This window comes from Episyrphus balteatus, chromosome 1, assembly GCF_945859705.1.
Source record: "Episyrphus balteatus chromosome 1, idEpiBalt1.1, whole genome shotgun sequence".
NCBI lineage: Eukaryota > Metazoa > Arthropoda > Insecta > Diptera > Syrphidae > Episyrphus > Episyrphus balteatus.
Window position 1 is genome coordinate 168,553,697 of NC_079134.1, and position 144,179 is coordinate 168,697,875.

Consider the following 144,179-nt stretch of genomic DNA (forward strand, 5'->3'; position numbering starts at 1 on the left):
TTACCTCAAAGCAGCTCCAGATTTAAACAAGTTCTTAGAAGAATCCATCGAATTCAGAAAAGAAGCAAATGTCTACCTGGAAGTAGATTACGCTGAAGTTCTTGAAATCCATGAAAACCTTGTTGAACTCTGCAAAGATCGTCTGGACTCTAGAAAATCCCAAATTATCGAAAAGTACATTTTTAAAATTCCAAAATCACAAAAAGACAAATTGAGTACAAAAAAAGAAAACTAAAGTAAAATATAGTTGATAAGTAAAAAGGCAGTTGTTTTATTCTTTTCCCCAAGCAGCTAAATATTTCATTAAGTCGGTCAATCCTTCGAATTCTGTTCGACTTGTTGGTGGATCAGTTTTAGTTAGTCTCGGTAGGCCAGAGCCCATTTTGTGACGAAATTCATCCATCTTAAAGGAGAGGTGGAAATATATTAACATTTTTTAGTTCTATTGCATTGACTTACATTTTTTGCTCCTGATAGTTTCCATACGCCATAACAGAATGCTCCTGTTCCTAGAAATGCATATAGAGTCCCATAACCAAGAGCACGTAAAGCGAGAGCTGATCCAGCATCCATTAGAATCATTGTTTCCCGGCCACCCTTGGCAATGAATGCGGCTTCATCACGCTTTGCTCGGCCTAGAGTTCGAGAGAATCCAAAGAGAGCTGCTACACCGCCGACAAGACCTAAGAAAGCTCCTCCTAGAATGTGGTTAAGGAATTTAGAAAAGGTTTGTACAATTGGTGTAACGAACCTCTGTAACGATGCTTTCTTCGTTCTTCTTCAGTTGTCGCACTGTCAATTTGGGAATTTGTGGACATAATTTTTGAAGAAAATTTATGTAAAACAGGAACGAAAATTTTCGGTGATGTTTACAAGTTTTTTTTTATTTTTGAAGGAATTCTTCTGTCAAGAACAGCTGTTTGTTTTTATGTGTTTGCTAGTTGTTCATAGGTGGCTCTCGGATATTTAAGAAGATAGAAAGTTCGTTATGTTTGATCCTATTTTAGGTGTGTTTTTTTGTTTATCTATATAGATTTTGTGCAAAAAAACGACATCGGGATTTTTGAAATCCATGCAAACATTTGGCACCACTGTACATATACTTTGGCAGCTGTCTGTCAAAAATGTTGCTTTTTTTTTTTTTTTTTTAACTCCGAAGTGGGAAGGCCATTACATCCATGTTGGATGCAAACAAAAATTTTCATATGGCCATGGCATCCATGTTGGATTCAAAAAAAATGTTTTTTCACAAAAAACCAAAAATTATCTGTATATTCTTAGCTACATTTTAAGACCATGACCATTAACATTAGTTGCGTCGTTCTTGTGTTATAAGCGTTTGAATGTAGCCATATTGAATTTTTTTCGATTTTTTAAAAATCAAATGTGAAAACGTTTTTAATTTTATTTCTAATTTTTCGAAAAAACTTTGGTAATTTTATATACATATCTGTTCAACAATCTTATAAGGATCCATTTAAGACTTTTATCTGAAAAGTGCATTGCGTATATCTCCAGATATTGACATTTCAATGCAACCACCCTTCAAGCAAGAAAACTGAGTTCAACAAAGACACTCCGCCCTCAGAACGCGAAAAAAGGGGTTGCACTCACACACTTGCAACTTTTTGTGTATGAACACAAAAGTCGAAGGAGAAGCGTGGTGAAAAATGAGAAAAGGAAAAGAAAGACAAGGCAAACAAGAGCCAAAGCGTCATTTTGTTATTTTTTGTTGAAGTGTTTGGTCGCGTCGTGTCTCGTGTCGTTGTTTGTATAATGTTAGTTTATTAATTATAAACAATTTTATTAAATTATAAACAATATGGAAAACAAAAAAGGTATGTTTTATATATCGCTCAAAGTGTTTGGGTTAAAATGTTGTTTCTTCTTGTGTTGTAGATGAAGAAAAATCTAGAAGGTGAAACATGCGATTGGGAATCTAAAAAAACACCAACAACAGCAGCAGCATCAAATGAAATAAAATAAAAAAAAAGTTATTGTTTTATATTGTATTTATTGTGAAAATTTCGTTTGCCAAAATAAAATAAAAAATAAAACAGTTTCAGTGAAAAAAAAATAAATCTTGTTCTTTTTTTGGTCGCAAATGCGAAATGTCATCCCTTTCTTATTCCTCTTTCTGGTAGGTTTTCGCTGCTCCGGCTCAGGTCCGCCTTCGGCTCCGTTTTCTCGGAATGGAGATTTTCACCACACCAATACATATGCAATCGACTTCGCGGTGATTATAATTTCCATACTAATTTGAGCCGCCTTCGGACCAGTTTCTGATCCGAAGTCGGACTCAGCTCCGCCTCAGGCGGAGCGGATTCGGACCGAGGTCGGACCTGTTTGCTTGAAGGGCATGTCAAACAAATTTTTGATTATTTTTTTCTATGAGAGTTTTTTTCAAACCTCGTTTTCTCTGCTTTTTTTTTTTTTGTTAATATTTTCAGATATTTCTGTATGAACACAACAATTAAACAACCTTGGCACTACTGTTTTTATCGAGAGAAAGTAAAATCTGGATAATTTATCTGGATTTTTCAAAAATCTATACAGATAAAGTTTTTGTTGTTTTTAACACGTAAATTGTTTTGATTTCAAAAATCTCGATGTCGTTTTTTTGCACAAAATCTATATAGATAAACAAAAAAACACACCTTTTATCTACTTAGGACCGGTTTTCAGTGAGGTTAATTCGATGGTAACCTCACAAAAACAAAATTTTAAGTCAATTTTGATCTTTGGGTTAAATTGATTAATTACGCTGTAAGACCTAGGATTAAATGAAGGAATGGCTAAATGAAGGAAAAACTATTGAATGGAACAGATGAAACTGATACATTTTTGTCAGATATCATGGACTTTTTATTTGATAGGAAAAAGTGATATGATATCCATAAAATTTGCACAGATTTTTCGCAAATAAAAAGTTAATCCTCGCACTGAAAAACTGCCACTGAGATTATTTTTTTCGTAGGGTTAACTTATTCAGATTTTAATCAGTGTTTACATTGCACTGAAAAACTAGGCCTTAGTGTGACCATTTTTTTCTGTATTTCAGAAAAAAACCTTTTACATATTTCAATTTTTATTTGTTTTCACAACTGACTTTTCTTTAATTGATTACGTTGAAAATAATGTAACACTGATGACAAAAAATGTTTTCTTTGTATTTTTGAAGATATACCTACTTGTTTTCGCGTGTTATATGCGAATTTGACACGTAGATATTAGTTCTGTTTGGTTATTTTATTTGATAGTATTACTAAATAAATTTTGTTTGTTTATCCATTATTTTTTTTAAGTGTTCACTTAAGACAAAGATAAAGAAGCATGATTTTTGATGAGTCAAATATTTTTTCACATTTCTACCATTTTTTTGCACCACCCTGTATATGTTTTCATGTTCATGTTTTCAAAAGCTAGAGAGTAATAAATAGTACCTATACTCCTAATTTTTTTTAAAGTAAATCCTTCCTCTTTAAATCTAAATGCAAGTTACGAAATGGAGTACCTTTACGTACTTACACTCAAAATATAAAGAGGCACTTTACAGTGGGAATGTATGCGGCCTCTATTATCAATGCCAAGCGTATAAAATGTACATTGTCATATTTATGAGGTAAAATGGCGTAAATGGGTCCCAAAAGTGACATATCGGCTCATACGCAAAAAGAATGACCTTAAGCTCTATCTCGCTTCTTAGTACATTTTCTAGAGACCTATCTCAAAAAAATGAGATAGGTCTCAAGAAAATGTACTGAAAAGTGAGATAAGAGCTTAAGCTCATTTTTATTGCATACGAGCCATCGATCGTCTCGTCGCTGTTAATCGAATACCTCGTTACTAATAAAAAGCCAATTTTGAGGTAATGATGCACTTATTATATTGTAGAAAAAATCACGATCTAATGATAAAGACCTCTTTTTCCTCTTCCTAAAAATCACCTTTACTGCGGGTTTAGCCTAATACGCAGATCGAGCAAAATTTTAGCTTCCAAACAAAATTATCTCAAAAATTTAGCCGAGCTAAAATTTATTTAAGAACTCCAGCCGTTTGTGAACTGAGGATAGCCCAAACAATTAATTTCTCAGCAATCTCCATAAAACCATATTACTGACTACAGAGTAAATGGTTTTGGTAAACTTCTTTAAAGACAGAATTGATTGATGGTGCGTTCAATTTTTGGAAATTTGCTATCACACCAGTGGGAATTATCTATTTATATTTAGGCAGTACGTTGGCGTGCTGTCCATTTTACACATTATGGTTATATTTGTATACAGTATCTTTACAAGTTAATGTACATAAGCTTATACTTACCTACCAAATATTTAGTATAACCAATAAAAAAAAAAACCAAAAAACCAAAAAATATATGCTCCAAGATTTGAGTTTTTGAAAATTTTTTTGAGCATTATATTTCCTTGTATGTGATATGAGAAAGAAGAATAAGACCTAGGTAAGTCCTTTAATCCTTAACAATAAACCCTATAATGATTCGATTGTTTTTTTTAGTGTTTGAATACCATCCGAGTGTATAGATGGCTTACAAAAAACGTTAAAAAGACAAGGTAGCTATTATAGAATTCGAATATACATGTCCTAGACATGTATATTCGAATTTTAATCAAACAAACAAAATTTTTACAATCTGCTTAGTTATCTTATAAGCTGTTCAAAAAAAATATGTTTCATAACTTTTGTTCCTAGACAAAATTGTAAAATATAAACATATATTTTTTAATTGTTTTAATGAATATTTCTTGGTAAAATTACAACATCTAATCTCAACAAAACAAAAATTCTCGAGTTCGAATTCTTTAATCAATTCAAAGAAGTACCAAATTATAAAAAAAAACCAAACAGTTAATAACTTTTGAGAAATTCCCAAAACAAAACTACGTTATGAATAACATCTTTCACTATCTGTCAAGAAGCGTGAGACATAATTACCATTTAATGAGTACATATCAAAGTTCAATGTTCGTGCTCGTTAAAGTTTTAATATTGTTGACAGCATCATGATGAAAGGTCATTGAAAAAGAGTTTTGCGTCAATATTTGGTAGTTTTTTTTTTTTGTTTATTTTAGAACTAGTTATATCTCATTATCATTATTATAAATTTGTCACAACGAAAGTTTTAAATAAAAGCACAAAGTTCTGGATTGGTGGGTGTGGCAAAAGAACTATTATTATTTTTGTTTTAAATTTCGGTCTACGACTAAATTTGTATTAACCTTAAATTTACATTTTGTAATAATTTTTGTTCAGTGTATGTCTACCGCAAAGTAAAACTAATTTTTGAAGAACATTATAATCTTATTGTTTCTTTTCATAAAAACATATCGAAGGTAGATTACTCTATTCTGTTCAAATAGGAATAGGACAGTTCACACACCGTTGTTGAAAAAAGTAGTTATCAAAGAAAGAGGGTTCTTTCTTTGATAATTTAAAAAAATAGCGAATTTCACAATATTATTTAATGATCTACCTAAAAGGCAAGTGCATTGTTTGAACTTTGACCTTTTTAAAACGGACGGAAAATTCCATTGCAGATTAATAAAAATTGGAAATTTTTTGAAAGTCATCGCATCCGTTTGAAAACCATCAACCAATTTATATAAAGCGATGTGATGTGAGATGAAATTCAACTTTATCTATTCTAATGCAAAGTAAGGTACCTAATAAAACCTTTTTAAATATTTACTCGAGCAAAGAATTGTTTTATCAGTGCACACTGCACACGCTTCGTTTATAGGAACGTGATAGGGCTAATATATTCTAATAAGATAAATCGAGCATCAACCTTTACACGTGTTTGGTGTACCTACCTGTTTTTGGTCCAAAATACACTCTGAGTCATTTAATTCGGGTCAAATATGAAATAAAATAATTTCGACTGTTAAAAGGTGGTGAATTTTGTGGTATTGTTTCATTGAATAAAAATAATCTTATCATTTGAAGACCATCTATTCTAGTAATTTACAAAGGAGTTTCAATGTTTATGTATGATTCAATCAAAGAGTGAATTGTTTCAGCAGTTTTATTGAGATGGGTATAAATGTTTAACTGGGTCCATATTTTAATCTTTATAACTGATGACTAACGCAGCAAATCGCATTTTCTATAAACGCTGAATAATGTTTTTTTCTTTTTTCATTGATTTCAATAAAAAATGTTATCACACATAACTTTTTTAGCACATTGAATGTGTCGATCTAGTCCAGTGGGTGACTAATGTTCCACTTTGCCTGTCTTTTTTTGCTTTTCATTCAACATTTTTAAAGAATCTTTTCAACGATCCGATTGTTTATGATTAAGTGGCTTTAAAATTGTAAGAGATCGTTGTAGGCTAAAACGAAATTTCAGAGGTTTTCTTTTTGGTTTAAAAATTGACAAAGGTAAAAATAATATTTTAAACACAAATTATAATACCTATTATTGATTTTATTAGATTTGTTTTTGTTTTGTAAAAAAAATACAAAAAGTATTCAAAATTTGGGCCATTAGTAGTTTAAAATGGACAAAACTAGCGGATAGTTAAAATTTTTAGTATTTTTTTCGATTAAAATAAAATTTTTGGATAAAAGTTTAAAACTTGATTAATTCCAGGTCAGTTAAATAAAAATAAAAACAAATTGTTTTACCAATAAGGCTTGTTAAAAAATTAGGAAAATTTGTATTCTGACTCTATCTACTGCAAGCATTTTCCCTCGAACCTTTATTTATCTTGGAGAGAAAATATGATTGGCCCACATCTATTTCATGGTCTTAAAAACTATTTCCAATTATTTATCTGTAATGAGTAGAGGGCGTTAAATTTAATATAATGTAATGTTTCATATCCTATAACCAGTGGACAGATAAGACTCGTCTAACGATACCTCATTTTTAAAATTATCATAACTAGTTTAGAAGTTATGAGGGAACAAATGAAAATACAAATGTACCCAAAAACAACAAACCTAAAAAAAAAATCATAAAACAAATTATCCTTATTTCCGTGACCTAGAGTGTACTTACTACAAGACCTGCATCTTGATTTTAAGATGTATGTATCATAGTAAAATGCATTTTTTTTAAAAGAAAATGTCTCATCGTTTTATTATTCATTTATCATTCTACATTATTACAATTGTTGTTTTAAAGTGTTAAATAGATTAAACTTGATTTAAATATAAACAAAAAATTGTTTACAACCCCTTAATTACTCATCATCTTTCTTACTGATCTTGCACCAACAATATATTTAATCAACAGAAAAAACTGCTCATAGCTGCTTAGCTTCCCTCTTTCCGGTGATACTCCAAGTGTGAGAATATTGTCACTGGGTATCTGAGTGTGTGTGTGTATTTCGTAGACGACTGTTGTAAAAATGTCAAATAAATTCTATTGAGTTAAATTATAGCACACAAGCCCTAAAAAATATACAACAATAACAATTTAAACAAAGACCTCTGATAAGAAAGAACCAACAATATAAGTATAAAAATAAAAAAGTATCTTTATCCTTCGTCATAGTCCTAATCAGAGACTAAAGTTATTTGTTGTTCTATAAAAAAATTAGCATAATAAAAAAATAAGAAATCAACTCAAAAATACCTACTAGCTAGATCCCTGAAGTTGATAAAAAAGAACGAAAAAATTAACTGATAGGGATACAACGCACAACATTTTTATACTCGCTCACACGCATCTGGTTACTTGGTAGTTTCTCACGAGGTTTCAGGTCTTAGCTGTTATAGCTGCTATCAGTTGTTTTATAGAAAAGCCTGAATTCATTTTTTTTTGTTTTGTTTTTTGTATTATCTATCTGAAATCAATCGAAATGGATCGCAGATTCGGAGTCGTCAGCTTAGTTGAGTTTTGAGTTCCAACGATTACGGACGTTTCCAGTTTAATTGGTTAAGAAAGAATTATTTAGAAGAAGATATTTTCTTCAATTAAAATATATTAATTTTTTGTGGCTGATGAATGTGAGAAAAGATTAAGACAAGTGAATAAGTGAAAAAAAAAGAACTTTGTGGTGGAATTGACCACTTTTTAAGCTGTGATATATTTGTTTTTTAGAAAAGGACGAATTTTTGTAAGGTAGGATGGAATTCTTTTTTGAGGTTAAAGAATATTTTAAGGATGTTTATAATGGTTTTAGACAATGATTAAATTAAATTGCAGATTGTTTTAAAATAATTGTTGGAGTGTTAAAAAGAAATTCTTTCTAAAATTTGGAGAAATATTTCCGAAATTCAAAACTCTTAAATGTGTTATTTGAATTTTTGAATTTATTTTTAACTTTATTTTTATTTCTGATGAATTTTGCAAAGTAATTACGTTTGTCCTGTAAAATACCTGTATCGATAAATTTGGAACAATTTGCATGCATTTACATAAATCACTCGAAGTAACGGTTTTTGGGAGTTACACTTTCTTAAAATAACTTTACTTGTAAGATTCTGAAATGGTTTATTTAATTTCTTATCAATTTAAAAAAGTTAATTTAATTTTCACCTCCATTTACCTCAGACTGAATCACAATTAAATAAATGTCAAAATATCGAGTTATTTTTAAATGAGTGTTTGTGAAGGTAGTTTATTTAATTATTATTATTATCTATGTAGAGAACAACGATAATCAGCTGTGATGTTGGGCGCCAATTGATAAATCTTAAAATTTTATGAACCATGGCAATGAATTCGATAATGAGAGTAAATTATTTTATAATCAAACGAAGTGAAGGAAATAAATTAAGGCCACTCGCCGTCGTTGACAGAGTTTTACGCAATAGAAGATATATAGTTATAAGGGTTGTAAAATGTTTTGAAGATTATACCGGTCTGGTAGGGTTGGGTTGTTTTGTATTTTTTTTTTTTTTATTTTATAACAAAAATTGAACTTGTTTTTTCTTGTTTCGATAATTCTACTTTCACAAAATGTGACGAACAGACGAAGTAGATGAATTCTTTATTTTTTTTGGAATAATATTGTGTTGAATGAATCATATGGCGATTTTTTTTTCATAATCTTTTGACATTGAAACATTTCGCTTGATTTGATAAAGGGAATAAAAGGGACTTTGGAATTAAAATTGTTTACAGTTCTTTTGATAAAATTTCTAAGTTGTTTGTCTACAAAAAGTTTTAATTCAAAAATCGTATTTATCAGTAGCGCTACAGTGTGCACTATGAGCTTTTACATCTAAACATGATTATAGTCTGCTGAATGTTTCAAAAATTTCAAAGAAATAAAAAAAAGTTTGAAGAACTTTTTCTTATATAGGTAGTTGTCTCCGAAAATAGGTAGAGTCATTTGGGGTAAGATCGCGCAGTGGGTAAGAGCGCGCACTGCTTATTTCTCGAGTTGTGTCCAAAGAAAACTAAAACTGAAAATGAGGAAATCAGCGCTTAGTAAGACGTCAATAAGTGATAACCTTCGGGAGTGTGTGCTCAGCTCCATTTTATTTTAAAACAGTGCCCATGTTCTGTAACTTTTATCACTGGCGATAAAATATTTTAATGACCTTAAAATCCATTAAACCTCATCAAAATAAAAGAAATTTTGTTCCAGATCATAATTTCTTAATTCATAAATTCTGAATTTGAAATAAATTTTGCTTTATTTATTGAAGAAAGTGGATTTTAGAGACGTTGAAAAACGTTTATCGCCAGTGATAAAGTTACAGAACAGGGGCCCAGGCTTGAAAAAATATGACTAAAAACAAAAAAAAAAAAGTTGTGCGGGAAAAGTGTGTGGCGTCGGCGTGGGAGCATTATATACCGAAAGTAGCATATATTTTTGAATTGTGCCTATTTATATTTGATTTAAGTCAAAAATTTGTTAGACTTTCTTATATTTTATAATAAATTTGATAAATAGAAAAAAAAGTACCTTTGTGGGTAAAATCGCGCAGTCCTTTTGTGGGTAAGAGCGCGCACTTCTTCCCATATTAAACTTTTCTTTTTTCAACAAGACAGAGAAATGTCAAACTTGAATCTTGAGAAACGAAGGCTTTTATTCCTTAATTTCAAAAAAGAAAGGCAGTTTTCTTTTAATTTAATTAGAAATATTATTTTGTTTGTTTTATTTTGTAAATAAAGTTTAAGTTTTTGTATTTGAACTTAATTTGTTTTTTCTTTTATATTTTCATTAATTTTAGTGAAAACTTGGAAGTTTTGAAACAAAGTTTTGTTTAACTAAGTATAACATAAAGTTTTTAGAAATTTAGTTCACGTAAACTGTCAAGATTCCTATTAAAACTATTGACTTCATTTGGTTTTTGTTTATAATCATATGAAATATTTAAACTAAAAAACTTTTTTTTTGTGTTTTCTTGTTCCCAAAATATAGGTTTATCAAACGTAAAAAACTTTATTCTGATATCTCTTATAGAATCTTCACAATTTTGCCTTAAAGTGAAAAGTGCGCGCACTTACCCCAACTGACTCTAATCTTGCTGTGGATTTTGCAGATGATGGGCGAGTTCATAAATGCAAGACTGCAGCAGTGGTGCAAAAAAGAATTGGTAAAATTGTTATATTTACGAGTGAATTTTGACTGATTTAATACTCGTTCTTAGAAAAAAGACAAATATTTCTAATAAGTTGAATACATTTTTCAACAGACAGTCCTTGGCTGAATAAATGTAAGTTCTATTTTGCAGAAATGCTGAAGTCCTGCTTTTATGAACTTGCTCGATATCTAGGACCTTGGTTTATGGTTCCGAAAAAAAGAGAATTTCCTCGAACATCTTGAATGAACCTCATGTTGATGATCTTTATTGAAGAAGTAAAAATTAAATCTCCCGAAGTCAAGATATTTGGGGAATTATTGGAAAACATGGCTTTTGGTGTTGATCCAAAACATAAAAGTTACGTTATTTCGAAGAATATTGTTGCATGTACATTACATTAAATTTCATCACATTTCCACTACCTATCTTATGTTTTTTTTTCGAATATTTGAGTGAAATATCTTCGTATCTAAACATAGCAGAGCAGCTGCTGTGAAAATTTTCAGTGTCATTCCGATAAGCCCAGGACCTGAAAATTACTCAGCGCAGTAACATTTCCATGCAGGCTGCACTGTAATATTACTACACTAGGATTCTTCTTAACAAAATAACTTTCAGGTTCTGGAACTGGAACTATCAAAATGCAATGTTCATGTTCATTCTATTATGACGCTACAGCAAAGCGTGTGTCAAACTCGGCCTACGGCTAGTCGTCTACTTCAAGCCGTTAGAGACCTTGGTCGCTTCATGGGAGATTCGGTCTCCCTTGGCTTAGCTTTGAAGTCTGACGACGGACTATATAGACAGAAAGCTGGTAGCAGATTTCTTGTGCAAAAGGTATATTAATATTACAAGGGGGTTCATATATAGCGATTACAAACATGCAAGTCTGCCGGCTTGTATCGGGCAGCGATTCTGAGAAAAAGCGCAATAACAGTGCAGTTTTTTTTTTTAATGACTATGGTACCAAAAATATTCTTGTACACAGAATTGTACCTAAACAGTTCGTACTCCTTGGTCCATACGGTTCCTTTTTGCTGGTGAAATGTTGACATTCTCATTATTAAGTGAGATTGTCATTTTAATTCTGTTTTTGAGATTAATTCTTCCCATTTTCTTATGTTTTTGAAAATTGCAAAGGCTGTAAAAAAACCTAAACTTACTTACCTAATTGACGTAGGTTTTTTCTTTCTTTCTTTTTATAAGAAATATTATTTCCCGTGCGTACCTATTTATTTTCTTCTTCAAAGTTCAAATGTTTTGTTTACTTCTATAAACCTCGTGCTAAAGTATAAATACAACTTATCAATATTTCCAAATTTATAAATCATGCACGAGTATCTTATCACCTCATACGCTATAGGTTTTGAACATGTTCACTAATCTTTTTTCATTAATCTCATACTATCGTGTTTCTTTATCTTGAATTTTGTTTTGACGGATATTATATTCTGATTCTGATTTAAAAACTTGCATTACAGCAGAAATTCAATTTTTTTTTCTTAGAAAAACAAATAAAATTGCGAAGCGTGGTAAAAGATTAAAAGAGATTTGCAACTTATAATATTTATTTGTTGATATCAAAAGTCAAACAATAAAACTATTTACAGTGTAATCACTTTGTCCTTATCGAATGTGGACTTCAACAAGTCTCAATTTAAACCTCAATGAAAAAGCCATCCATCCGTATATTTATTTATATATCTACTTCAACCAATACACTGCAAACGATGTATAACCTACCTACTTATGATTTCTTATTCACTTGAAAGGGAATTGTTTACAATTAGCTGTTTCTTTGGTAGAATCAATTTATTTTTTCCTTCTATTTTGTGGCCTTGTTAATGACTTGTAATAAAAAAGCAAACAATACAAATATAATCAATTGAGTCTGGCCAGTAACAATATTGATGATGATGTTGAAGAGAAAAATACCCTAGAGGCTGAAGGGGTTAGGGGTATAATTTTAGGCCTTATCAAACACAATTGATTAAAGACCGATCCGCAGGCACGCTTATGAATTTCTGTGTGTGGCATTTTGGTTATCTTGTTGCGCCATTATTATAGTCTATTGGTCAGTAGTAATTATATGAGAGCTATAATGGAGGAGGAGCAGTGAACTTGAGATAGGGCCATATTTATTTTGATTTATTAATATTTATTAATGATGAACTTTACGTAGGTGTAAAGTTATCATAAAAAGTCAGAAATGGAAAACTATTCAACACAGTGTCAAGTAGAATCGTTGAACTTGTATTGATCATTGATGTCTTGGTGTTTTTGTAAGTTTTTTCCGGCAACAATGATGGTCGCTAATTATTTACTCAAACATCGCTGTCAAACTTAATTATATACCAAAAGTCTTGAACTGAAACGTGTTTGAATGTGTAAAACTTGTAACTTCATTAAAATGCCCAATTTGAAGTTACTTGTATGTAATGACCTTCTACTTTGTTTCTTTAATTGGTCTATGGAAAACGGTTTAGCCGGAGTCATATTGTTGTTTAAAGGTATCTGCAGACGAACGCGGTTGCGATAATGATTAACTTTAAAAGTTTTTCGTGGTGGATAAGAATTCGGAGATGTAGGATGGGTCTGTTTATTTCAGTCCTATTAACGATATTTTAGCCGGCATTAAAATTGATAAGAAAAAAGGTGTGACTTGATTAAAAATTTTGTTATGGGTCTTGCCCAATCTGGTATATTAGTAAAAAGGTTAATTGGGTCTTTTGCAAAAGTTTTAAGACGGTCACAAAAAGTAGTTAGCAACATTTTAGATAAGATGTTTACAAGAGACAAGCAATTCATAGCGTCTTCCTTTTTGTAAATGAGGCACACAATGCCTACTTTTTTCCGACCAAAATGCACCAATCAGTGTAAGCTTTTGACTAAATCATCTTCGCATTTTAATAAGACCTTCTATTTACTTCTTGAAGCCTATGACTTCTTGCATTTCTAATTTCTACAATCTACTATAAAGTAAATTGTTGAAGTGACTCCTTCGGCGAATCGACATTTGGAATCTTTTTGTTTTACGAGTATAAGGTTCACTGCACTGCCAAATTTGAAATGCCATCATATCTTTTTTGAGAGTTTAGGTCTGTAACAGAAAGAGGATCTTTGGAATGCCCGTTTATTCCGCATTATGATGCTGGACGATTGCCTTAATTAGTAGATGACTTTCTAACAAGTTTCGATATAGTGGTATTGATTGAAGAATTGCAAGAGATATTGTCTTCGACTTTCTAGAAAGATAACACTGGTTAACAAAATTAAACTTTTTTTTTGTTGCCGAAACAAAAATATATTTTTCTGAAGGTTTTCGGTGTGCTGAACTGTTGAATCTGAAGTCAAAAAAAATTAATCAGCTCCCGTTTTTGAAATATTACCGTTAGAAAATGCAGTACTTCGGACCTTATTCTTTTATATAAGGAAAATTGTTTGAGCATATTTAGTAACGGTTTTTTAAAGAACTATTTACCACCTTTTTAAATCTGTTTAAATCTTTCCGATATCTTTTTTACTGCCCGAGATATCCTAAGTTGTTTGGTATTTTTATAAATTCTATAACGTCATTATCTTCTTTATGATATATGAAGCCAAACCCACTTACTTCATTTTATGATATCTCGGGCAATACAAAAGATATTGAAAAGATTTAAACAGGTATCGAAAGATGGAAAACAGTTCTTATAGAAAACGTTACTAAATATGCTCAAACGATTTTCCTTATACAAAGAATAAGGTCCGAAGAACTGAAAAAAACATTTTTTTTGCATTTTCTAACGGTAATATCTCAAAAACGGGAGCTGATTAGTTGTTTATGACTTCGGATTCAAGTTCAGCACACCGAAAACCTTTGGAAAAGTATATTTTTGTTTCGGCAACAATACCCTTGTAAACCAGTGTAATCAACGGGTGATGGCTTCAGCTAGTTTTAACTACCTATTAGACAGCCCAATTTTTCAAGAGTAAACCCTCGGACTTAAATTTTACCCAAAATGTAAGCATTTCTTTCAAGGCCAATGCATACAATCATGTTATCAAAATTTGCACTCAAACAATAAATAAAACCAAAAGTGAATACCTAAATAAATAACTTGTTAGATACTGCTTGGTTGTGCAAATTTGAAAAACCGGCTAGACATTTTACTGCAACAAATTATTCATCTAATATTAACTAGATCATAATTTAACTTTAAATAACTTCTAATTTACTGTTTAAAACCATTAACCTACGTTATATTTGCTTTATACAAATAAATATTTGAAAAAATAAAAATTTCCATTGTTCTTTATCTTTTTTTTGTTAAGATGACTTTTCTTATTTTTAACAATTCTTAATATTTACTTATGTACTTCTATTTTTACAGATAAATTTATAACAAATAAGTATAAGCAACCAAAAAAAAAAAAAATGACACATGATAAGGGTGAATTGCAAAGCCTTCGTAATGGCATACATCATCCAAAAATTGTTAACGGCCTTGATAATAAACCAATGCAACCAAAGCCATTAGGCGAACAACCTAAAGCAGTTCGAAGACAAGTAAGTTAACTTTGGGGACTACCTACATCTTATATAATTTCTCTCATGAGAGTTTTTTTTATAACAATAATATAATTTATCATCTACCTTGACGACACACAAATTGTTGTGTGAAGTGAAGAAGATTCGTCATTAATCTTTGAACTTGATGATTAAACAATGAATTTGTTTTAATTTTTATTTTCAATGTTTGCAAATTTTTATTTTTGTCAAAAGACGAATTTAATGTTTTGATAACCCAGAGAGAATAATGTATGTTTTGACTATTTACAGGAATTTATGGTTTTACTGATGAACATGGGGGTCTTAGCTTGTGGAATAGGTTTGGGCTTGCCATCGGTAACTCTTAATCAGCTTACAGATCCAAATGAGTTAGTTCATCTTGACAAATCACAAGCTTCATGGTTTGGTAAGTTCTTTTAAAACTTTACTAAGTTAGTGGAAATACTTATTTTCTGTACCTTCAACAGCATCGATTGGGTCCATAACCTCTCCCCTGGGTGCACTCTTAGCTGCTCTTCTGATGGACAAAATAGGAAGAAAAAGAACTGTGATCCTAGTCAACTTATTTGCTATAGCTTCTTGGGCTTTAATGGCTTTAGCTTTACAACAAGATCCACAAGCAGTTTATATTCAACTGATAATATCAAGGTGTCTAATCGGTATTACAATGGGAATGGGAAGTGCTCCATCCGGGGTCTATGGAGCGGAAATAAGTTTGGCCAAAATACGATCAAGACTGATTTTGGGCGTGTCAATTAGTGTAGCTATGGGAATTCTATTAGTCTATATTCTAGGATATTTTATAAGAGTAAGTGTCAGAAGTGGGATAATCTCAAGTATTTCGCAACTAATAGTATTTTGTTTCTTATTTTTAGAATGATTGGCATTTGATTGCTATAATTTTACTAGCTTTTCAAGTCCTTTGCTTAATACTATTAGTACCAGTTATTGAAACTCCAAGCTGGCTTATGTCTAAAGGACGTGCGAAAGATGCAAAAGCTTCATTGTATTATTTCAGAGGAATTGATGTTGGTAAGTTATGATTCTATAAAGCCTTACAGAAGCTTTTTTGCTTCTGTAAAGCCTTATACAAGTAAAATTGTAGAATAAACAGTTTTTTAATTCTCTATTAAATTTTCAGGACAAACACATCCTGAAGTTGAAGCTGAATTTGCTATTCTCTTGAAGACAATCCAATTGAAAACTGGAGAAAAGAAGACTCCGTTCTATAAGACCTTACGTCAACCAGAAATACACAAGCCATTATTGATCATGATTGGACTATTTTGCTGTCAACAATTTTCTGGAATCTTCGTTGTAGTTGTCTATGCAGTTCAAATAGCTATCGAAGCTGGTGTAAATATTGATCCAATTCTTTGTGCAGTATTTATTGGTGTAGCTAGAACCGTTAGTACCGTAATGATGGGTGGTTTTCTTGAGAAATTCGGTCGTCGAAAAGCTGGAATAATATCAGCTATTGGAATGGCTATTTGTATGTTTACACTAGCTGCTACAAGTTGGTTCCCTTGGTTACAAATTCCATACCTGCCAGCTGTCCTCATTATAATCTATATCATCACTAGTACTTTGGGAATTTTCACACTGCCATTTTTTATGAATTCAGAAGTTTTTCCACAAAAAGTTCGTGGAACATGTGCTGGGTTAACTGGAAGTTTTGGATTTTTGATGTCATTTTTTGTCCTTAAAGCATATCCATCGATGAGAGATTTTATGGGAGCTGAGAATGTGTTTGCGTTATATGGAATTATGTCAGTTTTGTCAATATTATTCGTTTACTTTTGTTTGCCGGAGACAAAGGGCAAATCTTTGATGGAAATTGAAGAATATTTCCGATATGGAAAAAAAGGTATGCCAAAGGCAGAGCTGGAAGTTGAAATGAGTGAAGTGTTAGTTAATGGAAAGACTTATACGTAAAATGAAATGATGTAAAATAATGTATACTCGATATTGGAGATTTTATAAGACTGTGATAGATTTTAAGTATTTAGATAAAATACATACCTAAATGAATAAAAATAATTTACAAAAGTTAATTTATTTGGATTTTTTTTTTGTGGAACTAAAATACATTTTTCTTATAAATTATAATATTCTCAATACGAATCTGAAGTTAAGAAAAATATATACCGTCACGTTTCGAAAATAAATAAAATGTGTCGCACGAACTTGCTCGTTCGTAAAATATAAAAAAAAACTCTATAACTGAAAAATGAGCTCCAAAAAAAGTATCCAGTTTAATTTCTTTTAAAAAGATGCATTTTTAGATAAAACTTTTCAAAATCGTTAGAGTCGGTTTTTTTTAAATAAAATTTAAAAATAAATTTGCTATGCCATTTTGTAGAAACTTTTAAAAAAAATTCAATGTTTGATTTTTTCAAAAAAATTACAATTTTTTTTTTTAAATCCAAAAGCTATTTTTTCAAAATTTTGTTTTTGATTTCTTCTTCTTCTTCTTCCTTTTTCTCGGCGCTGTTATGATCTCGATGTCGAGGGGGATCATAACCTTCCCACGTTACTGCTTCACACTAGTGATCCGCCTGTGGGGTTCGCCGGGTTGACCTCAGAAATCGGCGGCAAGCCTCCCGGTTTTGTATTGTTCCGTTTCTGAGGCCAACTGAATGCTGGTGTTTTTGCATTTGCTTGTACCAGGAGTTTTTAGGCCTACCTTTCTTTTTATTTTGTGTTGGAACGTTATATGATATTGCTTTTTTGACGGGGTTCTCAGGATCTCTCCTTTGAACATGGCAATACCAACTGAGTTTTTGATTTATATTTAAGTAATATAAATATTTTTGCATAAAAAATCGTTAAAATTGAATTAGAAAATTAGGATTTAAATTGAAAAAAAAAACGGTTCTATGGGAGGTACCGTTAATAAGGATTTTTGAAAAAACTTTCTAAATTAAAAGATAGACCTTACTTATAAACTTATGGTTTTTTTTTTTTAATAAATATCGTAGGAGCCGTTTTTGAGAAAATTAAACTTTTCGAAATTATATATACATATGACTGGTACCGTTATTTTTGGTCCAAAAAATTAATTCCAAAAATCCCTCTGTACAGGATCCAAAAACTGCTACAATCCAAGTTTGAAGTAGATTGGCCCATCCGTTTAGGCTGTAGCTCCTTATACAGACCGACAGACATCCTGACAGACTGACGGACAGACGGACTTTCGAGACCCACTTTTTTGCATTCTCTATCATCGTTATATCATGGTAAATAGTTATCTCATCTTTTTTTTTCGAATGCATAGCTTGATATAATAGCAGGTACCTATATCGCAAGTTAAAATAATCTTGAAGTAGGTACTTATATCAAAAAAACGTGACATCAGAAAATTTTTTTAATTTCTATTTTTAAATCAAGAATATAAAAATCTCTTAAAAAAATGCATTTTGGTTCAACGGAAAAATAAACATTAAATTTTATTAAAAATTGTTTTTTTTTTATAATTTCATTTTTTTTTTTAATTTTTACTTTAAGGCATAGTTGGCAACATTATATCGCCAAAACATGAAAATAATAAAAAAAATGTCAAAATAAAATTTAAGAAGTATCGTTTTAAGAGAGTTTTTTACTAATTTGGCACACTTTGGAGTTTGCCTTTGATTTTTTAAAAATTGTTTTCATTGAATGTGCACAATGGTTCCTAAATCCATGAATACCTTTTTGATGTCAATTTATCATTTTCTAGAATTGTGAAATTTGGTGTACCAAGAAATAGCCGTGCAAATGATTTTTAACGCCAAAAAGCACCAAAGGCACCACTATGCAACAAAGTGAGAAATCAACAGGGTGGCTAGGGGTCAGGGTGACAGAGGGGCAAGTTGACTAGGAGCCAAGGTGACTTCCTTTTAAAAAAAACGAATTTGCTTTGACTAGTGGTTTGATGATTTAGTCAATTTAAGTGTCAGTCATACTTATATGTGAAAATCCTCTCTTTGTGAAAATAACGGCATTTAAAATGCAGAAAATTATTTTTAATCTATTATGCATTCATTTTCTAGAAAAAACAGGCGCTAAATCTCTTTGTTAATTTAACAATCCTTTGAGTTTATTAAAAGTGCCTTCATCAATATAATCGCAATAGAATAACTCGAAATGTTTATTCACAGTTGCCCCTGAACTTTTCGCTATCCAATTTAAAACAATAAATACAAAAATTGACTGGTGCTCCTTTTAACAAAATTTCCGGCAAATATTGTATTTTTCTTTCCACTTTGTTACCAACTGGCTGACTCAATTTACAGACAGATTGCTTATAGATTAGGTCAATCGCAAAGATTTAGGTTGCAATTGCAATCGGTAGTATACTAGAACTGATTTGAAATAACAAACACAAAATCAATAAATAAAATCAACTAGAACAACAGAAAATTCATTGATCTTTGCATGCGGCGAATACTGATAGCTTGTTTATTGTTTAGCCATATAAAATACTGATTGCGGAGTGTGATAGTGATGCATTTTGTTATCAGGGGTGGATTATGAAATAGTATTTTCTCTGCGTACTTTACTAACTAGGTTTCAATTTAGAATATAAAATGATCAAAAATCAGCTCGATTACTAGGCTCCACATAAAATTCTAAGAAAAATCCTTCTTTTCAGACTAGGGAGGCCTTAATATCTTCTGAGATGACTTATTTATCAAATGCGGCCCTGTCTATCACCGACATCTTCATACATATCTCAAACCCTCGGTGTTCTTGATTGATTCTAGATGATTTAGTTTGTAAGTTGTTTTCTTATTTATTTTTGTATATTTTTTTTATTTATTAAGAGCAGGCAAATTAATTGCTTCATAAAGAAGTGTGGTGCACGATCGTTGAACAATGGCACGGGTCGACAGATAAAATCATTGTTATGACGCAAACCAATTGGCGCAAATAAAATTGTCGTTGTCGATTAATATTAATTGTTTTGTTGGACTGGACACACAAAATAATATTATTATGTTATGATGAGTGTCAGTTATGTTCTGGAAATGACAATATTATTTGTTGTTATTATTTTATTTATAAAAATTGTTTAGAGAAAACAAGTATATTTTGAGAATATTGAGTGTTGGAGAAATTGATTGATAGAAATAATTAAAGCATGTTATGGCCAGATGGACTTGCCTTAAACTGGTGGAAACATTTAGTTGCATGACAGAAATTTTTTAATAAACAAAGTGAGAAGAAAATATTTAAATTTAAAGTTTGAGTTATGATTGATTTTGCGACAAAGTAATTGATGGTGTTGGTCCAAGGTTGAAATGAAATCAATTGAGTCTTCTTGTTTGGAAAATTACTGCAGTCTTCTATAGGTGTTTGTATGACTATAAAATTATTAATTTTCTTAGAAATCATATGAAAAATTAATTTTTCGAAATGTCTTGCTTTGTCTAAGAAGTTTAAAGGTCAAAGTAAGGAAATTTTCTTTGAAGGAGTATCAATCTATTTCAACTAGAGATGCCGCGAACATTCGGCCACTATTCGGTATTCGGTATATTCGGCCTGTTTTTCTGGTATTCGGTATTCGAATACCGAATATCAAATGGAGAAGAAAAAAAAACAAATTATTATACCAAAATGTGTGTTTTATTAAAAAAATTAATTTTAGTACTTATAATCTACTACTTTGCAGTAGTAGGTAGTGTGTTCACACATTTATCTTAAAAGTAGTTCAGTTATTCATTGTTACAATACGATGTTGTTGGGAATTTTTTAAGCCACATCTATAATTCGTATTCGGTATTCGGCCAAATCAATGTTCGCAACATCTCTAATTTCAATAACCCAATGTCCACTTTGTCTAATCGCCATTATCAGTCAAACAGTTCTCAGCTACAAATCTTCAGTATTTTTGTTGAAGCTTTAATGACTTCCTGTTGTTGATCCTGCAAAGAATTCAATGTTTGTTACGATACAGTTAAAAGGCAAATCGAGTTCAAAGTATGTATTTTCAAAGTCAAATTTATAAAACACTAATACAACACCAGAATTCTCGAATTAACAATTTTATTTTATTATTTATCTCTTTCCTGTTCAAGCAAAAGGAAGACAACATTTTTATCTCAAGTCTTTTCAGTTTTATTTTTAATTAGAAAAGTGTTAAGATAAGCCAATTGTTATAGATTTAAAACATCGATTAAGAATAGCGATAGACATAGCGACTCAAGTTATGCATTCGTAAAAAAAAAAGTTGAGATAACATTTTTCCATGACATTACGATGATAAAGAATGCCAAAAAAGTGGATCCCGGAAGTCCGTCTGTCTGTCTGTCTGTAAACGAAGCTACAGCCTGAAGGAATGGACTGATTGATGTCAAACTTGGTATGTAGCGGTACTTGTCATATACCCATTTTAGTAGATTTGAAATTGCTCAAAAACAGCTTGACGATTTTGTTTAAAAAATTCAATTGGAAGTTTTAATACAAGGGGTATCTTCTAATGAAAAAATTTATTTTTTAAAATCATTATTAACGGTACTTGCCATAGAACATATGCAGAAATAAAATTTCGAAATAAATAACACTGGTTAACAAGGGTTCTGTTGCCGGAACCAAAATATACTTTTCTGAAGGTTTTTGGTGTGCTGAACTCGAATCCGAAGTCAAAAAATTCTAGCAGCTCGCGTTTTTGAAATATTACCGTTAGAAAATGCAAAAAAACGTTTTTTTGACTACTTCGGACGTTTTTTTTCATGTAAGAAAATTTTTTAAAATTAAAATTGTAACGGTTTCTAAAAGACCTGTTTTTCTTCTTTCAAAATCTGTTTAAATCTTTCCGATATCTTTCGTATAGGTATAGATATCTTAAGATGAACTAAGTGTGTTTTGCTCAAAAATCATAGAGGATGTAATAACTTTATAATACATTGGTAAGCCAAGCAGCACATGTGTTGTCGAAAAAAATTTAGCTGTTGCTGACTACATATTTAATACCCTTTTCAAAAATGTAATTAAAAGACTTTCATCAGCTCTAGTTTCTTAGTTTCAGCAAAGTAGATATAAAACAGAAAAAAAACATGTATTTACTCAGAAAAACTTTATTTAAAAAAATAAATTAACCCTCCTCTGGTGTGCTGACTTTGGAAAATGACATATAAGAGACCAACAATAGTCGGACATCATATTCGTATCCCAGAAACCCTGGTATAAAGTTATTACATCCCCTATGATTTTTGAGCAAAACACACTTAGTTCATCTTAAGATATCTATACCTATACGAAAGATATCGGAAAGATTTAAACAGATTTTGAAAGAAGAAAAACAGGTCTTTTAGAAACCGTTACAATTTAAATTTAAAAAAATTTTCTTACATGAAAAAAAAACGTCCGAAGTAGTTAAAAAACGTTTTTTTGCATTTTCTAACGGTAATATTTCAAAAACGCGAGCTGCTAGAATTTTTTTGACTTCGGATTCGAGTTCAGCACACCGAAAACCTTCAGAAAAGTATATTTTGGTTCCGGCAACAAAAAAAAGTTTAATTTTGTAAACCAGTGTAATTTTTGGATTTAAAAAAAAAAATTGAAAATTTTTTTTTGAAAAATCAAATTTTCGAAAACGGGACATTGAATTTTTTTAAATTTTGTTTTTAAATGTTGATTACTGAGTTGTACAAAATGGCATACCAATTTTATTTTAAAACTTTTTTTCCAAAAAATTATTTATAAAAAATTAGTTTTTAAAAAAAACGGCTCTAACAATTTTAAAAATTGTTTTTTCTAAAAATGCATCTTAATATATCAATCAAAACTGCATACTTGTTTTGGAGGGCAATTTGATTTCAGATTTTGTTTTATTTTTTTTTTTAACGAATTTTATATGTATTTTTTTTTTATTTTTTTGTACCTTACATTTCCCAAATTTATATATAAAAAGTCTTAAAAATTTAAGCAACTTGAACTCTAAGAGCAAGTTCGTGCGACTCAGTCGTGCATTTTATTTGCTACCTTTTCGTAGTAGATAGCTAAATAAATTCTAACGAAAATAAATTCTAACTTGTTGCTGTAGATGAAGTTTTAATAATTCTTACTACATTGCTAGTAAAAACCTTAAACTACAACATTCTTTTCAACCAGAATCTAAGCTTTTGCTAAGTTTGGCCAGATTTATAAATTTAGTATTTTACAATATTTTAAAGTTAACGGTTGTTAATAACTTATCGGTTAAAATATTGGCTAGGAATAAGCTATAAACTATTTTTCACTTCGATGAGTTTGTGACGTGAATTTTTGTGATAGATAAGAATTGTTGTGTTGTCAACTAACATACTAATAGTTGGAAATTGGAATAAAGCAACTGATTGTAAGTTATCGATAAGTGTAATAAATAATCGATTCACAAACGACCATGTGTTTATATCGCAAAATGTGTATTAATGTGGTTTAATCTTTCGACTCCAGAAAAGTTTACTTGTTTTTTTTTTTTTAACTTATCTTAGTCTTAAAAACAAAACGAGATAGGTATAAGTTTAGTTAGATTACTGTTGTAGCACTGTTAGAAGGATCTGATTATAAAACCACATTAAAATGAGACGTAAGATTCATTAAATGTGTGAGTAAAGATGTTTGATACTTCGATTTGTTTTGAAGATACCTACATAAGTTATTTCTTGCAACTTGCTACATATCAGCACCAGAAACTCGAAACCTATAACAGATCCTTGCCATTTATCGCTTATTGCTTGCTTGTTTTCAACCTAAAAAAACTCTTCTCTTGCTGAGATTTGCATTTGTACCACACATAATAAAAAGTTGTCCGACACGTGACATTAATAACTCATTTTTTTTGTATATAAAGACAATTTTTGTATGTTAATTCGCTTTTTGTAAAAGAAGCTACGAATGTTTGAAACCAAAGGATTTAAATAACTATTTGAAGAAAATCAATTCTTTTTTTTTTTTTAACTTGAGGGAAAAGACCTTGTCTAGTTTCAAAATTTAATGAGCTGGTAAATTTTTGTTTGCACAGTTTAATTAATTGACAAATGCTACCTTTGTTTTTTTTTCAAGTCTGGATAGTGTAAAGTTTTTGAAATTATGGGCAGAATTTTAAAAAGAAACAATAAATTCACTTTGCAAATTTCCTACTTGTTACAATGGAATGCTCCATATGAGTGTCCTACTGAATAATATACAATTACAGTCAACTCGCGTACCTCATGAGATTAAAAAAAAAAAAAACTCCCATGTCGTTCTTTCTATAACGACTCTATAAAGGTTTTTAGAAGCAATTTTCTTATTGAAAATATTTAAAGCTACACCGAAAAAAAAACCAATATCAATTTAACATTTTTTAAATATCAAATTAACACTTCACTTTATTTTTGAATTATATATATTAATACTATGATTGATACTCTTATTAAATTGAATTAAAAAAAAAAAAAAAAAACATTTTTTAAATATCAGCCAAAAATGCTCTATAAAATGTGTTTTATGATATTTAAAATGTTAAAACAACATTTTTATTATCAGGATGATATTTAAATGTGTACTAATTTAAAGGCGCTTTGTGTTTTTTCGAAGTAAAATGTATGATTTACTGAGAAAATTTGATCGGCACTAAGATTTTACTTCACATAGTTTGGGAGAAAATAACAAAACAATTATATCACCTATAATAAAAAAATAATATCACCATTATTTTGTAAAGAATATTCCCTTTCAGTAATGTTTTGAAAAAAGAACGAAAATTCTTAAAATAATAAAAATAATAAAAATGAAAAGGAAAGAAATAGGTTTCATTATAATAAACTAAAACGTAAAATCTAGTCAACATTGATATTTTAGTTGTCAAAGTGAAATTTTCACTATCCACTTAAACTTAAAAAAATGTCAAAATGATATTTTAATTGTCAAAGTGAAATTTTCACTATCCCACCTGAAATTAAAAAATGTCAAAATGATATGATAAAATATCAAAATTGATATTTTAATTGTTGGGCGACTTTTGTCACTGAAAAATGTTATTATCAATTTTTTTTTTCGGTGTATTACTCGGCACATTTGTCAAAAAAAACCGTTATCTATCTTGAATTCTGACTATCTCGAAAACGTCTTAGTTAGATTTAAACGAATGTTGTAACGTTTTAGTAACTTTTATATATCAAACCAAGAAACACTTTGAAAAAAATTATAATTTTGGAATTATTCTAATTCATTTTTTTTTAGTGTGTCGACCAAATAAATTTAATTTTTTAACTTTATTTTTATTTGTTGATTAATATTTTCTTACATATCATTTTTTTTTTTGAAAAATTTAAACTGTAAAAATTATTTTATTTACTTTTTCTAACAATTCTTTTAAGTTTTAATTTTTTTTTTATTATATTCAAAGCTTTATATAAATTTATTAAAAACTAAACTAAAAATATTTTTAGTTAAATATTAAAAAAATTTAATCTATAAATCATATATCAATAGAAAATAAATTTTAAATTTAAATAGTCAACAAAAATATCGAAATAAAAGTAAAAAGTGCCACATTTACATATACTTCGATAGTTTTTTGAATAGACATCTATGAAAATAGATATAATTCACTATTTTTATTGAGGGTTTATTTTTAATCGACAGGTTTTTTAATGAAAGAACTAAATCTTGCCTAGAATGCGCGGCCATTTAAAATCTATTTTGTGTACTTGGCAATACTTAAATAGTATAAGCGGTTTTAAAAAAGGCAATGTCAAGAGTTTGTGTCTGCTGTTTCTTCTAAAAAAAAATTACCGCTTTGAAACAAAAAAAAATTAACATTTTTTTAAGAAAAAAAATTAAACTGCCCGAAGGTAGCACTCTTTTTAAAATACCAAAGTACAAGAACGTTGATTAACGAATAACGTAATTTCAAGTAGAATACCACATAAAATTATTTAAATTTAAAATTATTGCCTCATATACTTCATGTTTCGTGATCTTGATCAGATAAAATTTAAGATTTATCGAATTAGTGCGCAAGTCTACAACAATAACGAAACAATTCTTTAAAGTATAAACAAACATTATGCCAAATTCACTCAGCTGAGCTGTTGACGGCTTTTAAGCTAACTCAATTTGACTTAAAGTTAACAGCAGCAAAAACCAAAAACCAGTCTCACTTTTAAGTTGCTTGGGGGAGGACGGATTGTGATTGCGTGCGTATATCAGTATTATAAATTATTTATAAATTTATTTATTCAGGTTTGTTTTTTTTTTTGCCACTTAAAGAATTTTTTAATTGATTTGATAGATAAAATATGTATTAAATTGTCAACTGAGGTGAAATTTAGAAGAGTAAAAATAAGAACCTACTAAACCTAGTGGCTAAAACTCTTATCAATCAGATTTTTAAGGTCAATCGATTAACACCTTGTATTGATATCGACAATACCGACTTTACTTATCATTTCATAAAAGTGTTTGATTTATGATCAGTTAATTGAAAAAGAGAAATAGCTACAAAGATTATCTATAAAAAAGTTTGATTTGAAACTGATTATCGATTTATATTATTTATTTTGTGAATTTTTCGATAGAGCTCTATTATTTTTTGAGCTGTCACCTGTTATTACAATAATTCTCAAAATAAAATAAAAATCTTCAACGAATTAAGTGAAGCTAAAATGTGTCGATTTCTCTTACAATACCGAGTAAGAAACCGGTAGTACAATAACGTGTTAAGCATTTTTGTAATGATTCTTTGTTGGTTTAACATCATAGCAATATGAATTTAAGTCTTTAGGTCAAAACGCTGTTCTATTTTCTATATAAAAAAAAAAAACAGAACACGTTTTCCATGTGATTATGAGTCCACACTATCAAAATATTTGTTTTTGGTAACCTGACCTATCTTAATATAAAATAAAAATTTTAAATATGGACGAGATATGAGTAATTTAAAAAAAAAACATTATTTAATAAAAGACAAAATATGTTTTTTAGACTCTAAACTTTCAGATAAGACCTAAATATTATTATTTTGACCAAAAATAGTTATGACAAGTATAAATTTAAATAACGTCACAAATTCTTTCTGAGAAATTACAAGTTTGTTGTCAAAAATTCTGAGCATATCAGCAAATGATAAGGCAATTTCATAGAAGTATTTTTGAAGATTAAACTAATTTTGTCTGGTTCTTACTATGTTTTAAATATCTAATGCTAGTTTTGTGAAGGGCACACGAGCAAAGTCAATGCTTACGTGACATGTATATGTTTGCGAAAATAAAGTTATAGTATGAGATTTAATGTTGTAAAGGTTATTTGTTCAAATGGAGCAACTATGAAGGTATATAACCTAATACATTCATCATACTCCACATACTGTACAATAAAAATTTAAACAAAACAACGACAAAAACTGTACAAATATAATTAACAATCAGAAAGTAAAAAAGAACGTTTCCATTTTATTGTTCTTAATAAAAAAAATGTAACCAAATTTTAAAGCTTATCTGTTGAGAGTGCAATGTCTGGCTAAAATACCTAGCCTAGACGAAATCATAGTAATAAAAAAAAAATTGTTTTTACGATATCAATAAAGAAGATGGGCAAAATTATATGGGACTTGGGCCATGAGCGTACATTAATGATACTAGTTTCAAAATGAAGCTGGAGGTTAGTGTATTCAATCTATGAATTTTTTTTTGAAATCGTAGGTCATGGTCTTGAGATACAAGGCTCCAAAGTTCGTTCTGATAACCCTTACTTGTCCCTTTTATATGCAAATATCATGAGAACTACAAGAGGTATATTGATGTTTTTGATGTCAAATGAAAGGTTTTTAAGTACTTGTTAAGGTGCTAATTTTTTAAACAATATAAAATACCTATTACACAAAACGAAGAAAAAAACTCGATTCATTTTCGAATTAAATATGCTTGCAATCGACACGTACGTACATATGTGTAGTTATAAAACTGTTTTAATTTTTTAGAATGCGATTAGAACCGGTTTAGAAGCTTGTTTATTTGACCAAATTATGTTATGTGGGGAAAACCAATTGGTTAATACACTTTTCAAAAAACTTGGGAGATCACTTATAGAAAAGGAACAAATAAGATGTTGTTATTGTAAAGAACAATTTTATTAGAACATTGGTTTATTGTATTTAATTCCATTTCAATTAATTTCAAAGACCTTATCAGTTTATTAAAATTTCAAAATCTCCAAGAAATATATTTTAAACTAAAACTGGGATGAAAGTGAATTTATCGAAAATCTTTTTTAGTATGTATTTTGTAATCTAGTTTATGTAAACAAGAGTGTACCCCAGAGTTCATCACAAGAAATTATAGTTTTTGTATCTTTCTAACATAATTTGGTCAAATAAACAAGCTTCTAAACCGCATTCTAAAAAATTCAAACAGATTATACGATATAACGTGTCGATTGCAAGCATATTTAAATTGAAAATAAATAAATATTTTGAACAAAAATTGATATTTTTAGATAACATTTCACTTTTCTTTATTTGTTCGCCGTTTCTTTGTTTGTATGTATTTTATATTGTTTAAAAGGCACTAAAACAACCTTTCATTTGACATCAAAAACATCAATATACCACTTGTAGTTCTAATGATATTTGCATATAAAAGGGCCAAGTAAGGGTTATCAGAACGAATTTGGAGCCTTGTATCTCAAGATCCTGACCTTCGATTTGAAAAAAAAACCAGCTTCATTTTGAGACAAGTCTCATTAATGTACGCTCATGGCCCAAAAACGCCCCCATCTCCTTTGGGTTCAATTGTCATACACAGATGATATCAATCAAGGGGCACGGTAGTGCCCAGCCAAGTTCTCTAGCAACTTTGGCACTACACCCTTATTTACAGGAAACAACTCAGGCCATTTCGACCCCCCTCTAACTTCCACACCAAAGATGCTAGAAATTTCAAACTCACTACATTTGTTTAGCTCGTAAAAACCAAACTCCTCACAAAATTTCAGTCTCCTACGATGAGTAGTTTCTGAGATATAGGGCTTAAAAAATCGCAAAAACCGTAACTGACTCACTGACTCACTGACTCACTGATAGATCATCAAAATTATGGAGAACTTCCCGATATCGTAGAAACTTGAAATTTTACACGGTGATAGGACTTGTGGTGTATACAAAGGAAAAAATCGAAAATTTGAGATTTTCAATTCAGGGGGCGTGGCATCCGCCCATTTCCGCTGAATTTTCATCATATATTATAGAGCACTTCTGATTATCGTAGAATCTTGAAATTTGGTAGAATAGTAGAGCTGGTAGTTAATACAAAGGAAAAATTTAAAACTTGAGAATTTCAGCCAGGGGGCGTGGCAACCGCCCATTTCCGTTGAATTTTCATAAATTATTATAGAGCACTTCTGATTGTCGTAGAATCTTGAAATTTGGTAGAATGGTAGAACTGGTAGGTTATACAAAGGAAAAAATTTAAAATTTGAGAATTTCAGCCAGGGGGCGTGGCAACCGCCCATTTCCGCTGAATTTTCATAAATTATTATAGAGCACTTCTGATTGTCGTAGAATCTTGAAATTTGGTAGAATAGTAGAGCTGGTAGTTCATACAAAGGAAAAAATTTAAAACTTGAGAATTTCAGCCAGGGGGCGTGGCAACCGCTCATTTCCGCTGAGTTTTCATAAATTATTATAGAGCACTTCTGATTGTCGTAGAATCTTGAAATTTGGTAGAATGGTAGAGCTGGTAGTTTATACAAAGGAAAAAATTTTAAATTTGAGAATTTCAGCCAGGGGGCGTGGCAACCGCCCATTTCCGCTGAATTTTCATAAATTATTATAGAGCACTTCTGATTGTCGTAGAATCTTGAAATTTGGTAGAATAGTAGAGCTGGTAGTTCATACAAAGGAAAAAATTTAAAACTTGAGAATTTCAGCCAGGGGGCGTGGCAACCGCCCATTTCCGCTGAGTTTTCATAAATTATTATAGAGCACTTCTGATTGTCGTAGAATCTTGAAATTTGGTAGAATGGTAGAGCTGGTAGTTTATACAAAGGAAAAAATTTTAAATTTGAGAATTTCAGGCAGGGGGCGTGGCAACCACCCATTTTCACTGAATTTTCATCAAATATAGAGATTTTATATTCTACAGCCATACCTTGCAAAAAGTAGTGAAATCACAACAAAAACATTACTGTTAAAAAAAGAGCCAAGTTCTCCTATGTTGAAATTATGCTGGCACAAAAAGTACTGAGATGTAAAAGTGTACCAAGTTCTAAAGTTTGGGTTCAAATTCGTATCAATAAAATTTTGATTGTTTACTTGGCAATTTTTGAAATAACTTTAAAAATCGATAATTAAGAAAAATTGTCAAGAGAACAATCAAAAATGGGTAGTGAGAAAAGGCCTACAAATTTATAAATTATTTATATCTTTTCAACACTGCATTTGATACTTTTATTAGGTACATAATGTTTAAAACTAAATGAATGCCCTTTGTCTACTTAAATATTAACTTGCTAAGTAACCTGATAAAATGTTCAATGTTGTATGGTGAATATTTTTAGGATTATAATCAAAAATGCATTCAAAAACAATATTCATCGATTTTTCTTCTTGAATACTTTCTAAATTTTTCCTCCTACTCGAACTTTGTTAAAAACATTATAAAAATGCCTTGAGTAATACAAAAAATCCAAGTTAAAAAAAAATTTTTCTTTGAAAAATCAAGTTTTTCAAAACGATTTCATCGAAAACGAACCTGAATATTGGAATATAGAAAAAATTCAAGAAAATCATTTTTAGATTTAACAAAAAAAAATTTAATTTTTTTTTAGAAGCTCCTTCTTTGGAAACCAGATCAAAGAATATTTATGAAACTTTATTTTTTATTTTTATAATTGATTAAAATAACTTCATTTTAAAATTAATATTAAGATTATAATTCTAGCTTTTGAAAAAAGTATCAATCAAAACTGTAAGTGTTGCCGTTTTTTTTAATAATTTTTTTTAATTTTAAGTATTTTTTTTAGAAAATTGCCCCTCCCTCCAAAACGGGGGGACATTGACCCTCCCTCCCATAGTAAACAATGATTGTATTTAACCCCTCTACAAAGTCTCATTATCAGTTCTTGGTGCTTAAGTAATCGTACTTTCCCCTCAAATGTTTCTGTTTTACTTAAGTAAAACTAAAAATGAGAAAAAAAGATATATTAAAATGGCCATACTTCGGTCAATTTCAATGAAAAAATTTAGTGAGTACAGCATTTTTAAGGAAATTTAATCTTCTTTTTTTCTTTGGAGCAATGTTTATGTCTATCTCAACCCAAAAAAAAATGTACAACTAAAAAAGCAAAAAAACTCAAAAAATCGATTTTTTTGATATTTTTTTTATGATTGTTTCGACTATTTTGGTATGGAAATTTTTTTTTCAATTTTTAAAAAACATTATTCCAATTGGAAATTTAATTCTCTACAAAAAATTGTATATACAATATATCAAAATTTTGCTTGGTTTACGAGGTATATTGAAAAAACCAAAGAGGGGGCTTTTGCACCCCTATCTTCAGTTTCCACCCTCTCATTTAATAGCACTCCGCGGTTTTATCTTCTTTTATAACCCATTGAACGATTCCTGCAATAAAAACCCGTGAACGTCTTAGTTCCTTATTACCCTGTCAGTTTTTATTTCATGGATCGATAGGGGTATATTTAAAAGGCTTAAACCCAATTTCTCACCACCTGATCATTCTTTTAAGCGGAGTTATTCACAAAAATGCATTTTTTTGGGATATTTTACTTCTAAGCTAATATCTTTGCTCCAGATTGTCGTAGACCAAAAAATAAACATACATTCTCTTCCTTATAATATTTTCTATCGTTATATGTAATTTCATTGTATTTGAGTGAGTAAATATAAAATGGCAGCCATTTAAAGTCAAATTCTTGTTGTTAAAAACACATTTTTTTCATTATTTCGAAAAAAGGCTTTTATCATGATTGACATTTGCAAAATAATAAGGCAAGAGTTTGCTAAACAAAAAAACGACTTTGACTTAATATTACTTATTTTTTATTTGTTTCAACAAAAAGAATGTGCACTAAATTGATAGAAAATGTTGTAACGAACAATTCATTGCTTTATTTTTTGCCGTAAGACATTCTGAAGTCGAGTTATTCCCAAAAAACGATATTTTTGGGTGTTTTCACACCGGTTTTGCATGCGTTCATTTATCAATTGCTCGGCCATCTTTGGTGATAAAGAGCTCATTTTTTCTTTAAAATGCAGGACATGAACAGGGCTACAAAATTGGTTAGAAAAATGTCAATATATATGTTTAGTTTTTGGTCTACGACAATTTGGAGCAAAGATATTAGCTTAGAAGTAAAATATCCCAAAAAATGCATTTTTGTGAATAACTCCGCTAAAAAGAATGATCAGGTGGTGAGAAATTGGATTTAAGCCTTTTAAATATACCCCTATCGATCCATGAAATAAAAACTGACAGTGCCTCTCTGCGCAAGGTGAGGCCTTTTTTTCCGACGCTTTGACTGGAGTAATAGCCTGTAAACAACTTTTGACATAAGAGTATTTTATTTGTTGTACTTTTTTAACTTTTTATATTTGATTGTTGGCAATCCTGTTGCACTCAATTTTCTACGCTTTTATTTTTCCATTACCATTATAATATTTAAAAAAACTCTAATGTAACCAATTTTTCAGTCGCATTTTTAATAAAATTGGTTTTAATTTTAATGTTTTATGATACCTGGCAAATCTTTGTCCTCTGATGCGATCAAAACTTTTGTCTAATTTCTGAAACAATAAGAGGCTTGTACACTAAGCCTTGCTAGCGGTTTTAAAAAAGATTTGTTCACGTGCAATACTTTTTTTTTAAATTACGTCGAGTAAATAACTAAATTTCTTAAATTCAAGTTTAAGTTTCTGACTTTTACCCTAAATTGTATCTTTTAATTTTTAACATAACTAACTTATTTAACATAAAAATAATATTTTAATGATTTCTTTTTTCATTCTAGAATAACAAACAATGCCAGAATACCAAGATGAACTAGAAACACTTCAAAATGGTGACACGAGACCTCGAATTGTTTCTGGTATGAACAGACCAATTCAATACAAGCCATTAGGTGAACAACCAAAAGCGGTCCGAAGACAAGTTGGTATTATAATTTGAACGTTATTCTTGTTTTCTTTTATTATTGATGAACAATTTTAAATTCTTAAGGAATGGATGATGTCTCTTCTTTGTCTTGGCATGCTTGCTTTTGGAATGGGTTTAGCTCTGCCAGCTGTAACACTAAATCAACTTACAGATCCTAAAGAAAAAATACACTTGGATAAATCCGAAGCTTCTTGGTTTGGTAAGTTGAATCAAATCCAAAACAAAATCAAAACTGTTAATAAAATCTTTTTTACTTATTTAACAGCTTCTGTTACAACAATAACCTGTCCATTAGGATCACTATTAACAGCTTATGTTATGGACAAAATAGGACGTAAACGGACATTTGTACTTTTCAACTGCATTGCAATCGTTTCATGGGCTTTGATGGCTTCAGCAGTCCAAGACAATCCCGAAACTGTCTTTATTCAGCTAATGATTTCGAGATGTCTTATTGGTGTAGCTATGGGAATGGCAAGTTCACCAGGAGGTGTTTATGGAGCAGAAATTAGTTTACCCAAAATACGAAGTAGATTGATTTTGGGATCATCACTGGCCACAGCTAGTGGGGTTTTAGCTATCTATGTTTTGGGTTATTTCATTAGGGTAAGCTTTTATAACCTTTAAAGAGAGATCTAAATAAACTGACAATATACTTTTTTTTTTAGAGTGATTGGCATCTTCTGGCAATGGTCTTACTGGGTCTTCAAATCACGTTCGTTCTTCTCTTGATTCCGGTGATCGAGACTCCAAGTTGGCTCTTATCAAAAGGAAGACACAAAGAAGCTAAAGCATCACTGTCATACTTCAGAGGTCTTAAAACTCGTAGGTAACTTAGCTAAAATTGGCCAATAAGACGACTTAGAAGCTTCTAATTTTTTTTTAGATGAAACCCACGATGAAGTCGATGCTGAATTTGAACTTCTCATGAAGTCTATAAACTCGGGAAACCAAAATGAACGGAAAAAACCATTCCGAAAGTCACTTAGTCTTCCAGAAGTCTATAAGCCACTTTTGATAATGTGTGGACTTTTCTTCTTCCAACAGTTTTCTGGAATCTACGTCGTCGTTGTGTACGCAGTACAAATTGCATCCGAAGCTGGTTCTTCGGTTGATCCAATTCTATGTGCAGTATTAATAGGCCTTGCAAGAGTTCTAACAACCTGCCTTTTAGGATTTATATTGGAAAAAATGGGTCGCAGACAAGCTGCTATGATGTCTGCTTCAGGAATGGCTATATGCATGTTTCTTCTAGGCATTTCCAAATATCTTCAAATACCTTATTTTGCTGCAACAGTTATGATCATCTACATTGTTTTTAGTGCTTTGGGTCTATGGACTTTGCCATTTTTTATTGCTGCAGAAGTATTCCCACAAAGTGTTCGGGGTCCATGTTCGGGAGTTATAGGATTTTTTGTTTATGTAATGGCATTTTTGATTCTTAAAGCACATCCATATTTAGTCGATTGGATGACACACAGTAATGTGCTGATATTTTATGCTGCTATGTCACTATTTGCAGTATTTTATGTGTACATCTTTTTACCGGAGACGAAGGGAAAAACTTTACAGGAGATTGAAGAGTATTTTCGAACAGGGAAACAAGGTGTTCGAAAAGATGTAATGGAAGTTGAAATGCAAGAAACATTTGTAAGAACAAAAGCATAGGAGGGAATTAACTTTTAGATATACCAATACATACTGTGATAAAATAAAGCAAGGTGAAACAATGACTATTGTAAAATAAATCTTAACACTTAACCACTTAACAAACAATGGTGATATATTTTGAAATTTTAAATATGGTACAAATAAAAATTTCTTACCAAATTACCATTGCAAAACCACATCGTTTGATTCTCAAAACTTTTGGATGGTACACACAAAATGGAAACCTGTAAGAAAAGCTTGCAAACTTTTACCATCATCAATCAATGATATCCACATTTGATTACAAAAGAAAAGAAAAAAAAAAAAATAAATTGTATAAGTCCTCAAAGAATATGTGAGTAATTGAATAAATTCCCCAGATAATGAAGATCAAAGGAGAATTATTATCAAATCTATATTTTTGTATATAAAAGTGTGTCACTGGGGTGTATACGCACTATTTATTTGCATCGAAAACTCAAAGAAATTAATACTTAATTAGTTAATACCATATTTTTATCACTGGCGAATTAATCGAATCCTTAAATTTTGTATGATCCCTATTTGCTCTATTTTGCATCTAAATTAAAAACTGACAGAAGAATACAAATTGAAGAAAAGGATCATAAAAAATTTGTACATCGTTGAAAAAAAAAAAAAATAATTATAGGTACTATTTTGCTTATAACAATCTTGAACATTATCTTTTTGGAACCAATTGGAGCAGGGTTCGAACCTCGGTCATGAAATTTTGGAGCAAATTTGAAAAAAAAGTGGAGCAAATGCCAAATTTCTGGAGTAGATTTGAAACAAAAAAAAATCTTTACCTTTTAGTAACTTTTTTTTAATAAAAAATAATTAAGTCTTAAATTAAAGTCAATTCAATTCATGAAAAAGAACTATTTTGTGATAAATTCACATTGGACCAATTTATATTGTTTTATTAGCCTCATAATAGCAAGTGGTGGTTCAAAAATGTGTTTGCAATTCTAAAATAAATACAATTTCGATTTAAAACATTCCAATCTAGTTAGAAAAGTTAGTTCAGGAAACAATTTTTCTGTGTGGAAAAGTGGAGTAAATCCTGAAAAATCGGAGGTTTGGAGTAGGTTATTTTTTTCCCTCAAAAGTGGAGCAAATTTGCTCCGATCTGAGCAAGGTTTTAACCCTGAATTGGAGACAGATTTTACTGTCTCTTAGAAAAAACACTCTTTCACCTAATTTATTTTATAGACATTTTTGATCCTTGGTTCTTATCCCAAAAACAAACTTTTTGCCAAGTTTCATGAGTGTAACAATTTTTTTTTGCTTATTTTTTGATTTTATGTAGGGGAGAGTTAGGCACTTTTGAACACTTGGCACTTTTGAAGATAAGAGCCTATATTCAACATCAAAATTTAATGTAAATATATCGGGTTGGGGTCAAAATTCTGCTGGGGTCAAAATTCTTTTGTCAAAATTCTGCTTTCAAAATTCTGCTTTTCAAAATTCTGTTTTTAAAAATTCTGTTTTTTAAAATTCTGCTTTTCAAAATTCTGCTTTTCAAAATTCTGTTTTTCAAAATTCTGCAAAAAATTAAAAAAGGGTTTGGAAAATTTTAAAAAGCTCGCGATTTTTCCTAAATAATTTCCTAAAATAATTCAAATTTTTTTAATTTATCAAATAAAGATGAATATTCAAAACTTTGAATAAGAAAAGGAATATTTTGTATCAAACAACATCGGTTCCAATAAGTTATAGATTTTATTTGAAAGAAAGTCAGTCTATGCATTTTAAAAAATATTTGCGACACTTAAACAAAAAAATTTATGAAAGTACCAACGTTGAATTAGATTAATGAGGTGTATTTTTCTTTAGCTATATGCTATAAAAAAAAAAACAGAATTAGCAGAATTTTTTTGTTCAAGTATAATACTGGCAGAATTTTGAAAAGCAGAATTTTAAAAAGCAGAATTTTAAAAAGCAGAATTTTGAAAAACAGAATTTTCGTAAAAAAAGCAGAATTTTGAAAAGCAGAATTTTGAAGCCAGAATTTTGACCCGATCCCAAATATTTCGTCTAACTAACCAAATTTTATTAGAAATCGATGTTCAATGTTAGTGTTCAATGTTAGTAAACTTTACAGATCAAGAAAACGAACATATTTCGTTCAAGCAGTTACGAAAGCAAAAAGTGTTCCAATGTGCCCCACTCTCCCCTACTATTTTACCTGTATAGTACAAGTCAAACAAGATATAAAATTGTAAAAATAAGGAAAATATTCTTCAAAAATAAAACAAATCAATGTAAGTGAAAAGAATATATGTATCATTGGGAATAATTTTTTAGTAATTTATCAATTATTTTTAACTCAGTTCATGTACCAACAACTTCAAGTGAACAAAACTTTTTAAAATATACATAAATCAATCCAAAGGTTTTTGGTTTTAAAGTTGTCTAGCGCAGTAATAAAGATATTGGAAAGATTTAAACATGTTTAACAATTTCCCTAAAAGAATAACGTCCGAATGAGTCAAAAATACTTTTCCTTGAATTTTCAAACTTTCGGCAACGAAAACAAAGTTCAATTTTGTAAACCAGTGTAATTCATTGTCATTTAAATCACTTAAGTAAATTAGTTTTTTTTTTTTTTTTGAGTCTATACCCAAAATAGTGATGAGTAAAGCTCAATTATTTAAAAATTTTATAACAGAGTTCTTTGTCCCCATTTTTTTGTTTTTGCGGACCAAAAATCGAAAAAGTTACTAGTTTGAATTTAGTACAGGTAAAATAGTACATAAAATCAAGAAATAAAAAGAAAAAATTGTTACACTCATGAAATTTTATAAAAAGCTTCTTTTTTGGGATAAGAACCAAGTACCTACAAAAAAAGTCTATACAAAAAAGTTGGGTGGAAGGGTGTTTTTTTTTCGAAGAGACAGTAAAATCTGTAATTGGTCCCAAAAAGCTAATAATTTTTTTTATTTTTGGTTATGATGAAAAATTAAACGTTTATACTTAAGTTCTTAGACGTTTAATACGAATCCTTTCCTTTCACCTACATTTTTTTTTATGAAAACTCTTTATTCTTGCTTTCTATCCCAAATTCAATATTTTTAACAAATTTCATTAGGGTGACCCATCATTTTTGTTTTCTCTCAAAAAAAAAACACCATGATATTTTTATAGACACTTTAGATTCTTGTTTCTTATCTTAAAAGTAACATAACTAAAATTACTCTAGGTAGTATTACACACTTTTTCAAATATACCCATATTTACTTTACACCTAAAAAAAAACACCTTTTCACATGAAAAAAATGTATAGATTTCTTTTATTCGTAATTCCTATGGGAAAGAGAACATATTTAATAAATTTCATAAGGGTACCATTGATTTTATTGGACTTATCGCGGATTTTGCCTATTTTCCCAAAAAAACATCCTTTAACCTAAAATATTTGTATAGACTTTTTGGGTTCTTTGTTTCTGTTATAAATGAAACATTTGTACCAATTTTCACTGGTGTAACAATTTTTTCCCAGTTTTCGTGGTACTAATTCAGAATTTCATCATATCTTAAAAAAAAACACCCTTTAACTCAAGAAATTTTTGTACACTTTATGGATTCTTAATTCTTATACCAAACAAAACTTTTTCACCAAGTTTTAAAAATTAATAAACTCAACCCAACAAAAAACTACCCTTTAACCAAAAATATTTTTAAAAACTTTATGAATCCTTTGTCTTTGCTTTATCTGAAACCTTCATCACGAATTTTGTCAGTGTAGAATGTTTTTCACATAGGTTTCAGCATCAAAAAATACCTTGAAAACATGTGTCATATGATGATATTCGACAAACAATATTTTTCAGTATATTTTTGACCTTCACCCCCTCCCTGTTGTCCACGAAAAAACACCCTTCCACCCAACTTTTTTTTTATAGACTTTTTTTTGTATTTGGTTCTTATCCCAAAAGGAAACTTTTTGCCAAATTTCATGAGTATAACATTTTTTTTTGTGTGCCTATTTTACCTGTACTAATTGGGGGAAAAAAGATTTGAAACAAATTTGTACCATTTAGCCCTGATTTTTCAATCGTCAGTTAGACTATCAGAGGAATAAATGTCAATATAAAAAAACTTTTTTTCCTAGGAATAAGCTCTAACTGAGGTTTATCTGACTATTGAAAAATTGGCCCTTAGTTAAGAAGAATAATGATTAAATAAAATTGATAGCAATTACATTTATTTTCTCTTCAAATATTGTATCTGTTGTTTTTTGATTCATTCTATATTTTGTATGCAGAAAGCGGTCACTATGTGGTGTATACGTACTATTTTTTTGTACAAGAAACAGGAAATTTAAGGAATTACTAATCAGTTGTGTCGTTTACAAAAATTATAAATAGTAGAGTAACTAAAGCAAATTATTAGGGAACCCGGCCGAACAGCTCTGATTTTGACGATTTTTTTTTTCAAACGTAGGTAATTAAAAATACTCTAAAGTCTATAGATTAAAAATTGCCGGTGTTGCCGTATTGTTTTTTTTTTAAATTAAAATTAATTTTTTTTTTAACAAAACCATTTTTTTTTTTTAAATTTCATAAAACAAATGATAGCAAAAGATTCTCTAGGTAATTTAAGGAAAATATATAAAAGGCAGTAAGGGACAATCTTCCATCGTTTAATCGATAAATGCAATTTTCTAACATTCTGACCTCAAACAAAAAAAAAAATATTTTGAAAACAACGGCAACACCTACAATATTTTAAAATACATTTTTAAAAAGCCAGAAGCTCATTCTTATCTCTTAAATTAAAATCCTCTAAATTTAATCAAGACTTTTTGTCCTCAAACTCAGAATTAAAAAAAAAATGTTATTAGAAAAATTAAAAATGACTTTTTTCCAAACTTTTTCTAATAAAATATGAATTTACTTAAAAAAAATTTTTGGCCATAAATATTATCAGTTGAATTTCGAAGCAAAAAAGGTAAAATATATCACACTTTTGAAAAAAAAAATGAAAAATTACTTCAATTTCAATGGTTTTTTTTTATTAAAACTGAATTTTTGCATTGAAATAATCGATTTTCTCAAAGACTGTGGTAAATAGGAACTTTAAATTTTTGCTATTTAACTTTTAACAGTAAGGGTTATTAAATGAATAAAAAATAATTTTATGTTTAGATGTTGAACTTTAAAAAAAAATAAGTTAAATTTTGTTTCAAAACTTTTATTAAAAAAAGTTCTTCGAAAATGAAATACTTTTTAATTTTTTTCATAAACCGTAATACATATTGACATTTCCTTTTATAATTTGAAATCATAATAAATGCGGCCAAAAAAATTTGAAAATAAATGCATTTTATATTACGACCAAGTTTAAAAAACGACATGTTAAAATTTTTTCAATAATTTTTTTTTTCAAAAATCTGAGTTCAATTACCATTCTTTCAAAAGCCGTTCATTCAATTAACTTTATTTTAATTTTACATATATGACTAAGCTTCTAGCTTTTAAAAAATGTATATTTGAATATTGTAGGTGTTGCCGTTGTGTTCAAATTTTTTTTTTGTGTTTGAAGTCAATTAATAAGAAAATTGCATCTATCGCTTGAACTATGGAAGATTGTCCCTCACTCCCATATATTTTTTTTCCTTGAATTTCCTAGACAATTTTTTGGCACCAATTAATTTATGAAATTTAAGAAAAATTTTTGAAAAAAATTTGTTTTTGTTCACAAAAATCTTCAATTAAATTTAAAAAATCAAAACGGCAACACCGGCAATTTTTAATCTATAGACTTTAAAGTATTTTTAATTACCGACGTTTGAAAAAAAAGATCATCAAAATCTAAGCTGTTCGGCCGGGTTCCCTAATATTGCCAATTTTTGAGCTTTAGTTACTCCAATAAAATTCCACCAAAGAGGAGATACAATTTTCTACAATTTCTCTTTCTATTCAAAAACCTAACACCAAAATAAAGAATGAGAAAAATTATTCTGCTTATGATTGCTTGAACTTAATTTTTTTAAAACCTGCAATAAAAAAAGGTGTGAATAATAATTCATTATTTGGACTAAGCTTAAAATATCTAATAAAAAAAAAATTTTTGTTTATAGGTACCTACATTGAAATATTATATGTTTGACTTTTTAGATATTTACGGTCATATTGATAAGCATGCGCTATTTAACTTTAGACAACTGTTTAAATTTGGAAAAAACACACAAGGCATATTTCCCACAATTTGAAAAAAAATAAGATAATGTCTAGGTAAATAAAAATCTAATAAATACGACTATTAAGCTTTTGAGTTAAGATATTGTGAGTGAGTGACACTGGTATAGCATCGGTCATCTATATAGTTTATTATTTTAATTCATTTCCATTGTTAAAACATTTCAAGGAGTTGACCTGTTATATTTTATAAATTTGGAGTATTTGATCTTTAACAAATAGAGGTGTGTGCTTGTGAATAACCCCGCAATTAGTTTTAAAATCCAACTTTTTCAAAAAAAAAAAAAATTGTTCCCTACTATTATTTGAATTGCGGCACTGCAAAAGGCTATGGAAATGACTATCTCAAGAAAGGAATTATTTTAGTTCCCTAGTACAAGTGTCTACTTATCACTTTTGACAGAGACGTTGGTTGGTAGGAAATATAACTAACCTATTAGTGAAAGAGTATTATAAAATTATAAACAAAAATATTGAGTCAGTTAAAAACGAGATCAAAATATTAACCAGTTTCATATTTGTTTCCATTACAATTTATATCTTCAATTCTGAGTTAAGTATGTGGAAAAAACTGGATAGCATTTAGAGTGTTTTTTTTCTTAATAAATACTTAAATTTATGTCTTAATTAATTCAAAAAAATATAATGTAGGTATACAAAACATAGAATGCACGCGAGTGGCTTGAGATTGTTTTGCAAAAATCTATTCATTCAGTATTATAAGTTAAGTCAATCGAGTTTATTTCTTTTTCATTTGAGAAATATAATTTTAAAGTAAAAGAAAATGGTAAGTGAATAAAATTTGTGTCAACCTAAATAAATTGTTAACAAGTATAAATTTTTAACCCAGTTAATGAACCAAAAACTGCAAATGAAAATCTACATAAAATAATATCGATTTTGGTTTTCTTAAGAACTTTCAGTGAGCGTTTTCAGTTTGTAGTCACGAAATTAAGACAATATTTTTTTTTTAGAATAAGTCAACGGTGTAAAGGTATTTGTTGTAAATTCCATTTATTAAAATAAGATAATAATTTTGTGTTTTAAAATTTGTGATGAATATTTTTGACTAAAATGTACCAATTAACTATTTTAGTTTTGAAAATAATAAGCAAAAGTTTGTGTATCAGAATTCTATTAGGGCTAGTTGTACAAATATTTAATCCGTGGTTCAGCAACTTTTTTCTTCTGAAATTGTGGGCATCTTAAGATAGGTAATGGCGTTCCGTTTTTGAATTTCAAAATAAATATAAATTAACAGCTGGAAAGTGGTTTCTTTAATATACTGTTAAATTTCTCTCTAAAATTTATTCATTTTAATTTTAAAAAGTCTAAAAAGGTTTTAAGTTGCATATTTCATTTTTTTTATAATACATGTATGATTTTTTTAGCAAGGAAAATATACAAAAATTTTTTTAAACTGCCATTAGAAAAAAAAAATGGACGACTGGGTCGCAGGTTATTGCTCTGGTAGTAAAAGAAGCCATTATTTGAAAAATATAAATGAAAAAAATATTAGGGCAAGGAACTTATCAGCAATGTAAAAAAAAAAAAAAAAATTAAAAAGTTTTTATAACTAACGAAACACCGTTTTTAATAATTTTGATCACAAAACGAAGTATTTCATCTGATTTATTGTATGAACATTAGAGTAGTTTTTTTTTTATAATAATTTTTATATAAAAAATTTCTAGAATTTTTCAACAAAAAAGTTAGTATGCCATTTTGAAAAAAATAAATAAAATACTTAAAAACGAATTTTCAAAATATTTTAATAACCTTTTTTCAAAGAAAATTTTCAATTATTTTTTAAAAATCCAAAAATGTGTTTTTTGAAAAATATTCGTATAAATCAGGTATGTACATACCTAATTCGCTTACTAGTAGAGTAACTAAAGCAAATTAATAGGGAACCCGGCCGAACAGCTCTGATTTTGACGATTTTTTTTTCAAGCGTAGGTAATTATAAATACTTTAAAGTCTATAGATTAAAAATTGCCGGTGTTGCCGTATTGTTTTTTAAAATTAAAATTAATTTTTTTTTTAACAAAACCATTTTTTTTGCTTAAATTTCATAAAACAAATGATAGCAAAAGATTCTCTAGGTAGTTTAAGGAAAATATATAACAGGCAGTAAGGGACAATCTTCCATCGTTTAAGCGATAAATGCAATTTTCTAACATTCTGACCTCAAACACAAAAAAAATATTTTGAAAACAACGGCAACACCTAAAATATTTTAAAATACATTTTTAAAAAGCCAGAAGCTCATTCTTATCTCTTAAATTTAAATCCACTAAATTTATTCAAAACTTTTTGAAAAAATGGTCCTCAAACTCAGAATTAAAAAAAAAAATGTTATTAGAAAAATTTAAAATGACTTTTTTCCAAACTTTTTCTAATAAAATATGAATTTATTTTAAAAAAATTTTTGGCAATAAATATTATCAGTTGAATTTCGAAGCAAAAAAGGTAAAATATATCACACTTTTGAAAAAAAAAAAAATGAAAAATTACTTCAATTTCAATGTTTTTTTTTTTTATTAAAACTGAATTTTTGCATTGAAATAATTAATTTTCTCAAAGACTTTGGTAAACAAGAACTTTAAATTTTTGCTATTTAACTTTCAACAGTAAGGGTTATTAAATGAATAAAAAATAATATAATGTTTAGATGTTGAACTTTAAAAACAAAGTAAGTAAAATTTTTTTCAGCAACACCGGCAATTTTTAATATATAGACTTTAATGTATTTTCAATTACCGACGTTTGAAAAAAAAGATTATCAAAATCTAAGCTGTTCGGCCGGGTTCCCTAATATTGCCAATTTTTGAGCTTTAGTTACTCCAGTATACGAGATATTCAGAAACCAAAAAAACGGTTCTATGGCAGATACGTTTCCTTTATATTAAAGGTACCTACCTATAGTTTTGGTCCTAAAAAAGAATTTCAATCACCCAAAACTGTTTACTACGAAGTTTGAAGAACATGGCTCAAAAAAAAAAAAATGCATATCCTAGTCCTATAAAAATGGTTTATATTTTTTTGAAAGAGTCTCGCCAAAAAATATTACCTACCTTAAGACTATATCTTAAAAAATGGCCTCATAGGACAACATATACCTAATTCAAGTGAGAAAAAACTTTAATCCTCTTGGGACGCCATCTGGACTCAAAATAAAAATCTGATAAAAAATTAGGAAATTTTTTTTTTTATTATTTTGAAATAGTTTTTCCACTTAGGAAATTCATTCTTAAATAACAAACGCCCAAATACACAAGCATATTTTTCCAAACATGCAATAAAAAATTAGGTCGTTTTAAGAAATTTTTTTTAATCAACATATAAATTTTAAATAAAGTTCTATGTACCTACACATTTTCAAAAAATAATTTGAAATTGATTTTAAGTTCAAAAATGTTTTAAGGATACTTTTTCAAAATCTGCGTGCTTTGGCAAGTCAAATTTTCCTTTTGATATAGGTACAAAAATATTTTTGAACCATAAATTTGGGTTTTTAGATATTTTATCGCTAAATTAATAAATGTTTAATAAACATGGTTTTGTAGGAGATAATGTTTTTACTACTAAATTTTAAAGTTCTTGTATTTTTTTTTTCTGAATCGATTTTTGTTTTCAGTTTTCATTTCGTTTTGACGCCAAAGGAAACTACAAGATGGTTAATTATAATATAGAATACGAGAATGTAAAAAAGAAGCAGGGAATAAAATCAAGTATTGACGTGAATTCCAACGATGAGCAATTATCTATTCCTCTTGGAGACCAAAATAAAGCAATATATAGACAGGTTAGTATAAATCCATCAAATCATACAAAAATTTTAAATAAATAAATCAAATTCTAAGGAATTCATGGTCTTCTTAATGAATTTTGGACTATTAACTGGTGGCATAAGTTTGGCATTACCATCTGTAACATTGGATCAGCTTACAAATCCTACTGCAGATGTCTATTTAGACAAAACACAAGCTTCATGGTTTGGTAAGGTATCAACGACTTAGAAATTTAAGAAATTTTATTTAAAGTTCTTAATTTTAGCTTCTTGCAGCTCATTAGCATGTCCCTTTGGGGGCATTATTTGTGCCTTAATGGTGGACAGATATGGAAGAAAAATGACAATAATTGTGACAAACATTTTAGGCATTCTTGGTTGGATTTTGATGGCTTTTCCTTTGAAAAGTGGTAATTCTGATTTCGTGTTTATGCAACTAATAGCCTCGAGATTAATGAGCGGTGTTGTCAAGGGAATGGGTGGTGCAGCTGCAGTTGTTTATGGGGCAGAAATTTGCTTGCCAAAAATAAGAGCTAGACTTATAATGGCCGTATCGATGGCTATGGCTTGTGGAGTACTTTTCATATACCTTTTAGGGTACTTTATAAGGGTAAGACTCTTTTTGGAATCATTTGAAATTAATACAAATTTGTTTTTTTTTTTAAAGGACGACTGGAGACTTTTGGGTATGGTCCTATTGGGATATCAGATAATCTCTTTGATATCCATGATTCCAGTGATAGAATCTCCAAGATGGCTTATGTCAAAAGGACGTCTTGAAGAGTCTAAAGCTTCATTGTCATTCTTTAGAGGTCTTGATTCGGGTAAATTAAATTTTTTTCAATAGTGCCTAATTTTATGAAGGTATTTTTGCAGGTGAAACTCATAATGAAGTTGAAGCTGAATACATTCTCCTTGCTAAAAAGGTTCCAAAGAAAAAAGGTGATGCCAAAGTATCAAGTTGGAAGTCTATAACTCTTCCTGAAGTCTATAAGCCATTGATGCTGGCCATTATCTTCTACATCCTTCAACAATTCGCAGGCACTTTTGTCGTAATTGTGTATGCAGTTCAAATACTTGAAAAATCCGGCTTACACATTGATCCGTATTTATGTGCTGTTTATATTGGCATAGCTAGATTTTTTGTTGCCACATTTCTTATGACCTGGCAACTGGAGACATGGACTCGTCGCCAAGTTGGAATTTCCTCAGCAATCAGTATGGCATGCTGTATGTTTGTTCTTGCTGCATCGGATTGGATAAGTTGGTTGCAAATGTCGTATCTGACAGTTGCAGTGATGATAGCTTTTGTTATTTCATGCGGTGGACTATGGGCCTTACCATTTGTTATATGCTCGGAAATATTTCCACAAAATATTCGAGGTGCATGTTGTGGAGTTACTGATGGATTTGCTTATTTTATGTCATTTGTAACGATAAAATTGTTTCCAACGATGATTGATGAGATGGGAAGCGGAAATGTGTTTGCGTTTTATGGTGTAACAGCACTTTTGACAGCATTGTTTATGTTTTTGTGTATACCAGAGACGAAAGATAAAACTTTACATGAAATTGAAGAATATTTTCAAAAAAGTCGAAGAAAAGAATCCAAGGATTTGATGGTGGAAGAAGAATTGAGAGATGTTTATTAAAGTTAAAAATAAAAACAACGAGGCTTAAAATTATAAAAAAAAAGTATTGCAAACATAATACTTGTTTGTTAGTTTTAAATAAATTTTGAAAAAAAACTTAATTTTATTTATTTTAATGCTTCATCAAATTTTTAAAAATGCGATAGACGAATTCAAAGATACCAAAATGAAGATGAACCAGGTATGTATCGGCCATTTCCGGATATGTCCCAGGCAACCAAGGACATAAAAAGTCGCTAAGGAAAAATTGAGTTCAAGGGTTTTTTTTAGCGGACACGAGGGAGGGGGTGAAGGTAAAAAATATAGTGAAAAAAAATTGTTTTTATAATATCATCATATGACACATGTTTTTAAATTATTTTTTGATGCTGAATCTAATGTAATAAAAATAAAGTCAATACGATTGCTTTAAGAAAAGTTATTGCCAATTGAAAACGTGATTGTTTTTTTTACTTCAACCAGGTAAAATATAACCGAAATCCATCTGAAAAACATGATACACTAATGAAATTCGGGATGTTTTAGATAAAGCAGGAACAAGGGATTCATAAAGGGAAAGGGTGTTTTTTGAGTAACGTGTGAGAAAGTTATCGTAACAGCCGACATATTATGATTTTTTTAATTTTTTGGTGAAAGAGTTAAGAATCTAAAAAGTAAATCATATTAAGTAAAAGGGACTTTTTTTTAAGAAATGATGAAATTCGGAATTAGTACTACAAAAACTGGGACAAAAATGCTACACCAACGAAAATCGGAACCTAAATATGTTTCATTTATAACAGAAACTGAGAATCTAAGCAGTCTATACAAATATTTTAGGTGAAAGGGTGTTTTTTTTGGAAATAAGGAAAGTCCGATAAAATGAAAGGTATAAAAGTTGTTTTTCCTATTTGAATCACGAATAAATAAGTTTATACATTTTTTTCATGTGAAAGGGTATTTTTTTAGGTGTAGAGAAAATATGGACAGGTATATTTTAATGAGTGAGTACCTAATACCTACTAGAGTAATAATAGTGGTACATAAATGAAATTCAGCCATTATATTACTTTTGAGATTAGAAGCAAGAATCTAAATTCTAAAGTGTATATTAGAATATCATGGTTAAAAGGGTGTTTTTTTTTGAGTGAAAACAAAAATGATGGGCCACCTTAATGAAATTTTGTGAAAACGTTGAATTTGGGATAGGAAGCAAGAATAAAGAGTTTTTATAAAAAAAATTACCCAGGTGAAAGGTTGTTTTTTTCTAAGAGACAGTATTCTGTAATTGGTCCCAAAAAGCCAATGATTCATTTTATTTTTGGTTTCGTTGACAAGGTTGAAGCTTCTCCGATTCGTAATTTTCCATTTTTACATCAAGCTTCTACTAAAAAAAAATCATTTTTTTTTTAAATCGACTTTTTAGCAAATGTCTTGTAGGAAATTGAACGCCCTACAAAAAAGGCCTCTTACATTTTTTTCGTTTATCTAATCGTTTAATAGATATTTGAGGTCAAAAAATCGAGAAAATCCTTCAAAATTCGTTTTTTGTTCATAACTTTGTAAAAAATTGAAAAATTATTATAATCAAACGCGCAAGACATATACTTGTAGTAAATAGATTGTTCCCGAAAAAGGTGTTATTAACTTTTTTCATTAATCTAACCATTCTAAAGATATTCGAGGTCAAGTTTTAAAAAAATTATAAAAACATTTTTTTACTTTTAAAAATTTTTGTAATCACTGAAAATTCATTATTTTCAGGTTATTATAATTTTTCAATTTGTTACAAAGTTATGAACAAAAAACGAATTTTGAAGGATTTTCTCGATTTTTGGACCTCAAATATCTATTAAACGGTTAGATAAACGAAAAAAATGTACATGGCCTTTTTTGTAGAGCGTTCAATTTCCTACAAGAATATGTAAAGAAATTTGCTAAAAAGTCGATTAAAAAAAAAAAATGATTTTTTTGTTTAGTAGAAGCTTGATGTAAAAATGGAAAATTGCGAAGCGGAGGACCTTCCCATTAATATTAAGAGCTCATATTTGGTGTGTATATTAGATTTTTCGGAGTACCAAATAAAAAAAAAAAAAGAATTTTGACTTTTTTGACCCGCCCTAATGTACATATATCTATGCATATACGGTTAATCTATTTTTAGTGCAAGTAAAAAGTTAAATATTATAGAAAAACGATGGTAGTCCGATAATTTTGGCTTTAAAATTGTTTAGTTTGTCAACAGAATCAAAAATAAATAATATAATAGTTAAGAATGAAAAATAAATGTAAGTTTAGATAAATGTAAAAACACCCTGTTAAATTGGTAAGTATATGAATAAAACAAAAAACTCTTCTAGAAATTCCAAAAAAAATAAAAAACAGGTGCCAACTTTGTTCATGTTTATGAATTGGTTGCGAAAATGTATCAACTCTGTATGCGTATGCGAGACTTATTAATTGTTGACAAAATCTTTTAAAAAGTTTTGGGGAAAAAACAACTTATTGTTTCTATTTATTTTCTATTTATATAACACTTTTTTATTTTTATTTTTTCCTTTTTTAGATGAATAAACAAATACAAATATTAAGTCAAGACTAATGAAACAATCAAGCAGTTTCTTGTTTTTTAAAAGGTACATAGGCATATTATTTTTTGTTTTTTTTTTTTTTTTCATAAGTCTCAAAAACAATACTAACTTACGTATGAGGTTAAAAAAAAATAATGAGGACATTTAAAAAAAAAATAGTAAAAGCTTATTTTAAATCAATCAGTATATACTAACATTGAAAACTTGTTCAAACAAAGGTTTAATATATTTTCGGTAAATTATTTCCAACCATGATCCTATATTAAGGCTGTTTTGCAAAAAATCTATTCATTTAGTGTTATTACTTAAGTTAATCTAGATAACTTTTATTTTAGTTCTAAAATTAAATTTTTTAGAAATTGTATTGGAAAATTTTTTTTTTGAAAGTATGTACCTATGCTTGAAATTAAATTTTTTTGAATTAAAGAAAACATTTAAAAGTGAATAAATGTGTTAAAAGCTACCAAGTTTATTTGTAAACATTTTACATTAAATCAAATAAAAATAAACTTTATTTACATGAAACGATGTAAATCTATACTGTTATTGTGATAATCTGATCAAAATTATTCCGTGATCATTTGTAAATATTTGCCTGGGTTACGGTCTTATGAGTTCAAATTCAAATTAAGTTTATGTTAATATTGGTGTTTTTTTTATATTTGAAATCGGAGAAGAGTTTATTTGTTGTTTATTGAATTTGTCAAAAAAAAAAATTAAATTGTTTGGAACTATGTGATAAATTTATGGTTGATAGAAATGTTTCAATAAGTTTCCATATTGTGATGCGAATCTTCAGTTATTGTTTACAATGTCAAAGTCAATGCCAGTCTTATTGATCAATACAAAAAATTGCAATTGCATAATAGATTAAACTTTTATAATAAATGTTTTTAAAATTAAGATCTTATTATCTACATGGCAACTTTTAGAACAAAAATGCGTCATTCTCAACTACTCCATAGAATTTTTTATTAGTTTTAAAACAAATTGTAAACATTTTTGTTAACATAGCAACATAAAATGGTTAATTTGATACAAAGTTGAGTTTTTAAAGAAAGTTGTAATTTAACATTTTTAATTGGTTTTGAATTGCGACGATAAAAATTAAGATCTATATAACCCAGCGATAGTGAACCGCCTTGCTATAAAATATTATGGGAACATCATAATCATCATCAATATTCTTATCTTTAACTCTAAACAGATCTTCTCTTTGAAACTGCATCACATAAGTTTAGGCTGAATGTATGTAAGGCCAAATAGTCAACATTGTAAGAAATCCTAGTACATTTTTTACTTGCGATATAGGTACTATATATCAAGTTATGTATTCGTACAAAAAAAAAAAAGTTGAGATAACATTTTTCCCAGACATTATGATGATAGAAAAATCCAATTTTCGAAAACGGGACATTGGATTTTTTGGAAATTTTGATTTTAGATGTTGATCAGTGATTTCTACAAAATGGAATACCAATTTTTTTTTTTAACTTTTTTTCTAAAAAATTATTTATAAAAAATTAGTTTTTTTAAAAAACGGCTCTAACGATTTTGATTTTTTTTTTTTTAATTCACCTTATATCAAATAAAACTGCATACTTGTTTTAGAGGGCAATTTAATTTAAGATTTTGTTTTATTCTTTTAAAAAACGAATTTTGTGTTTTTTTTTTTATTTGTTTGTTGTTTTATATAGGTATCTACATTTCCCAAATTTCTGTATAAAAAGTCTTAAAAATGTAAGCAACTTGAACTCTAAGAGCAAGTTCGTGCGACCCAGTCGTGTATTTTATTTCTTTTAATGGATAATATTTTTATTTGCGATAAATATTTTTTTTGTAATGCAAGTATTTTTCAGTTGCAATACATTTTTTTTAATGAAATTATTTTATTTATTTTTAGTGGAATTATTTAATTAACATTTTTTTTAGTTACAATAAATATTTTTTTAAAGCAAATTTTTTTTAGTTGCAAAAAATATATTTTTTACTTGCGATTTTCTTCCAACTTGGTAGTTAACAGTTTTATGTGATTCACTAGAGGACAAATTGAATTTTTTTTTTAGGACAAAAACTAACGGTACCTGTCATATAACGGAAATAGAAAAGATAATTTTGTGTTGTGTAACACATAAAAGCTTCCTCTGGAAATAAAAATAACGTTATTAACCAGGTACCGTTAACTGTTTTTTATTTATGAATTTGTCGTTAACGACAAAGCAGATCTTGACCAAAATTTTAATTCAAAACAATAATTGTATACAAATTTTTAAATAAAAAAAAACACGGTTTTGGATTTTTAAAAAATATTTCAAACATTTTTTTTGAAAAATCAATTTTTTGAAAACGAATGGATTAATTTTATAGAAATTTCGTTTTTATGTGTCGAATAGAATTTTCTTTAAAATGGCATACCAACATTTGTTCTGAGAAGTGTAAGGATATTTTAATATACAAAAATTATTTTTTTAAAAAACGACTCTAACGATTTTCGATTTTTTTTAATTTTTCTAAAAATTCCTTTTTATGTAGAAGATCACTTTAAACGGTGTTTGATTGATTTTAAAAACAGATTTTATTCTCTTTACACTATATATAATACAGTAAAATAAGGAGAAAAAAGGGGTAAATCTCGGAATGAATGTTAGTAGAAATTTTTTTTGCTCAATATCTTCCTTTTGCCATTCTATAACATATCTCAAAAGTCTAGAAAAATCTCATGTCCGCTTGTCGCGATTTCAAGGTCAAATCGCGAAATGGAGTTTTTCAAAATTAGCAAAAATAGGCTATGGTATTATATACACATATGATACATGATTTCAATGTATTTTTTAATGCTGATTCCAAAAAATCTAAAATCAAGAAAATCTGACGTCTCTGGAAAAAGTTATACCTGTTTTTCATCTGTCAACTCATATTATTATAACAGTTGCAATCTTACTGCCGAAAAACCCTTAAAAGTTATGGTAGATGAACCAAATTTAGCATGAAGATTTTAGAATCCATCATTATTAAAAATCAAAACAATCCATTACAAAAAATATATATACCTACGAAATAATGGTATTTTTTGATGGAGGGGCAAATTTTAGGATATGCACTAAAGAAGACTCGTGTTCAACTTGAGAATAAGTGCTAATAGGCTAATTTTTTCATTTTAATCTTTGTTTGGATATTCTTTAACTACCCTCAAAAATCTAAAAAAATCTCATGTCCGCAAGTCCTAATTTTCTTGGTTTGAAGATAAGGTGCAGATTTGAAAAAAATGAAATACTACTCTTCAGATATTTGTGTCAGATCAACATGAATAAGGTACATTACTTTTTAGGGATGGTCATATTGATTTGTTTGTGGGTTTTGTTGGAATTAGCGTTAAAAAATACCTTGAAATGATATGGGTTATGTTGGTATACATATAAGAATCTAAAGTTTTTTTATTATTTTTTTTAAATCTGCACCTAACCTAGTTTAACCTGGAAAATTAGAACTTGCGGACATGAGATTTTTTTAGATTTTTGACATAAGTTATAGAATATCCAAACAAAGATAGAAACAAAAAAATTAGGCTATTAGCACTTATTCCAAGATTGTATCAGGATGTTTTTTAGTGCACATCCCAAAATTTCCCCTTTTCTCAAAAAATACCATTTTGTCATAGATATAAATGTTTTTTTGCATTGCATTGTTTTGATTCTTAGTGATAATGGATATAAAAACCCTCATGCAAAATATGATTCCGCTACCATTACTTTTAAGGGTTTTTCGGTAGTAAGTTAGCAACTGTTATAATAATATGGGTTGAAAGATGAAAAACAGGTATAACTTTTTTCAGAGACGTCAGATTACCTTGATTTTAGATTTTTTGGAATCAGCATTAAAAAATACCTTGAAATCATGTATCATATGTGTATATAATACCATAGCCTATTTTTGCTAATTTTGAAAATCTCCATTTCGCGATTTGACCTTGAAATCGCGACAAGCGGACATGAGATTTTTCTAGACTTTTGAGATATGTTATAGAATTGCAAAAGGAAGATATTGAGCAAAAAAAATTTCTACTAACATTCATTCCGAGGTTAAACCCTTATTTGACTGGATTAATAGGTACTTATGAAATTCTTTAAAATTATGAAATTTTAAATTTTCTCCAATTTTGTTTAGTAAAAAGCTTTAACATAAGAGTTATTTTTACCTTAAGAGCAAGTACGTTCGATTTGTAATGGAAAACAAATGCATTAAACAAATGATTTTTTACAACCCTGAGTGGAAGTAATTGTGGGGTAGCTCAAATTTATACAATAGAAAAGATTATAACGTTTTTTGATTTTTCTAACGATACTATTTCAAAAACTAAAGTGGATTGAATTTTTTTTTTGTTCGAGCTCATCCCACCGAAAATGAAAACCTTTGAAAAAGTATAATTAGTTTCAACAACAAATCGCTCTTAAACTTATTTTTGTATAAATACAAATTTTTTATTTAAATGTTTAATTTGATTGATTTCTTACTTGTTTAAAATGAAACAAAACCTTTCTACATATTATCTCTTTTATTTTATTATGTGAAGAGAAATTTTATTATCGATAAAATTCTGTCAGTAATTCATACACTTTGCTTCGAAAAACCACAAAGCGACTTTAAAATAGTGCAAATTCAGATTTATATTTTTTATCAGAAAAAAAGGTTACCAAATTCATTTTACAGAACCAAAATAGTTTTTTATATAGAAAACCTTAATTATAAATGAAAAGGGTCACTGTGGCGTACGCGTACTATTTTTTGTGTGGGTAAAATAGAAACTAAAAAATGCTTCTATAATTTTTAAACTAAGCGTAGGATAGCGAAAATAAAAATTGGGCTGTCCTGGGCTAACCTTGGGCAAACCAACCACGGTTTTAACGATTTTTTCAAAGGAAATAACAATCACAATTTCTTCGTTTTCTGATATGAAAAAAAAGTTTTTTGTTGTATCTTTTGAAAAAATAGTGTAATAAAGAAAAAAAGTTCGGCTATCCTGGGCTAACATTGGGCAAACGAACCACATTGCAAAACCAAAAATTTTTACACTGAATAAAAAAAATTATTTTTTGTGATTTTTGAGGTAAACAAAAAATAATTCCGTTACAATTTTAAAACTAAGGGTGGGCAAACGAATAAAAAAAAAATCTTGAGATACCCTGGGCTAACTTTGGGCAATCGAACCGTTAGGTTTAACAAAATAATATAAAAAAAGTACCAACGGATTGCTAATCTTTAATAATTTTCTTTTCAGTTATCGTATTGCTAGGAGCCAAATGAATACAAAATGAAGAAACATTATAACATGGAACTCGAGGCTCTTCAAAAAAGCGGACCCAAACCGAGCATTCCGTTGGGTGAACAAAATAAAGCAATTCTAAGACAGGTAAGAGTTTAACCCAACAAACCATCGAATTTAGAAACTTAAAATAATATTCTCAGGAATTTATGGTTTTCTTAATGAATGTCGGACTATTTGCTGGTGGAATAGCATTAGCTTTGCCAGCTGTAACGCTAAACCAACTCACAAATCCTGCTGAGGATGTGTATTTGGATAAAAATCAAGCTTCTTGGTTTGGTAACTTCAAACTACTTTTACAATAAACCAGAGTTTAACCCAGATTTTTTATAATTTAGCTTCATGCAGTCAATTAGCATGCCCTTTGGGTGGTATTCTTTGTGCCTTAATGGTGGACAAATATGGAAGAAAAAATACAACAATTGTGACAAATATTATAGCCGTTCTAGCATGGGCCTTGATGGCTTTTCCCATGAAAGGAAGAGGTTCTAACTTCGTGTTTCTACAACTTATAGCTTCCAGAGTAATGAGCGGTATTGTCAAGGGAATGGGTGGTACAGCTACAGCTTGTTATGGCACAGAAATTTGTCTGCCAAGAATAAGAGCTAGACTTATAATGGCCGTAACGATGGCAATGGCTTCTGGAGTTCTTTTTATATACATTTTGGGATACTTTATAAGGGTAAGGATTTTGTGGAGGTCCTTCAAAAAATACTAATTTTTGTTGTTTTTTTAGGACAACTGGAGACTTTTGGGTATGGTTCTATTGGGATATCAGATAATCTGTCTGATATGCCTGATTCCTGTAAAAGAGTCGCCAGTGTGGCTTATGTCAAAGGGACGCACTGAGGAGGCTAAAGATTCGTTGTCATTCTTCAGGGGTCTCAGATCGGGTAAGTTTAATATTTTCGTATTCAAATCTTTGAAATCATGAAACTATTTTGTAGGTGAAACTCACAAGGAAGTTGAAGCTGAATTTATTGAAATGACGAAGAATGCCGAAATGGAAATAGATAAAGCAAAGACATCATTTTGGGAATTTTTAACCCGTCCAGAATTCTACAAGCCACTAATGCTCTCCATTGTTTTTTACATCTTGCAACAATTTGCTGGTACATTTATTGTCCTTGTCTATGCAGTTCAAATACTTACCAATTCCGGCTTACACATTGATCCGTATTTATATGCCATTTATATGGGAATAGCTAGATTTGTAGTTGCTTCATTTATTATGACCTGGGAATTGGAGACATGGACTCGTCGTCAAGTTGGAATTTTCTCAGCTATCAGCATGTCATTCTGTATGTTCCTTCTTGCTGCATCGAATTGGTGTCCATGGCTGCAAATGTCTTATCTTCCTGTTGCAGTAGTTATAGGAGTTGTAATTTTTGGTGCTGGTCTATGGGCTGTGCCATTTGTCGTGTGTATGGAAATTTTTCCACAAAATATTCGAGGTCCATGTAGTGGTTTAACTGATGGATTTGTGTATTTTATGTCGTTTGTTACGATAAAATTGTTTCCAACAATGGTTGATGAGATGGGGAGCGGAAATACGTTCATGTTTTATGGTATCACAGCTATTGTGACAGCGGTGTTTATATATATGTGTATTCCAGAGACAAAAGGCAAAACTTTACATGAAATTGAAGAATATTTTTCAAGTAAACGAAAAAAGGAACCAAAGATGGAGGAAATGACAGAATTAGTTGTAAAAATAAAACCATGATGTAATTAGGAAATAAGGAAAGTTTAAAAGTATTAATATTAATTTTTATTTTAAATAAATGCTGTGAAACTATTGAAGAAAAATGTTTTTGTTTATTTGTTTATTGTTTTTGTAAATCATACGCGTAGCTATCAAAATAGCTACAGGAGCATTCCAAAACTATGTATACTTGGTAGTCATAACTAACAGTGCTTGAATTCTAAACATCAAATCGTATTATTTGAAGATTTTGAACGAATTTGATGGAGTCTTTTGCTTGAGGATCAAAATACTTGTGTTGAAACTACATGAACAAAAAGACAACTTCTAACTTTTGTGGGTTTATTTATTAATGTTCTAGAATATTTCTTAAAACTGTCATAATAAGCCGAAGTCAAAGCAGTTGTATATTGACCATTTGATAATTGCTTATTAGCTTTGGGTACAAAAACCTTAGTCATTGATGGTTCTAGTGATATATATCTACTTATTAATTACGGAAGTTACATATCGATCCGATTATTTCATACTTAATCATTTACAAAGTACCAACCTAATAATGCTTTTTGGGATTTATCAAGGCATATTTTTGTAAATGATTGCATTTTTAATGAAAATACCTTTTCTTCTTAACCAGTTTTTGCTTCTTAGTTGAGTAATGCCAAACGCCAATTCAATCAAGGGGCACGGTAGTGCCCAGCCAAGTTCTCTAGCAACTTTGGCACTACACCCTTATTTACAGGAAACAACTCAGGCCATTTTCGACCCCCCTCTAACTTCCACACCAAAGAAGCTAGAAATTTCAAACTCGCTACATTTGTTGAACTGGTCAAAACCAAACTCCTCACAAAATTTCAGCCTTTTACGATGAGTAGTTTCTGAGATATAGGGCTTCAAAAATCGCAAAAACCGTAACTGACTGACTGGCTGACTCACTCACTCACTCACTGACAGATCATCAAAATTATGGAGAACTTCCCGTTAACGTAGAAACTTGAAATTTTACACGGTGATAGGGCTTGTGGTGTATACAAAGGGAAAAATCGAAAATTTGAGATTTTCAATTCAGGGGGCGTGGCATCCGCCCATTTCCGCTGAATTTTCATCAAATATTATAGAGCACTTCTGATTATCGTAGAATCTTGAAATTTGGTAGAATGGTAGATATGGTAGTTTATACAAAGGAAAAAATTTAAAATTTGAGAATTTCAGCCAGGGGGCGTGGCAACCGCCCATTTTCACTGAATTTTCATCAAATACAGAGATTTTCAATTCTACAGCCATACCTTGCAAAAAGTAGTGAAATCACAACAAAAACATTACTGTTAAAAAAGGAGCCAAGTTCTCCTATGTTGAAATTATGCTGGCACAAAAAGTTCAGAGATGTAAAAGTGTACCAAGTTCTAAAGTTTGGGTTCAAATTCGTATCAATAAAATTTTGATTGTTTACTTGGCAATTTTTGAAATAACTTTAAGAATCGGTAATTAAAAGAAAAATTGTCAAGAGAACAATCAAAATTTTATTGATACGAATTTGAACCCAAACTTTAGAACTTGGTACACTTTTACATCTCAGTACTTTTTGTGCCAGCATAATTTCAACATAGGAGAACTTGGCTCCTTTTTTAACAGTAATGTTTTTGTTGTGATATGCTTGACTGAATAGAAAACACACAGCGTAATGTACCTACTGCAAGTAAAAATAGTTGCATACTTTAAGGCCTCCAGTTCTTGCTTTATTCATGATAGCAGTGCATATTGCTCAAGATTGAATTCAAAATAGGTATTCTTCAAACCTGCTCGGAATCCTTGGAAATGAACATTCAACATAAAAACAAAATTTTTGTTTCATACATTCTAGCCTTGATTTGAATAGGGTAACAAACTGGCCCCTGAGCTGTCGATAATTAAGTATTTGTTCATGCATAGTTTTGCTTAGGTAACTTTTTGCTGCAAATCTAAGAATAATATACTACATAGTTCAAATACAGTCCGTAACACATGGATAGCCTCACCCATAGTACTCTTAAGAATTATCTTTTTTTTGTACTTTTTAGATACAAACAGATTCGAATTTTAACTTAGCAGCAAGTAGACACTACTGTGTCAGGGATGCAGACAAGTTTTAATTGATTTTTTGAAGTTAACGGTGTTTTTTTTTTTAGAACTTTTTGTTGAATGTAAATAAAATAGACGTTTTTTTGTAACATCAGGATAGCCTCACCCCATTTATTTTAGCTAAAGCCTAGTATACATTTCTTTTCGATAAAAAAAAAATGAGTGGTGAAGGAAAAAAAAATGTTTTCTTGAAAAAAAAAAAAATCTGTGGTAAACAGATGACAGTTGTAAGTTTTTTTTCCGCAAAAACAATGAGCTGCACATTGTTTTGCGAGAAAAAAAATCGTGGTGAGTATAATTTTTTTTTGATTTTGGTTTACAGCTGTGGTGAGTTAAAAAATATTTTTTTTTCGGAAAAAAATCTAAAAAAATTTCTCCCATAAGAAATGAATTGTTTTTTTTTTTTTTTGCTGGAAGAACTGTATACTAGGCTTAAACAGAAAGTTATTTAATAACAGAAGAAAGAAAACAGAAAACTAAAATAATGAAAATAATTTCATAATTTTTGTTTATGTTTTGTGGACTTTATGAATAATATTCAATAATAGAGTTTTTTTGACTTTTAGTCCAAATTGCGTTTCGCCCAGGTACAACAGTTGGGCTCATCAGTTAGATGCTGTTGTACCCTTTCTAAGACGCAAATTTTGGTCGATGATTACCGACACTTATTTAAACTACAGCATAAACTTACTGTGAATTCTAATATTTCTAGGGGAATTTGATTAAATTCTGTTTTCTTTCTTCTATAACTTAAGCCAGACTACGGGCTAGCCAGACCATCGGCAATATATTTTTTAGGTGCACGAATTTAATCAAATTCCCCTAGAAATATTAGAATTCACAGTAAGTTTATGCTGTAGTTTTAATAAGTGTCGGTAATCATCGACCAAAATTTGCGTCTTAGAAAGGGTACAACAGCATCTAACTGATGAGCCCAACTGTTGTACCTGGGCGAAACGCAATTTGGACTAAAAGTAAAAAAAAACTCTATTATTGAATGATATTTAATAACTTTTTTAACAAAAACAATTTTTTATTATTTTACGAAGTTAAACAAATACTTTTAAAGCTTGTAGCGCCCTCTTTTTACCAGAAAAACGACTATTTAAAGAATAATCAAGAAATTTTACAGATCTGATGAATGCCATAATTTGACTTCTCTTTCTTTAGATACAGCTTTCTATACTCATAAACAATCCATTTTAGTTGATTTCACATATTTATTTAAATTGTTTAAATAGCCTTAAAGGAAGAACTAGGACTAAGCCGAATTTTCCTAATAAAATAAGAGATAGTTGTGCGCCCAAAAGTAATGTAATTTGACTAAGACATTGTGTAATGATCTAACAATGTTTTCTTATGCTAGGATGCTAGGAATCGAGTTTTAAACTGCTTATTATAGATGGGAAGGTTCTTAAAGACGTCAAAATTGTGAAAAAAGTGAAACGATCAAAGGTGTATACAAACAGAATAACCAAACCGAATGGCCCAAAATACATGCAAAAAAAAAGCCTTACAGGTTCTTATTCATTCTGTAAATAAATTTTAGAATGATTTTTTGGTATTCAAAAACCATTCAATAGTGTCGTGATATTTCAGATATATATAAAGGATTATCCCATTTTTGCAAACATTTTGTGAGAATTTTGACGGTGTTTTTGAGGGAGAATATTAGTCTTAAATAATTGTAAATTAAGATCTTAGCGACATTCTTTGTGATTATTATTACCGTTTTCCACATTTGTGGGAAGTATATAAATTCCGGATGCAAATGTTCGTGATGATCATAAAAAGAACCATCCTTTTGGCATTGATTCAATTAAAAGATGATGTGTTATCTATGTATGCTTGGAATTTCTCCGAAATTGGATTTTCCAGACCTTTCGTTAAACACGTAAAGATCACTATTACGAAACTGCGATGTTCGTATAAAGGTAGTATGGGCAATTGTATGAAGAAAGTTCCCCACCTATAGGTTGACGTTCCTTTTTTTCATACCTTTCGATAGTAGTTCGCTGGAGACTTTTTCACAATTATTTTGAGTCTAGGAAACGAGTCTTAGTAAAAAATATTTTAAAACACAAGCAGAGATGGCAAAAATTGGATTTTTTTTGATTTCCTACATTTGTTACGTCTACTACATAAATGAGGTAGTTAACGTAGTTTAATGTAGTTAACGTAATTAAATGTAGCAGGCGTAGCGCTAGACGTCAAAATGTAGTTTGAAATGCCAATTTTACCACCAAATTGTCAAAGTCTTATTCAAATCGAAATACATAGCTGTGATAGTGTAAATTTGAATAGAATATTTGAAACCAGATGGACTTGGGGTGGTTTCTTTGAAAAGGTTTTACTTTACGAAACCAAATTCTCACGAAAACACAGCTATTTATTTTTTAATATTTTTGAAATATAACGTTTTTTATGTAGTTATTGCACGTAGCAAATGTAGGTAGTGCATGAAACAAATCAAGCGAGTAGTTTATTCGATTAACTACGCGTAGTTAACCGAGTAGATTACCTGACGTAATCTACTCTGCCATCTCTGAACACAAGTAATATAGTTGAGAATACAATCTAAATGGGTCTGAGATGAAAGGTGTAAAAGTCTACTCGCAAAAAGCTGCCCTCCTTAGTGGAATAATTTTCAGAGTTAAGAAAAAAAGGTGTTTTAATACTGAATTCTTCGGAAAATAGCAAGTTTAATGAGCTATACTAAAATCTGAACGAAAACGCCTTAGCCTTGAAGATGATTCCATCCCATCAACCAAGTTCCAAGCAACATGAACTTTCCATTAAAAGACCAAGTCGTAGAAATAACATTGCTTGTTCATGCGATTATATGGAGGGTTCGTACAAGATGTGAGACCCCAACGTCAACGTCCTACACAGCCATCCCTATTGATCAATAAAACAATTACCCATAAGAATTACACATAGCTACCCACAAAAATCAAATTGACAAGCAGATGTCACTGCTAACGATAGGCAGCTATTATAAACTAAACGTAAACATTCCAAAAGATACACAAACCATACATCAAAAAAATATAATATACTCTGTATAAGTATTTTTTCCGACTAGACACATAATAAAGTATTCTCGTTTCGATAACATCCATTAGATTTGGTTTTTCTTATCTTTCCAAAGTCTAAAAAGCTTACCCATTACTATACAAATAAAACAAAACAAAAAAATGCTGCCTCTTTGCATTGAACCCACAATTTGCTTAAATTAAACAATCATTGTAAGATAATAAACTGATTAACTAGTATTCTAGTTTCTATTAGATGCTTAAGTGTAAAAATAATCGTGATTTTAGTTAACATTTTTAATTGAAACTGAACAAACGCAAGTGCGAGTTATTGCGATAGGTATTGAAATATAAATTCGGGTGTACCAAAAATAGATTTTTTGTTTTTTTCATAATTTTATTTTTTTTTGTTTATGTATTTATACAAATGTTTATAATTGAAAACAAAATATAAGCTTAATAAACAATATGCGGTAATGAAATTTTTTCCGTTCAAAAAACACGTGATAATTTCGCTGATTTTTTTTTTTAATTTGTCAATATTGTGTACATAATAAATTCAGTTAAGTGCAATTGACGGTTTACTGAAATCACGTGATTATCGTGCTGCAAATCACAAATAAAAAGTAATTAACTTCCCCGTTCTCCTTAATATTTTTTAAAAATTAAGGTATACCATCAAACTAGATACTCAAGAAATGTACAAGATTGGAGGATATCTGATGGAATAACTCGAAAGTGTTATCATTTTAATATTTCATTAAAACACTTGTTATAAGTTCTTTTAGAAAAGATCAACAAAATAAATCTAATCGCATTTTGATTGTGTCATTTTCGTTGTCACCACTCAAAAAGATATTTTTGGAATATGTATTTTTGTTGTGTAACGTTTTTTTTTCATGTTTTTTCATGATACGAAATACTATTTAGAAATATATTGTTTTTTATTTATCTTTCTTAGTCTCCCGTAGTAGTCCAGCAACCTTGAAACCTAGAAAGATAACAAACTTTCACCGGATTTGGCATATCTGATTATTTGCTGAATTTTTCGTATTGATGTTGGTAAAATAAACAATTTAAATTTTCAGCATTGAGCACACATACAAATTACGAAATGGTAACGGAGTTACGAATACTAGAGTTATGCGCGACAGAGTTACGAAAAACCGAAGTTACGAAAAACCAGAGTTACGAACACCAAAGCTATGAAACGATGTTCTTGGGTTGGCAACCATTGAGATGAACGATATACTATAGGAACGTACCAAAAAGCTAGAGCGTATAGGTTGAGTCAAGTCCGTTTAGCCGGGAGGGGGGATTTTCTAAAATAATGACTTAATTTGGAAAAAAAATTATTAAAATACCAACGGTTACACCAATTATATCGTACTGTACTTTTTTGTAAGGCAAAAGACTTGTTTTATGGAACAATTTTTGAAAAATTAATTTTCAAAAAAAATATATGGCTTTTTTGAAAAAAAGTAGTTTTGGTTTTTTTTTTAATTTATCGAAAACGACAAGACGTTTTTGGATCCAGTTCTCAGTTTTAGTTTAAAAACAAATAAGAACATTAAATTATGTAATTTAAATTAGCACTAAATTACATACAATTTTGAAAGAAATAAGTTCGAAATTTATTTTTTCACTTTTTTTTCAAAATTTTGATTTTGAAAACTAATTTTTTCAAAAACTACTCATTTAAACAGCTATATTTAAAAACAAATTAAAAGATACAGTTTTTGGCTTTACAAAAACGTAAAGTACGTTATTTTTGGTGTAACCGTTGATTTTAAATAATTTTTTTCCAAATTAAGTCATGTTTTTTAGAAAATCCCCCCTCCCGGCTAAACGGAGGGGAATAGACACCCCCGTCAGATACAATTTTTTTCTTGAATTGACTCAACCTATATGCTCTAGCTTTTTGGTACGTTCCTCCAGTATATCGTTCATCTCAATTGTTGCCAACCCAAGAACATCGTTTCATAGCTTTGGTGTTCGTAACTCTGGTTTTTCGTAACTTCGGTTTTTCGTGACTTTGACGCGCGTAACTCCGTCGCGCATAGCTCTGGTATTCATAACTTCGTCGGTTTCCCACAAATTACCATCGAAAAAATTAGCTTCTTCTATTCAAAAAAAAAGTAACGCTTATTCTTTTTTTATACTTAGTTAGTACATTGAGAGTCTCAATCCCTCAGTCCTTACATTTACAAAGTTTTGACTAGTTTTTTGTTTCATTAATTTGAATTCAAGTTAAACCAATTAAAGTTCCCCTTGGTATTTCGGATATCATTTTAATCCTCTTAAAGATTTAACAGAACTAAATAACGGAATTTCAGATTTTAAACAATGTTTAATCGACCCGAATGGGTCGCACATAGTAAAATTTGCTAAGAATACTAAAGGTTTTTTATAAAAATTGTTAAAAATTGAGTATAAAATTATAAAAACACTTCTTTAAATTGATTTAAACTCACAATAAGGTATGCCATTAATTTTGTTAAAAAGCCGTATTTAAAAAAAAAATATCATTGTACTTTAAAATTTTCAAAAATATGTAGTGTGATATTCTGAAGCAATTACAATGGTCGCCAACGAAAATAGAGCTGGAACCAAATCCCTTCTTTTCTAATACATTTTTGTGTGCTGAGTCTGAATCCGAAGTCAAAATTTTACTGGCACATCAGGTTTTTGAAAAGCTTGAATATTGAAAATTTTTTCTTTTCTTAAAATTATTGAAAAAAGTATAAAATTATAAATAAATCGGCCCTAGCGACAGATCCGTTGGAGTCGAAAATTCTCTGAAATCATACGAATATTGCTTCGAGGTGAGCTTCTGAAGGTAAAAACTCTCCGATTCGTACAAAATCGGACAGATTTCCGCTCGGACAGCCGATACCTCGCTATTGCCGAACATCTCAAAACTTTGCTTGCTTTTTTCAAAGTTATAAATGGTTTTTTTTGATCAAATTCCAGTTTTCATCTTCTGATTTGGACTTAAATAAATTGCACGACTGGGGTCGCACGTACTTGCTCTTATGGTAAAAGTTACTCTAATGTTAAAGTTTAAAATTTGATATTTTCACGGAATTTCGTTAGTGGTGCAAAAAAAATAAAATCTGTTTTTATAAATAATTAAATGCCGTTTTAAATGATCTTTTACAAAAAACTAAGTATGCTATTTTATTTCTAGTATAAAAAGGAATTTTCAGAAAAAAATTTTCGAAAATCGTTAGAGCCGTTTTTTAAAAAAATAATTTTTTATATATAAAAATTTTCTAACATTTTTCTTAAAAAGTTGATATGCAATTTTGAATAAATAATTAATTTACACATAAAAACAAAATTTCAAAATTTTTCACCAGCTCGTTTCAAAAAAATTGATTTTTCAAAAAAAAAATTTGAAATATTTTTTAAAAATCCAAAAATGTGTTTTTTGAAAAATTAAAAATTTTTTTAAATAATGATTGTTTAAATGTTTCTGTATTAAAAATTTGGTCGAAATCTGTTTTGTCGTTTTTGAGAAATTCATAAATCCAAAAAACCATTCTATGGCAGGTACCGTTAATAACGGTACAAAAAATATTTTTTTTATTATCAAAGGAGGCTCTTATCTGTAACAGTAAGCAGAAAAATTTTAATCAAAATCGTTAGAGCCGTTTTTGAAATAAATCAACTTTTCTGTTTCCGTTATATGACAGGTACCGTTAGTTTTCGTCCTAAAAAAAAAACTTCAATTTCTCCTCTAGGGAATCACCCAAAACTGTTAACTACCAAGTTTGAAGAAAATCGCTTCAGTAGTTTAGGCTGTAGCTCAAGGTTCTTACAGACAGACAGACAGACAGACAGACAGAATTGCCAGACCCACTTTTTTGGCATTCTCCATCATCGTAATGCCATGTAAAATTGTTATCTCGAGTTCGATTTTTTTTACGAATCCTAAACTTGCCCTATAGTACCTATATCGCAAGTAAAAAAGGAAACATTTTACGGAAAAATTGTATATTTTTGACTAAACATGAAAAAGAACTTAATTAGTTTTTATGAGTTTATAGTGAAAATTTTCATGAGTGTAGCTCAAAAACTAGAGGTTATACAACAAACGTGTAAACGGTTTTGAATTCAGCACACTTAAGTCTATTCAAATCACCTAACAAAGTTCTTGCTCCTAACTTTTTTTTTGTTTTTTGCCGACCACTGTTATTAATGCACATATTAAAACAAAGTTTCAAGAAAATTTACCGATCCGTTCAGGATAAGGCAATAATAGACCCGATTCGAAAAATTCAAAAACTCCATTAATCTGTAAGACATCATTACTCGATTTTTTTATAACACTTATCTATGGATTTTAAGATAGCCCTTATAAGATAGTTGTTTTGATAAGGATTTCAAAAAAAAAAAACATTTCAGCTCGATTTTTGACCCCCAAAAACAATTAAAAAACACCCCTATATTGCGTTGATCTTAAAATCAATACCCATAATGAGGGTGTAACGTTTAAGCGCAGTAAGCGAATAGTATTTTCAAATTAACTCGAAAAACATGGTTGAAAGAGAAGAATTTATTAAGATAAAAGTTGTAGAAAATAGAATTTTTTACAAGTTTTGCCTGAAACGAAATACAAAATGGCCGAGCTTTTAACTTAATCCAGGTTTTCGTTAAACCCAAAATGGTAGTTTTGGCTCAAGCTCAATTTTCCCGAAGCTATCTACCGTTCTCTATTTTAAGCTACTATTATTACGCATATCACAAATAAAATAATAACAACAGCGGATCTGGATATGAAAGTAGGCCTGCAAGTAATATATTTTATTTAATCACTTTCATTAATCTTCCTAATTTTTATAGAAGTAGGTAAATTTTTATAATTATAATTAATAAATTAACATAGCTGACAGCTTTTAATGGACTATTATTTTGCGTCGTGATAATGCCTAATACTTACTATAGAAGTGAAAACTTTGATTAGAAGATGATGGGTTTTTGATGTAAATTAAGTACATGATAATTTCGATAAGATATGGTACCTTTTAGATTAATGGAAGTCCGAATTTTCAAGAAGTCGACTTTTAGTGTGAATTTTCTGAAAATATAGTTTGTGTTTGAGTAAGACGCTTCTGAATATTGAAACTCTTTTATTCGGTCACTGTTTAGGAAAAGTTTGATTTTTTTTTATAGTCCAGTCAATTTAGACATCCGAGGTTACATTAATTTCCAGCAAGCTGAAAATTGGTAGGATTGTTGGAAACACCATCATAAATTAAATCTAAAAAGTCCTCATCGATCCGAGACCTGGAAAAAAATTTACTTGGGGTCAAAGGTCACAAAAACTGTTTTTTCACGATTTTCAGCCAAACGGTAAGTTTATCAAAAAAATTTCGATGCAAATTTTGTAGACCATGTTATTATCTATACAAAGTGTCATGACACTTTTTTTCCTAAGACCCACCGTTTCTTAGGTTTAACAATTCAAAAAGTTGAAGTTGAGTTGTATAATCGGAAATGGTAACGGAGTTACGAATAACAGAGTTACGCGCGACAGAGTTACGGCCGTCAAAGTTACGCGAAACCGAAGTTACGAAAAACTAGAGTTACGAATTCTAAAGTTATGTTAAGCTATGACATGTGATTTTTGGGTTGGCAACAATTGCAACAACAGTTCACCACACCAAAATAACGCCTTTAAAAAAAGGGGTGGTTTGGTTATTATTTTAATATAAATAATAACAAAGTGGGTATTACAAAATACGCTATGAATAATTATATTAATTAATAGAAAAAAAATACGTATTTGCAATATTAGTTGGACAAATAAGAAGTTAAATTCAATTATGTCCCCCAAACTTACATAAGTATACTCATGTTTTTTTTTCTATTTCAACGTTTTTGCAATCTTCTCACAAAAACAAAACCATATATGTATATCTATACCTATCCAATCAAAATTTTACAAGATTAAATAACACCCATTTTCGCTTTACTCATTTAGTTCTGACCAATGAGAAAAATGTTAATCTCTTGTTTGTATTTCCATAATTCCATGTCGTTCCTCGCAATTGTTGCCAACCCAAAAATCACATGTCATAGCTTAACATAACTTTAGAATTCGTAACTCTAGTTTTTCGTAACTTCGGTTTCGCGTTACTTTGACGCTCGTAACTCTGTCGTCCGTAACTCTGGTATTCGTAACTTCGTCGGTTTCCCGTATAATCGTCTTAATCAATTTCATAATCAACAATGAATTTTTTGTATTTCTTTTTTTTTTTATAATTTTCTACAATGATTGGATGAGTACATAAACACTTTAAAAATTTCATAGCTATTGCACATTTTTTGAAAAAATTGAAATCTGATTTTCGATGCAAAATGTAAGAAATGCATTTTATGAAAAATTTTAAACACCTGTGGTATAAAATAAATCTATAGAAACCTAAGTGGCCAACTTACTTAAAAATATTCTCGTCTAAGTTTTTGTGACCTTTGACCCCAAGTAAATTTTTTTCCAGATCCCGGATCGATGAGGACTTTTTAGATTTAATTTATGATAGTGTTTCCAACAATCCTACCAATTTTTAGCTTGCTGGGAATTTATGTAACCTCACCCCCTTATTTTAGTCTAATTTGACCGGACTATTAATAGCTCGATAAGTTTACTCGAAATATGTATACCTATAACATTTTAACTTGAGAGATACAAAAGTATGCTCATAAGTTTGATTTTTAAGACTTTTATTAAAATAGACAATATTTTTGCTTTTTGGAGCAAAAAAAAAACGATATTTGTTTCATGTCCAAAATAACAAAGGTGGTTTATTTTTGAGAACATTTGATTTGTTGAAAACATGATTTTATAGTCTCGTATAAAATCTTATTTTTAAGATTTCTTTTATAAAAAATAAACAAGTCTAAAATTCTAGTCAGAGCTAATCCATAAAAATCAATTCTATTGCTAAAAAAAAAATCAAATTTCTGTTCCCTGAGCAACATTGTATTTATTGATATTGATTAAACATTTTTATTTTACATAGGACAACGCACAAATTCTTGGGATAAGCCTTTTAACGTATAGATATATAACAAAAACTTGATTGTTTTCATTTTTTTTAACTTTTCATATTGTTAATTATTATTTTCAAGGTATTAATCTTCTTTTCTCAATAATGATCAAAAAGTTGCACTAAATTGTAAAAACAAAAATGGCTCACAATTCTGAAGAACTGCATAGTCTTCGTCATGATGAAATTAAACCTGAAATTGTTATTGGAAACGGAAAATCCAAACAATCCATTCCACTTGGTGACCAGCGAAAGGCTGTATTAAGACAAGTAAGTAAGATTTTTGAAATGTCCCTATAGCCTAAAACCTTACAACAATATTTTCAGGAATTAATGGTATTTTTAATAAATCTTGGAATTCTAGTTGGTGGAATGAGTTTGGCACTTCCAGCTGTTACCCTTGATCAATTAACAAATCCTGCAGAACCAATTCACTTGGACAAATCACAATCTTCTTGGTTTGGTAAGTTCATAAAACATACTTCATCTTTGAAACTTATAAGAAACGTATTATTTTGTTCAGCGTCAGCAAGTTCCATCGCATGTCCTGTGGGATCCTTTTCGGGAGTCTTTTTAGTGGACAAAATTGGGCGAAAAAAATCAATACTTCTTGTCAATCTTTTCGCTATAATCGCATGGATTTTAATGTCAACAGCATTTTATGACAATCCAAGTTTGGTATTTCTGCAACTTATGATTTCCAGAATGTTTTCTGGACTTGCCACGGGAATGGGTGGTTCCCCGGCTTCTGTGTATGGGGCAGAAGTATGCCTGCCAAAACTTCGAGCAAGATTAACAATGGTTGCCTCTATGGCAATTGCTGCGGGAGTCCTTTTTGCTTACGTTGTTGGCTATTTTATTAGAGTGAGTTGGTCAAAATCTTTGATATAGACTCATATTTCAAAACACTTCTTTTTAGAATGATTGGCGATTAATAGGAATGGTTTACTTGGTCTACCAGATTATCTGTTTAATTTTACTAATTCCAGTTAAAGAGACTCCAAGTTGGCTTTTATCAAAAGGACGAGTTAAAGAAGCAAAGGCTTCTTTATCATACTTTAGAGGACTTGATGATGGTAAGTTAACATCCATTTTTTTTTATTTGATATTCCGATAAAGACGAATAATTTTCCAGGTGAAACCCATGACGAAGTTGAAGCTGAGTTTGCTTTACTCAGAAAAACTATTCCACTTAAATCAAAAGGCATAAAGAAAGTATCAATATGGAAATCTATTCGTCTTCCTGAAGTTCACAAACCCTTACTACTTGGAGTCATCTTCTTTGCCTTCCAGCAGTTTTCAGGAACTTTTGTTGTTGTTGTTTATGCTGTTCAAATTATAACAAAAGCTGGAGTTGAAGCAGATCCGTTTTTATGTGCAATTTATGTCGGAATAGCCAGATTTGTTGTAGCTTCCGTTGTAATGACATGGCAATTGGAGAAATGGGGTCGTCGTCCAGTTAGTATATTCTCAGCTGCTACTACATCTATTTGTCTCTTTCTACTTGCTGGACCAACTTGGTTCCCATGGTTGCAAATACCAACTCTCTCAGCAGCTGTTATAGTTGGTTTCGTCGTTTCTTCAGCAGGTCTCTGGACAATTCCATTTTTAATTCTTCCCGAAATTTTTCCACAAAAAGTTAGAGGTTCATTTTGTGGAATATCAATTGGATGTGCATATCTTTTATCATTTAGTTCGATAAAAATTTTCCCTTCATTAATGGATTGGATGGGTGGCAATGGAAATGTTTTTGCATTTTATGGTACAATGGCGTTGTTGTCGATATTTTTTGTGTATTGGTTTATTCCGGAGACAAAAGGGAAAACTTTTTTGGAAATTGAAGATTATTTTCGAAGGAGAAAAAGTACAATTCATGAAAATGATGTGGAAGCTAAAGAATGTTGTGTTGGTGTTGTTCCAAGAGAAGTTTAATAAATATTGTAAGAATAGTATGTAAATAAAGTTCTAAATTAAATATTTATATATATGTTGTTATAGTTTTGTTTTTTAAATTTTGGAATAATCTATCTGTAAATTAAGGCTTTTAAAATGAAGAAAAATCAATTTGATGAAATAAGATCTCTGAATTTTTGAATAAACGTGGATGAAAACAAGTCACTGGGATATGATCGCTGAACTGGCTGAAATTTCAGGCTCATATCACAAAAAAAGTTTTTTCCTCTAGTATGTACCTATGAATGTTTGTAGTTCATTTGATCGGTAATTAATGTTGTTGCATATTTATAGGCTTTTAATTTGATAGAAATCGTTACAAAGACATGTTGTCTAAACAATGGGACAGTTGAAATAAGATTTATGTACATACATTTATATTCGAACTGGCTCTTAAATTACTGTTTTTTTTTTTGCAAATATTCGTAATTGTGTTTTATTTAAATTAGACCATTGTTTTTTTTTATTTTATTCTTCGATCGAAGAATATTTCACAATTTTGTTTAAATAATAAAAATATTATTAATACATAGCTATGAATAATTTGTATTTAAATAAACATATTATTGAATTTCAAATTATACACGTGTGTATTTTTTGTACAATGACAATAAAGTCTAGGTTAATGTACACAAAACTACATGAAACTAGTATTATTTTTAGAGCCAATTTTTCAATCTTCTAATAAACAGTCAGTTAACTGTTCGACGAATAAAGTTATTAGGCTCATAAACAATCAGATAAAAACATTGAATTTTTCAATCAAGAATAATTTATCCTACAGAATAACAAAAAAAAAAATTGTCAAATTCAAAAATATTTAAAATTAAACGTCATTTTTATTCATGATTGTTTTTGTTTTCTTGTGTTCCACTGTATTTTTTTCAAAATTCTTTCAAAACAGCTTTGACAACTGACACAATATTTTTGTTGAGATTATTCCTTAGAATAATTTTTATTCGTCTCTGAAAGAAGCAGATAGTTTTATTCTAAGTTTTATTCTATATCTGCTTGTTGAAAAATTGATTTTTTCTCTATCCTTATGAATAAGTACTAAATGACTGTTTAACTGACTATTGAAAAATTGGCCCTTAATAACAAATAGAGATGTAAATAAAAGAAGTTAGTTTTGTTTGAATTCATAACGAATTAAATCATATTGAATTTGGCAAAACAGGGTTGTCAAATACTTTTTTTATATATGTATTATTTTTTTTTTACAATTTAGCTCCCGTTTCAACTACATCAAAATGTATATTATGGCCTTGTTTTTGTGAGATTCATGCAAAGAAAAGCTTCGATATCTAACAAATGTTACAGTTTTAAATAAAGAAAATACTTAAGTTGATACAAATTTTAACAAATAAAATTTATTTTTTGGTCACAGAATTGGCATATTATTAAAATTACTCGATTTTCAAAAAAAAAATATTTTGTTCATTCCCTAGGGTATTTTTTTTTTAAGAACATCAACATCCTCAGAATGTAACATACAAACCTCATACAAAACTCAATAAATAAAGTGTTTATAAGGTAAAGTGGAAAAATTTAAAGTTCGAATTATTGAAAATTTTACTTTGTTTTATGATAAAAATTTTAGACTCAATATTCGGTAAAGGTGTCATTTATCAGTTCAGAAACGGACAGAGCACAAAAAATTGTATTCTTCAAATTATCGAAAAACAACAAAAATAGTTCTAGACGTCTAGACGAATATTCCCCGAAATTTAAGAGATATTTTCAAAATAACTGTAATGATATAGAAATACATTGATACATTTAATTAAGAAGGTAGACCTTTATTAAACCTTTATTTCATTATTAGCTATACTTGGATAAAATTTTTATTAAAAATACCAATAATCTTTTTTATCAAAAAACAAAACCGACTTCCATGGATCAAAACTGGGTTTTATGGTTTTTATGGCTATAACTGAACGAAATTCAAATGGGACCACGTTGCAGCCACCAGCTTTCCAATACAAGAATTATCAAAATTGGTTCACTCAGTCCAAAGCTATGAGGTAACAAACATAAAAAAAAAACTATAAAGAACTATTTCATTTTAGTTCAATTTATTTTTATTACTCCGTTTTTTTTTTAGAATTAAAAAAACAAAATAACTTTGTTCAAACGGTATCCTAATTTATTTAAAATTTAAGTATTCTACATGTAAAACAAACATCAAGTTCAAAATAATATGTAGATAAACATTTTATTTCTTAAAAAAATTCTTTATTTCGTTCATAACTTGTCGAGTTTTCTGATTCCTGCTAGGAGAATATCGTTTTGCTTTCGGAATCATAGTACCTAATTTAAGATGCTACATGTCCTTTGTTACTGCTCAGAAATTAGAGTAGTGGTGCTCGAGGAAGAAACGCTGAAAGCTGAAACTTGTACAAGCGGCTTTGAGCGCTCTTATAAAAAATTTGAGCCTTGCCAAAAAAATATAAAAACTTATGCTTTTAGTATAATAATTTGTATGGAGAACAAAATTTTAAATTGCGTTTTTCTCGCCATGAGTTGGAATGGACTTGTGCTGTTTTTTCCCTTGACACTTCAATTAGAGTTGATGACCTATACCTGCGTGATTGTGGTTAAATCTATTTAATTTGAAAGGGTAAAAATTGAATTCTGTTGGGTTAATTTAGTTATTTTACTGACAATTTTTTTTACCGAAATTTCGTTTAAATCTCGAACAAAACCAAAAATTCAAAAAAGTTCTTATTCAACACCATCTATGTAACTTTTATTTTCAAATGAAAAAATGTGCAATTCAGAAGTGCATATTCGTTTTTTTTGCATACAAAAAAAAATCTTAATTTAGCAACCCTGCCACCTTAAGTTAATTTTGTTTACTTAAACAACAATAAATTGTTAACATCAATAAATGCCAAAAAAATATTTGAAAACTAAATAATAGTAACAAATTTATTTATATTGCCAAGCACGTGTTATAGGCAAAAATTCAATAATAAAGATCTAATTTTCTTTCCGACAAGGTCTCAAATAAATTTTGGAGTCTAAGTACACAATACTCTTTATTGTTTGTCACCATAATTAGCGGTGTGCCTTATGCCAATTTTTGAAAAAAAAAAAAAAAAATACAAGTACGATATAATATAGATCTTGTAGAATTATACGATCTGTATAAATTACTTTTTAGAATGGTTATTGTTGTTGGTTGTTAACATCTGAATTTTTGGAGACAAATAGGCACATACTTTTAATATTTTTTGGATCATTTTTAAGTTTGAACTGTACAGAATAAGGTGAAAATGTCTAGCGTGTGAAATCAGTGAACAGTAATAGTATAGCATTTAAGTTAATATTTCCAAGGTATGAAGTAAAAATCTAAATTTTTTTGAAAAAGTGATTGTGTTTGACTTATTCGAGACTGGACTTTTTGTGGTTAAATAGTATACAGAATGTGGAATTTCTCATCAGATTTTGTTGAACAGCGTGGAAAGTGAAGTGCAATAGTTAGTAATATAGCTCTTTTTTTTAAATGCAAATTACCATTATTTTTCGAATGCAAATCAAACCTTATTTTCCTTTCTCTATGTGTCTGTGCATTTTAAATTTAATATTCAAAAATGAAGGCTTATAGTTTAACAGGTTAATTGTACCTACATTGTTCTACTTCTTTCTAAAAATTTTTTCACAATGGAAAGACATAAAAGTGTCAATAAAGATTACAGGAATTCATTTTCATATGTTTTATTTGACATGACATTAAAAAAAATATTTTTTTTTTATTATTTTGCTATTCTGTGATTGCACTGATGCACAAAAGCTTTTGTTTTCTTTGTTTTTTTTTTCACAAACTTCAAAGACTGAATACCGCCTTATTCAAATTAACGATGTCACACCCTAATTTGTATTTTAAATTTAATCAGTCAAAACATATATCAAGCAATAGGTACATTAATATTTTATTTTTGCAATTTAAAGTTAAAATTGCAAAATAATATTTATAATATTTATTTTACTGTTTAACATCTGTGTCTGTCTATGGTTATATTAAAGAAAGTACAAAGTTCAGCAGAGATTTATATAACCCGAGATATTGTTCATACAATGAAATATGGCAGACAGAATCCATAATTATTTGCGACTCAATTATGTTTGTACTTGACTCTTTCTTTGGTTCAATAATTTTTGAATTTCTACTAATTTCCTCATAAACTCTAATTATACCTTTTAATAATTTTTAAGAGAAAAGGACACGTTTTTACATATAAATGTAAGTGAAAGATTATTACTTTTACAAAAATTTGCAGAAGTCACGTTTAAGGTCTCTTTCATTAACAGAGAAAAGAAAAATTAAGTCATTTAGGTAAAAGAAAAAAGTAAAGTCATTGTGGCGTATACGTACTTTTTTTATTTTTCATAAATGTAGTTGAAAAAGTATTGCGATTGGCCCTAAAAATTTGATTGTTCAGAATTAATTTATTTTAACGCAAAATTTATGAAAAACCATAGAAAACACGTTTTTGAGACACTTTCATTTCCGAGAGTCATAGGCATAGGGATTAATTCTTCAGTCAGTCACGGCAGTTTTGCGCAAAATGAGATTGAAGGCTCAAAACCTTTTCTAAATCGGAATATATGTAACAACATATTTTTGAAAAATTACTGACGCGAAAATGCCTTTAAAAGTGTACTTGTTGATATTTATTTACAAACTTATTTCTAAAGAAGGAGTTACTTCAGAACTTTGGCACGGTAGTCGCAAAAAACTGATAATAAGTTCAATTAGAATCCCAAAATCAATGTTGTTTACCTTAACCATACTAGAAGAAGGCGAAGAATTCAGATGATTGAAATCGGTCAGCGGAAGAACCTTAGGATTATTAAAACTAAGCTTAATTTAAATCATATTATAAAAATGTCTCCAGTAATTTTTTTTTATAGAAAAAACCACAAAAATTACGACTTTAAAATATGGGTCACACAAATTTTCATATAGGTACTTATTTATTTTGCAATGCAAAATGGTAGTCTCCGAAGAACAAAATGTACTCCACTGCAACAAAATTAATTAATTAATCCATTTTAATTCTTTTTACTTAGAAACAAATATTAAGACCCTTTTCAATTAATTTTTTTCTATCGAAAATGTGTTTCGAAAATAGGATTTGTGATCTACGAGTTGATGAAAACCAATTTGCATAAAGAAATGATTTTAATGACTTATTTCAAACTTCGTAATTTCACGCTATTTAATCTTTCAAAAATATGTTTTACCAGATTGTAATAAGAAAGTTTTTATATTCTAAGCCACTTTGAATGTAAAGTCATCAATAAGTACAATAAGTTATTTTGAATCCAAATGTGCATTAAATTTAATTATATATTTGTTAAAGTTCTTTTGAGTCACTAGTTCTTTAGATATTTACAACTAAATATTTCGAATTTTTGTCATATTTTCATTGGTAGTTATTTCGATTGGTAGCTAACTCGATAAAGTATTCCCTACTAACAATTTTGCTTCTATAATGCTTTACAGAAGCAACAACTGCATCTGTAAGGCTTTATAGAACCAAAATTGTTTTAAGGGTTGTGAATACCATATTCTTCAATTTTCATACACTTAAAATGAGTTTAAAAATATTCACTTTTAAACTTTTAGCAAAAGTGGACTATGTAAAATATGGCCTATGTTAAAAACGGCCAAAAAACTTGGGACAAAAAAACTTGTTTTTCCCGTTATTCGGTTAAAAATCATTTTAAAATTTAAAAATTTGTAAATGCTTGCTCATGACTAAAGCCTATATTTCCTATAAGCTTGAGATTTTTTGGAGGCTTATAAAAATTACAAAAAAATAAAAAAAACTACTCAAAAATGTCCCTAAAAATTATTTGTTTTTCAAAAATTCAAATTTCAAAATCCAGGGCCTATGAAAAAAATCCGTATAAGACGCCTAAATTTTTTTCTTAGTATCTTTCCAATCGTGTAACTCAAGTTTCCGTAAAAAATTTTCCTTACCTTTAATAAGCCTTTTATCGAAGTTCTACCAGATGTTTTCACTGCACAAAAACCTTCACAACTTAGTTTTGACATTTTTTAAAATTTTTGCAATACCTTTTTCAACCTTACAATAAATTTATCTATCATTTAAAAAAAAAAATAACTCTTTACGACTTACCGTTTAGAAAATAGCCTCTTTTTTCAATGTCGTGTTACCCCTATTTACCCTATAAAATCTTAATTTTTTTTTGCATTAAACCTTCTCCTCTTATACCTCTTTGATTAAAAAAAAAAATTAAGAAAATAAGTCAGCCGGTGTGGCCGGTTAGCGAACGTACACAAAACCAAACTTTAATATATATAATAGATTTCGACGTTAAGGTGGAGAAAAAAGTCTCCACAATAATAAGGTACAAAATCATTATTTTATGTTATACTTTTCGGAGTTTAAGTAAAATTCCTTGCATATTTTAAGGGAGTAAAGTTTATTATTTAGAACAAAAAAAAAAAGGTCACGAAGATAGTGATGAAATTTAACTCTTTTTAACTTTTCTTCTGATTAACAAAAAGTTCCTATCTACTTAAAACTTTGCAACAAATTCAAGCCAAACAAATGCTGAACTTTTATTTTGAATGTAATTTCCCGAAATAATTTGTTATGATTGCATGCAGTTAGTTGAGTAATTTTGGCAAAATTATTTAGTTTCGTTAGTTAAAAACTTATTTTATTATATACTTGAACTACCTATTAGAGAACTCTCAGTCTATTAAGAAAAGTCTCAGTTCTAATAAGAAAAGTTAAGAATTAATAATTTTTGTTCAAACATGCATTTATAGGCACTTGGTATTACATTTTGTCAAAATCGGTGATACAATTCCAAAATTGCTGTAATGCCTATGTGCTACCCATGTGTATCAAAATTTGATAGCTGTTACGCTTATAAGCCTCATAAACTAAAAATGACCAACAATAACAGTGAAGTGCCGAAGATCATTCGGAGGGTTTCCCTTAAACCACAAATTGTATCTGGAATGGATAAACCTCCTAAATCGATTCCATTGGGTGACCAATCTAAAGCTGTTTTAAGACAAGTAAGTAGCAAGTCCAATCAATCGTCAATTGAAATACTGAAAACCTTCTTTCCAGCAACTTATGGTCGTTTTAATAAACATGGGCTTGCTAGTTGGTGGAATGAGTTTGGCCTTACCAGCTGTTACACTCAATCAACTCACAGATCCAAATGGAGAACTTCGTTTTGACAAATCTCAAGCATCTTGGTTTGGTAAGTAAAATGTCATTATATCATGGTTTAACTAAGGTTTAACTAAAGTTTACATTTACAGCTTCAGCCAGTTCGATAGCTTGTCCAATTGGTTCATTTTTGAGTGCTGTGATGATCGATAGACTTGGAAGAAAAATGACAATATCTATCACTAACGTTATAGCTATTATTTCATGGGCTTTAATGGGTTTTCAAATAAGTCAAGATCGGGAATTGATATTTATCCAGTTGATTATTTCTCGATTTATTTCTGGAATTGCTACGGGGATGGGAGTTTCACCAGCTGGTGTTTATGGAGCTGAAGTATGTTTGCCAAGGCTTCGAGCAAGACTCACTATGGTGATATCAATGGCGGTTGCTGCTGGAGTATTGTTTATTTATACTGTTGGATATTTCATACGAGTAAGATCCCTTACTTAGTGTTTTAAAGAAGTTTTAAAGGAGTGTCTTTTTCAGAGTGACTGGAGGCTTATTGGAATTATACTTTTTGGATACCAAGTTGTCTGTTTCCTCCTATTGTTTTTGGTGAAAGAAACTCCTGGTTGGTTGCTATTTAAAGGGCGATCTGAAGAAGCTGAGTCTTCTTTATCCTACTTCAGAGGGCTTGATGAAGGTATTTTTTAAGATCCAATATTTGAAAGGTTTTAACATTTAAACACTTTTATTTCAGGGCAAATTCATGAAGAAGTAGAAACAGAATTTGAAATACACAAAAAAACTATCCAACTCAAGGCCGGAGAGAAAAAAGAATCGTTGCTAAAATCACTTCGTCTACCCGAAGTTCGAAAGCCTTTCATTCTATCCATTGTCTTCTTTACTATGCAGCAATTTTCAGGAACTTTTGTTGTCATTGTGTACGCCGTTCAAATTCTCAACAAAGCTGGTGTACTTTTAGATCCATTTTTGTGTGCAGTTTATCTTGGAATAGTACGATTTTTCGTTGCCACATTCGTTATGACATGGGAATTGGAAAAATGGGGTCGTAAAACAGTTGGAATATTTTCAGCTTCATGCATGGCTTGTTGCATGTTACTGTTAGCTGGTTCAAGTTGGTTTACTTGGTTACAAGAACCTCTACTTCCAGCAGCAGTTATGATTATTTTTGTATTTGCATCAGCTGGATTATGGGCTTTACCTTTCTTGATACTTCCTGAAATTTTTCCACAAAAAGTTCGTGGTACTGCTTGTGGAATGTCAGTTGGAATAGCTTATACAATGTCATTTTGTGCGATAAAATCATATTATTGGATGGTCGATTTGATGGGAAATGGAAATGTTTTTGCATTCTATTGCACAATGGCCATACTGACAGCATTGTTTATATTGTTCTGTATTCCAGAGACTAAGGGAAAGACTTTTTTGGAAATTGAAGAACGTTTTCGAATTGGAAAGAAGGGTATTCGAGAAAAGGAAATGGATGTAGAAATGAAAGAAGTTTTCATACAGAAAAATGTAGAAAATGGACAAACGAAAGTTGAAGAAGATAATTGAAAATATTTTTCAATAGACCTTAAGTATTGTAATTATATTTCATCACTCATTTAATTTGTATATAATAAGATTAGAGTTAAAGTTTATTTATGTTATACTCACGTCAAAAGTTTGCAACTTCTGTTGGTTTTCACTTGTATATTTGAAGATGTTATTAAAATTATAAAAATCATTTCTTATTTTCATTTGAGGAAATAAATTTCGCTGAACTTTTTGGTCTGAAAAAAATTCTGAAAAAAAAAATTGTTAAAAAAATGAGTTACTTTATATTACTCATCATTAAACAAATTTATCAAGTGCTAGGATTGTGGCTAATCAATTAGAGACAGCCTGTTAGAGACCGAGTTAGCTCGAGTGGCTTGTTAATTCGGGCCACGATCTGTTCTGGATTTTGAGCGCCACTTTAAGAAGCTAAGTAAGTTTTCTGAAACAAAATGCTTAAGACATCCAAAAATTAGTAACTTAATAACTTAAATATAGGGGAAGTGGGGGCAAGACCGTTTTTGTACTATGTTGTATGAAAAAAAAATTAATTGGCAGGACTTGCAATAGGTATAAAATAAATGGCTTCTAGTAAGATCGATTATGTTTGTAAGTATGAGCAAGTTTGGTTGAAATCCCGAAAAGTCATAGTAAATTTTGTGATTTTTCATTAAATCGTCATGTTTCGTGTGAAAAGAAATTTATACTTTTTTAAATGAAATATTTAAAAGTCTTAACTATTTCTTTTTTTTTTGTAATAAAAGTTGGGATCCGATGAAAATATAGCATACATTTGAGATTATTACAAAAATATTCTATATTTTAAGATAAAAACGGTTTTATTGTCAACAGAAGTTGATAGGGCCCTCATGTATAGCAAAACCGTTTTTTGTTAGATGTTTTTTAAAAACTTATTATCTTTTGTTCAGTATTTTTTTTTATGATGAGATTTCCTACAAAAAAGATCAAAATTAATTAATAAACACTTTATTTTAAATAAAAGATGTTTTTATTAGTTTTTAAGACGGTTAAACACTAAATTGGCACTAAATTGCCCCCACTTCCCCTATGAAATGGAAAACTTCACGTTTGCGTTAGGCAGCAAAAATGTTTGATCTTCAGGATATGTATTATCAGTCCAATTTTAATCATCATATTATTTTGAAGTGGAGCAGATAGGATCAGTGAAAATACGGAAAATGAATTAAAGCCAGATCCCAAATTTAAGCATACAAAGAAACGAAGCAATAAAAGCAGAGTCAGAGTCATAACGAGAAAAACAAAAAAATTTTAATTTGAAAGGAACAAAAAGTCCCGAATTAACTGAGGGACATAAGTCCCAAATTCAATTATCATTGTTTCTCAATTTTGACCAATTTTTGACAAATTTTGACTCCGCTAGATCAATAAAACGAAGAATAATAATTGTGGAGTTATGTCTCTCCTTTCACCAAAAAAACAATGGACTTTTAACCCATTTTATTGGGACACAATTTTTTTTTTAACATTAGGTAAAGCTTTTGTGGAGTTATGTCTCAATAGGTTGGGACATCAGTTTATTATGGAACTATGAATTGAATTTGCTTTAACTTACTTTTTTTGAAAGACAGCTCAAATTATTTAAATTAAAAGAATTATCTATAATTTGGAAATAAGTTCTAAGTTTTGAAAGGGAGCGGGTCATAATTCTGCTTGTCAAAATTCTGTACGACAAAATTCTGTGGGGTCAAAATACTGTAATACCATAATTCTGTACGTCATTATACTGTAAATACAAAATTCTGTACGTCAAAATACTGTATGAACAAAATACTGACATGCAAAATTCTGTTTTGTAAAATTCTGTACGGCAAAATACTGTATATCAAAATTCTGTAAAAATGCTGTAAAAAAATATCGTTTTGATAATGTAAAAAAGTGCGCGCGCACTTTTTTACATTATCAAAACGATATTTTTTTACAGCATTTTTACAGAATTTTGATTTACAGAATTTTGATGTACAGAATTTTGAAATACAGTATTTTGACCACCCAGAATTTTGCTATACAGAATTTTGACTTTCAGAATTTTGTTCCTACAGCATTTTGCACATACAGAATTTTGACATACAGTATTTTGGCATACAGTATTTTGAATACAGAATTTTGCAACATACAGAATTTCGACCCCAACCCGTTTTGAAATAAAATAAAAATATATTTTGAGCCATTGTTAACGGTATTAATTCGTTTTACGATTTACGAATTTTTCAAGCTCCAAGCTTGGATTCGTAAAAAAAATTATCAAACATCAAAAATGTTCAAAATTTTTGTACCTTCCTAATCAATTTTTTCTAGTTTGCTATATACATTAAGGTGGGTCGTTTTTGGGTTTTTTTTTTCGAATTTCAAATCGTAATAGCGCGGAAAAGTTGTGAATGGTGAAGACTAAGAAGGGGTTAAAAAATAATCAAAATCGGTTAATATCTTCAATCCGCGCATCGGCTTAATACAGGGTGTCCCAAAAGTTAACGTCGAAACGAAAACAGTAGATAGGGTAGGTGGTGACAGTTATCAGAAAAATAATAAAAAAATCGCAGTCATATATTTTGGGAGTTATGGGCATTTGAAAAAAGTCGAAAAAATGGTCACCCTGTGACGGTTTTTCATGTGCCGTGACTACAAATCTTAATTTTTCTCATTTATTTCTTTTGTTACGGAACTTTGAATAACCCCGCTATTTCGTAAGATTAAATTAAAAAATATTCTTTTATGAATGTTAACCTACATAAAAAATATTAACATTCTTAGCAACTGATAAGATCAAATACGTGTGATCCAGTCATGCATTTTATCTATTTTGCAAACTCGCCAAACTTAATAGAGAAATTATAAAACCCATCAGGGAGTTGTTGTCCTGAAAGTGTTCAACGATTTACAAGACTTTATCATTTCAAAAATCTGAAAAACCGAAATGTTATACGAAAAATAAGTTAAATTTAAAGATTTTTCGATTAAAATTATATATATATTATGTGGTCTCACTGAGAAAAAAAAAGTTTCTATAATTGAAAGATTTGTGTAAGCTTCTGAATAATATAAACATTAATTATTCTACTATAAATATTACTTCGTGACGTACCGTAAAAAAAAATTAATATTAATATGTAATTAGATAAGCAATCTCTGATCATACACTTCATAAGGGAGAGATTATTCTTTAACACAGACAAAGTGTCTGCCACCTTTGAGCTTAACGCTTTGTAATTGCTGATGCTGATACATGCATGTTACTGTTGCTAAGATCCCTAAGCAATCGATGCCAACTTATTCTGTTTTCAATAAAGCATGATTACCTTGTTGTCAAGTGACTTAAACTATATTCTTATTCTTCAGGCAGTTTGTGAATCACGTGCAACTTTTATAATTGCAGTAAAAAAAAACTTCGTTCAGTTCAAAGCACTCTCATAAAATTTCAATTAAGTTATGAGCCTAATAATGATGATTAATCTATCTTTATTAATGTTTTTCAAATCTCAAGACAGTTTACTTTTATCGATTGCTACTGGCAGTAATATGCGATAACATTTTAACACAATAGTCAATTAAAAATCGACAAAAGCATTGCTGCTGTTCATTATATTGTTTATATTTAAAATGTGGGTAGATGCATCGATTTTCAAGGTTGTTTTAAACTCTCAAACAGTATAATATTCATCTTAAAAGATTCGAACAAAGTAGATAAGAATTAAGCACTTAACTTTATACATTACCTCAGAAAGTTTCATTAAATTGAACATATCGGATTAGCTATGTAAGTCTCGGGGGTTCACACGGAAATGAACACATGAACTGCAATCAAGCTAAAAGCATCTACATAATAACAAATAATAAATTGTTCCTAAAAAACCGATCATTCTTAATTATAAGCAAAAATAAACAAATATATTTTTGGTACTTTTAATTTATTAAAAAAAAAAAATTTTTAAAAAATTATATTTCTAGAAGCTAGCAACAAACTAAACATGCAACAAAGAATTTATTTAAATATTAATTTATTAATTGACCGCATCTCTCCAACACTGATGTTTGTTTTCTTTTCGAAATAATGTTTATAACCAAAGCAATTAATATTAATCGGCAACTATTCTCGATGTCAATTGGCTTACGTCACTCGAATCGAGTCGAGCTTGGTGATACAATAAAAACATCAAAAATAAGTTTACAATGTGAACATTTTAATTTGCTCGTGTATAAGAACAATTTTTAATAATTTTTTTTTTTAAATCAAAATATATTGTGGGAAAATTGAGCTCGAATTAAAGTTGGTTCAATCAAAAATTAAATAAAAATATGCACGAGCAAATAGAAATTTATTTTATTATGTATTTTTTGCTCAAAACCCTTAAAATATTATAAAAGGCATTCATATTTTAACGTTTATTATTATCAGAGTTGATAAGAATGTTTTCGGCAATTACCCTCTACTCATATGAATATTGAAATAGGGGAACTAGTAATTGAATTGAGTTAAATTTTAATAGAAAGCTAAATTGAATTGGTCAATTCAAAAACTATTGATAGACCAGGGTCGATAATTTTGGAAACCAAAAAAAATCATAGTAGAATGAAACCTATTGGAAAAGGAGGTGAATATGATGAAAATTAAGTTCGGGAAGTGTGTGGGTTGAGTTTTTAATGGTAAAAAATGGTATATCTCGAATTCCGGCAAAACTACAAATCCTATAGAAAAAAGTTGTATGGCAAAGTTGTAGGTAATAAAAAGATCTACAACTTTTGTATCAACAATTTTTTCACATAACCTCAAAATTTATGTGAAAAATTAAAAAAAAAACGATTTTTTGGTTTTTTATTTTTATCTTTTTCAAAAACAAAAATTTTTCCCAAATACACTGTAATTTATTTGATTTAAAATATTAATTTTTTTACCTTATTTTGACTTAATACCAAAAAAACACCCTAATTTTCAATCGAAAATTCACGTGTCAAAATATCAGCTTTTTCAAAAAGTCGGTGGGCATTTCGTTCGTTAAAATGTATATTTTCTGATGGTGTGAAAAAAATTTTCATTAGTATACTATAGAACATGTTCTAGTAAAATTCAAAAAATGAAAAAAGCTTGAATTCGAAAAAAAAAATTGTATCCTTGTTTACAATTTTGGCCTATTTATTCAGATTTACTCTTTAATTACTCAAAAAACGTAAGATTTATCAATGTTACATGAAATCTTACGTTTTTTGAGTAATTAAAGAGTAAATTTGAATAAATAGGCCAAAATTGTAAACAACTACAACTTTGCCATACAACTTTTTTCTATAGGATTTGTAACGTGCATTTCCCCAGCCCGGACCTATCGCACAATTAAAAATAAAGTATGCAGAAGTTTTGTACAAGTTTTGTACAGTTTTGTACAACCAAAGCCGAGTTTTGTACAAGCTTACAACGAAAGTTATAGCCAAGTGAAAGTACCGGGCTGGGGAAACGTTTCCCCAGCCCGGACATTTTTCAAAATTGAAAACATAATAAAAAAAAGTATGCAGAAGTTTTGTACAAGTTTTGTACAGTTTTGTACAACCAAATTCAAGTTTTGTACAAGCTTACAACGAAAGTTAAGCCAAGTCAAAGTACCGGGCTGAGGAAACATTTCCCCAGCCCGGACATTTCTCAAAATTAAACAAAAAAAAATTTTTTTTAATTCTACAATTATCTACGAGTTTTGTACAGTTTTGTACAACCAAAATCGAGTTTTGTACAAGCTTTGTTAAATAATTAGAGCTTATTTTAGTTTACACTAAGTACACTACGTACCTAGCCAGCTATACAGTGTGATTCAGGAGTAATGTGCCAAAAAGGTAGAACGTGTAAGTAAGATTGAGACAAGAAAAAAACTGTATGGGAGGGGGGGGTCTATTCCCCCTCGTTTAGCCGGGAGGGGCAATTTAAAAAAAAATTTATTTATTTTGGAAAAAAAATTATTAAAAATCAACGGTTTTACTTACAATAACGTGCTATGCCTTTTTGTAAAGTCAAAACCCTAGTCTTTAAAAAAAATTTAAAGAAAGCCATTTTATGGAACAGTTTTTGAAAAATTAATTTTCAAAATCAAAATTTTGAAAAAAAAAATTCGAAAAAAAATTTCAAACTAATTTTTTTCAAAATTTTATTTGATTAAGTAATAATTAAGTTTTTAAAATTCAATGCTCTTATTTATTTTTAAACAAAAACAGAAAACCGAATTCAAAAATATCTTGTCATTTTCGAGAAATTAACAAAAAACCAAAACTACTTTTTCATAAAAAACCTCTTTATTTTCTTTTTTTACGTGGCTGGACTTGTTGATAAATTAATTTATGAAACATTAACCATTCGCCAACTATTTTTTAAACATTCAGACTTAAATAAGGATACCATAAAGTGATACAGTATTGGATTAACCCTGAATTGATCAAATTTTTTCATTGATAACACCTGAAAACTTACCTGAGAATTTTTCTTACTATGTCTGGAGTGCTCGCCGCCCATGGATTCTAGCTTTAAGGGTTTTTAGGCATACAGTTTTTTTCTTGTCTCAATCTTACCTACACGTTCTACCTTTTTGGCACATTACTCCTGAATCACACTGTATAGCTGGCTAGGTACGTAGTGTACTTAGTGTAAACTAAAATAAGCTCTAATTATTTAACAAAGCTTGTACAAAACTCGATTTTTGTTGTACAAAACTGTACAAAACGCGTAGATAATTGTAGAATTAAAAAAAATTTTTTTTTGTTTAATTTTGAGAAATGTCCGGGCTGGGGAAACGTTTCCTCAGCCCGGTACTTTGACTTGGCCATAACTTTCGTTGTAAGCTTGTACAAAACTTGAATTTGGTTGTACAAAACTGTACAAAACTTGTACAAAACTTCTGCATACTTTTTTAAATTTTGTTTTCAATTTTGAAAAATGTCCGGGCTGGGGAAACGTTTCCCCAGCCCGGTACTTTCACTTGCCTATAACTTTCGTTGTAAGCTTGTACAAAACTCGGCTTTGGTTGTACAAAACTGTACAAAACTTGTACAAAACTTCTGCATACTTTATTTTTAATTGTGCGATAGGTCCGGGCTGGGGAAATGCACGTGGATTTGAAGTTTTGCCGAAAATCGAGATATACTATTTTTTACCATTAAAAACTAAAGCCACCCACTTCCCGAACTTGGTTCGCCCGTAATTTATTTTTCCTTTCATTTTTATCATCCTCCTCCTCCTTTTGCAATAGGTTTCATCCTACTATGATTTTTTTGTACTTTTTAATGTTTTTGAAGGCATCGGCACTGGTCTATGAAGCCATTTTTTTTTTTAAATGATTTTTATTTTTGTTGAGAATGGTTTCTCAAAAGTATTCTGAGTAAACAGGTAAGTTAATAAGTTCATTCTCATTCAAAAATAACCGCTTAAAAGACAATGAGAGTTGTTATATTTGATAGAGTTTGGCGTTTTAAAATTCCATGGTTCTGATTACACAGGTCTACAAGGTTTTTGGTGCCAAGACTAACATATACTTTTCTGTAGATTTTCGGTGTGCTGAATTCGAATTTTAAGTCAGAAATATCCTATCAGCTCCCGTTTTTGAAAAATTATTGAAATATTGAAATATTAAGATGTAAAAAAAACTACTTTTGAGGATATGCTTTATGTGAAGAAAAATTTTTTTTTTTAATATAAATAATAACGGTATCTATAAGAACTATTTTCCTTCTTTCAAGATCTTTTTAAATCTTTTCGATATCTTTTTTATTGTTCGAGATATCGTCAGTTTTTTGGCTTATTGTAGGTAATGTATCAAACAGATATAACGTTTTCATCTCCTTTTTGATGAAAACACACTTACTTCATTTCAAAATATCTCGAACAGTAAAAAAGATTTTGCAAAGCTTTAAACAGTTTTTGAAAGAAGGTAAATAGTTCTTATAGAAACTAATATGATTTATATTTTTAAAAAATCTTCAAATAAAGGCTTGACATAAAAATTGGTAAAAAAAAAACGTTTTTTTTTGCATTTTCCAACGGTAATATTTCCAAAACGGGAGCTGATAGGATATTTTTGACTTCAGATTCGATTTCAACACATCGAAAACCTTCAGAAAAGTATATTTTGGTTCATCTGGAAAAAATCTTGTTAAATTCAAAATAAGTCCAAAATCAATTTTTTTGATCTTTCTAACGGTAATATTTCAAAAAACGAGAACTGACAGGATTCGAGTTTAGCACACCTAAAACCTATAGAAAAGTATATCTTAATCTGGGCACCAAAAAAAAATTAAATTTTGTTGACCAGTCTTAGTGATTGGTTCGATGTTTACCTAATACAAAATATCGATACATTACAGGTAGTTTTGAAATCATTAAGATAAAAATTCGGTACAATTCTAAAAGTTCTAAAATTTCTAATAAGGACAATGAAGATCATAAAAAACGAAAAAAAAAAATATTTTAAATTTTTTTTAAATAATATTCAAAAAAATTTATGACCTTACGGTTTTGAGATATGACAAGCTCGAGATGAGTTTTTATGTTTTTATTTCAATAAAAAAAATACATAAAAAAATAAATATTCATAGGTCCTTTTTGAATATTGTAATTTTTCATTATATTATATTTTGTTTAATATATTTACTTTAAAAAATACTAAGTTCGTAACAATATAACCGCAAAATATTACATTTTTCTTGTGTTTTTCATTGAATATTATTTATTTTTATTTATTTATTTATGAGGCTTAAATACAAGCACGCAAAAAAAAACAAACTTAAACTAAGCTTAAAAAGATAAACCTTAAACATTCTAAACTTATTCTAACTTAAAAACTAGAGGAAACGGAAATTATGGGAAGGAGAAGTCGTAAAGGGATCTACGAAGGGAAGAAACACTTATGTTGAAATCAAGGATAAAGTGGACATTATTAGAGAGACGCATCATTCTGGAAATGGGTTCAAACTGGCCATAGTTGGTACGGTGAAGAGGAAGGTGATAAAGTGAGACAGAACGAAGGTTACGTGGGTTAGTATTCAATATAATCATTTCAAGCAAGGCTGGACAGTCAATAGAGCCTGTTATAAGCTGGTGGACAAAAATTATGTCAGCAATGGCGCGGCGTTGACTAAGAGTCTGAAGGCTAATAAGCTTTAGCCGATCTTCATAGGGAGGTAGATTAAGTTGATCGGCCCATGGGAGACCACGTAGGGCAAAACGTAAAAAACGACGCTGTACTGCTTCAATTCTGCGGGAGTATGTTATATGATATGGAGACCAAACTTGACTAGCATATTCTAAGATTGGCCTCACATATGTCATATATAATGCTTTTGTAACATATGGATTGGTGAATTCCTTAGACCATCGTTTCACAAATCCGAGGGAGGAATTGGCTTTATTTATAATGTAATCGATATGGGCGTGGAAATTGAGCTCCTTGTCACAAATGATCCCTAAATCACGGATGGATGAGACAATAGGAATAGGTAAATCGTCGAAATGGTAAATCCTTGGGGATTGGGAGAGACGTTTTCGGGAAAAATGCATGGTTTGGCATTTATTAATATTAAGCTCCAAAAAGTTTTTAGTGCACCAATTATGAAACAAGCTTAAGTCGGTTTGGAGAGAATGGGAATCTGAAGGAGTGGTGATGATTTTGAATATCTTCATATCATCAGCATAAATGGAAAGGTCGGAACTATTTATTATTTTCTCAACATCATTAATAGATAAGACGAATAGCAAGGGGCCCAGATGACTACCCTGAGGTACGCCTGAAGTGGCAAAAAAAGGTTCAGATAAGGAGAATCTAAAGACTACCTTGTACTGGCGGTTTTCTAAATAGGAACTGACCCACGAGATAAACGCAGGAGGAAACCCGAAGGCTTTAAGTTTAAGGTTGATAATTTTATGAGAGATTTTATCAAACGCTTTACTAAAGTCGGTGGTGATAACGTCAACATCAAAACCTTTCTGTAAGGCACGAAGGGAATTAGAGACAAATTGGGTTAAGTTGGTTGTAGTAGACCTGCCCTTAAGGAAACCATGCTGTAGAGGAGAAATAATAGATTTACAGTGGAAGTATATTGAGTCATAGACAATACTTTCAAAAAGTTTGGGAATACAGGAAAGCTTGGCAATAGGGCGATAGTTAGATATTTCATTCCTATTGCCTTTCTTAAAGATAGGAAAAATGAAAGAATCCTTCCAAGTGTTAGGAAAAGAGGACTGAGAAATAGATAATTCAAATAGTCTCGTGAGAGGAATAAAAAGGGAATCAACACAGCTTTTAAGAAAAATAGCAGGGAGACCATCGGGACCAGGGGAGAAGTCATCTTTAAGTAGACTTATTTTTTCTCTCACTGTTGACGACTCAATTACCAAAGAGACAAGGGAAGTTTGCGGGCAGTTACATAAGTAATTGAAATAAACAGGATCAGGTTCGAGATTACTGTCACTAAAAGAAGATTTAAAGAAGTTTGCGAAAAGGTTGGCTAGTATTTTAGAATCAGAGGATGTTGTGTTGAGAAATTTAAGAGTAGAAGGAAACCCGTCAGATTTTCTTTTTACATTTACAAACTGGTAGAAACGGCGAGGATCAGAAATAAGGGAGTTTTGCATATTATTTAAGTATTCATTGTAGAGAGAATCACAGAGTGTGGAAAATTTGGTGGAAGCTTGTTGATAACAAGCGAAATTTGTGTAAGTCCTTGATAACAAGAATGATTTCCAGGAGTTGTTTCTTTTGTTGCGAAGAGATTTTAGTTCTTTACTGTACCACGGAGGGGATGACGCACAGCTTTTACGGGCCTGAAAAGGGACACACTGGAATATACATTCAAAAACAGAAGTGTAGAAGAATGTCAAAGCAATATCAACTGGGGTACTATTATTAAGAAAGAGGTCAAAATCAATCATTTTAATAAGGTCGTTCAGTTGCTTAAAATTAGCTTTACGGAAATTGAACGCAAGGGAGTCATCCGGATTAATAGTAAAATTGGTGTTATCATAGGAAAGAAAAAAGGAGAGAGGGGGGTGGAAATGATCAAGGGTAGATAAAAGGTGTTGACTTCTAGTGACAACCGAATTATAAGGGTCAGATGAGAAAATGAGATCCAACTGCCTATCTAATGAATTGGTGATGTTGCTCATTTGAAAAAGGCCGGAGACAGAGAAACGGTCAACGAGAAGGTATTCTTTATCAGAAAGACTATTATCAGGAACAAATGAAGATTCGTCCTCAGATGGCACCCAAAGTACGTTTGGTAGATTGAAGTCTCCAACGATTATAAAATCATCATCAGGAGCTGTCATCTCATAGAGAGAATCAATTTCGTCGACTATCGATTGGTAGGCTTGTATTGGTTGGGCAGGACGAATGTAACAACAAACGACAAACACATTGCGTTTTGAAATTGATACTTTAGCACAAACATATTCAAAAGGTAATGAGCTAGATACTCTAACGAGATTTGCTTCAAAGCGGTTATGAACTGCTAAGAGGACACCACGACCAGAAGAAGTATTATTAAAGCTTACACAGTCGGCTCGAAAGACTAAGAATTCAGATGAGAAAAGCTCCAGGTCGAGAAAAGAGGAATTAAGATTAGTTTCGGTGAGGGCAAATATGTCATAGGGCAGTTTTTGGGAGTTTAGGAAAACTGAAAAAGTTTTGGTGCGAAGGCCTCTAACATTTTGGTAATACAGGGATAATATATGGGGTGTAAATTCAGAATAGTTAGGAATGAGAATGTTTATTAGCAGCATTACGAGATCGGTGGTAAGAAGATTGTTTAGAACTAATGTGAGAGGCAAAAGTCGCGAGGTCTTTAGAAGCAGTGGCGGGAGAGATATCAAAATTTTCAAGGAAGCGAGTATAAATATTACGAAGAGGGATAGGATCAGTTGGAAGGCCTTCCTTTTTTATAGAATAAATTATGTGCGTTTTGGTTTTACCGTCAATACAGACAGAATCAGGTTTGTCATATAGGTAGGCTAGGTACAAGCGAACGTTATCAAAAAGTTTATTATCACGTAACCGTGCCATCGTATACCGGCCGTTCATGTCATTGACAGAAGAAAGTGAATTAGAAAATCTAAAAGAGTGTTTAACAGTTGGAGGACAGAGTGGATCAAAGGCTGGAGGAGGTACATTTATTTGTTGAATGGTAGAAGACTTGACGTTTCTTTTTTTGTAAGATTGTGGGGTGGGCTTAGAAGATGAGGAAGGAGAAGAAGAGCGAGACAAAGAGGTTGGATTTAATGTGTGAGACTGAACAAAATTAGGATAATATAATGAATTATTTGAGCTCTTTGTGGACGATGAGGGTTTGGAAACAGGGTCCAGATTAAAAGACACACGGTTTTGAGGGATTGGATTATTTTTGGAATGTTTAGCCTTAAAACTAGTTTGGGTATAATTGCTGGAAGTATCATGTTTATTGCTGTTGTTGAAGATCCATTTGGACATTAATATTTTACCCAACCGGAAGACGTCATTAGTAGATGATGAAAACAACCATGTGTATTTGGATGGGACGTAAATCTTGAGACTTGATGGTGATAGACGTTTACATTCACCTAAAGTGATGGAGAACTTGTGATGAAAAAGATTACGGATCCAAGAAATATTGGCTGGCTTAGGTACGCGCTTCAAAAAGAAGGGGGTGAATTTTGAGTTAAGTTCCAACTTATTTATTCTATTATTCCATTCGGATAGTGTCCAAGAAGAACCGAAACGCATGATGGTGGGTTGGTCTTTTTTAGGAGATCCAGAAAAGTTGGTCTGAGTTGCAGAGTCAGTAGTGGTGATAGGGTGTAGCCGAAAATTAGAAGGGTTTTCGGAGACGTCGAGAGTTTCAGCAAGAAGAGAGGGAGTTGAATGATGATATGTTGAGTTATCTACCATTTCCGCAAGGATAGAAGTATTGTAAATTGAGGTACTTGGTTGAATTTTATCCGGTATTTCATCGATTTTGCAGGAAACGGATCTTATTTCTTCAAAGAGATCATCGATGGATATACGAGTCGCTGCAAGATCATTACTTATATCGTTGAATTGAGGAACCAAATCGAAATATAATGGAGCGGGTTGATTAAAATTTGATGAGTTTTTTGAGGTATTTTGGAAATGAATATCCAAATCGGATTGGATTGTTTTTAGCTGGTTTTTAATATCATCAAGGGGATTAGATTTGACCAAAGAAGCAAAAGACGTTTTAATGACTCGCTTGATATCTTCGATTATGTTCAGTTGGTCATCACGGGGGTATTTTTGAACTAAGGAGGTAAGATTTTTCTCAATTTTCGTATGCTTCGCGAGACACTGTTTACCATAGTTTTCAAGAGTTGAATTAACAGTTTCGATATTTTTAGATAGTTCATCAAAAAGATTAAACTTTGCTAAAACGTTTTTATGAAAAAGTTCATTGTCCGATGTAATATTATTAGTAGAATCGCTGAGAAGTTTCACTGCAAGCAAAACGTGGGACATAGATATTTCTTTACATTCGTTGCAGTAGAAAACGAAGTATTTTAAATATTCTTTGAAATGAGAACTTGCTCTTTTTGTTAAACCGATGCATGAAATATGAAAAGAGTTACCGCAAACACCATGGCATTTCACTCGATCAGAAATTTTACCATCATTATGAGAACAATCGGAGAAACCGCAACTATTTTCCATTGTTAAATAATTTGAATTAATATTAGTTTTGGAAAAATTTTGATTTTTTTTTTTTTTTTTTTGTAATTATTAAAAAACCGTAGTGGAGATTAAATAAAATAAATAATTTTAGTTTCAGAATTTGTTTGTTCGTTCCTACTGTACACTCAAGACACAAACCGAAATTATTAAAGTTTATCGGAATTAGAATGTAGATGGCGTTGGCGACGTTTAGAAGTATTAATGTTGCTTGATTTGTAGATGATGATAGTAAAGATGGCGATTAAAGATGAAAATTAGTTGATGAATGAGGATATAGATGGCGTTAAGATGAAAAGTAGTAGATGAATAGTGTAAGGTATAATGTATAGATGAAAGAAGAGATGGCGTTAAAGATGACAAGTAGCAGATGGTAGAAAAATATGTAAATAAACAAACACCGAAGACACTACTTAATGGTGCAGCAACAAAGTAGAACTGCTTGGCAGAACAATACTAAAAAGAACTCACCCAGAAAGGTAAAGCCAAAAAGCAATAGCATTGATGTTTGAATGTGAAATTTAGTTGGAAGAGTTAGTCCGAGATGATGAGATGCGGCTGTCGGGACGGTAGATGAGATAGGTAGAGATGATAAGAATGGAGATATGTCGCTAAGATGAAAGCTGAAGAGTGCAGCGGGCATAAACAAAAAATACCAAGACTGGAAACTTTCGTACGTCTTTCCCCCCAAAACCCTGTTGTGTACAGTGTTGTCTGTGAATATATGTGAAAGCCACCACGTTGGTAAATGACGTTAACACGCACACATTTATAGATTCACGACATTCACCACACATCGGACACGAACACAACGATAAGTTCACGACATTCACCACACCTCGCAGCTTGTAGGCAAACGTCAGTTGACCACCGAGTTTCCAGTCTTGGTATTTTTTGTTTATGGCAGCGGGCGAAAGCTCGGGCCAGATGAGACAAAAAGTCAAATTGTTGATGTTGCAGGCCAGCAAAAAGATTTTGTGTGGTATTGTTTGAAGTAGTTTCAGACCGCGAAGAAAATTGTTGAATTATTTCAATGAGCTTCCACAGCTTTCGATGAAATGTAGTCCACAGAGTAGGCTCAGAATGAAATATAATAATTTGTTTGATGTAGTTTCAATGTTTTTGCTTCTTTTCGGCAGAACATATAAAAAAAATTGCACTCACCAAGGGAGACAAGGCAAAACCGTTTACAAAACACTTTACACAGTGAGGGAGAGAGACCGATGAATGTAGGCGATGATCAAAGTCACTCAATCACAACAAAGAATGTTTGTAAGGAATTGTAATTTAATAAGATTTTTTAATTTGTAAGATAATCTATCAAATTGAATCGAAAATCACTCGCGAGGAAAGAGTTAGTGATGAAATTAGTTTATTGATGAGATGGAAAAACTTTTTGTATTAAAGGTTGATACTTTATATGAAAAAAAATCGGGAATTGCGGACGTAAAGAAAAAAAGCAGGCAGCTAGAATCGGTGTTGCCGTATTTTAACAGTTACACCTAAATTCAAAGTTAACATATTTTCGTCATGAATTTAACCAAATTTTTAATATATAGGGGAAGTGGGGACAAGACCGCCCACTTAGTGTTTGACTGTCTTAAAAAAACCAATAAAAAACATCTTTTAAATAGAATAAAGTTTTTATTCATTAATTTTAATGTTTTTTGCAGAAACTCTCATTATTATAAAAAAAATAAAAAAAATACTGAACAAAAGATAATGCGTTTTGAAAAAACATTAAACAAAAAACCGTCTTGCCCCCACATGGGGGTAAGACCGCCCTATCAAATTTTGTTGGTAGAAAGACCATTTCTTTTGTTTTAAATGCAGCCTTTTTGTAATAATAACACAATTATGCTATATTTTCATTAGTTCTCACTCCAGCACAAGCTTTTTTGTACCATTTGGTACACATTTTGCACTTAATCTAACAATACTTTAGATTGGATCAAGAAAACAGTTGCAGATAGAAGGTACAAATACAATCTGCAAAGTCCTCTTCATCAGAATCATCAATTACAGTATTGTTTGGCGCCTGTTAGCTTTTTTTAAAATTTAACTTTTTCACTTTGTTTAAGCTACCAGAGCTTCCAATTTCGCCCATGGGCGGTCTTGACCCAGTCATATCATATTTGATGTTCTGTATTAGTTTTTTCTTTATTTAATTTATCTTTATGACTCCTTCTTTCGCAGAAAATACTTTTTAATATTCACTTTCTATTATAAAAAAAGGAAAAGTTAAAAATTTTAACTATTTCAGTGTCAAAAATACAACTGACTTTTCACATGAACGATAACAATTTGATGAAAAATCACAAATTTACCGTAACTCCTAACGAAAATTGCTAAAACTTACAGACGTGATCGACCGTACCAAAGGGCACCTATTTTATATTGCAAATGTTGCTATTTTTACTTTTTTCATACAACATAGTACGAAAACCGTCTTGCCCCCATGGGCGGTGTTGCCCCCACTTCCCCTTTACTTTTTTGTAAAAATTCTATTTACATAAACGCTTATTCTCTCCGCCATTTTGGAGTCGTCATTTTAAATAAAAAAGTATTCTCTATATTAATAACTTTCAGCGTAGAAAAAGTACAAGAAATCACCACTGACTGACCTGTGCTATGTTTACCACAACCAAAACCGAAGGATTGGCTTCTTGTTTGTATAACTTGTGATGTAATTTTTGGAATATGACAAAGAACTTTGTCAAATTAACTTTGAATGATTTACTCGTAAGCACAAGTGGACCAAAGGACCAAATGAACAGTGGCGTCAGTCAGTGGGCTTATATGAACTGCCTTAAATTATTTACGAAGAGTTTTTAAAGTATTTTTTTTTAATATTATGACAAAACAATTCAAACTTTTCACCAAAAGTTTGTTTACTATGGTTGTGAAAATGAAAACAAAAACTGATTGTTTTACCAAAAAATATAACAGATTAATATTATCATAAGCAGACAATCTATAACGTACTGAATAAATGCATCAATGAGAACACCTCTGTTATTCGCACAAACAATTTTTAATAGTCAAGTGTCAAGTCGTTCCCTTATACATACATTTTCAAAACAAATAAAATCAAAAAAAGACGCCGATAAACTTTTAAAAAAAATAAAAATTAAAAAATATTATCTTGTTGTTTAAATTGAAAAACATTTTAGACAAAAAAAAACAAACAAATAAAACAATCATTTGTCAAAAAAAAAAAAGAAAAATCGCATCATCACGTTCCCAATTGTTAAACAAAAGCAAACGGTTTTTAATTTTTTTTAAATTCAACCTCACGCTTTTCATTCATGCTCACTTTGATAACAACCATGATAATGAACTTCAACTTTCAAGTGTCATCATCGGTCATCGTCATTACGCCATCGATCGTCTGTCATTCAAAACAAATAAAAGTAATTCCTCTTCCTTGAAAATAATAAAAAAAAAAAAAAAAATAAAAGAAAATAAAAACATAAAATGAAATAAATCGATTCCACTATCTGACAACTGGCCCATTGCCATAATAAACAAGAGGTGACTCTGCTGCCTGCCTATCGATGTGCTCAAAATTTTTCTGTCTGGTATGATTTTATAGTTGAATTGGTTCTCTAATAAAAATTCCCTTCAAAACTCTTGAGTTGGTTTTTTTTTGTTTTGCATTCAAATATCAATCTGTTACAAAAAAATCAAATTTCGCCCCTAAAATGTGGTTTCTCTTAAATTTTGATCTTAAAAAAGGAACAAAAGAAAGGAATTCTTTTTTTGTATTTTTTTTTGTTGATCTCTCAAAAAAAAAAGGTCTCGTGAGTTGAGTTAAGAATCTAAGAATCATACAAATTTGGCAGACTTTTTCGCTGCTGTAGGTTTTGTGTATGATTTAGTGTTGCACGATCGGTTGGTAAGATCAGTTCATTTCTGACGCTGAAACCTTTTTTTTTTATTTTATAGAAGGGTCTAGAATTTTTTATATATAAAAAAAATATTTATATAGTATTTCAAAAGAACTGTAAAATATCCGGACGTGTGTTTTGAAAAAAAAATCCTTCAATATTTCGTGAAAAAAAAACAATAAAATAAACTTAAAAAAACATCAAACAAACAAGCAAATATTACGCAAGACATTTGTATAGTTTGCAAATGCAGTTGCAGCTTGTTAACAAGCAAGCTAGCATACAGCAAGTGCCTCAAAACCACTTAAGGCACGTTTGTCGTCGTCGTCTTTCGTCTATTGCATATTGCATGTGTCATTTTGTTGAATTTGCCAATCAATAAAGCTTACTCCACTTCAATTGAAAGTGCCATTCGGATTGCAAGTCGCCGCTAGAACGTTACAACTATACTCTTGGCTCTGTAGCCTAGCGAGTCGGCAGTTGTTAGTTAAGTTAACTTAATAGCAGCATAGTGTATTGGCAAATTATTGTTTTGTGACACACTGCAGTGATAGTTTGGTGTCTTTTGGTCTCCCGCTCTGCCGCTTCTAACGCTCTTGCCAAACAACGCCGCCGGCCGCCGGTGATTTGTCCTTGAGAATTCACACACAAAAATAAATTGTGCAATTTTTTTTTTTTATATTTTTCTATGAATTTTGTGTTTCGTTAAGTTTTTTTTTTTGTTACAAATCCTGTCATTTTGAATTTTATTCTTAGAAAATGTTGTTTTAATGTTCTTTTTTTTTATACACAAAATATAATTAAATCATTAATCTTTAGCACAAAAATAATTATTGACAGTGTCTATATGTTTATTTTTTTTTAATTTGTAATTCGTGATATGTATTTTTGACACCAATTTGGGGTCAATATAAGAAACAAATTTGTGTTCGAGAGGGGATTTACAAATCTCTTAATTAATTGATAAGTGGGTTTTTGAATATTGATTTATAATCAATTAAATAACTGTGAGTTAGTGCGAGTGTGTAAGGTCAGAAATAGAAAAAAAAAAGAAGTTTAATTTTGATAAATTTATTATATTGATTGACAAAGAGAAAAATGCCTTCATATCATGAGGACGAACTTGAAGTATTGCAAAATGGTAAATCAAAGCCTGATATATGTGCGGGTATTGGATTACCCCCAACGAAGGTGGCGGCAATGGTGACGAAAGAACAAGAAAAACCACTTGGTGAGAGGAGAAAAGCTGTACTTAGACAGGTGAGCATGTAGAATTGTTATAAAGGGTATTAAGAAGTTATGAAACTTTAAGAAATTGATTATTCAATGCAAATAAGAAAGTATAGGAAATTACTACTTTAAGGCAGACTTCTTTCTATTATTGAATGTTTGCTTCGAAATTTATACTTTGAAACTGTTTTCATTGTGACATTGAAACTGTACTATTTGCTTTCGAGTTTGATTTTTTTTTATTTCTATTTTTGGGATAAACATCAGATTGATGGATGCAATTGACTTGTTGAGTCAAAAATATCTTAATTATATTTTATTTACTTTTGTCTAGTCTAGTCTTTTCTTTTCCAATTTCTATTTATTGACAATAGCCATAGAATTTGTCTTGTTCTTGTTAATATTCCACCTTTCTACCCCCTTTCGGTTGACAACAAAAAAAAAAAACCTTTTGAATTATCTTTTCTGTGTTTTTTTTTTTTTTTAATAATAGCAAATAAAGTTTAAACAGCTGTGTAAGTGCTTAAGAATTACTTATTGTTTTCTTATTTATTTATGAGATGATGAAATGCTCAAATGGTAGAAAGTACTTGTCACTGATAGAACATAATATTGTTAAGCACTTTTATTCTTTATTAAAAAAAAAATAATAAAAATACAAACCGTGAAAACTAACGGTAGGTATATGTCAATAACGGAAATAGAAAAGATAGGTACTCTTTTCGAAAACGGCTTTAACGATTTTGAATAAAATTTTTGTGTGTAGAAAGTATAACACATAAGAGCCAACTTTTGAACCGTTTTAACGGTAACTGTCATAGATCGGCTTATTTGAGTTGCACATGTATTTTTCTCGTAAATGCCATATTTCAACCAAAATTTTTACACAATAATTTACAATAATCTATTATTTATATAAGTTTGGTTTTGTGTACGTTCGCTAACCGGCCACACCGGATGAATTATTTTCTTATTTTTTTTTTTTAATCAAAGAGGCATAAGAGGAGAAGGTTTAAGGCAAACAAAATTAGGATTTTATAGGGTAAATAGGGGTAACAAGATATTGAAAAAAGAGGCTATTTTCTAAACGGTAAGTCGTAAAGAGTTGACTTTTTTTTTAAATGATAGAAAAAATTCAAAAAAATTTCAAAACCAAGTTGTGAAGGTTTTTTTGCAGTCATAGACGTTCGACAATTGACTAATTAAAGGTACGCAACATTTTGCACAGAAATTTGAGTTACACCATGAGAAAGATATTAAAAAATAAAAAAAAATAGGGGTCTAAAACGGATTTTTTTTCATAGGCCCTATATTTTGAAATCAAAATTTTTGAAAAACAACCTTTTTTATTGACATTTTTGAGTAGTCTTTTATTTTTTTGGAATTTTTAAAAGTCTGCAAAAAATCTCAAACTTATAGGAAATATAGGCTTTAGTCAGGCGCATGCATGTACAAACAATTGAATTTTTAAAATGATTTTTGACCGAATAACTTGAAAAACAAGTTTTTTGACCCAAGTTTTGTGCCGTTTTTAACATAGGCCATATTTTACATAGGCCACTTTTGCTAAAAGTTTAAAAGTGAATATTTTCAAAGTCATTTTACGAACTTTTCAAGTTTTGATTCCCTTTTGTTATGGGAAATTATGACTTATTACAGAGTCGAAAGTTAGAAATAAACACAAGAAATGGCGGAACGAAGTCCGCCGGGTCAGCTAGTTACTATATAAAAAGATTTTTAAAAAATATTTCAAATATTTTTTTTGAAAAATCAATCTTTTGAAAACGGAATTTTATCGAAATTTTTGTTTAGTGTAGTGTAAGTTTAGGTAGTGTAAGTTCTGGTAATGTGGTATAGGCGGGTAATGTGGTACACATGGTTTTTAAGAAACGAACGATAATGGAAGGACGCCTTTTGCACATCTTTTGTGTAACGAAAAATGCGTACTCAAAAACACAAAAATATTCCATACTTAAAATTGATAAATCCTTATAAACGGTGTAGTTGCTAATGTGGTATACTAACCATCCTCTAATGTGGTAAACTAAACTTCCTTAAAATGTACCAACAATAAAATTAACCTTAAATCTTAAATTAAAAAAAAAAAAAAACAAATAATTTTTAATCTTTTGTTATTTTTCCTTCATACTCAATAAAAACAAATAAAAACATCTATAAATGCTTATTTCAAAAATGAAGACACTCATAAAATATATAATATTATATTAGGGAAGAGTATACCACATTAGCAGACGTATGTGTACCACATTACCCTCCACTTTCCAAATGTGGCGTTTTCGAGACCACCGCTCATTGTGACAAAAAAAAAACTTTTTTTCAGAAACAAAAAAACCCTGTAAAACATTCAATACACGAAGCTAATATACAATTGCATATCTTCACAAATTTTCGATACCTAAGTTTGATTCAACATTTTCCAAAATCCATATATTAAAAAAAGAAACATGTATAATAGGGTGACTCAAAAAAATCTAAATTAATTTTTTTGATTTTGTACTCCAAAAAATCGATTGCTAGATACCTGTAGAATATACACCAAATAGGAACTCTTTATATTAATGGGAAGGTCCTTCGCTTCGCAATTTTCCATTTTTACATCAAGCTTCTCCAAAAAAAAAATAGTAAAAAATTGAATTTAATAGATATTTGAGGTCCAAAAATCGAGAAAATTTTTAAAAATTCGTTTTTTGTTCTTAATTTTGAAACAAATTGATAAATTATAATAATCAAACGCGCAAGAGATATTCTTGTAGGAAACCGATTGCTCCAAAAAAGGGTCTTGTTAACTTTTTTCATTAATCTAACCATTCTAAATATATTCGAGGTCAAAGTTAAAATAAACTATAAAAATATTTTTTACTTTAAGAAATTTTCCAGTTCACTGAAAATTTTTTATTTTCAAATTAGCAACATGTATTCTTGTAGGAGCTTAAACGTTCTACAAAAAATTCCTTGGCATAAAATTGATTGCTTTAACCGTTTAGAAGGTATTCGTATCAATAATTTTATTTTTTTTTTTAATGAAATCATCAAAAACGATAGATTACAATTACATTTATTAATTTTGGTCTTAGGTGTCGATCAATATTTTACATATAATATGGCATACAAACATAATGTAAAAAAAATTATATCAGGTACCTACCGTCGAAATTATTTTAAAGTAAAAGTTGAAAAAAATCCGGCCACAAGTTTTCTTGCATCTCATTGTCCATGAAGAATGGAGCGTATTCCTAATCCAAAGAAAAATAAATCAAATTATGATGCATTCGACGCAAATATGTCAAATGTAGAAACTGTGATAATTTTTTTTTTTTACCAACTGGCTAATTTTTCCCAAACCAAGGATTAAAGTTGAAGTATTGTAAACAAATCAAAACAATCATGCAACTATGTAAGTGACTTAACAAATATTTGGCGAGATAAAAATCGGCACCCTGCAGCTACACATAAACCAGTTTTTTCACCCTTATTTACTTGTTTTAATGCAAAAATTACTTATTTAAACCACATCCCTTCAATATCAATCAGTATTTCAATTTCAGATCACACAACATATTCAATAGGCTAACGATCTTCTCTTTTTATTCTGCAGAAATAAGATTCGATATTGGATCTTTGTATGTCTATATCTTATAGGATATTTGATGATCTTTCCTTCAACTTATTAGAATCATTTTTTTTAAATTTTTATATTGTTTATGCTCAGAACAACTAAAAAATAATATTAGGTAATAATTAATAATAATATGTAAATCAAGCTGGAAAGATTCGTTTAGGACAAAATTTTTAAATGAAGGTTTTAGTTTCGTTAAAATTGGTTCAGTTGTTAAAGAGTAGGTAAAATCTTGGCAAAAATGGTTGATACGATATTTTTAAGGTAAACAGACTTAAGCCTTTCTTATACGGGCAATAACAGAAAAAAAAATGTGCAACTCAGTTTCATTCGCAATCTGAACCAAGTTAATTTGTTTTTTTATGATGAAACTGTTTTTACAGTGACCAATTTAAGCAAAAATCATATGAATTATGGACAAATTTTGGTTTCAATAAAAAACAGCTGAGTAATTTTTTAATCCCTCTAAAAAAATAAAACACAATAATTAAATGTTTTGTATGCTCTCTTAATCTGATTTAAGATTTAAAACAAATTACATCATAAAAGTGCGATAATAAATTAATAATTTTCGTTCTTGAATTAATTTGACCTTAAGCTCCCACGTAAGAGTGCTGATTATTTTACTCATGGAATTAAAAATAAAAAAAAAAAAAAATAAAATTATTTGTGTGATAAGATGTATGACTTTTCTAAAAATTGGTGTTAGAATAATATAGGAAGGTCATGGCTTTTTTTTCGAAAAATCATTTACATTTTATGACTTCAAAACTCACTTACCTACATAAGTTGTATAGTGCTTAAAATTGATTTAGTAACCTTCCTCTAAAGTTAGTGAACTGTAATTCAAAGGCTCGGTTTTACTGCATATCGGGTTTTGAACCACTGTCATAAATATATATTTTTAATTTTTTATAATCATTTATTTTTGTATCGAAATTGGGTAGGTATTTCGTATCTCCAGGCAAATGAACTTTAACTTTTTTATAACAACTAATAAAACAACACAATGTTTACATATTAGAGTTCACACTTTGAAGGTGCTTTTTTGTTGTGTTGTGAACATTCATTAGGCTTTTAATTTCAACTCAGCTTGAATTCAACAAAACGATTCTAAAAGTAATTATTGAGCTTGATAGCTCAATTATTATGTGTCGTTGACAAATAAATAAAATGCCATTGTAAAATTTCCGCTCAAATAAATTCCCAGCTGTTTTTTCGAATGCCCCATTAAGATTTCGCAGTTAATTGATTTTAATTTTCTGGTTTGAAAACAATTTTCATAAATTGTATCTCAAATCTAATCAAGTATTAAAATCCTAAATAGGTAAACTTTATAGTTTAAATACATTCTAAGCACGAAGGAAGAGCAGATGGCCTTGGTAAGGTTTTAATTCATTTTCTGATCTTTACATAAAAAATCTTCCTTATAAGAGTTTATTGTTTAAACACTTATATCTATATATAAAAATAATGAACATGAATATAGGCCATATCATTAAATAAGGGAAATTTCAAATAATATCCTGAAAACTGAAGACTCATCTGAAGATATCGATTTATTACTTTGATATGCAAAGATGCATCGAAGACAAATTATTTTTGGAAAGTTCATCTTTAATTTGATGTATATAAATAAGACCCATTAATATAAAAAAATAATCAAGACGAGAAAGTAAACTTTAGATTCCATTCGAAACTTCAACAAACACGGACATCAGACAAAATGTTGATAATGGTTTTTATTACATTAACCCAAAAACCGAAAACAATAATAACATTGTAAAACAAACAAATTCGGACAGAAAAGAATTTCAAACAATATTTAACAATATTTATATTCTCTTTGGAATTTTCTTATTTTCTTTGTATCTTTTCCATTTCCAGAAAAAAGCTGAAAAATAAAGCAAATTTGAAATTATTAGCTTCTTCCTACTTAATTTTATTAGAACGAACAATTTTTAAACTGTCTTAGGTCCAATTTATTCACTCTCTATTAAATTTAAAGTCGCCATTTAAAATGGGAAATTTTAAAACTTGTATGCGATTTGACAGATTTTAAATTTTTAATGGCGACATTAAATATAATGGAGACTGAATAAATTGGACCTTAGTTTTGATTTTAATTTGTTTTTATTTTAATTTAAAATTTAATTTTAAATCAAAATATATTTCCAAAATTTCACTGTTAAAAAATGTGTTGTAATTTTTAAGACAACCTTTGGAATCAGCCATTTTTCAATAAAAAAAAAAAAAAAGTTTTTAATAAATTTGGTATTAATTTAAAAATATTTTTGTATAAAAACCTTATTTTGAATATAAAAAATATTAAAATGTAATTAGTTCTTAGGTTCTAAATTACATACCTACTCCTCTTTTTATTTTTTAAACAAGAATATTTAATTTAAATTAAATTGTATTAACAACCTAAACGACAGCAACTAAATTTCAGCGTTACCGTAACCTGAAAAAGTACCTATAAAATATTTTGTTAAAAAAAGCATTTAGTAGCCCTTTTTCTGATAAAAATAAATTCAAACAAAAACTGTGAATTTGTACAAATTTTAATCGAATTTAATAAAATCCTTATCGAGTTGATTCTTGGGATCTTTTTTTTAATTGTATATACTGAATTGGATCTGAAGTCATCGGTTACCGGATTGGAGGAAATATTTGTTGTAAACATTCTGTCATATTGCACCGTAGTGCAAAGTTTAAAGACTGCCAGTTTATTTCTTGTTTATCTTCGAAACCACATGAACCAAATTTGGAGGACCTAGATTGACCTTATAAGTTTGAAAGCTGAAACACAATCACGCTTTAGGGCGTCGCTTCGTTGCGTTACGTTGAGAAATCCTCAAAGCGCGCTTCTGTCACTTTGACTTTGAACAGCTGATTGCAACATAAAATCTGCTGTCAAATAAAAAAAAACACAGTCACTCACAAAATTATTGGGCCAAGTCTTTATCTTGATTTAATTGTGGAAAAATGAAAAAGGATATTAATGTGTTTAAAAAATGCATAGAAATTTGTTTATTCTTTAATCCTATAGTTATAAAAACAAAACCAATCAAAATATATTGTTTTTAACAATAAAACTCAGTCTAAAACATCATTAAATTTTTTTTGTTTTTAATACGTAAATTGTTTTGATTTAAAATATCTCGATGTCGTTTTTTTTGTGCAAAATCTATATAGAGAAATTAAAAAACACACATAGTTTTGCAATAATTTATTTTTTTTTATTCACATTTGGCGCAATAATAATGTGGGTGACTGTAACTATGTCTGTTAAATGTCAGAAAGCGAGCAAAAGTTCAGTGTGGTTGAACTTTTGCTCGCTTTCTTACGTTTCCTTACGTTTGTCAAAAAAAGCGTACGTAAGAAAAGCGTCATTGTGTGAGGATACACAAATTTCCTATAGTTGAACTTTTCGCAGTTGTCAAAATCGACGGCAAAGCGTGATTGTGTTTCAGCTTTGAAGATAAAGCTTAGTCATCTGGCCGAATCCTTTTTGTTTATATCAGTGAATGGATACTGTGGAAAGTGAACTTTTTTTTCAAAGTTTTTCTTGGTTTTGGCTGTTAGTTACCCTCCATAGGAAGCTGTAGTACTTAACTTACTCAACGGCGTATACAAGGGGGGGGGGGGTCACGGGGTCATGACCCCCCCCCCTCCCCCCCCAAGAACTCAGAACTTAAAAAAGAATTTGTTATGTGATACTGAAATCTCTTGAGTAAGATTATTTTCAAAATGTTGAAGTTTTAGAACATGAACGAAAATTAAAAGGAAACAAAATTTTTGGTATTCAAACAAACTATTTTACCATATTTTGGGGATGTTGTCATATTTTTAGCGAACGCTATGCTGGATTAGGATTATTTTGATTCGTTCGATAATATTAGTTGAGCTGTGCTGTAGAGTTTTGTATGGAAACAAAATCCGGATAAATATTACCTATATTCAAAGCTTTTTAAAAGAAATTGAATCTAGTAGGTACACAAAAATAATATCTTAAGGGCAAGACACTGCTTACCAGCAAATAAAAGAAGCAGCCATATCTTCTATTTTTTTATATGATGAAGTGAGTAAAATATGTTTTAAATAGGGAAGCTTTCTGTGGCCTTGCTGTGTGGAGGTCAATTCTGTTGATAAAATTCGTCATCGGCAAAATGTTAAAGAAGGATATCATTTCTCAAATCTTTTTAGTTTTTTGCAATGTTCCAGTTCAATACATTCGTCTGATAAAATTTGGTGAATTTTGTTTGCTTACAGAATATAACAGTATTTTGTACATACTAAATTTGCTAGATCTGTTGCATTTTTTGAAACAACTATCGATTTGTTAATCATCAATGGCCAGCCAATTATAGAAGCAATGTAAGCAACCTTATCTAAGGCAATTTAAATATTATTATTAAATATCACTTAGGGCTAATTTTTTGAATAGTTAGATAAACCTAAGTTAGAGCTTATTCCTAGAAATAAAAGTTTTTTTTTTATAGTGAAATTTATTCTTCTGATAGTCTATCTGACGATTGAAAAAGCAGGGCTTAATCTAATAAATACAACTGAATGTTTTTTATATTGTAGACCGCTGATTAATACCTGAAAACGGACGAATTCCAAAATATCGCCAAAATTATTTTTTTTGTCTTTACTATTTTAATAGAGGTATTTTAAATTCCCATACAATTTTAAAACAAAATTTAAAAAAAAATATATTTTCAAAACTTTGCGATTCGTTTGCCTGAGGTTAGGAAGTCTTTTAATTCAAAAGTTAAAACTGTTATTAAGTAAAAACGATTTTTATTTTAACTTTCTGGGCTAGCGGAAAACAATGAACAGTTGTTTTAAGGCAAATTATTCAATCGAAGTACTCGTACAGTACATTTTATTTTAAGGAGAGGATAGCCTCAATTTGTCAGTACGCTGCTGATAAGAAACGAAAAATCCCATACAAAAATGAAACAACGAAATGGTAAACCAAAAATTTCGTTCAACTTTTCGTTCTGTAGTACGCTGTTCGGCACAACGAAATTGAAAGTCTAAACTTCTTTTTCGCACACAAACAATTGCCGGGGACATTCATTGTGTGTGGAAAAATGACATTTTGAGTTTTTTTGTTTGTTTTTGTTGTTCATTTTTTCATTGCATGTCTTTCTGCGATGCGTGTTTGCTTTTTTTTCATTTATGTTTTGCAATTTTTGAGTATTTTTCGGTCGCAAGCATTTTGTTGTCCTTGTGGAGACCGACGAAAAATTTCGTTTCACATCAGCAGCGTTCTAGGCTTTAAGGCTTTAAGGCTTAACGCTTAACTTAAACGAACCTCATACCGTTTTTGTTTGGTTATTTTTAGAACTACATTCGGAACTTTCCGATTCGAAATGCAAGGCGCACAAATTTTAATGTTTAATAATTCAAAAAGCCCATTTTCAGGTTTATGCCTGCTATCAAAACTTTTGAAAAAAAAAAAAAAATTGGCATGACCCCCCCCCCCCCCCCCCCCCAAGAAGCAAACCTGTATACGCCCCTGAACTTACTCTTAGTTGAAAGTTGAGTAGTTTTCCCAGAATTCCAATTGTGCTTTTCACCAGAAAAGATCTTCCAAATCCACTAAATTTTCAAAATCTTCCATCCAAAAAACGTTGTTTTTAAAATTTATTGTTGAGAAGTATTGCACAGCAAGATCTTAATGGACTGGGGAATTTTTTCAGGACAGATGCAGAAATCTATTATCATATATTTTAATGACTTTTTCGGGTTGTTTGTTTCGAGATTATTACATTTCGTTTAATACGATTGAGAAAACGAAACGAATGATTTTTTCAAGAATCTTCAAACAAAATAAAAGTTTTTGATTTCACTCCTTTTTAGAGAAAACATCGCAGAAAGACCCATTATTAACGAGTTTTTTTTTTTATTTATTTCAGACCCTAATGGTGATATTTGCAAATTCTGGAGTAATTGGCTCTGGATTAGCTGTTGCAATGCCAGCTGTAACATTAAAACAATTTCAAGATGAAAATGAACCAATCTACCTGAATCCATCTGAAGCATCATGGTATGGTAAGTGATTTATTTATTTTATCAATTACTTGATTCAAAATATCTTCTTTTTTATATTTACAGCTTCTATAAATACAATGGCATGTCCACTTGGTGGTATGTTAGTTGGATATTTACTTGACAAAATAGGCCGAAAGCGAACAATGCTAATAAATAATATTATTGGTATTATCGGATGGGCGTTAATAGCTGGTGCATTCCAAAAAGATAAAGAATCCGCTTATATACAGATTCTAATAGGACGATTTATAAGTGGTTTGTATAGTTTTTATAAACTTTCAATAATACCTAATAGAGAAGACAGTTTCTGAAGAAAGTTATTACTCTTTAGAATCCGGTTAGATAGGGTATTTATCAATTTTAGCTTAGTAGCAAATGAGATGAAGTTCAACAGAACCAAAGAGAAATTCAAGCGGAAATGCTTAACCTCCAGCTGAAAAAAGTAAATCTTAGCTGAAAGTATTAAATCTGGCCCGAAATCGTCAAAACATAGCTGAAACTAATAAATCTCAGCTGAAAATAGTTAATCGCAGTTGAAAGTAATAAATAATCTCTGTCAAAAATACTTAACTCTAACTGAAACTGCTGAATATCAGCTGAAAATGTTAAATCTGAGCTGAATATTGTAAACTTCGGCTCAAAAAACTGAAAAATTGTAGCTGAATTCAGTAAATCGCAGCTCAAAGTTGTAAATCACAGCCAAAACTACTGAATTCCAATTAAAACAGGTAAATCTCAGCTGAAAACGTTAAATATAAGCTGAAAATTCTAAACCTTGGCTCAAAACCTGGAAAATCTCCACTAAAACTATTAAATTTCAGCTGAAAATATTAAATCTGAACTGGATATTGTAAACTTTAGCTTAGAAACAGGAAAATCTCAGCTGAATTCAGTAAATCGCAGGGGAAAGTAGTAAATAGATGCCGAAACTTTTAAATTTCAGCGGAAACTAGTTAATCTGAGCTACACCTCAGGTCAGAAACTGGAAAATCTGAGCTTTATTCAGTAAATCGCAGCGGAAAGTGGTAAATTGCTGCTAAAACTAGAAAATTCCAGCTTAAACTGCCAAAGTTCAGCTGAAAATATTAAATCTCAGCTATTTTCACTAAATCGCAGCGGAAAGTAGTAAATCGCTGCCAAAAATTCTAAATTCCAGCGAGAACTGCTTAATCTTAGCTGAAAAAATTAATTTCGAGCTGAATATTGTAATACTCAGCTCAGAAACTGGAAAATCTTCGCTGAATTTAGTAAATTGCTGCCAAAACTTCTAAATTCCAGCAAAAACTGCTTAATCTAAGCTGAATATTGTAATCCTCAGCTCAGAAACTGGAAAATCTTCGCTGAATGAAGTAAATTGCTGCCAAAACTTCTAAATTCAAGCAAAAACTGCTTAATCTTAGCTGAATATTGTAATACTCAGCTCAGAAACTGGAAAATCTTCGCTGAATTCAGTAAATCACTGCTAAAACTTCTAAATTCCAGCAAAAACTGCTTAATCTTAGCTGAATATTGTAATACTCAGCTCAGAAACTGGATAATCTTCGCTGAATTCAGTAAATCACTGCTAAAACTTCTAAATTATAGGAAAAACTACTTAATCTTAGCTAAATATTGTAATCCTAAGCTCAGAAACTGGATAATCTTCCCTGAATTCAGTAAATCGCTGCTAAAACTTCTAAATTATAAGAAAAACTACTTAATCTTAACTAAATATTGTAATCCTAAGCTCAGAAACTGGAAAATCTTCGCTGAATTTAGTAAATTGCTGCCAAAACTTCTAAACTCCAGCAAAAACTGCTTAATATAAGCTAAATATTGTAATGCTCAGCTCAGAAACTAGAAAATCTTCGCTGAATTCAGTAAATCGCTGCCAAAACTTCTAAATTCCAGCAAAAACTGCTTAATCTTAGCTGAATATTGTAATACTCAGCTCAGAAACTGGATAATCTTCGCTGAATTCAGTAAATTACTGCTAAAACTTCTAAATTATAGGAAAAACTGCTTAATCTTAGCTGAATATTGTAATACTCAGCTCAGAAACTGGAAAATTTTCGCTGAATTCAGTAAATCACTGCTAAAACTTCTAAATTATAGCAAAAACTACTTAATCTAAGCTGAATATTGTAATGCTCACCTCAGAAACTAGAAAATCTCAGCTGAAATCAGCTTAAATTTTTTAAATTCCAGTTGAAAATAGTAAACCAAAGTAAAAAGCTAGAAAATTGTCAACATTCAGCTTAACCGGTTTCTACGTTTGTTAAACTTTTAAATTCAAGGAAAACTAAAAATTCTTTGAACCGAAATTTGAGGATAAAATCATTCTTTAGAAATCAGTCAAAATCAAGTTCAGTTTCTAACCATTATTTTAATTTCCATTTTTCAGGTGTTATGATTGGACTCTTTTGTTCTCCAACTGGTGTATACGCAGCTGAAATTACACTACCAAAAATTCGAGGGAAACTTCTGCTGGGTACTGCTGTAGCGCTATCACTAGGAATATTGTCTATGTACACAATAGGCTACTTTATAAGGGATAGTTGGAGGCTGATATCAACAATTTGTCTGTGTTATCAAATACTCTGTTTTCTAATGGTTATTCCAATGCCCGAATCTCCTAGCTGGTTAATGCAAAAGGGACGAGCTGAAGACTCAAGAAAATCATTAAAGTTTTTCCGAGGAATTGACAAAAATGGTAAGTTAATGACTGTTAACTTTTTTTCAAACACTTTTTGATGTAAATTTTCAATATTTTCAGACTTTACAACTTATGATGAATTCGAAACAGAATTCAGTCAAATCAAAAAGACTTCCCAAATTGCTGCCAACGATGAAAAGCAATCCCTACTCACATCACTCAAAGAACCCGAAGTCTACAAACCATTTCTGATAATGCTCGGAATGTTTGCCTTCCAACAATTCTCCGGAGTCGTTGTGGTTGTTGTCTATGCTGTACAAATTGCCGTCACAGCTGGTGTTCAAATGGATCCATTGTTGTGCGCCATTTTTGTTGGACTCGGCCGAATCTGCACAACATGCTGTTTAGGCTACATTCTCGAGACCTGGGGTCGTCGACCAGCCGGAATGGTATCTGGATCTGGAATGGCCGCTTGCATGTTACTCATTGCCGCTAGTTCCTGGTTTCCTGTGATTCTTCAACATGCCCCATTCTTACCCGCCGTTTGTATTGTCTTACAATTCATGTTTAGCACAATGGGTCTGTTGACGTTGCCATTTTATATGATTTCTGAAGTATTCCCACAAAAAGTGAGAGGAGTTGCATCGGGAATGACCGTTTGCATTGGCTTGATTATGTCATTTTTAGTATTGAAAATCTACCCAACAATGGTTGATGCATTGGGTAATGAGAATATATTTGCGTTTTATGGATGTGTGGCATTGTTAGCAGTATTTTATATTTATTTTATTTTGCCCGAAACTAAAGGCAAGAGTTTATTAGAAATTGAAGAGTATTTTAAAACTGGGAAATTTCCCACCGCCAATCAGCCAATTGAGAATGAAATGAAAGAAGTGTTTATTAAGAAATAAATAAAAGTGAATGTGAATTATAAATAAGTGAAATTGAAAAATGTTCTCAAATAAAATAACAAAAAAAAAAAAAGAAAGAAAACAAAACCAAAAGACTGTAGTTAGAATTTTCAAAAAATTTAAAAAAAATAATAAAACAAATATTTTATCTGTTTTTCTTGTGATGATTGTTAAACAAAAATTTAATTTTTTCTTAAATTTAAAATAAATGTTAAAAAATATTCTTACAGAGAAAATGTAAATAAATGTATAAAAAATAAAAAATTGTATGTGTTTTTATTTATTTAAATTTTTTAAACAAAAAATAAAACAATATATTATTTTGATTTTATTGATATTTTATTTTCATTCTAACAAATTGACATACATTTCTACAGTAAATTGTTTACATTTTTCTACATTTTTTTTTATTTGATTTTTTTTTTTTTTATTTTCTTCCTTATACAGGTGATTTTATGATTTTTTGATTTTTCCAAAAGTTTGCCTTATATTTAATAAAATATTTAAGGAGGTACTCTTTGTATATATAATTTTTGTTTTTTTTTTTTTTTTTTTAAGTTTATATAATTTTTGTTATTAAAATTTCCATTGAGTGAGTGAGAGAATGAGTGACATTAATACTTTTTATTTTTTTGCATTCGTTGTGTTTCAAAATATTGTTTTTTATTATTAAGTTTTTATTATTTTTATTACAAAAAAAGAGAAATATCTTACAAATTATTATAAAATTTTATTTACAATTTATTTATTGTTACATAAAATTAATAACTTAACATTAAATAAAATTATATATAAAAAACAATTTATTAATCATATAAAACTAAATTAACATTTTTCAGTATTATCGTTTACCCAAACCAAGCCACATATAATTTGGATCTAAAAATTGTGATCCATGATAACCTTCAGGATTTAACGCTACCAATGATCGAATTCTTTGTGAGGGCCTGTAATTTCGTATTGCATGGAGAAATGCAGCTGTTCCGGTTGGTCTTGTTCCATCACTATTTAATTCTTCCTTCAACATTTGTATGGGATGATCACCATCGAGAAGGACTTCTTCGGAATTACTGAGACGACTTTTTTCCATAAATTCTATATTGTTTTTTAGATTTCTAAAAAAGTCACCTAGATTTGTCATGGCTCCTGAAATTGAAGAGGAGAAATGTTAAAATTAGTTGTTTGAAAATTTAACTTGATGATTGAGGTTAAGTGTTTTTACAATGATATTGATGAATTTAATAAAAAAAATATTATGTGGAATTCGAATCGAATGTTTCCAACTCATCTAGGCAAACTCAATTCAAAGCTGAATTCAAAAAGTTGGGGATTGATTTGTGGTTCGATGAGAGTTGATTTAATTTGACATGTGGTTTGTTGTAAAGATGTGACCTTATTCGAGCCGAGTGCTCTGTTATATCGTCAGTAAGATTTTTTATAGAACTCAAATTTTTGGCCGAAAATTTTGTTTGGGCTGACATATGTACGCAAAAAATTGAAGGTGTTTGTTCTATCGCAAGCTCATTTTTATGTCACTGGGTGTATCTATAGGAATATTTTCGAAAAATTACCTTAAATAAGTTCGAAATCCTTAAAGCAGAATAAAGATAATTCCATTTTTATATTTTTCCCTTCTGACTGAGTTGTACAGGGTGCAACTTTGGACCCTGACAGCCTAAATTCAGCAAAACCTTTGGTTTATTATCATGACTAACAAAAAGTCTCCGAAAATAAATCCAATATAATAACGCAAATTAATACTGCAAGCTTTATTATGAGCCTGATAAAATTATGTACCCACTAAATTTTTCTAAAGTCAAGAAAATTGTTAAAAAACGTGAAGAAGACGTCGACTTAATATTCCACTATAAGACGAAGCTACAATCAACGACAATCCAGCGATAACAAAACTACTGAGAAATGAAAAACACTCCTCATACCTCACTGTTCTTGAAGTCCCAATTTTTAACATTATTAGGTATAGGATATCCCAGTTCAAAATGTCAATTTTCTGGAATTTAAGGTCACTTTTCATGTAAAAAGTCAATAACAAAAAAAAAATCATTTGGCTGGTTTTTTCAGTAGTTTCTCATAGTTGCGGTGGAACAACTTCAAATAAGTGTTCAGCATTATTGAATTAAGAAAACATTTTTGCCCGTGTTGAAAATCTCAAAATGGCCGAGACGATCGTATAATGTTTTTAAAGAACTATGAATCTTCTAATTTGGCTTTGAAACGTTTATTTCTAAAAAATTCAACCCTTACAAACCTCCAATTTTTTTTTAAATTCTTATTAACAATTTTATATCTTGCCATAGGTACATCAAATAACGTGCTAATTTTTATTTTTTTTTGTAACATTGTACCTGTTCTGTAACTTTATCAATGGTGATGAAGATTTAAGAAATTATGATTTTGAACAAAATTTCTTTTATTTATTTCTTCAATATTAAAGTCATTCAAAAATTGTATCGCCACACAGTGGCCCATTTAGACAAAAGTGCTTGCAATATTCATTTTTCTGGTGGGTCGATAATGAAAAACTTTTAGACCACTGGATTCACAAATGGTTGGAGCTCGATTATTCGAAAAAAATTTTCAATTTGGGTTATTGGCCTTATAGAGCAAGTCAAAGTTAATAATTTTTTACTATGAAAAAAAAAATCTGTTTTTTTATTTTTTTTCTTAGCTTTGAGTGTTAAAACTAGGAAGAGGGCTCCTAAAACGTTTTGATTTTTATATTTTTTCAAATGCTGTGTTAATATTTAAACCAAAAATTAAAAAAAAAATTAAAAAATTTATTTTTTAATTGTTTAATTTAATGTTTTTTGAAACACTGTTTTTTGCACACTTTTTCGACTTCAAATTGCATAGAAAAAAAAGATTCCTACGTAATCAAACCAAGCTCAGCTGATTCAAAATCCTTATATATTTCTTAATAAAAATCCAAAAGCTCAGCTGCGTCATTTTGCATCCAACTGAGCTAGAGCGAAAGGTCAGTCATTTTTTCGACATTTTTTTTTCATGTGTGAAAATAAAATCTTGGAAAATTAGAGTTCTTTGTTTTGTAAGTGGTGGATTTCAATAACATGATTTTTTATGAATATATTGGGACCAAGGAGATGGAAAAGAGAAGAAAACAAGCGATCCAAACGCGTTTTCAAGAAGAGCTTGGACTTGATGTGGATAAACCAAAGAAAGGCTATGGAAATACTAATAATGGAAACACTTCAAGGAGAACAATCAGATGCAACCGCTCGAATAACTGGAGTCAATGGAGAAGTTATTATGATACTGAAAATTATACCTACTGAGTGTTTTGAATTGCAAGGAAATAGTGAATGCAGTTAAATTTGGAGAGTATACGAAGAAAACAGCAGAGCTTCTAAAAAAAAGTATCCTGAAAAACTACTCACACCTACTCTTCACAAAATAATGGTCCATAGTCAAAATATCATCCAATATCAATCACTTTCACTTGGAGAACTGTCAGAAGAAGCCCAGGAGTGCAAAGTTAAAGACCACAAGAAGTACAGATATCAAAATACGTGCAAAATTTCAAGGATTCGGCAGAATGAAGACCTATTTAACATGCTTGCAACCTCATCGGATACACCTATTTCTTCCTTAAGGCATGTAAGAAACCAAAAAGATCTGCAAGAACAATACTCTCCAGAAATGATGAGTTTATTACAAATTACCCCGGACTTAGATGATAGTTTTAAAGAAATCTAGTGTTTTTTATGTCTTAATTTGTTACTTTTATCTTTTTCCACTGAAATACATTATAAATGTACTCTTCTATAAATAAAAATAAAAAAATTGCATAAAAATAATAAACAAAAAAATACTTTTCTCCCCACTGTTTCACTCGAATTGGTTCCTTTACTTTTTCCCCACTGTGTCACCTAACTCAGATTACTTCAGAAATTGATTTTTGACGATTGTAATCAAATTACCATTATGTTTACAACCTTATCTAAAACTTCTTATTTTAACACCAAATTCTGAAACACCCTGTAAAGTTTTTTTTTTAAACTCACAATTTTCATAGCCTTGGAAATTTCCTTCAAGATAAAAAAAAAATTGTGGCGATGTCTTTATTTGTTTAGAAGATATTAATTTTGCAAGCAAAAAAGTCAAAACGGGCCACTGTGCTCCAGTGGTAAAAATTACAGAACAGGGGCAATGCATTGCATGAATGTAGTTGTATTTCCCAAACAGATTTAAGAGACTAATGCATAGGACCAATAAATCATTTTTATCAAAAAACAAAACCGACTTCCATGGCTAAAAAGGTTTTATGGGTTTTCTAATAGTAGATCTACAACTTTTAACGATTATTTTATTTGTTTTGGTCATGGGTTAAAAATATAGCCAATTTCTATTTGACTGATTATGAAATAGGGGAGCGACCATTGAATTTAAGAAAAAAGCACTCGAAAATCTTTTTGAATTTTAACAAAATAAACTAACTTAAAAAAAGAATAAATCTTCTCCTGTTAGCACAGGATGAACGAACAAAATGATTCCTTTTGTTTTGCACTTTTTTTTTTTTTGAAAAAGCTGTTAAAACTACTTATTGTTGTCATATAATAATACTGGCCAACAATTTTCAACTTTTTAAAATTTTCTAGAAAGATTTATATCAAATTTTATATATACAGTAAAACCCGGATAAGTGCCTCTCGCTTAAGTGCCTAACCCGCATAAGTGCCTTTGTTTTTTAGAACCAAAATTTTAAGGATTTTTTCATATAAAACTCATCTTTTAAGTACCTTTCGCTTAACTGCTTTTCCCGCTTAACTACCTTCTATTTCAAATAGTTATGATTGAATTTACTTGCAGGAAATTCTTTTAAGTACACATTTGAAACAAGTTTCAGCAGTAAGAAAAACTTCATTTGCTAAAGCGCTTTAAGATTCAAAAATTCTACTAAAAGTAGAAACTAACTAGTTAGTTATTTTAAACTTTCAAAGTTATTTTGTTTGTGAAGATTCTGTTTTTAATAATCAAACATGTTTTTTTTTTATTTTTAAGTAAATATAGAGATAAGTGCCTATGAGCACTTAAGCGGGTTCTTGTAAGTAACTTACCCGCTTTAGTGCCTAACAAAACCGGGCATTTAAGGTGAGGTACTTATCCGGGTTTTACTGTAATAATATTGGTTTCTTTCTAGCAGCTCTAATTTTTGAAATATTTAATTTTTCATTTTTGGTGAAATATTCATACTAATTTTTAAGTTTTTCTTATTTTGAGCGTTCAATCAAATTTTCCAGAAAAATGTATATTAAATTCAATGTATTTTGGATCAGTAAACCTAAAAATCATATTCATATTTTTCTATGAGCTCTATTTTGAAATATTTTAGTTTTTCACATTTTGGGGGTAATTTCGTACTTATTTTAAAGTTATGCTTATTTTAACTGTTTGTTAACATTTTCCAGAAATTTTCTTATCAAACCTAATGCATTTGGGTTTATTAAGCCAAAAAATCACACTGACTGCTTTCTAGGAGCTCTAATTTTTTTAGATATTTTAATTTTTTTACATTTTTGGGGTAATTTCATACTATTTCTTTTAGATTTTATTATTACAAGAGTTTTTAAAGTTTTTTTGGAAAGAAAAATTTTAACAAAAAAAAATTGTAGGAATTTCTATGCCTTTTCATGTATAAATAATTTAAAAACTAGACCTGCTAGAAAAAAACTAATGTCATTTTTCTAATCAGCACCCTTAATTTAGTAAGAAATGATAAACAATGGCCTTGAAAATTTTTGTGTGTTGGGCTTTGGGCAGTGTAATTACCCAATGGTGTTGTGTTGTTTAAATTACTGCGTTTTCAAGATAAATTCTCTTGTTCATTATTTTTTCTTCAAAACATTCAATTAAACAAAGGGTTTGGGAATGGCCAACCTCATGTGCCATCACCCTACCTACATAAATGCCTTCTTGCCTTTACAAAAATAACATCATATAAATGTGTTTAAATTCAAATTTAAAGGAAACAGTACAAAATGAAACTTTAACACAATGCAACACAACTGCCCGGCTAGCTCAGTCGGTAGAGCATGAGACTCTTAATCTCAGGGTCGTGGGTTCGAGCCCCACGTTGGGCGAGTAACTTTTTTTTTTTTTAATCTTTGAATATTGCTGTCAATCAAAAGTTTTTTCTTTGTTTCGTAAGATTTAACTTTGGCAAAAGGAAATATTGAAAATAGGTTAAAAATTAAAAATTCAGAAGATTTCAATGACAGGGCATAGGTATTATTAGAATAATAAATAGGTTAAAGTATATGTATGAACAAGTACTCACCACCAGATATTGAAGGAATAAATTGTGTTTGATGTGATTTGAATTTTTGACGCTTGAATGCAGCCAAAGCATTTCGTTTATTGTTTGCATCTGAGTCCATATAACTGTGACCTTCAATTGGGTTTGGGTCCTTCGAAACCGGATGAGATGACTTTTCCTTAAATACATCCCAAGGGAAGCTACCCACACCCGAATATTCATTGTTTTCTTCTTCTGATGACGATGACGAACTATGAGTGTCATGATGCATAAAACCAAACGGATCTTTAGTATCTCCATTAACCTCCGCCGCTGCCGCCGCAACCGGATATGAAATTCCATTCAAAGTACCAGCAACAGGTGTGAATACTGTTGTTGCTGGCCCTTCGCTCGAAGACAACTCATCATCAGGATATCGATGGTGATAGCTTTGGAAGTTGTCATCTTCATCATCGTCGTTGTTGTTGTTGTTGTTTTCATTAATCGGTCGATGATGCCGATGACTTGTTCGACGTTGGCGATTAAAATGTCTTTGACTGATATGAGAGTAGGCGTTGTTTTTGTTGCTGGACAAATTGGGTGGTGTTGCCGCCGTCACAAATACTCCTGATGATGATGATGGTTGATGGAATGGTAAATCATCATCATCATCGAAAAATTGCTGATGCTTGCCCGCGAGTGGGTAGAACGATGTTAATGATGACACAGATTCTAATTCTCTTAAAGGTTGAAAACTAATTTCAACCAAAGATGAATCGCTTCCGGTTCCGATGTTCTTTTGATTGTGGTGACGGCGGCCGTTGTCGCAGTAAATGCTGTTGCCACAGCCAACAACTACAGCCGACCTGCTACTTCTACTGCTGGCGCCATTACCCAAGAAGTTGATTAATCGGCTGCCGAAAGGTGTGGGGCGTGATGTGACTGCAAGAAGAAAAGTAGTTAAAAGTTCAAAAACTCTCTTGTAGAGGTACAAGTATATTATGTTGGTTTTTTTTTGTCTCTTTGTTTAGATATACAAAAAAGTTTTTTAATTCATTTGGAGACATTTGTTTAAAAGAAAATTAGAACGTAAATAAATTTATTTTTGGTAGCTTTCTATGAAATTCTATGAACATCAAAAGATTTCAAGTTAAGTTTTATGAAATTAAAGGTATTAAAATAGCCTTTTGCATAAAATTAAGATTTAAGTTTTTTTAATCCTCAAAGAAATTATGTTTTAATTCTTAGAACTATTTGCATATCTTTGTAAATCTAATAATAAATCGTCAGGAATATTAAGGAGCTTGAGAGTGTCACCAGGGATTTTGTTTTCTTAAAAGATTTGGTCAAGTCCACATCAAGTTATTAGGTATTAATCCGTTACAACTTTTTTTAACTTTTTAACTTTGGAGCAGGCACCATTCCAATGGGACCTACATTTCATTTATCTTTTGCCAGTTTCACATCGACTGCAGTCATAATCTTCAAACAACAGAAAAGTGATTATAAACTCCATTTTGATAAAAATTTACAAAAGCCTTTTAGTCCTTTTAAATTTGCGTTTTACTTCAACTTTAACACAACTATGTACCTACATCAAAGTTTTGAATAATAAAATTAAGGATGTGTGATCCACCTTTTTTCGTTCTTTTTATTTAATAAATTCTCAATAGTTTGAGTACCTACCTACCTAACCTACTCATAGAAATAGGTAGCTATCTGTTATTTTCAATTCAAGTAAGTGTTTCATTACGAATGATATCAATGATGACGACTATCATTTTTAAAAACATACTTGTAGTAAATTGACGATGTTTTATTGCTTCGTTGATGTGAATATGTTAAAACCATAAAATATGTCTTATCCCTAAATTATTTCATCCTATATGAATACTTTTTGCAACCGCTAAGACATTTCTATTTGGCATTTTGTAAATTTTTATGGACGTAATTGTGCAAATAGCAAACTTACCACAAATGAGTTATGAGTACATTACCAAAATAAATGCAAACCTACGCTTCTACTAAATTAGCTATAAATTGAACATTTATTTATTAAATTATCTTCCTAGCACGTAGAGTTATTAACAATTTACACATTATCATGAATCCATTTGAATAAGAAGAAAAAAAAAAGGTAATTGTTGTGGTTTTTAAAATCTTTTTTCTTAGGATACCTTCTTGCAAATTTGAATCAATATAATTTTGAGAAAGTTACATAGATTCGACTGCAGGTTTTGAGGTTATACCTTTATAATAATATTTGACTAAGTATAAAATTTTACAATTAAAAGATTTTGAATGGATAAGAGTCAAATTTGCTTATATCAATTTTTAAAAACTTCCCATTAACAATCTGCAATCTTTATTCATTAATTTGTGATATGCTCAAATCTTTCGTACAATTTATTACTATACGGATGGCACGAGAATACTTTCTAAAGTGAAAAGTCAGGGTTAAGTCACAAAAGGTAATTTTGAGGAAAATAAAACTGAAGCTTCAATTTTTTTTTGACGTGATAACGTCTTATAAATCGATGAACCATGGCAGCCACCACAAAAAAGTGACGCCATTTTCTAACGTTCCACTCTCGCACTTTCGCAGTGCGGCAAAAAATTCAATTAAAAATTAAAAATAAACTATTAGAGATACAAAAATCTTCTATAACTTATTTGAAAGATAATAACCTAACGTTAAATAAATTTGAAGGATTTTAAAAAATTCTATCTTTTAATAGGGTAAATAGGGGTAAAACAAAATTTCAAAAATTGGCTATTTTATAAACGCGACAATGTAAAGAGTTGAATTGTTTTTTAATCAATAGATAAACTTATTGCAAGACTGACAATGGTATTGAAAAAATTCTAAAAAAAATTCAAAACCAAGCTATTAATGGTTTTCTAAAACTAAAACATGAGGTAGACCTTTGACAAAGTAGTGATTATAGGTAGGGGAATTTTTTTTTGACAATTTGAAAAACGTCATTCGGAAGATAATAAAAAAAATTTTGTGGTCTCTGCGTTTCGAAATATGATTTTTTGAAAAACACCTACTTATTTTAGGGTATTTTTGGGTGAGTTTTAATTTTTTTAAATTTTTTGTAGCATTCAAAAAATCTCAAGCTTATAGAACATGTAGTCTATGACTGTGCGCATACATGTGCAAAAAATTGGTATTTAAAAATGGTTTTTGACCGAATAACGGGAAAAACAAGTTGTTTTGTCTCAAGTTTTTTTTACCTTTTTAACCGTTTTTTTATTTTTATCTCTTTTTCTTCAACAGATTTATACTATACATAGATAATAGACAGGACTATATCTGTGCAAAATTTCAATTTTGTAGTCACAATTTTGAGATAACGGTAAAATAAAGTTTTATTATTCAACAGGTTCTATCTTTTAATCTAAAGCAAATACAAATTTGATTTAACTTTATTGAGCATTCTGATGATGTTACCTTTCATTTGGTATATCACACATAACTGTACATTCACTACAAGCTACACAATGTTATATTAAAAAACTTGCGAAATTCCTCAAAACACCTGTGGAGATCTGTTGATCATGAACTTCGCCACCCAGTGTGGGATGTGCCGTAATCTTAGTTTGGTATTTCGACATGTTTGGCTTTAAAAAATTCTAACTTTTTTTCTAGGCATCGCAGAAATAAGATTGAAACGTCATATGAAATGTGAAATTATAAGCTTTTGCATGATATAACATTTTTTATGGGTTGTCTAAAAAAAATTGATTCAATAGCGTGAGAACATAAAATTATATGTTTTTTTTTGTGCTTTTTTTGATGAAAATTGATCGAGTTCAAAAAGTTCTAGCTCTTTTTGTAGATGTCTAATAGACATGATCGATATATACATTTTAAGTTGAAGCAATAAGCTTTCAGGTGGTATAAAATTTATTATAGGTTGTTATATATCAAAAAAATGAATTTTTGGGTAATGGAAATGATTTATTCACTTTTTTCATAGGAAATGATTGTTTTTAATAAATTATTTTAATACTTTTTGCGCATTGTTAAAATTTAAAAATGATTTTATTATTTAGAAGAAATATTTGGCTTTTTAATGAACAATTTTTTTGTAAGCTTTTAAAATAAAAAAATTAATATAATGAGAAAAGAAAAAAGGTAATTTTTTTATAGCTTTTTCTTGTAAATTATCTTTGTTTGAAATAAATAAAATCTTCAATTGACTCAAGCACACAACCTGTTTTCTTACGACGTTATCACGTAAAATCATTGTCCGTAAACCGGCTTTACAGACAACCTCTTTTTCTTAGAGGCTGGGAATTTTAAGAAATTTAGAAACACCAGTGCAATTGTGTTGAAAAGGAGATCAAAATAAGCCCCCTGTATACAGTATTTCAAGGTTTCCCTAAAATAATAATTTTTATAGCCTTTTAATGCGTTTATACTTTGCATAGCAAGTTTTTAAATCGCTGCATTACCACTTTTCCATTATATATTAATTATTTTTGGAATTTTGAAAATAGGTTACCTCTAAATTGGAGATATCTTTCACTGGGTCATAACTCATAAATTTCGTTATTGACATATTTTTGAGTGGTTTTTTGTTGAAAATATCCCAATAAGTCAACAAAACCCATTTATACCTACTCTCATTTTGTTCCTACTAAACTAACCACATCACAATATTATTATACCCCCGGGTGTAAAATGAATCTATCCACAAATTCACTTTTATATTCGATTACTGGGATTAAAACTATCAACCAATATGCCAGGAACTCCCATAGTAAGCTATTGTTTGGAAAATTTTCATTCATCCTTGTTGGCTCGATTTATATTATCCTGTTGCTATTTTTGCAGCATGGTGATGAGGTATCCCGTCGAAATGCATTTATACGATATTATAAAATTGTAAAATAGAAAATCGATTAGGCAGAGATACCCATGCCATTTTCCCCAAATCTACCGCCGCCACTAAATGTTGTTTTTACGCTGATAAACCAGGTTCTATATTATTCAAATGACATCGTTTGGCATTGGCACCATAGTCCTTAAAATTGAATGGAATAGAGAGAAGGGGTTAAATTTACCAACTTGCAGTCATCCATTGTTGCAGTTAATTAAAATGTTTCGATGGTTTTTGTGAACATGTTTGCATTTTAATCGTTTTAAGGCTTTGTCTTAAAGATTCAAATTTTTTTTATTTGAAGGAGACATACGTCATACGAACATGTTTTTTTTTTTGTGATTGTACAATAACTGATTAACCCTTAACATTTGGGAGAAATAATTCTCTATATCGAGATTAAATCTATACACGTCCTTAATTTTATTTCGAAAGTATGTAAAGAGTAGGACAGATTTTTAAAGTGTGTATGTGAAAGGAAAAGAACGGGTCAGTAGACAAAATTTTACATTTATTAAACTGACAAGGAGAACCCCCAGGAATTTAAAATTTTATTTTTACTACACAGAAAGAAACATTGGATTTTTTGTTACTTTGCTTTGAAATTTTAAGGGTTGAAATTAAAAAAAAGCGAAAATTACTTTTAAGTTACATATTAAGCTGAAAAATTGTATGTTTCAGTTCCCTGTATGATAGTCTCTCAAACGAAAAAAAATTAAAAAGTTTCTTAACTTCTAAATATTATTTTATTTTAATTTATTTTTCAGTGTAGGCATAATATTTTAGGTATACAATCAATCACGTGCATCTTAACTACAAAATAGATATATTTTAGTAAGGAGTTTTTTTTTTTTTTAAGTGGGTGAATCAGAATCAAAACAAAAGTATTAGAAGTAACTCGCAGAGGAGCGGAAAGGGTAGGTAAATTGAAAACATGTCGAAAACAGACTAAGGAGAAAATTTTGAAATTTTAAAATAACAAAATTTCATTTTGATAAGCATATTATGCTTAAATATTATGTTTAAATATTCTAAGAAAAATTTTAAATAAAATATATAAATGTATGTTTGTATATATTGATGAATTTTACTGACTGTCAGTTACATAAAAATTTAATTTCGTCCTAAACCCAAATAACTTCGATTTTGATGATATTTTATAAATGTCATTTAATATTATGTACATTAGGGCGTTCGTTTATTTAGGTTTTTTCGAGAATTAAGTTCCTAAGTGGAAAAACTGTTTCTAAATAATAAAAAAAAAAAAATCCCCTAATTTTTTTCAGATTTTTATTTTGACACTAGATGGCGGCCCAAGAGGGTTAAATTTTTTCTAATTTGAAAAAGGTATGTTTTGACTTATGAGGCCATTTTTTTTGGATATAGACTTATTGCAATTTGTTGACGAAGTTCTTGTCTACATTAAACAATGATTTTTGACCTGACTCATTAATAATTGGGTTAGCAAAATCTTCTTAATCAAAAAATACACTGGTCAACAAAATTCAACTTTTTTTGTCCAAAGAACCAAAATATACTTTTCTGAAGGATTTAGGAATACTGAACTCGAATACACATTCAGAAATATTCTTTTAGTTATCGTTTTTTTAAATATTAGCGTTATAAAATTGCAAAAACAAAAAACTTATTTTGAATGTTTTTGAGGTTATGCTAATTGTGGTTTATTATTTCAGCATAGTTTGACGCCGTGATCTGTTTTCCTTCTTCAAAAAAAAAACTGTTTAAATCTTTCCGATCTTATTTTATGCATGAGATATCTCAAGATGAGTTTCCATTTTGTTGATCAAGACTATTTTCTTAAATTTTTAGCCAGCAGCTAAGCGTACACACTCTCAGTTGTGGCTAATAGAATAATTCTGACTATGGATACGAGTTCAGAATCTCTTACACTTTTAGAAAAGTATAATTTGGTCCTTGTGTCAAAAATCTAGTTGACCGGTATTGTCAGCACTGCCGGAATCTAAGAAATATATACAAAAAATGGTTATTTTTTAGATAACTTCACATAGTGTTTACTCAAAAAGGGGCAAACATGGGCAACATTTTTTTAATTGACACGAAAGATGACACTCTCATCAATAAAGGGACACCAAAAACAAAGCGCCTCTTAAAAAAATTAGAGGATTTACTTTTTTTTAATTAGCTTCATCAAATTATTTTGCCAAAAATATAAGAAATAACCATAATACTCCAATCAAAGCGTGTCGCATCGTTGGATAACAGATCCTATCCTTGTGGCCAGCCAGAGGTATAGTCTGTTTCTATTTGTAAAGAGGCTTATATAAAAAGCTTATAAATCCAAGTTTTCACCACTCGAGCATTCTTTTAAGAATTGACGAATATTTAAACTCTAGTAGCACAGCATATAATTAAATTAAATGTGTTCCTCACAACGTTTTCCAAAGTTTTGATCAGGGTTGTAAAAAAATCAATTACCTAAAAAAAATTCATTTCAAATAAAAAAAAAAAAAATATTTGTTGCAAATAAAAAAATATATTTATATATTTTTTATTGCAAGTACAACTTTACAATTTTGGTTATTTGACCAATTATTAGGTAGCTGTGTGAACTATAATAATGCAAAATATTTTTATTTGCAATAAAAAATTTTATTTTCAATGCAAACATTTTTCAGTTGCAATAGAATTTTTTTGAATGCAATTTTTCATTTTTCAATTACTTAAAATATTTTTGTTTTATTTGCAATAAATATTTATTTTTAATTTGTAATGGAAAACAAATGCATTAAAAAGTGATTTTTTAATTAAAATTGTATTTTAATAAATTTTTTCGATACAAAATAGCAGCAAGTTTAATTCAAACTAAATTTTGTTGATCTAAATACAGTATGAGCGTAGTAATGTTCAGCCTAAAAAATTCCAAAGCAACAAACAATTAACTCTTGCAAAATTGTATCTGTTAGACTTAAGCGGTTTTTTAAATTTTTAAAAAATGTGTTGTTGTTCTGGGAGAAAATGTGAGAAAACCCCTTTTTCTGTTTGCACATCCTTTTTATTATTGCCGTTATTTTAATTATACTGGAGTTACTAAGGCAAATTATTTCGTGTCGTATTGGTTTTAGAAAATACATTAAACTCTATGGGTTAATAAATTGCAGCTGTTGCCTTATTGTTTTGAAAAAAATAAATTAAGAATTTTAATGAATAAAAACAATATTTTTCAAAATAATTGTTTAAATTTCATACATTAATTGATAGCGTTTTTTTCTCTATATTGAATAACTTAAGATTTTTGACACATCTTCGTTATACATAACACTGGTTTACAAGGGTTTTTTTGCCGAAACAAAAATATACTTTTCTAAAGGTTTTCGGTGTGCTGAACTCGAATCTGAAGTCAAAAACATCTAATCAGCTTCCGTTTTTGAGATATTACCGTTAGAAAATGAAAAAAAAAAAATGTTTTTTCGAGTTCTTCGGACCTTATTCTTTTGTATAAGGAAAATCGTTTGAGCATAGTAACGGTTTCTATAAGAACTGTTTTCCATCTTTCGATATCTGTTTAAATCTTTTCAATATCTTTTGTATTGCCCGAGATATCTTAAAATGAAGTATAAGTGAAGTAAGTAAGATACATCATAAAGGAGATAATGACGTTATACAATTTATAAAAATACCAAACAACTTAGGATATCTCGGGCAGTAAAAAAGATATCGGAAAGATTTAAACAGATTTAAAAAGGTCGAAAATAGTTCTTTTAAAAACAGTTACTAAATATGTTCAAATAATTTTCCTTATATAAAAGAATGAGGTCCGAAGTACTGCATACTCTGACGGTAATATTTCAAAAACGGGAGCTGATTAATTTTTTTGACTTCGGATTCTAGTTCAGCATACCGAAAACCTTCAGAAAAGTATATTTTTGTTTAGGCAACAAAAAAAAAGTTTAATTTTGTTAACCAGTGCTATTAACGGTACCTGCCATAGAACCTTTTTTTTCTTAAATCCGATATTCTCCGAAAAGGCTCATTCGATTTCAACAAAAAATTTTGTGAAGAAGCAATTATATAACTCAAATATAAGCCATAAATAAAATTTCGAAAAAAATATTTTTGGATTTTTTAAAAAATGTTTAAAATTTTCGAAAACGGGACATTGTATTTTTTTTTTTTTTGAAATTTTGTTTTTAGATGTTGATTAGTGATCTCTACAAAATGGCATACCAATTTTATTTTAAAACTTTTTTTTTAATAAATTATTTATACAAAATAAGTTTTTTAAAAAACGGCTCTAACGATTTTGAAAATTTTTTTGCTAAAAATGCATCTTAATAAATTAATTAAAACTGCATACTTGTTTTTGAGGGCAATTTAATTTTAGATTTTATTTATTTAAGCAACCGAGAAGAACTCAATTAAAACTTTATTCGTCATATAAGGAACCATGACTTGAGTTTCTGAAGTAGCTGAGGTCAAAAACTCCACAAAACAACCAAACATGCAAGAAAACTTTTACTACCTTTTCCCTCTTTATATGTGATAGAATGTAAATTTAGAGCCATAAATGACTTGCTTTAAAAAAAAATGAGACCGTCTCGATATTGTAAAACGAAAACCTTCAGAAAAGTATATTTTTGTTTCGGCAACAAAAAAAAAGTTTAATTTTGTTAACCAGTGTAATCAAATCAATTTTTATTGAAAATTTTTAATTTTAGCTAAGTGGGATATTTTGGTCTGGGTCTATTGCATGCATTTTTATTCAAATGAAACTAGAAGAAATACAAACTACATATTTCGTCCACCAAAAAGTTTTAAATAAAATATGTTAACTTAAAGACTTAAACCCTAAAAATTTGGTATATCCTCCAAAAAAAAAATAAGAGCCATTTTTGGAAACAAGTTTTTGTGTGCAAATTTTCGATTTCAATGTTATCTTAACTTAACAAACCAATAACACAGTAAGAAGTGTTTTTTTTTATTTCTGGGATGGTTACAGTGTGGACTTCACGGTATCTATATGAGAAATTAATAAAAAAAAGTGCAAATAAAATGCATCTATTTTTTATATTTTTTTGTATGAAAAAAAAAACCTGAAAAAAGTATTTCGTTTGTGTCCCAAAAAGAGTATACTGACTTGTGTTGAATTTTCTACGTTCTTTTGAGCGGTGGAGGTTGTCTCTTCTTTTTAATATACAATTTTTAATTGCGGAAGGAACTTACTTATAAAATAATTTGCCAAAAACATAAATAAAAACATTTTTGGCAATTTTTCATTGTTGCCTAAAGACTTTTAGAAAAACTTTTATTTACTAGGATTAAAGAGTGGAGAATTTTCCGCCGGAAATATTTTTGGTTGCCCGGAATTTCAAATGTATTGCAAGTTTAATCCGAGTAGAATTAATGTTTTGCACCAAGCTGGTTTTTTGTTGGCTACCAATATTACGGGAGAGTTATTTCCCATTTCACCTGAAAAATAACCGTGAATTCACAATAAGAAAAAAGTGGAATTTATTTTTACGGGTGGAACCTAATCCACGCGAAACTAACAAGTGGGCGGAATATTTTTTCACTTGATCTGCAAACATATTTTTTACAGCTTTCGAATAAGAGACCTTTGTTAAAAATTGTTGTTAATTTATAAATGAACACATTTTCAGCGAGGTCGAATTAGTGTGAAAATTTGACACTTTCTTGTTTGACATTTTTTTCATAAAAATGCCTTGTTTTAAATTTTAATTTGTTTACCCATTTGCTTTTTTATTGTTTGTACGAATACAAATCGTAGTAAATACGTCTAAATCCACCAAATGACAAGGTGTGAACAGTAAGACGGAAATCACTTCTTCAAATTTTCTAATTTAAATTTTTCATAAAAACTTTTTGGTATTATTTTTCATTTGCTTTAAATTTAACCAATTGACACCGATATATTTTTCTTTAATAAAATTAAAAATTGTTAAATTATACCGATACCATTATTTCACAGAAAGTATAAAAAATCAAAACTTTCATCCATAAGATCGAGTAAAAAGCAACTAAATAATCAAAACTATTCTTACCCTCTATGACAAAAGCAAGAAACACAAGTCTCTTGATATACTGCAAAGATGTCATTGTTACTCCTTTCTGTTTTTTTTTTTTTTGGTTTTTCAAAATCCACAAAAAAAAAAATATTTTTTTATTTATGTTAAATAATATCTGATTCTATTCCCGCACAAAATAACATTTTTTTGAATTTTTCTCTCGAAAATTCTTTCGCAAGATCGAAAAAAATTTTTCTTATCACTTTCAAATAAAATAACAAAATTCCAAATAGCACTGAAATTTAACTAAGAATATTTCCAACGTTTTTTTTTTGTAAATTTTTTTTATTATTTCACAACTGTTGAGCTACCGAAAACTCAGCTTCCGTAAACTGAACTTTAATTTGAATTTACGGCTTCTTTTATAGTTTTGTCGTCGGTTATTTTCAATGCGAATATATTATACTTTTGTATCTTACCAAAGCAACAGCTTCATGTACACAAAATGATAAAAAAGAAATATTCATATCTCTAACCCCCATCCTGTATTTTCATCCCAGATACACCTGTTTAACACAGATATCCTCACAAATCCTCATATTGGAAAGTTGTCAACAAAAGAGGATGCTACGTCACATTCATTCACGGATTTCTTCTCAATCATATTTTATAACACATGCGTATAAGGGGTTTATATCAATTCATAGGCAACTCTGGATGTGAGGTGAAATTGTGTAAGAGGTGAATATTTTTACTTGAATACTTTGGTCGTTACATTTCGAGGAAGAAAATGATATTTTTAATGTTTTGCTTTTTTTTGTGATGATTTTGTATTTTGTATTTTTTTTTTTTTTTTTTTTTTGAATCTCTGACGGAATCAATGAAATATTTTTTTCAGAACCAGTAGCGATCATAAAGTATCTAAAAAAAAACTGTAGATATATCTGCGACAGGCATGTCTGGGTTTTCGTAACTGTATGTCAATCATGTTAAATACAGTTAATAAATGGTTGTTATAACATTTAGTCTACGATAAAACAACCCCGTTTCATAAGACTTTTTTTTAAAATATACATAGTCACTATGCTGTTTTGAAAAATTCTAAGAAAATTTTGCACTTACGAGTACATACCTACATAGCAAGATTTAACAATTTGAAATTTAAAACCAAAAAGAAAAAAAATAATAAACTAAGGTTTTTTTAGGGTTTAATGTCTTTTTTTACCGCAGGTGGTCGTCAATAATAAATTGTTTAAATATAGAAAATTTTAAAACGCAGCATGTTAAAAAATATAAAATTTATAGACTAGAATAATGTATTAGGCTGACAGCAGCGGGGTAAAAATGCAGGAGTAAAAATACATCATACGAAACTAGGGATGGCGGTTGTTAGTACAAAAACCGGTTTCCGGTTTTTCCGTTTTTTTTTCTTTTCGGTTAAACCGGTCCAAAAAACCGGTTTTTGGAAAAAATTGTTTTCGGTTTTTTGCTTGATTTGATAGCAACAAAAAAATTTAACCTAATTTGTCAACCAAAAAAAAAAATTCGAAAATTAAAGAATAATTAAATTTTTTAACGAATCTCATTTATGTATTTTGAAAGGTATTAATTATTCCTATTTTAGTGAAATCAAGTAAAGAATTATAATTTTAGTTGGAAATTATTGATTTGTAGAATATCCGGTTTCACAGAAAATAATTGGTTCAAAAATATGCACACTAATTACTCAAGGTGTACGAAACAATTTTTTGAGTCCAAAAACAAAAGCCTAGTATGCACATCGGGATAAATTTTAGCCTTTTTTTCTGTTTTTCTTGACTAAATTAAAAATCTTTCACTAAATTTTGACTCATAAAAAATACTAATCTTTCCACAATTCACCTGAATTATATAGGTAGTTTAGTTGAGCTTGTCTAAATTTTTGAGATCATTTTGTTTGGGAGCCAAAATTTGGCTCGTTGTGCGTACCAAACCTAAATATTATAAATGTAGTTTGCATAAAAGCACTGTGCGATCCACGTTATCAAATGCTGCCTAGAAGACCTTTAGATAACCTTTTAGATAGAAGGACTTAACTATACTTAATCCTTAGGTGGAAAATGTTCAATTGTTTAGTATCCTAGTCTAAAACCCACTTGAAACTCTTTAATTTGGTTTTTGGACCAAAATCCTATTTAGTGCCTAAAAAAATGTCAATTTTTTTGAGTTTTATTTTTCTTAAAGAAAAATGTCCCTTTTTTTCAATTTCATTTTTCTTAAAGAAAAATTTCTAAAGATGCACGACTGGGGTCGCACGTACTTGCTCTTATGCTTAAAGTAACTATAATGTTAAAGCTTTTTATTCAAGAAATTTAAAATTCGATATTTTGAAGAAATTTCATAAGTAGTATAAAAAAATTAAATCTGTTTCTATAATTAATAAAACTCCGTTTTAAAATATCTTAAAAAAAAAAACAAATATGCCATTTTATTTCTCGTATAAAAAGGTATTTTTAAAAAAAAAATTTTGAAAATTGTAGGAGCCGTTTTTTAAAACAATAATTTTTTATATATAAAATTTTTTAACATTTTTCAAAAAAAAAGTTGGTATGCCATTTTGAAGAAATAATTAATTTACACATAAAAACTAAATTTAAAAATTTTTCATTGATCCGTTTTCAAAAAATAGATTTTTCAAAAAAAAATTTCGAAATATTTTTTAAAAATCCAAAAATGCGTTTTTTGAAAATTTTCTAAATTCTTAATATTATCTTTACTTACACACGTTTGTATAAAAATTTTCATTTAAATCGGGTTAATGTTGTACAAGATATTCAGAAACGAAAAAAACCGTTCTATGACAGGTACCATTAATAACGGTAAAAAAAATATTTTTTTATTTTAAAAGTTGGTTCTTATGTGTAGTACTACACACAAAAATTTAAATCAAAATCGTTAGAGCCGTTTTTGAAAAAAATTAACTTTTCTATTTCCGTTATATGGCAGGTACCGTTAGTTTTGGTCATAAAAAAAAAATTTCAATTTCCCCTCTAGGGAATCACCAAAAACTGCTAACTACCAAGTTTGAAGAAAATCACTTCACTCGTTTAGGCTGCAGCTCCAGATAGAGACAGACGGACAGACAGACAGACAGACAGACAGACAGAATTGCCGGACCCACTTTTTTGGCATTCTCCATCATCGTAATGTCATGTAAAATTGTTATCTCGAGTTCGATTTTTTTACGAATCCTAAACTTGCCCTATAGTACCTATATCACAAGTAAAAAAGAACAAATTAGTAGAAAAACTATATTTTTAAAAGTTTGAAACCCAAATTTGGATCGAATTGTTTACAAATCACGGTAACATTGTGGTCTATCTTGGTAACGCAGTGGTAGAAGTCGTAGAGAATTGATTTTTTTGGTATAGATAGATGAGATTAATTTAAGAATAACTGCATTTAAGGAAAAATTCTAAAAAATTTTGAAACTAAGCTATAACGGAATTTTTTTTTGACAATTCTAAAGATGCCAGGTGAAAGATGAGGGAAAAAAATTAGGAGTCTCATACGGATTTTTTTCCAACACTCTGCGTTTCGAAATATGAATTTTAGAAAAACACCTTGTTTTTTAGGGGTAGTTTTGGGTAATTTTTGATTTTTAGCTTTTTTTTTTGGAGCGTTCAAAAAATCTCGAACTTATAGACATATAGGTTTTGGCCTTATGCATACATGTGCAAAAACTTGGAATCGTTTAGTGAGTTTTGACTGAATAACGGAAGAAACAAGTTTTTAAAAAACACGTTTTTTTAACGTTTTTAACAAATTTTCATCGTTTTTTATTTTTATCTTTTTTTCTTTAATAGATACAGGAATAAAGTATATGGAGTAATGATAGACCATGACTACGACTATATGTGTGCGAAGTTTCAATCATTTTTGTAAACACAATTTTGAGATAAAGGTAAATAAGTAAATAGGTTATAACTTTTGACCAAGAGCAGATAGAAATTTTGTTAAACTTTTATGAGTATTCTGATACAATTACCTTTCATTTGGTATATTACATATAACGGTAGACTAACTACAAGCTACACAATGTAAAATCAAGAAACTTGCGAAAAACCTCAAAACACCAGTGGAGATCTGTTGCCCCCCGAACAACCACCAGTGTGGGAAGTACCGTAATCTCAGTCTGGAAATTCGACATGGTTGACTTTAAAAAATTCTAACTTCTCTTGTAGGCATCTTTGAAATGAGATTGATACGTCATATGAAAGGTGAAATAATAAGCTTTCACATGGTATATATTTTTTATAGGTTGTCAAACAAAAAAATTGATTCCATAGCCTGAGAACATAAAAATAAATGTTTTTTTTTTTTACTTTTTTTAATGAAATTTGATCGAGTTCAAAAAATTCTATCTCATTTTGTAGATGTCTCATAGACCTGATCGATATATATATTTTGAGCTAAGATAATAAGCTTTCAGGTGGTATAAGATTTATTATAGGTTGTTATATCAAAAAAATGAATTTTTGGGTGATGGAAATCATTTTTTCACTTTTTTCATAAGAAATGATTGGTTTTGCGCATTGTAAAAATTAAAAAATGGTTTTATTATTTAGAAGAAATATTTGGCTTTTTAATTGTATAATTTTTTTTGTAAGCTTGTAAAATAAAAAAAAAATGAATATAATGAGAAAAGAAAAAAGGTAATTTTTTTTAGCTTTTTCTTGTAAATTTATGATTGTTTGAAATAAATAAACTCTTCAATTGACTCATTTTAAAACCACACAACCTGTTTTCTTACGACGTTATTACGTAAAATCATCGTCCGTAAACCGGCTTTACAGACAACCTCTTTTTTTTTTGCTTATAGCTGTTATAAAAGGTTCTATAAGCTTAAAATCAACAATTTTTTTCGCATTTAAGATTAACTGAAAGATGTATAGATAAATTCTGACAAACAAAATTTAAAATTGTATAAACAAAAATTAGACAGTTTGAAAATGTATATTTTTTCGTTTTCATTTTTTTTTTTAAAGTATTGTGATTAGTACAATATTGCATGTTAATTTAAAATGAACACTATAAGATCTGAAACATGGTCTTCTGTGTTATGGCCACTGAAATGTCCCTTTTTATTCAGAAAAAAATTCAGTTCTTTGTTTAAATGTCTTTTATCAATATCACGTTCGAAATTACATAATATTACCAATACTAATTTAAAATTAACTTTTTTTTTAGTGATTTTGTAATCAATGATAAGTAACCAAGATTCCATAAAGTTATTATTATTTCTGGAACTACATCTATATTGACGAACAACCATAATAAGCAAAAAAATTCAGCAGAAGAACTGCAATATAAGAATTGACTTAGTCAACCAAAAATGGTACAAATTTTTATGGAAAAAACTTGATCATGATGACGTCAAATGAGTTCTTATAGTTTTTTTCAAGGTTCTGTATCTGATGCATTTGATAGGAAATCTTCCGCATATACTTAACATGTATCCTGCATGCATTTAATTCACTGCGGGTGATGATTCTCAATGTCATGTCTGGAGAACAAGGTTATGTATATAATATTTGTGGTTTATTTTGAGAATACAAAAAAAAATGCACGTTTAATGCACTGATATTGACAATGAAATGCAATTTTGTTTTGACAGGAGGTGTGTCAAGACTTCTATTAACAAAAAAAAAACTAAAAAACTAACTTTCCATAAACAATTTTTTTATTTTATTCAAGTTCAGAACTTCTTATTAAATATAATAAGCAAAGTTAATACAAACATTTATCACAGATTTTTTTTTATTTAATTTAAATTTAACAATGACATCTAAAATTTCTACGAGCTTCGTACGCTTATGTATAATTTCTCAATACCCACGCTGTTTTTCCTCTTTCATTTCAATATCCACCATCAAAGGAATTTTCTTTTTACTTGATGATCCTTTGAACTCTTCTGATATCTCAAACAAAGTCTTTCCCTTTGTTTCCGGCAAAAACATATAAATATACACGATAGCTAGAAATGCAGCTGTCCCATAAAACGCAAACACATTTGCCTTCCCCATCGAACTAACCATATTCGGAAACAGCTTCACACACAAAAACGACAACGTATAGTTGCAACTTATTGTTATCCCTGCTGCTGTGCCTCTCATCCTCTGAGGAAACACTTCACCAATCATCGAGAAAGGCAATGTCATCAGGCCGAGAGTGCTGGTAACAATGTACATGCAAATGCATATCACTGGCAAATGCGGCACCGTTCCGATTATCGGGAACCATACGGATGCCGCCAAAATGAACATACAAATGCCCATGCCAAGGCCAGAGAACATTGCCGGTGGACGTCGTCCCCAACGATCCAAAACTAGGCCAACTGCAAAGGTGGTCGGGACTCGGATAAATGCAACTAGCATGGCGCAAAGGATCGGGTCAATGGTGACGCCAGCTTCAATGGATATTTGGACGGCATAGACGACAACAACAAAGATTCCGGAAAATTGTTGACACGCAAAGAATCCAATCATTATGAGGAGAGGTTTGTAAACTTCTGGTGCTCGGATAGCTTCCCAGAAATGGGGTGTGTGTTCGCCGTCGGCTAGGGCGAGTGACTTTTGAAGAACACTGAACTCGTGTTCGAATTCGGTGGAATAGGGGGCATCTGCAAAGAAAAAAAAGACTGAATAATATTTCCATCACTTGGTGATGTAATTACTTTTACTCCTTAGACCTCTGAAGAATCGAAGGGACTTTCTTGATTCCTCTAAACGATCTTTGACAATTAACCATGTTGGTGATTCTGGTATCAAGAACGTCAGTATCAATGTAAAGACCGAATAGCCACATGCTATTTGAGCCAATAACCTCCAGTCACCCTTAAAGGAATGATGTCAAAAGTCTCTTAATTAACCAAAAGAATTTTACCCATTAAGTCACTGCTCTTACCCTTATAAAGTGTCCAAGAGTGAACATGGCAAAGATACCAGTTGCAGTTGCAGCCGATGAGCCGAGTGTGAGACGTCCACGAAAGTTCGGATGACATATCTCTGCGGAGTAAACACTTACCGCTGAACTTGATAACCCCGAAGCTATACCTGTGAATTGTATAGGGTTGATATATTTGATTGTCATTTGTGATAGAAGTCAACGTTTACCAATTATAAACCTTGCAACTATCATCTGAGCAAATTTTAGGTGCCAATTTGTGTAGTAAGAGCTGCCCATTAAACCCCATGACAGAATAGAAGTTATGTTTATGACGAAAAGGGTAGGCTTTCGACCTAGTTTATCGAGAAGGTAGGCATTGAGAATACCACCCACAGGACAGGCAATTGCATTGATTGATGCTGTGGATGAAAAGGAGAGAGTGAATTTAAAAAATAGGTGATGGAAAAAGTTATGGTTTTTTTACTTACCAAACCAAGAAGCTTCACTTGGATTTAGATAAAATGGCTCTTTGGGATCGGTTAGTTGTATAAGAGTTACTGATGGATAGCCCAAGCCTGCGGCAGGTGCTAAAATGCATAGATTGGCTATGAAAACCATGAGAAACTAAAAGAAAAAAAGTAAGATTGTATGTAAAGTAATAGTAAAAGTCTTAGCTATTTTAAAACATCAAAAAAAAGTATAAACATAAAAATATTTTGGAAAAGCTAATTATTTTTTTTTTTTTTTTCATTAAAAAAAAATAATCAAAATCAAGAAAAAATTATGAGTAAATGTTAAAAAATATTTTTATAGGATTTTTTCTAATAGCACTAGAGTTTTATTTTTAAATAAACTTTTCACATGATCTTCAAAGATAAATGTCATAAAATGAAATTGAAAGTGCTTTTCAAAATAAATCATTTTACAGCAAAAATTTATTTTAAACTTAAATGTGACCATTTTTGTAGTTATGTACTTTTGTATGTGAAGATTGAAACACGATGTGCCAGATGCATTAAAATAATAATAAGTGGAAAAATAATTACTTCCGCTGAAATCATTTATAGACAATAATTCATATTTCGGAAATGCAAATTAAATTTGTATATATGAAAATATTGAGGTGGTTCATATTGAGTCATTCCATATGAAATCAACAAATTGGAGCCAAAATGTGTGCGGCATGATTTTTAATTTTAATAAAAAAAATTGAGGACAATCTTTGAGGTACAAGAAACAATAAACCACCACTATTTATTTTTTTGACTGTTTAGTTTCTGACCAATACCCATCCGAAGTCGAAAATTCGATCAATTTCACACTGGTGCATAACGGTTGTAGCTTTTTACTTATAATAGGCATTGAAATGGTTGATACTTTTTTTGATAGGGTAGTGTATGTGTATTTCATGTAAAAATATAAAACTAATCCAGAGCAATTTGAAACAAAATGGTTGCCATCTGAAATATTCAAAATTTGTCTTCAATTTTACGATTTTCACCTGCGCCCTGCGTTAATACGGTTACAAATTCAGGATTAATTTTTTTTTGGAATTTAAGTATGAACCCTTGCAATACCACGAAATAATTATCAATGCCCTAGAATAATGTCTTCTAAGAAAAAACAAAATTTGAAAATGCATGTTTTTGAAAAATGCTCAACTTTGGCCTCAAAAAAACCGATGTGGTTCCAAAAATTAAAATTTGATATTTTCAGTAAATATAGTATAAATCTTTGTGAATCGTGGTGACTAAGTGTCATTTTGTTATTTTCAGTTTTTTAGGTAATATGATTTTTTTAAAGTAGTACTTTACAAAATAAAATAAAATAGTTAATAGTCCAGTCAAAAAAGGGTTTAACCTTGAAATGAAATTTTGTTTACTCAATATCTTCGTTTTGCCATTCTATAACTTACCTCAAAAGTCTAGAAAAAACTCATGTCCCAAGCAGCGATTTTCAAGGGCAAATCGTGAAATGGAGATTTTCAAAACTAGCGATAATAGACAATGGTTTTATATACACATATGATACATGACTCCGAGGCATTTTTTAATGGTGATTCCAAAAAATCTAAAATCAAAGCAATCTGACGTCTTTCAAAAAAGTAATACCTCTTTTTCATCTGTCAACACATATTATTATAACAGGTGCAAACTTACTACCTAAAAACCTTTAAAAGCTATGGCAGGGTAACCAAATTTTGAATGAAGGTTTACATATCCATTATCATTAAGAATCAAAACAATACAATGAAAAAACATATACATCTATGAAAAAATTCTATTTTTTTAGAAAGTCGAACATTTTAGGACATGCACTAAAAAACATCCTGTACTATCTTTGAAAAAGTGCTAATAGGGTATTTTTTTGGTTTCTATCTTTGTTTGGATATTCTATAACTTATGTCAAAAATCTCATGTCCGCAAGTCCTACTTTTCCAGATTAAACTAAAATAGGTGCAGATTAAAAAAAATAATATGGGTTGACTGATGAAAAAGAAGTATAACTTTTTTGAAAGACGTCAGATTGTTTTGATTTTAGATTTTTTGGAATCACCATTAAAAAATACCTCGGAGTCATGTATCATATGTGTATATAAAACCATTGTCTATTATCGCTAGTTTTGAAAATCTCCATTTCACGATTTGCCCTTGAAAATCGCTGCTTGGGACATGAGTTTTTTCTAGACTTTTGAGGTAAGTTATAGAATGGCAAAACGAAGATATTGAGTAAACAAAATTTCATTTCAAGGTTAAACCCTTTTTTGACTGGACTATTAACTATTTTATTTTATTTTGTAAAGTACTACTTTAAAAAAATCATATTACCTAAAAAACTGAAAATAACAAAATGACACTTAGTCACCACGATTCACAAAGATTTATACTATATTTACTGAAAATATCAAATTTTAATTTTTGGAACCACATCGGTTTTTTTGAGGCCAAAGTTGAGCATTTTTCAAAAACATGCATTTTCAAATTTTGTTTTTTCTTAGAAGACATTATTCTAGGGCATTGATAATTATTTCGTGGTATTGCAAGGGTTCATACTTAAATTCAAAAAAAAAATTAATCCTGAATTTGTAACCGTATTAACGCAGGGCGCAGGTGAAAATCGTAAAATTGAAGACAAATTTTGAATATTTCAGATGGCAACCATTTTGTTTCAAATTGCTCTGGATTAGTTTTATATTTTTACATGAAATACACATAAACTACCCTATCAAAAAAAGTATCAACCATTTCAATGCCTATTATAAGTAAAAAGCTACAACCGTTATGCACCAGTGTGAAATTGATCGAATTTTCGACTTCGGATGGGTATTGGTCAGAAACTAAACAGTCAAAAAAATAAATAGTGGTGGTTTATTGTTTCTACTACCTCAAAGATTGTCCTCAATTTTTTTTATTAAAATTAAAAATCATGCCGCACACCATATTTGTTGATTTCATATGGAATGACTCTATTGTTTTTTTTTTTTTTTTTTTTTTTGTTTCTTAATCAAGATAGCTAATAACAGTCTTTAGTAATTTTTGTTTTGATTTTAAAAGTTTTAATTTTATAAATAAAAGAACGTTGCAGAGAATAAAAAAAACTAAGTAAATTTGATTATAATGAAAATAAATTTGTTCACATTTTTAAAGCTTAGGGCCGATTTCTTGCCAAAGTTCTAGCTCTTCAAGACTCGGTTTAAGAAAAATTAGATAACTATTTGTAACACCTTTGGACACGAATTTCGATTTTGGTTTGAGTTAGAACTTCGATATTTTTAGCGTTATTTGGCGACTCTCCAGAGGGGTTTTTGGAATTAATTTTTTTAGACCAAAAATTACGGTACTTGTCATATACCGATTTTAGTAAAATTGAAATAACTCAAAAACAGCTTTAACGATTTTGTTTAAAAAATTCAAATGTTAGTTTTAAGCTAAGGTCTATCTTTCAATAAAAAATTTTTTTTTTGAAAATCATTATTAACGGTACCTGCCATAGAAACGTTTTTTTTTTTCAAATCCGATTATCTCCGAAACTGCTTATTCGATTTCAACGAAATTTTTTGTGAAGAAGCATTTATATAATTTAAATATAAGCCAAAAATAAAATTTTGAAAAAAATAATTTTTGGATTTTTAAAAAAAATTTGAAAATATGTTTTTGAAAAATCAAATTTTCGAAAAAGGGAGTTGAATTTTTTTTGAAATTTTGTTTTTAGATGTTGATTAGTGATTTCTACAAAATGGCATACCAATTTTATTTTAAAACTTTAAAAAAAAAAAATTATTCATAAAAAACTAGTTTTTTGAAAAACGGCTCTAACGATTTTGAAAATTTTTTTTCTAAAAATGCATCTTAATATATCAATCAAAACTGCATACTTGTTTTGGAGGGCAATTTAATTTCAGATTTTATTTTATTTATTTTTTTTTAAACGAATTTTTTTTCCAAATGTCTATATAAAAAGTCTTAAAAATTTAAGCAACTTTAACTCTAAGAGCAAGTTCGTGTGACCCAGTCGTGCATTTTATTTTTTACCTATTAGCTATTTCTTTTAAAAAATGTTATATTTTATATTATTTATATTTTTTCCTTATATTATTTCTGGGAAAGATGAACAGCTTTCAAAGTACTGTAGTTCAAGGCCTTTTGGTAAATATTGCCTTTTTGTCTAATGCAAGGTAATTTTCCCATAAGCTAAATTTTAGCTGACATTTTTCATCTCCTTTTAGTCTGAGAAGAATTTTTTGAACGTATGCTCAATAATATACCTTCTATACTTAAGTAAAAGATAAGGGCACGAGTACGATAACTTATGCGACAAGATTTGATAACTGTATTTTGCAGAGGAGTTCAATACAATCATTTTTTATTATGGGAGGGGGAGTCTATCTCTCCCCGTTTAGGTGGGAGGGGCAATTTTCTAAAATATCACGTAAAATACAAAAAAATTATTAAAAATCAACGGCAACACTTACAGTCATGAATGATACCTTTTTTAAAAGCTAGAGTTATACACTTAATTCTCGTTTTTAAATCAAATTATTTTAATTATTTTTTCTCGAAATAATCAACTTCAAAGTCAAAATTTGGGGAAAAAAGTTAAAAAAAAAAACACATTAAATACTATTTTTACCAAGACTGTGAATTTAAATATGAAATGAATTGATTAAATAAACTGTCTCAATTAATTTCTTATCAAATTCTGAAAACCATATGCTTCTATGCTTTTTAGAGAGATATTTCAAACTTTTAAGAGCAAATTTGCTATTTTTTACTTGCGATATAGGTACTATAGGGCAAGTTTAGGATTCGTAAAAAAAAAATCGAACTCGAGATAACAATTTTACATGACATTACGATGATGGAGAATGCCAAAAAAGTGGGTCCGGCAATTCTGTCTGTCTGTCTGTCTGTCTGTGTGTCTGTCTCTATCTGGAGCTGCAGCCTAAACGAGTGAAGTGATTTTCTTCAAACTTGGCAGTTTTTGGTGATTCCCTAGAGGGGAAATTTAAATTTTTTTTTTATGACCAAAACTAACGGTACCTGCCATATAACGGAAATAGAAAAGTAAATTTTTTTCAAAAACGGCTCTAACGATTTTGATTAAAATTTTTGTGTGTAGTACTAAACATAAGAGCCAACTTTTGAAATAAAAAAAATATTTTTTGTACCGTTATTAACGGTACCTGTCATAGAACGGTTTTTTTCGTTTCTGAATATCTCGTACAAAATTAACCCGATTTAAATGAAAATTTTTATACAAAAGTGTGTAAGTAAAGATAATATTAAAATTTTAGAAAATGTTCAAAAAACGCATTTTTGGTTTTTTAAAAAATATTTCAAAATTTTTTTTTGAAAAATCAATTTTTTGAAAACGGATCAATGAAAAATTTTGAAATTTAGTTTTTATGTGTAAATTAATTATTTCTTCAAAGTGGCATACCAACTTTTTTTTTGAAAAATGTTAAAAAATTTTTATATATAAAAAATTATTTCTTTAAAAAACGGCTCCTACAATTTTCGAAATTTTTTTCTAAAAATACCTTTTTATACAAGAAATAAAATGGCATATTTTTTATTTTTTTTAAGATAATTTAAAACGGAGTTTAATTAATTATAAAAACAGATTTAATTTTTTTATAGGTACTAGGTTAGGTACTTATGAAATTTCTTCAAAATATCAAATTTCTTGAATAAAGTTTTAACATTATAGTTACTTTAAGCATAAGAGCAAGTACGTGCGACCCCAGTCGTGCAATTTATATTATTATAAATGTATTAATTTCATAAAAAAATGAAAAGATTTTTTAAATCGATTTTTGTTATAATAAAAGCATTTCTGAATCATAATAATGTTAATAAGCTTTTGAACAGTTTATTTTGGCACATTTCAAATTGTAAATTCAAATGAATATAAATGTTGTAATATTATATTACTTTTTCAAATTTGGGAAAAATTAAGCGAAAACATAATAATATAAACTTAAGAGTAATTGTAAGTTTGAAAAAATAAATTGAAGTACTCACAAAAAAATTGTAAACAAAAATCATTAAAAAAAAAATGCTAGAAGAATCTACTTTTCGTTTTGGATTTCAATTATATCAACTCTAAGGAAAGTTATAGGGCTTGGTAAACTAAATACTACCGGCTCCTTTCAAGCCTCTAAGAAATGTTGAAAACATGTTTTTTTTTGTTCAAGTTTTATTTTTTTTATGTCGACTTTAAATTAATTTTGTTCTCAACTAAAAAAAAAGAACACCTTAATGCATTTATGTCAAGTATTTGTACAGGTGTATAATTCGAAAACTACATTGCTTACTATAAACCGGTTAATATTGACATATAATACAAAAAAATTATACACTAGGGTGTATTGTATACGTACTTTTTTCTTCTTCTCACACTGATAAAACAAATAAAATTTATGGCACATAGTATTTCCGCTATCTTCATTATTTTAATTATTGTTTGACATAAATGGACATTAGGGTGACTCTTATAAAAAAAAGGATTTGATTTTAGATCTGCATTTCAACCTTAAATAAATAAGTACCTACACCTACAAATATTTACAAAGTCTGAAGATTTTTTGTCAATCTACAACAGTTTTTAAGTTATGTTCTTTAAAATTGAACCCCAATTCATATATGTAAAGATTGTAACTAAAATTCAAAGAAAACTTTTGTGCCCCGATTTTAAAAATAAAAATTTAATTATTTGTAGGGAATTAACTGTTAAAAAAACTTACCTGTCTAAAAACTGCATTTCCACGTAATCCCAAAGGCTTTTGTTCCGATGACTGTTGTTGTATTTCTTCAATACTAATTGACAATGGATTGTATACTTTATGATTAGGATTCAATTTTTCAGTTTCTAATTCATGGTTTATCTTAGCCATAATTATTGTTGAAACTAAAATTATCGTATCACTTCAAAAGATTACTGTAAATAAATGGAAGGTATTTTATCAGCAAAACACAATGTAACTTTTTTTTAATTTATTATAAACTATTGCACAATATTTAGTCTTTTAATTTAACAGAAACATTGTTTTGTACTTTGGTAATTTATAATACCTAGAGTCATTTACGACACCGTTTTTTTCCTTTTTTATATTTCAGTACATATTTTGATATTTTATCAACAAAAAAAATTTAATTACTTTATTTTACTGAGCTATGCAAACTAAAAATATTGACGTGTGGGCAAAATAAGAAGATAAAATATAACAGAAACAAATCTTTTTCAACAGATTTTTAAAAAAATTCACAACATTTTCCGTTTCAAGTTCAGCGAAAACTGAAGTGCCTCCAATTACTTATTTTATAAATCGAAGAAAATTACTTGTAACTGCAACTAATCAGGAAATTTGCCAATACTTTTTCTGTTTGCAAGTACATCTACAAGTATATCTACAAAAATACAAAAATAGTGCAACCACGTGCTTTAACGACAACCAATTTAATTTTGTTTTATTTATTTTAAATATAAACAAGAAGAAACAGTCTGCTGAATCCGCAGCAGATTTGAGTGCATCTAAGAAATTTTGTCAACAGAGACCGTGATCATGAAATTTATTTTTCCTTGAGAATAATTTCTCTTTATTTGTGTATTCTCTTATTTTTATTATGAAATCCGTATGGTTTGAAAAAAGAAAAACCAATCTGTATATAGCAAATTAAGTGATCAATATAAATCAATAAAGATTAAACACTTGGCTAGGTCGTATGTTCTTGTTTTAATAGTTCGAATTTTGTTATGGGCATGTTATTAGTAACTACAAAAGTGTAGTGGAGTTTTTAAAATGCAAAATTTTAATACAACAACATTTTACAAAACATCGTGTTCATGGAATAAGAAAACAAACAAATTTTTTTTTTATTTAAAATATCAATTTAGGTATGTACAACGGATTAATCTCTAAAATTTTTATTTTGAGATTTTTGTTGCAACTTCAATATGGCCTGATTATTGAAATTTTTTTGAATTTTGAATAATTTGACAATGCCAAAAAAAAAAAAAATATTTTTTAAAACTTTAAAACAATTTTTATTCTTTCTTAAAATCTTAAATTTTGATAGAATCTGTACCATATCAAATAGAATCAAACTTCATTAATAACAAAGTGCACTATGGCGTATACGTACTTTTTTTTAAATATTTTATTTTGGTGATAAAATGACATAACATACTGTAGTTTTAATTCTGTTTTAATAATGTTTTACTATTCCATATCGGGAGATATGTATATTAAAACACCGTTTCTAAAATGGGTAGGTACTAAAGAATAATGGACATAATAAAAATTAAATAATATTTCACTTAAAAAATATATTATTCAATTTTCTCCCTAGAAATAAAACAACACTATTTCACCTAAAACTAATGAATACTTTTTATTTTTAGTATTAGTATTCTTCCAAAATATTAAAATTAACTTTTTTGACCTTTTTATTCTTGTTACAAAAAAAAAAATGCATGAGTGGGTCACGTGTACTTGTTCTT

General features: G+C 29.6%; 10 protein-coding genes and 1 non-coding gene across 19 annotated transcripts; 8 read left to right on the forward strand and 3 right to left on the reverse strand.

Moving 5' to 3' along the window:
* Positions 1–244: 244 nt before the first annotated feature.
* LOC129907512 (transmembrane protein 242) lies at positions 245–891 on the reverse strand. The gene is made up of 3 exons (XM_055983790.1): positions 752–891; positions 460–698; positions 245–403 (listed from the first exon to the last, which is right to left on the reverse strand). The coding sequence occupies exons 1-3, from the start codon at positions 816–818 to the stop codon at positions 272–274; spliced, it is 438 nt and encodes a 145-aa protein (XP_055839765.1). The 5' UTR covers positions 819–891; the 3' UTR covers positions 245–271.
* Positions 892–7,929: 7,038 nt separating this feature from the next.
* Positions 7,930–17,077, forward strand: LOC129907516 (facilitated trehalose transporter Tret1-like). Its single transcript, XM_055983794.1, has 6 exons — positions 7,930–8,094; positions 14,885–15,060; positions 15,334–15,469; positions 15,531–15,871; positions 15,939–16,095; positions 16,205–17,077. The coding sequence occupies exons 2-6, from the start codon at positions 14,929–14,931 to the stop codon at positions 16,996–16,998; spliced, it is 1,560 nt and encodes a 519-aa protein (XP_055839769.1). The 5' UTR covers positions 7,930–8,094; positions 14,885–14,928; the 3' UTR covers positions 16,999–17,077.
* A 6,154-nt stretch (positions 17,078–23,231) lies between these two features.
* LOC129907503 (facilitated trehalose transporter Tret1-2 homolog) lies at positions 23,232–35,020 on the forward strand. Of its 4 annotated transcripts, none has more exons than XM_055983779.1 (6): positions 23,232–23,383; positions 33,041–33,180; positions 33,250–33,385; positions 33,452–33,792; positions 33,855–34,011; positions 34,073–35,020. In XM_055983779.1, the coding sequence occupies exons 2-6, from the start codon at positions 33,052–33,054 to the stop codon at positions 34,852–34,854; spliced, it is 1,545 nt and encodes a 514-aa protein (XP_055839754.1). In that variant the 5' UTR covers positions 23,232–23,383; positions 33,041–33,051; the 3' UTR covers positions 34,855–35,020. The 4 variants fall into 4 exon arrangements, with proteins under 4 accessions (XP_055839754.1, XP_055839753.1, XP_055839752.1 ...); XM_055983778.1 differs by lacking the exon at positions 23,232–23,383 and adding an exon at positions 26,077–26,210; XM_055983777.1 differs by lacking the exon at positions 23,232–23,383 and adding an exon at positions 26,105–26,256.
* Positions 35,021–44,736: 9,716 nt separating this feature from the next.
* LOC129912201 (uncharacterized) lies at positions 44,737–46,513 on the forward strand. The gene is made up of 5 exons (XM_055990352.1): positions 44,737–44,868; positions 44,927–45,062; positions 45,120–45,463; positions 45,521–45,677; positions 45,730–46,513. The coding sequence occupies exons 1-5, from the start codon at positions 44,737–44,739 to the stop codon at positions 46,503–46,505; spliced, it is 1,545 nt and encodes a 514-aa protein (XP_055846327.1). The 3' UTR covers positions 46,506–46,513.
* Positions 46,514–54,383: 7,870 nt separating this feature from the next.
* Positions 54,384–56,121, forward strand: LOC129912212 (facilitated trehalose transporter Tret1-2 homolog). The gene is made up of 5 exons (XM_055990362.1): positions 54,384–54,482; positions 54,539–54,674; positions 54,734–55,077; positions 55,132–55,288; positions 55,343–56,121. The coding sequence occupies exons 1-5, from the start codon at positions 54,384–54,386 to the stop codon at positions 56,119–56,121; spliced, it is 1,515 nt and encodes a 504-aa protein (XP_055846337.1).
* Positions 56,122–61,446: 5,325 nt separating this feature from the next.
* On the forward strand, positions 61,447–70,248 carry LOC129907502 (solute carrier family 2, facilitated glucose transporter member 8-like). 3 transcript variants are annotated; one of them, XM_055983776.1, is made up of 6 exons: positions 61,447–61,466; positions 68,391–68,578; positions 68,636–68,771; positions 68,832–69,172; positions 69,228–69,384; positions 69,444–70,248. In XM_055983776.1, the coding sequence occupies exons 2-6, from the start codon at positions 68,450–68,452 to the stop codon at positions 70,238–70,240; spliced, it is 1,560 nt and encodes a 519-aa protein (XP_055839751.1). In that variant the 5' UTR covers positions 61,447–61,466; positions 68,391–68,449; the 3' UTR covers positions 70,241–70,248. The 3 variants fall into 3 exon arrangements, with proteins under 3 accessions (XP_055839751.1, XP_055839748.1, XP_055839750.1); XM_055983773.1 differs by lacking the exon at positions 61,447–61,466 and adding an exon at positions 61,826–61,879; XM_055983775.1 differs by lacking the exon at positions 61,447–61,466 and adding an exon at positions 66,443–66,611.
* A 6,822-nt stretch (positions 70,249–77,070) lies between these two features.
* On the forward strand, positions 77,071–79,137 carry LOC129912222 (facilitated trehalose transporter Tret1-like). Its single transcript, XM_055990371.1, has 5 exons — positions 77,071–77,327; positions 77,383–77,518; positions 77,580–77,920; positions 77,975–78,131; positions 78,189–79,137. The coding sequence occupies exons 1-5, from the start codon at positions 77,127–77,129 to the stop codon at positions 79,007–79,009; spliced, it is 1,656 nt and encodes a 551-aa protein (XP_055846346.1). The 5' UTR covers positions 77,071–77,126; the 3' UTR covers positions 79,010–79,137.
* Positions 79,138–96,664: 17,527 nt separating this feature from the next.
* Positions 96,665–111,300, forward strand: LOC129907499 (facilitated trehalose transporter Tret1-2 homolog). 2 transcript variants are annotated; one of them, XM_055983768.1, is made up of 5 exons: positions 96,665–97,856; positions 107,397–107,532; positions 107,596–107,787; positions 109,916–110,224; positions 110,288–111,299. In XM_055983768.1, exons 1-5 carry the CDS (start codon positions 97,695–97,697, stop codon positions 111,076–111,078), a joined length of 1,590 nt encoding a protein of 529 aa, XP_055839743.1. In that variant the 5' UTR covers positions 96,665–97,694; the 3' UTR covers positions 111,079–111,299. The 2 variants fall into 2 exon arrangements, with proteins under 2 accessions (XP_055839743.1, XP_055839744.1); XM_055983769.1 differs by lacking the exon at positions 96,665–97,856 and having other exon boundaries at positions 107,415–107,527; positions 110,288–111,300.
* Positions 111,301–111,854: 554 nt separating this feature from the next.
* Positions 111,855–128,363, reverse strand: LOC129907505 (uncharacterized). The gene is made up of 3 exons (XM_055983782.1): positions 128,286–128,363; positions 117,395–118,294; positions 111,855–112,224 (listed from the first exon to the last, which is right to left on the reverse strand). The coding sequence occupies exons 1-3, from the start codon at positions 128,338–128,340 to the stop codon at positions 111,920–111,922; spliced, it is 1,260 nt and encodes a 419-aa protein (XP_055839757.1). The 5' UTR covers positions 128,341–128,363; the 3' UTR covers positions 111,855–111,919.
* Positions 117,125–117,197, forward strand: Trnak-cuu (transfer RNA lysine (anticodon CUU)). Its single transcript has one exon. It is a non-coding gene; the product is annotated as a tRNA-Lys (tRNA).
* Positions 128,364–133,963: 5,600 nt separating the features above from the next.
* On the reverse strand, positions 133,964–142,883 carry LOC129907501 (facilitated trehalose transporter Tret1-2 homolog). Of its 3 annotated transcripts, none has more exons than XM_055983772.1 (7): positions 142,751–142,883; positions 142,423–142,616; positions 135,665–135,800; positions 135,404–135,595; positions 135,195–135,343; positions 134,980–135,124; positions 133,964–134,910 (listed from the first exon to the last, which is right to left on the reverse strand). In XM_055983772.1, exons 2-7 carry the CDS (start codon positions 142,570–142,572, stop codon positions 134,117–134,119), a joined length of 1,566 nt encoding a protein of 521 aa, XP_055839747.1. In that variant the 5' UTR covers positions 142,573–142,616; positions 142,751–142,883; the 3' UTR covers positions 133,964–134,116. The 3 variants fall into 3 exon arrangements, with proteins under 3 accessions (XP_055839747.1, XP_055839746.1, XP_055839745.1); XM_055983771.1 differs by having other exon boundaries at positions 134,971–135,124; positions 142,751–142,882; XM_055983770.1 differs by having other exon boundaries at positions 133,965–134,910; positions 134,965–135,124; positions 142,751–142,882.
* Positions 142,884–144,179: the final 1,296 nt, after the last annotated feature.

Bases quoted from the DNA above. Each gene is read 5' to 3' on its own strand.
- LOC129907512 (XM_055983790.1), bottom strand. From the start codon at position 818: ATGTCCACAAATTCCCAAATTGACAGTGCGACAACTGAAGAAGAACGA. The intron at 699-751 runs GTTCGTTACACC...ACCACATTCTAG, and splicing joins AAGAAAGCATCGTTACAGAG to GAGGAGCTTTCTTAGGTCTT. The intron at 404-459 runs GTAAGTCAATGC...CTCTCCTTTAAG, and splicing joins AACTATCAGGAGCAAAAAAT to ATGGATGAATTTCGTCACAA.
- LOC129907516 (XM_055983794.1), top strand. From the start codon at position 14,929: ATGACACATGATAAGGGTGAATTGCAAAGCCTTCGTAATGGCATACAT. The intron at 15,470-15,530 runs GTAAGTTCTTTT...TACCTTCAACAG, and splicing joins ATCACAAGCTTCATGGTTTG to CATCGATTGGGTCCATAACC. The intron at 16,096-16,204 runs GTAAGTTATGAT...TTAAATTTTCAG, and splicing joins TTTCAGAGGAATTGATGTTG to GACAAACACATCCTGAAGTT.
- LOC129907503 (XM_055983779.1), top strand. From the start codon at position 33,052: ATGCCAGAATACCAAGATGAACTAGAAACACTTCAAAATGGTGACACG. The intron at 33,181-33,249 runs GTTGGTATTATA...TAAATTCTTAAG, and splicing joins CAAAAGCGGTCCGAAGACAA to GAATGGATGATGTCTCTTCT. The intron at 33,793-33,854 runs GTAAGCTTTTAT...TTTTTTTTTTAG, and splicing joins TTTTGGGTTATTTCATTAGG to AGTGATTGGCATCTTCTGGC.
- LOC129912201 (XM_055990352.1), top strand. From the start codon at position 44,737: ATGGTTAATTATAATATAGAATACGAGAATGTAAAAAAGAAGCAGGGA. The intron at 44,869-44,926 runs GTTAGTATAAAT...TCAAATTCTAAG, and splicing joins ATAAAGCAATATATAGACAG to GAATTCATGGTCTTCTTAAT. The intron at 45,464-45,520 runs GTAAGACTCTTT...TTTTTTTTAAAG, and splicing joins TTTTAGGGTACTTTATAAGG to GACGACTGGAGACTTTTGGG.
- LOC129912212 (XM_055990362.1), top strand. From the start codon at position 54,384: ATGAAGAAACATTATAACATGGAACTCGAGGCTCTTCAAAAAAGCGGA. The intron at 54,483-54,538 runs GTAAGAGTTTAA...TAATATTCTCAG, and splicing joins ATAAAGCAATTCTAAGACAG to GAATTTATGGTTTTCTTAAT. The intron at 54,675-54,733 runs GTAACTTCAAAC...TTTATAATTTAG, and splicing joins AAATCAAGCTTCTTGGTTTG to CTTCATGCAGTCAATTAGCA.
- LOC129907502 (XM_055983776.1), top strand. From the start codon at position 68,450: ATGGCTCACAATTCTGAAGAACTGCATAGTCTTCGTCATGATGAAATT. The intron at 68,579-68,635 runs GTAAGTAAGATT...CAATATTTTCAG, and splicing joins GAAAGGCTGTATTAAGACAA to GAATTAATGGTATTTTTAAT. The intron at 68,772-68,831 runs GTAAGTTCATAA...TATTTTGTTCAG, and splicing joins ATCACAATCTTCTTGGTTTG to CGTCAGCAAGTTCCATCGCA.
- LOC129912222 (XM_055990371.1), top strand. From the start codon at position 77,127: ATGCCTATGTGCTACCCATGTGTATCAAAATTTGATAGCTGTTACGCT. The intron at 77,328-77,382 runs GTAAGTAGCAAG...CCTTCTTTCCAG, and splicing joins CTAAAGCTGTTTTAAGACAA to CAACTTATGGTCGTTTTAAT. The intron at 77,921-77,974 runs GTAAGATCCCTT...TGTCTTTTTCAG, and splicing joins CTGTTGGATATTTCATACGA to AGTGACTGGAGGCTTATTGG.
- LOC129907499 (XM_055983768.1), top strand. From the start codon at position 97,695: ATGCCTTCATATCATGAGGACGAACTTGAAGTATTGCAAAATGGTAAA. The intron at 97,857-107,396 runs GTGAGCATGTAG...TATTTATTTCAG, and splicing joins GAAAAGCTGTACTTAGACAG to ACCCTAATGGTGATATTTGC. The intron at 110,225-110,287 runs GTAAGTTAATGA...CAATATTTTCAG, and splicing joins CCGAGGAATTGACAAAAATG to ACTTTACAACTTATGATGAA.
- LOC129907505 (XM_055983782.1), bottom strand. From the start codon at position 128,340: ATGACATCTTTGCAGTATATCAAGAGACTTGTGTTTCTTGCTTTTGTC. The intron at 118,295-128,285 runs GTAAGAATAGTT...TTCTTCTTGCAG, and splicing joins TCTTGCTTTTGTCATAGAGG to TCACATCACGCCCCACACCT. The intron at 112,225-117,394 runs GTGAGTACTTGT...CTTCAATTTCAG, and splicing joins TATTCCTTCAATATCTGGTG to GAGCCATGACAAATCTAGGT.
- LOC129907501 (XM_055983770.1), bottom strand. From the start codon at position 142,572: ATGGCTAAGATAAACCATGAATTAGAAACTGAAAAATTGAATCCTAAT. The intron at 135,344-135,403 runs GTAAACGTTGAC...TACAATTCACAG, and splicing joins AGTTGCAAGGTTTATAATTG to GTATAGCTTCGGGGTTATCA. The intron at 134,911-134,964 runs GTAATTACATCA...TTTTCTTTGCAG, and splicing joins CAGAGGTCTAAGGAGTAAAA to ATGCCCCCTATTCCACCGAA.